Source organism: Cervus elaphus, chromosome 30 (assembly GCF_910594005.1).
Source record: "Cervus elaphus chromosome 30, mCerEla1.1, whole genome shotgun sequence".
NCBI classification, from domain to species: Eukaryota; Metazoa; Chordata; class Mammalia; order Artiodactyla; family Cervidae; genus Cervus; species Cervus elaphus.
Genome location: NC_057844.1, coordinates 51,053,982 through 51,180,192, shown reverse-complemented (window position 1 = coordinate 51,180,192; position 126,211 = coordinate 51,053,982). Strand labels below are relative to the sequence as shown.

The 126,211-nt window shown below is 41.8% G+C and overlaps 2 protein-coding genes and 1 non-coding gene across 3 annotated transcripts; 1 reads left to right on the top strand and 2 right to left on the bottom strand.

Annotated features, from left to right (window-relative positions):
• Positions 1-5,521: 5,521 nt before the first annotated feature.
• On the bottom strand, positions 5,522-31,429 carry ACOD1 (aconitate decarboxylase 1). The gene is made up of 6 exons (XM_043891872.1): positions 31,300-31,429; positions 30,731-30,822; positions 10,326-10,526; positions 9,058-9,147; positions 7,633-7,838; positions 5,522-6,553 (listed from the first exon to the last, which is right to left on the bottom strand). Exons 1-6 carry the CDS (start codon positions 31,427-31,429, stop codon positions 5,554-5,556), a joined length of 1,719 nt encoding a protein of 572 aa, XP_043747807.1. The 3' UTR covers positions 5,522-5,553.
• Positions 31,430-52,476: 21,047 nt separating this feature from the next.
• Positions 52,477-52,582, bottom strand: LOC122687131. Its single transcript, XR_006339032.1, has one exon. It is a non-coding gene; the product is annotated as a U6 spliceosomal RNA (small nuclear RNA).
• Positions 52,583-66,703: 14,121 nt separating this feature from the next.
• On the top strand, positions 66,704-72,792 carry KCTD12 (potassium channel tetramerization domain containing 12). The gene has a single exon (XM_043891585.1). It carries the CDS (start codon positions 66,848-66,850, stop codon positions 67,835-67,837), a length of 990 nt encoding a protein of 329 aa, XP_043747520.1. The 5' UTR covers positions 66,704-66,847; the 3' UTR covers positions 67,838-72,792.
• Positions 72,793-126,211: the final 53,419 nt, after the last annotated feature.

Below are 126,211 nucleotides of genomic sequence, written 5' to 3'. Positions count from 1 at the left end.
TTAGGGGAGATCGCCTTCAACCCCTGCTGTTGGCCTAAAGCAACCTTCAGGGGTGTGAAAAGATAGACTGAGTCATATTAGATTTTTTGAAAAGGTTTAGTGGAGTGAAAGTCATTCAGTCATGTCCGATTCTTTGCGACCCCATGGAATATACAGTCTAAAATTCCCCAGGCCAAAATATTGGAGGGGGTAGCCTTTCTCTTCTCCAGGGGATCTTCCCAACCCAGGGGTTGAAGCCAGGTCTCCCGCATTGTGGGCGGATTCTTTACCAGCTGAGCCACAAGGGAAGCCCAAGAATACAGGAATGAGTAGCCTATTTCTTCTCCTGCAGATCTTCCTGACTCAGGAATCAAACCGGGGTCTCTTGCATTGTAGACGGATTCTTTACCAACTGAGCTATCAGGGAAGCCCTTAAAAGGGTTTGGTTAAGCAAAAATTGATTTGAATCATGTTGTTCCCAATCTAATAGGTAGAAAGGGGCGTAAGGAGCTGTGCAAAATGAAAGACTTTTCTAGACAGAAGGGAGTGGAAACAGGGAAGTTACACTGGGTGAAAAAAAAAACCCGAATTGGTTATTGCACAGTTACTTTGCTTAGAGGATGGCAGAGGTCTATCAGGCAGATTTCCTAACTGATAATCTGGTCAGAGCTTCCTGATTCACTGGTTCAAGATTCTATATCTGGAAGAGCAAAAACTGTAATTCAATTAAGCCTTGATTTGGTGGATATGGACTTAGCATAAACAACTCCATTTGGGGTTCATTGTCTTGGTTTTTTTTTTTTTGGTGTTGTTGTTGTTTGTTTTTAATTGGAAGATAATTGCTTTACAACATTGCATTATTTTCTGACGTACAATAATGTGAATCAGCAATAAGTATACATGTCTCCCTAGGGCTTCCCACGGGGCCCAGTGATAAAGAATCTGCCTGCAATGTGGGAGATATGGGTTTGATCCCTGAGTCCAGAAGATCCCCCGAAAGAGGAAATGGCAACCCACTCCAGTATTCTTCCCTGGAAAATCCTATGGACAGAGGAGCCTGGCGGGTTACAGTCCGTGAGGTCTCAAGCAGTCAGACACAATTGAGCACACATGCATACATGTGTCCACTCCCTCCCGAACCTCCTTCTAACCGCACCCCCCCCCCGCCCCCCCCCCCCCCCCGCCCGCGGATGTCACAGAGTGCCGGATTGAGCTCCCTGTGTTATGCAGCAATTTCTCACTGGCTGTCTGGTTTACAAAATGGTAATATCTATGTTTCAAAGCTACTCTCGCTGTTCGTCTCCCCCTCTCCTTCCCTCACTGTGTCCACAAGTCTGTTCTCTATGTCTGCATCTCTATTCCTGCCCTGCAAATAGGTTCATCAGTACCATTACCCTAGAACCTGTATATATGCATTAATATATGATATTTATTTTTCTCTTTCTGACTTTCACTCTGTATAGTAGGCTCTGGGTTCATCCACCTCATTAGAACTGAGTCAAATGTGTTCCCTTTCATGGGTGAATACTATTCCATTGTTCATATGTACCACACTTCTTATCCATTCATCTGTTGATGAATATCCAGGTTGTTTCTATGTCCTGAAAAGTGAAAGTGAAGTTTGCTCAGTCGAGTCCGACTCTTTGCGACCCCATGGACGATACAGTCCATGGAATTCTTCAGGCCAGAATACTGGAGTGGGTAGCCTTTCTCTTCTCCAGGGGATTTTCCCAACCCAGCGATCGAACCCTGGTCTCCCGCACTGCAGGCGGATTCTTTATAAGCTGAGCCACAAGAGAAGTCTCCTAGCTATTGTAAATAGTGCTGCCATGAACAGTGGAGTACATGTGTCTTTTTCAATTATTGTTTCCTCAGAGTGTATGCCCAGTAGTGGGATTGCTGGGTCATATGGTAGTTTTATTCTCACTTTTTAAAGGAATTTCCATACTGTTCTCCATAGTGACTGTATCAATTTGCATTTCCACCAACATCACAGTTCAAAAGCATCAATTCTTTGGCCCTCAGCTTTCTTTATGGTTCAACTCTCACATCCATACATGACTACTGGAAAAACTGTAGCTTTGACTATATGGACATTTGCTGGTAAAGTAATGTCTCTGCTTTTTAATATGCTGTCTAGGTTGGTGATAGCTTTTCTTCCAAGGAGCAAGCATCTTTTAATTTCATGGCTGCAGTCACCATCTGCAGTGATTTTGGGGCCCAGAAAATAAAGTCTGTCACTGTTTCTTTTGTTCCCCATCTATTTGCCATGAGGTGATGGACCAAAGGGCATGATTTTGGTTTTTTGAATGCTGAATCCATGTAATACAGAGCCAGTGATAAGAAAATTCTAAATTTATAAGTAGTGTTTTTATTTTTTCCTATAAATTTTGCTATGTGGCATTTTTGTTACTGGTTAGTTCTAAATGTTTTATAATTTTCTCTATAGCTTCTTTTGTGACTTGAGTTATTTAGAGGAATTGTTTATTTCTAAATGTGTCAGGCTTTTCTGATTGTATTTTTACATTAATCTTTTTCAACTTAAAAATGATTTTTAAAAAGTTTAGTAAATTTTTTTATTGGGATGTAGTTGATTTAAAATGTTATATTAGTTTCAGCAAAGTGAATCAGTTTTACATATACATATTTCCACTCTTTTTTTGCTTCTTTTCCCATATAGGCCATTACAGAGTATTGAGTGGAGTTCCCTGGACTGTATAGTAGGTCCTTATTAGTTATCTATTTTATATATGCATTTCCCCCATGGCCCAGACAGTATAAGAATCTGCCTGCAATGTAGGAGACACTGGTTCCATCCCTGGGTCAGAAGGTTCCTTGGAGAAGGAAATGGCAACCCACTCCAGTATTCTTGCCTGGGAAATCCCATGGACAGAGGAGCCTGGTGGACTACAGTCCATGGGGTCACAAAGAGTTGAATACATAGTACATATGTGTCAATACCAATCTCCTGTTTTATTATGTTGATTTTTAACTTGATTGCATAGTGATTAGAGAAAATGATCTGGATGATCCAGTGCTTTCAAAAGTTGAGACTTGCTTTATGCCCAAGTATGTGGTCCATTTTTATAAATGCTCTGCATTTTATAAGATTGTGAACTCTCTAGTTGTTGAGTGCACAACCCTGTATATGTCCATTAGATAAAATGTGTTGAGTGTGTTTAAATCTTTCATAGTCTGTTTATTTTTGGTTTCCTTGAAATATAAACTACTATGGGAGAAATGTTAAAATTCTTCAAAAAGATAAATGTTGGGTTTATCTATTTCTCTTTGCAGTTTAGTAGTATTTAGATACAGAAGTTTAGAATTATTTTAGTTCTCTAATGGCTTCAATTTATCATTATTATCTTTTTTCTAGTAAAGTTTTTTTTGCTTGAATTCTTTTTTAATATTAAATTTTTATTCTAGCTTTCTTTTGTTAATATTCTAGCTACATTTCCCTCATCTTTTTTACTTTCAGCTTTTCTTTATCTTTATGTGTCTGGAATAAAGTACATAACTGGATTTTTAAAATGCCTTCTAGTAATACCAAAAGTAAGAACAAAAATTATTTTTAAAAATGGCAAAAAAACACTTGATCAAAATTTTAAAGTTCTGCTCTTCAAAAGACACCATTAAAAATACAATAAGACAAGCAACAGATTGGTAGATAATGTTTGTAAAACATGTATTTATTAAAGAATTATGGTCAGAATAGAAAATGAAGTCTTAAAACTCAATAAGAAGATAACCTAATTAAAATAATAAGCAAAAATGGGCAAGAATTAGTCATCAGGAAAATGCAAATTAAAACCACAATGAGATACAATTATATACTCACTAGACTGGCTAAAATGACAAAGACTGATAATTCCAAAGTTTGGTGAAAATAAGGAGAAAACTGAAACCATCATACATTGCTGGCGGAAATGTAATGTGATAAAGCTACTTTGGAAAACAGTTTTTAATACAGATACATAAGTACTTACCAAATGATCCAGCATTCCTGCTCGTAGAAATCCACCCGAGTAATGGAAAGATATGTCCCAAGAAAGACGTGTTTGTGAATGTTCATAGAAGCATTTTTCATAACAGCCCCAAAGTGGAAGCTATCTACCTCCTCTTTAACCAATGAATGGGTAAACAAATGTGGTGTATCCATATGATGGGGTGCTACTCAGCAATGAAAGGGAATAAAGTTCTTATACATATGTGGAATAAAACTCTTATGCTAAGTGAAAGAGCCAGACACGTAAGACTATATATTGTATGGTTCCATTTATATGAAATGTTGGGAAAGGACAAAACTGTAGAGATAGAAAGCAGATCATCGGCTGCTGAGGACTGGAGAGGACTGGAGATGGGAGTGAGAATTGATTGCAAGCAGGCCTAAGGGGTGTTTGGAAGTGGTGGTTTTCCAAAACTGGATTGCAGTGATATTTGCACGACTCTATGCAATGGATGAATCATGACATGTAAAGTAGTATACTTGTATATTTGTAGTATATTTGTAGTATATTTGTAGGCATATTTAGATTTTTTTCCTGTCATTTTATATTGTGCTTTCTGCTTGTTCTGCCTTTTCTGTATTTCTTTTCCCCTTCCTTTCTTACTTTACTTCGGATTATTTTTACCTAATTCCTTATTTCTTCTTCTATTAACCTGGAAGTGATACATTCTACTGTTGTTTTTTTAATATAGTCACCCTGGAAATGTCAACATACACACTTGCAAGTCAAAGTCTAGAGTTAATAGCTTGCCCTTTTCTTGGACAATGCAAGGAATTTAGAATACATGAACTTCAATAACTCCCTGCTTATGTATATGTAATACTAATGTGGCAATTTTAACCCCACAAGACATTTAATTGTTTTATACAGTTTAATATTATTTGACTGTCCACATATATACCATGTTTTGGCTGTCATACTTTATTATATCTCAGATTCTACATCCGTGATATTAGTCTCAAAATTTTTTTTGTAATGAAAGATGATAGATTGTATTAAGAATACTGCTTCTAGAGTCAAACTGCTCTATTTTTTATACTTTTTAAAAAATAAAGCATAACTAGAAGGATACCCCAAACCATGCCCAGTGTCACAGCTAGTCAATGGCAGAGGCAGGATTTGAAACAATGAAGCCCTTATTTTGAACCCAATAGCATCGTCTCCATTGTGAAGGGCTTCTTATAACTCATAGTCTAAGAAGTCTGTTGGCGGCACAACAGACCAGAGCCATCTTCACTGTCAGCAAGTTTTATGTAGAAGTTCAAATCCCTCTCATGCCTCGAGGTTCATAAAGGTTCATAAATAACTCCTCTGAAAAGTTTAAGCTAAGCACAGGTGACTTGAATTTCAGCCTTATGAATGCTTTTAAAATAAATTTCTCTGTGTTTCTTGCACCTTCATTAGCTTGCCAAAATAGGTTACTGGAACCATCTTGTAAAATTTACAGGGCAAGACTGCTTCCATGTATATCCAGTTCTGTGTCTGGGCTCTGAAGTGCTGAAGCGTGCTGCACTTGTTCCCAGGCAGACCAAGGACAGCAGAAAATTGAATTTCCCCCGATACAAAGTCACTTGGATGTTGTCAAGCCACAGGAGAGATTGTATGATGGAATTGTTAAATGATAGATAGATTTTGAAGCTATCTTTGGTGGAGAGGGTTCTTTCAGAAGTGTGGTTAGCACAGAGCAATCTTCCAGGTCTTCTAGGTTTCCTACTGTCTCTATAAGCCTTTCTACAGCATGGCAGGACAGCGTCCTGCAGGAATTGGCTCTGAACTTTTCCTGTAGGTCCTTCTGGCTCAGAGGCTTCCTCCAGTGACCGTAGAAGGTATCCGAACGCTCTGTGAAGACGGCTCCATCCTTGAGGGCCACACTCATCTCACAGTACAGTGAGTTGAAGTTTGGTAGGTTGTCTCGAGGGTGCTCCAGCTCCACCTTACCAAGCAGCTGTCTCACCTGTGGCCTGTTGATCTGGTGTTTGTGGAAGGCTGGGACAGTGATGGCGCCGTCGAGCAGCGTGGCACAGGCCACATACTGGAAGGAGTGGCGGGCTTCGTGCTCGGAGCTGGGGAAGGGCCTGTTCACATACTGGACGTCTGGGATTCGCAGCATAATTCTCTCAATGCGGTCAATGGGCAGCGGGGCTTCGTCTGATACAAGGTGCCTTCTCAGAGATGCAGCTGTGTCTGCCACCCAGTGGGTGGCCAAATGGGCAGGGAAACGCTTGAAGGCCACATCCTGCTTGTCCAGAAGCCAAGTGTGTGAATCTAGGTCTGGAAGGACTTTAGGAGAATAGTTGGCATAGAAGGCCCCAAACCCTGTCTCCAAATCCAAAACCCGTTTGTTTCCCTGGAGACCCAGCATTGCCAGGAAAGCAGCTTCTAGCCCATGCCTGGCAGCACTGCCCACGTGAAGTGGCTTGGTCTGAGTGGCAGCATTTGCCATGGGTGCCCCGGCATAAGAAACAGCAATAGCCAGGGCCTCTTGGCACTCTGTCACGCTGAGCCCCAAAAACTTAGATGCGGCAGCAGCACTCCCCAAGGTTCCCACCACCGAGGGAGGATGGAACCTAAAAAGCAAAAGAACACAGAGGTGGAGACTTACAAACTTCAGCTGCCAGGGGGCGGTATAGTACAGTGGTCAGGAGTTTAGCTAATGGAGCCCTAATGCCTACATTCAAATCTCAGCTCTTCCTCTTATTAGCTATGTGATCTTGGAAAAGTTATTAACTTCTCTGTACCTGTTTTCTCTTAAAGTGATCATCATCATCATAATAATAGTAACTCCCCTGTGAGTTTTGAATAAATTCATATAATTACAACAGGGCCTGATGTAAATAATAGTAAATTATTTATAAATGGTCCTGTTACAGTTGGGCTTCCCTGGTGGCTCAGATTTTGTAAAGAATCTGCCTGCAATGTGGGAGATCCCCTGGAGAAGGGAAAGGCTACCCACTCCAGTATTCTGGCCTGGAGAATTCCATGGACTGTATAGTCCATGGGGTTTCAAAGAGTCGGACACGACTGAGTGACTTTCACTTCACTTTCACTGTTACAGTTATTGCCAAAAAGGCAGAAGTTGTTGATTGCTGAAAGCCTCTGTAAGTAACTGTAAAAACTCAATAGAAACTGTGAATGCTTACTCAATATCCTTATTTATTCCTCTCCTGGAAGGCTGGAACAAATGGCAAAATAAATATTAGATTGAACCATATGATACAGTCAGCATTTGAACATTTTTTGATCTGTGGGTTGAGTAGTCAGCTTTAGGGTATTCTGTATGTTCTTATTCATCTGAAGGACCCTAGAAATACCAAAGTAGATTCTGCTTTGAGCTGAGCTGAGGGCTATCCGGAGTACCCATGGAGGCCAGCATGTCATGATCACCTTGGGGTGAGGAGATCCAGATCTGTTTATGGTCCTGCTTGCTCGATTGGCTCACTAAACCCAGTGGAGACTTTTCACTAGCACTTCTGAGGTCACACTTTTCTATAGCAGTTTGATATCTGGTTGAATGGACTTACCTGCCAGCCCTAATGACAACAGCTTCCACTGAGCCAAGCTCTATATCAGTAAGCTCCACAGAGATAACGACTAACAGACGAAGGGGAATGTGGCTGCCTCAGGATGGGGCACACTTTCTCCATACCTCTTTGGTATGTCATAGGCTTCTTTGGAGAAACGCAGTAATTGGCCTTGAACTTCAATACCAACATTGAAAGCCAGCAGCAGGTCAAGGCCAGAATACTTTGGACTTGGTGGCAGGGCTTCCGATAGGGCCATGAGGACAGGAAGGACAGGTCCAGAAGGGTGGGTGGCAGGATACCATGTGTCATCAAAATCCATTGAGTGAATCTGTATGAATAGACACACAAATGACAACCAGAACCTAAATGTGTCTCCCTTCATGTGATGGCTCTTGGACCAGTCAGGGTTTATTTCAGTAATAACCTTGTTTGATATGACATTTTTAGGTCTGATCCTCTGAATACTAAACCTATGAACTCTCTGTGATTCTTAATCACATGGTGGGCACTAGATATGCTGTCCTCTGGCCAGATCAAGTGGGATCTTCCAGAGCAGCTAGTGAACTGCAAGGAGCTTGGGTCTTACTCAGGGGCCACCATTAGAAAGATCCATACCTTCCTTATAAACAAAGCTGTAGAATTAGGTAGCTTCTCCTCCCTCCCTCTTTGACCTTTCAACAAGTCACATGAAGAGTTTACTGTCATTTATTCCATATCAGGCCATATTTTCTGAGCCATTTTTATTATGAAATAATTTCAAATTTATAAAGAAGTTGCAAGAACTCTTGAACCCAGATGAACTATTAAGCTATATTTTTAGATCATTATTTTCTGCTATAAGGTTTTATTCCTTCTCATCCCAGTCATTTGTTTTTTCCTTACATGAAATAGTAATAACCAGAAGTTCAATTTAAATAGATTTTTGTCTCGTTGTGGCTGGTGCCTTCCCCACGGCTTACTGCATGTTTACTTGTGGATGCACCATCGGATTTGACTTTCGATATTCTGAACTACCGTTGCCATAAACCGTAAAAATATCTCAGAATTCCCAACAGGTTCATGTCCAAATTATATCTCGTAGACTGCTCCTGACACACAGAAAAGGCATATAAATTGTCTCTCAGATGAGAAGTCCTGATTTTTGGTTCAGAAAAAAATAGACACCAGATGGTCATTGTTTCTATCTTGATAAATATCTGCTGATTGAATGAAAGGCTGGTTGCTGAATAGAAACTGATACTGGCCACAGCAGAAGGGATTAAAAAGGAATTGAGTCTGGATATTTAATTTAGAGTTGAGATAATTTAGGAGCATTTTTTTCAAAATATTTCCATCTTATTTCCTCTCCTTCACAATTTCAAAAACGTTAATTCACTGAAAAAACATGAAACTGAAATTACAACATAGGAGAGACGGCAGGCCACTTCACCTCTCTGAACTTCAAGGAACTCAGTAGGATATGAAAACTGGGAAATTTCTGAGATATCTTCCGGCTCTGAAATTATTCTGATTGTTGAACAGTAGGAAAATCATGGAAATCTCCTTACAGCCACACCGTTAACGAAAGCAGCATAGGTTGGTGGGAGCCTGAATTCTGGCTGGCCCCAAACGGTGCTGGATACATTGGAACTATAGATCTGGAATGAAAGAATACCAATCAGTGATACAGGTATGAACCTACATGCCAAGTCACCATTTCAATAGTTCTTCTTCATTTTTGGAGACACTACTTTATTACCCCTTATTGAGGCCTCTGTGCTAGATTGAAGCCCTAGTCATTGGATTTCTCACTTCCTTGTAGAACAAAAGTGCAACTTTCTCCATGGAAGGGAGAGGAGATGCTGTCACTCAATCCCAGACTGTGATCCCTAAGTGTACCAAGGAATGAAGTCTGAATTTACTCTTATTTACTCCTTGAAGATAAACACTAGGAAAAGGTGGACTGGTCTTTTCTATCAAGGTATTCTTTGGTGGGTGGGTGCACATCTCCCATGTAAACACCTGCAGGCTAGTCCAGGCTTTTCTCCAGAAAATCTTCAAATCTTTGCAAGAACAAATGGCTCAGGGCAGGTGCTATGGCCACCAAGACTCTCAGGTAAAACTGTGCTTTCAGTTATAATAGTAATCAACTTGAGATATTGCTAGCCTTAAGATTAAGACTGGTCTTAAGACAGTGGCTTAGTAAACGATGTGGATGTATACAAAGACTCAGGTAATATAAAGCATAGATGTACGTATGTGAGAGTTGAACCATAAAGAAGGCTGAACACTGAAGAACTGATGCCTTCAAGTTCTCATGCTGGAGAAGACATTTGGGAGTCCCTTGGACAGCAAGGAGATCAAACCAGTCAATGCTAAAGGAAGTCAAGCCTGAATGTTCATTGGAAGGACTGATGCTGAAACTTTGGCCACCTGATGCGAAGAGCCGATTTATTGGTAAAGACCTAGATGCTGGGAAAGATAGAGGGCAGGGGGAGAAGGGGACAACAGAGGATGAGATGGTGGGATGGCGTCATTGACTCAATGGACTTGAGTTTGAACAAACTCTGGCAGAGAAGCACAAGGAAGCCTGGAGTGCTGCAGTCCATGGGGTTGCAAAGAGTTGGACACTACTGAGTGACTGAACAACATCAACAACAAATACAGCATAGAAAAGCATAAAACTGTAAACCACAATGCTATATTCAGCAGGCACTCTCTCTAAAAGGAAGAGTAGAGCAGTAGAACACAAATGCATGTCCCTGGATACATCTCACAGACAGGTGTGTGTGTGTACACCTGGTTTCAGTTCTAAAGTAGACATGGAGCTTCTTACTTTACTGTATCCGCTGACTTTGTGAAACACTTCTGTGCTGGTTCCCAGGAGCCCCACTCCCAGAGCATCCAGAACCATCCTCTTGCTCCTTTGAATGACACGATCCGTCAGGTGTCCCACCTTCAAGCCGTGGATCACTTTGGCAAAGCTTTCTGTGACAGACTTTAAAGGCAAGAGTGTTAGAGCAGGGCTATGATTACTCTGTATTCACACACTTCCTTTCTACATGAGAACTCAAGGTACTTCTGCATAAAGAGTGTGCTCCACTACAGGAAACCAGTTGGTCAAATTAAGTTCAAATCCTACAAAGTGACGTGTAGTGAACATATGTATGAGGCAGAGGGATGTGGAAATGTACGATGGCCAGTTTCTGTCCTCAGTCGAGTTGAGGACACAGAGGAGCAAGCAGATAATGGCCACAGAGTGTGGTGGGCTTTGGTGGAGGCAGGAAGAGACTAAGAATGGGAGGAGAGGACGGATGTCTGGCCCATCAAGTGAACATGCCTGGGCGTGGAGTAGATCCTGGGGACTTCCCTGATGGTCCAATGGTTAAGACTTCACCTTCTAATATAGGGGGTATGGGTTCAATCCTTGGTCGGGGGCTAAGATCCCACATACCTTAGGGCCAGAAAACCAAAACATGAAACAGAAGCAATATTGTAACAAATTCAAAACAGGCTTTAAAAATGGTCCACATAAAAAATAAAAAAACTTAAAAAAAGAAAGAAAGAAAAAGTAGGGCCCCAGCAGACCCCCAACAAGTCCTGAACACCACCCCATGTGCCAAAGAATAAATGATCTCTTGGTGGCCCCTGAGGAAGGGAACACTAGGAAACAAATATGCAACTGCTTAGCCGTCTTTCACCTTGTGCCATCTATTTCTAAAATATCTTTTTGGTCTTGATTTTTCTCCTGGCATTTACATCTGCTCTTAGTAAAGATACTATGACTAATGCATAAATTATGGTAAAATAAGGAACGCAGGTTCAGTCCCTGGATGGGGAAGATCCCCTGGAGGAGGGCATGGAAACCTCACTCCAGTATTCTTGCCTGAAAAGTCCCATGGACAGAGGAGACTGGTGGGCTACAGTCCATAGGGTTGCAAAAAGTCAGACATGACTGAAGTGATTTAGCACACACTCATGCACTTATTTAATAAATATTTCACAAGTTCTTGCTATGTGTATGCCCTGTGCTAAGGACTCTAGAATACCAAACCAAGATGTTATGGTTCCTGCCACAAAAATAATAATCTTTTCCAGGGGACTAAGGACAGTAGACAGATAATTAGAAAAGCAGTATGGCAACGTCGTAATGGATACTTGTTAAACTAGAAGGTTAAAATTCCATGAAATTATACTGATTCATTTTCTTCCTATTTTTTTAATCAGAGAATTACATCTATTCTTGGTAAAACATTAATGAAAAACAAGATGCTATGAGAAATATTGAAATGACATTTTTAAGGTAGAATCAAGTAACTCCTCAAAGGAGAGGAACTGAGAAAGCTGAGAAGAAAAGGAAAGTTAGAAAAACCAGTTTAAATAAGCCCCATTAAAGGAAACAATACCTTGAGCATCATGTTGTTCTAAAGAGAAGGGTTGTCTCCGGAGGGAACTGGGGAGAAATTTGGTTGCTGGTGACTGTCTTTATACCTCTCTCTTCTCTCGAACCCATTCTCTTTCATTTTGTTCTAACTTGAAAATTTCCACTATTTCAACACCTCCCAGCTGATTTTACTTCAACTTCCTCTGTAATGAGTTGTTTAACTTGCCAGTAAACTAACTAAATAAACCTAGAAAGTATAGTAGCAATGATCAAATGAGTCCTCACAGATATCAGAAAAGTACATTGATGGCAAAACTAGGCATCTTGTGCCTAGGTGCTATCCGTCACAATCAGAAAAACAGTCACAGTCTTTTATATAGGCATTCTAAAATTTGTCCTGGGGAGGTAGACATGGATTTATGGAAAAGATCAGCAAAAAAATAAAATAAAAGTCATAAACTAACTTACAATATTGTAATGAAAATTGAAAAAAATTAAGTGTCCCCCAAGTGTGACTTAATTTGAAGAGAAAAAGTTAAAATTTTATATAACCTCCCTCTCCTTCTGCCTCTGTAACTCAGCTTGCCCCTTGCAAAATCTAGATCATGTAGGTCACGTAGTCTCAGAAAGTGGGGGCTTGCAATACTAGGAATTGGAGTTTATCTCACTCACTCTTGTCCTGCTCTTTGCAATCGCCCAGCCCTTGCAAACCTGCTTAATCATACCTGTTTGTGTAAAGTCAGGCATCCCTCTCCCCATCTTGACCACTGTTTCCACGTGCGTGAAACCCCTTAGTTTAAACCAGCCTATTAACAGCTAGTGTTGCCCACTACAGTCTGTTTATCAGTTCAGTTCAGTTGCTCAGTTGTGTACGACTCTTTGCGACCTCATGAATTGCAGCACACCAGGCCTCCCTGTCCATCACCAACTCCCAGAGTTTACCCGAACTCATGTCCGTCGAGTCGGTGATGACATCCAGCCATCTCATCCTCTATTGTCCCTTCTCCTCCTGTCCCCAATCCCTCCAAACATCAGGGTCTTTTCCAGTGAGTCAACTCTTCACATGAGGTGGCCAAAGTATTGGAGTTTCAGTTTCAGCATCAGTCCTTCCAATGAACACCCAGGACTGATCTCCTTTAGGATGGACTGGTTGGATCTCCTTGCAGTCCAAGGGACTCTCAAGAGTCTTCTCCAACACCACAGTTCAAAAGCATCAATTCTTCAGCTCTCAGCTTTCTTCACAGTCCAACTCTCACATCCATACATGACCACTGGAAAAACCATAGCCTTGACTAGATGGACCTTTGTTGGCAAAGTAATATCTCTGCTTTTTAATATGCTGTCTAGGTTGGTCATAACTTTCCTTCCAAGGAGTAAGCGTCTTTTAATTTCATGGCTGCAATCACCATCTGCAGTGATTTTGGAGCCCCCAAAAATAAAGTCAGCCACTGTTTCCACTGTTTCCCCATCTATTTTCCATGAAGTGATGGGACCAGAGACCATGATCTTAGTTTTCTGGATGTTGAGCTTTAAACCAACTTTTTCACTCTCCTCTTTCACTTTTATCAAAGAAGCTTTTTAGTTCCTCTTCACTATCTGCCATAAGGGTGGTGTCATCTGCATATCTGAGGTTATTGATATTTCTCCCAGCAATCTTGATTCCAGCTTGTGCTTCTTCCAGCCCAGCGTTTCTCTTGATGTACTCTGCATTTAAGTTAAATAAGCAGGGTGACAATATACAGCCTTGACGTACTCCTTTTCCTGTTTGGAACCAGTCTGTTTTTCCATGTCCAGTTCTAACTGTTGCTTCCTGACCTGCATGTAGGTTTCTCAAGAGGCAGGTCAGGTGGTCTGGTATTCCCATTTCTTTCAGAATTTTCCACAGTTTTTTGTGATCCACACAGTCAAAGGCTTTGGCATAGTCAATAAAGCAGAAATAGATGTTTTTCTGGAACTCTCTTGCTTTTTTGATGATCCAGCAGATGTTGGCAATTTGATCTCTGGTTCCTCTGCCTTTTCTAAAACCAGCTTGAACATCTGGAAGTTCATGGTTCACGTATTGCTGAAGCCTGACTTGGAGAATTTTGAGCATTACTTTGCTACCGTGTGAGATGAGTGCATTTGTGCGGTAGTTTGAGCATTCTTTGGGATTGCCTTTCTTAGGGATTGGAATGAAAACTGACCTTTTCCAGTCCTGAAGCCACTGCTGAGTTTTCCAAATTTGCTGGCATATTGAGTGTAGCACTTTCACAGCATCATCTTTAGGATTTGAAATAGCTCAACTGGAATTCCATCACCTCCTTTCATGGGGTTCTCAAGGCAAGAATACTGAAGTGGGTTGCCATTCTCTTCTCCAGTGGACCACATTCTGTCAGACCTCTCTACCATGACCCATCCATCTTGGGTGGCCCCACACGGCATGGCTTAGTTTCATTGAATTAGACAAGGCTGTGGTCTGTGTGATCAGATTGGCTAGTTGTCTGTGATTGTGGTTTCAGTCTGTCTGCCCTCTGATGCTCTCTCGTAACACCTACTGTCTTACTTAGGTTTCTCTTGACTTGGACGTGGGGTCTCTCTTCACGGCTGCTCCAGCCAAGCGCAGCCACTGCTCCTTTCCTCGGATGAGGGGTATCTCCTCACAGCCGCCCCTCCTGACCTTGAACGTGGAGTAGCTCCTCTTGGCCCTCTGTTTAAAAAAACTCTGTAATCCCTTTGTTCGGGGCTCAGAGCTTGGAGCATTAACTCCTCTGGGCCTGCTGGCTAATAAACCTGAGTTCTCCAACTCCGAGTGTGGTGCTTGGTTTCTCGAGTACTAGTTTCTGCAACAGGTTTCTGCAACTCGTCCACTGCAACAGGCATGTACAGTGTTTAAGGAGTACTGTCATTTTCCCCTTCCATTTCACCTCTGCTAGTCACCATTGTTAGGGACAAATGTGCCTTCCAGAAGTTTCTGGTAGTTTGAGATTAAGAACCTAGAAGGGCATTGAGTGTTTATCACAATTCTTCCCAGATGTTCCCTTGTTTGCCCCTGAACTGCATTTTCCAGTATACGGAGATCACTGGCTCCTGGTCCTCTGCCTGGTTTCTGGGATCTATTGCCTGCCTCCCTGCTATGGCCCAAGAGGACTTCAGCACAGCTTGTTGGGGCATTTTTGTTTATAATCAATCATTGCAGGTTCACTAATCTGAACCTAGCTGTGGTCCTCTAGGGTATTTTTATTGCCCTCAGGCTGCCCCGTTCTGGGCCATTGGTTTGTACTTACAGGGGTTACCAGAACTCAGGTTGAGCTTGTGGTTGCAGGTAAAGTGGCAGAATTCTTCTTGGAGGATGACTGCATGTTAATTTCAGAGGAAATCTCCTAGAGCCTTGGGGTTCTACCTGGATCCTGTCACAGAAGACAGAATTTGAGACAAAGAGAAACTAAATGGTTCTGCATAAAAATGCAAAAGGCTGTCTTTCCTGCAGTCCGACACTGTCTCTCAGAGAAGAGGTTAAGTGCTTTGCTTCTCTTGGTTGGGGCTCTGGAGACAGGGTCAAGGCATCAGGAACCTCTGTGGATGGCTGGGGGTGATACCCTGGATTTAAGTCAGAACCACATACATGTTGGGGGTGAGGCTGGAGCTGGAGAGATAGTCAGCAGGGAACCCTTTGTTGGAAGGGCCCAGGCAGACAAATTTAATAGCAGTGGAACCAAATATCTAATTTGAAGTTTTTCTTTGCAATATAATAGTTGTTTGTCATCCTCAGGAAAGTTTGTTACAGACTACAGCCTATGTCAGCCATGCTTTGGGGGGTGAGGGCAGGGCGATCGTTTATGTATAAAGAAGGCTGGGGGGGGTACCAGTCAGAGAGAAAAGTGACCAGAAGCAACGTGGAGGGGTTATTGTACCTAGCTGAATGATGCGGGGAAGAGGGACCAGAAAGGATGACACTGGGGCACGTTTGGATTCTCTTCTTAAGCCAACTGCTGACCAAAGTGGGCTTCCCAGCCATGGTCCAGACTGGGGAAACCCTAAGCCAGGCTCCGTAGTGGCACGCACAGTGGTTGTGAACATCAGGGTACAATTTCAGACAATCTGTTTTATATCAGTGGACTCCAAAGCCAGGTTCCAGTGGACGGGTGAATTTCTGTATCCAGGAGTAAAGTGAATATTTGGGTAGAAAGGGCAAGATAGGTATTTGGGGCCATTAGGATAGACCTCAGCAAGTAAGAACAATCACATCATAAGATTTTCTGATTTCTTGCTTGATAGTCTACATAAATTGGTGTTAAGAATAATCTGATTGAGTTGAAAGGAAACAGTTATCTAATTTGAAAAACACTCAGAACAGAACTCCCGAAGCATTATCTCAGTTTGAAATTCTGGCGTTTTCAGCTTCCTTGTGAAACAGGGAACCAAGTTCTGTTCACAGAGCCGAAAAATGGACTTCACGAACTTGCAAACACTCCCACAGGCAAAGTTTATTTTGGAGGCTAGAGATACAAAGCCCTCAGCATTGACACTGAGAACCCCCAAAGGTGGGAATGACAGTAGTTTTTGTGTCTTTATTAGAATTGATCTGTTTGTTTTTGGTTGGCTAAGGGCCAGATCCTTGTAATTTTTGACCAGTTTAAATGTTGCATTGTCTAGTTTGTCATTTTTATGGCTTTCTTGGATCCCCCAGTTTTTCAGTTTTTCTAGACATTGAGATGCCATCCCTTGACCCATTCTCAAGATCTCAGAGCATTATTTAGGGGCTAGATGTGTGTTTAGGAGCTAATTGTCTACCTGGAGTTTTTCTCCTTGATATACTGGAGAGCAGTTTATGATTGTCTTGTCCTGGGTCTGAATGTTTTATGACCCTCCAGACCAGGGAGGCATTCCTCTGAATGTCTATAATCTGAAGCAATAAATATATCTTTTCATGGAGTAAAATGCTTGTGTGTGAGAATTAAAATTGAAATTAGAGAAAGAACTGAGGCTCTGACTTATACACTGTGTAACAATTTCTACCTCAATTAGATATTTAGAGAAAACTCCTAAGACCACTTTTACATGAAAGGGAAGAATGGACTATAACAGCTTCAACCACCTCACTGTGGAAGAACTTTACAAAGTGATGATAAGCTGCATAAAGTCTGAGCATTGATGGAAGTGCTGTCATTTAGCTTTTCTGGGCTCACTTTTTGTCACTGGTATTGAATTTGAAGGCATGTTAATTCAGTTATTTGCTTGCTTAATTACTCTGTGCTATTATGGAACAGTGACCAACTTAAAGACTAAGGCCCTCTGTAATTAGAGTCACTTTCTAGTTATTTAGGGGCTTAGATGATAAATTGTAGATTGACATCTCTGTAATCAAAAACAATTGATGGCTTCCCATTGCCTCTTGCTCTTTGTTTTAAGTATTATTAGAAGCCAGATTATATTTAAAAGCAAATTTGATCTTCCATCACTGTCTGGAGGGGAAGCAGTGTAGAGAGCATTCCCATGAAAGCCCACGTGGGGAGGAACTGAAGCCTCCCGTTAACAGTGGATTTGGCCATGCATCTCTCCACAGCAAGCCCGGTCTTCAGAGACCTGGCTGGCGGCTTATTGTTTAGTCCCTAAGTCATGTCGAACTCGTTTGAAACATTATGGACTGTAGCCCACCAGGCTCCTCTGTCCATGGGCTTTTCCAGACAAGAATACTGGAGTGGATTGGCATGTCCTACTCCAGGAGTTCTTCCTGACTCAAGGGTTGGACCTGCATCTCTTGCATTGGCAGGCAGATTCTTTTCCATTGAGCCACCACTGCAGCCTTCTGAGAGACCCTAAGCCACACTTCCCAGTTAAGCTGCTCTAGGAATCCTGACCCTCAGAAGTTGTTAAGATGATGAACATTTGTTCTTTTAATTGGCAAAGTCTTGAGGATACTTTGTTACATAGTAATAGACAATACAAACTCCTATCTGTCAGTAAGCCTTACACAAGCCCTCAGGATCTGGCCAGAGTTCTCTCTTCATTCTCACATTGGGCTTAGCATCTCCCTTCCACCCAAAGAGCCGAGGTCTTCATGCCTTAGGACCTTAGTACTAGTGATTCCCTCTCACTTCTCATGTCTTGTTCCCACACCATGTTCCTTTCATGTCTAACTTACCCCACAACTTTCTTCTCTTCATCTTCCCTCGAAGTCAGTGGTTCTTAGCCAGAGATGAGTTGTCTCCCAAAGGGACATTTGGCAATGTCTGGAGACAGTCACCAAGTTGTGGCATCTAGTGGGTAGGGTTCAGGGTTGCTGTTAAACATTGTGCAATGTACAGAGCATCCCCCTGCAACAACAAAATAACTAGTTCAAAGTGTCAATGGTGTTGAAGTTGAGAAGCCCTATTAAGTGTAGAGTTACATCTAGAAGTCCTCCCAAACACCTCAAGTTTAGGTCAACATGCCCATCTGCATGGGACACAAAGTTTCCCTCTTTATATTCTTTGAGATAGGGAAGTTCCATTTAGGAAGGGAACTGATCTACTCCCCTGAGTCACTACATCTAGAATCTCATACATAGTAGGTGCTCAATAAATATTTGTTGAATGAATTAATGCAAACCCAATGCCTTCAATAAGCCAGTCATACTAACACCTGGATGAAATTGAATCCCTCTTTATACCCAGTGAAAATGTGCCTGGAATGGTTTTTTCTTTTTTAATGACTGTGGTTTTTATAGCAAGTAAAATACAGTGAACTGATCTTTGTCTTCTCTTGACAACAGTGGGTCCAGTCATAAGGGATGGCTTGTGAATGTGAGCTCTCAGAGTAAATCAGGAATATTTGAAAAAACAAATCAGAAATGTGAGAGTGCAGATAATTTCGCAGAAGGAAAAACCATGTAATACGATCTTTGCCCAGAATAGCTGATTTGGCATATTTGAATTTCAGTTTTCTTTTTTCTGCCTTGCCCTTCCTTATGCAATCTGATAAGTCAGTCTCTGGGCTATAAATATTGAGTGTCATTTTTTGGGAAAGCTTATGTTTTATCAGAGAGCAAGTGGTAGCAACCAGGGTTCCTTTCCCTAGTTAGCATTTTTGTTAATTCCTTTGTAATATTGAAACATACTTAGAATATTTTGTAAAGGAGAAAACTTTGGAGTAAAGTGCATTTAATTTTCTTAAAGCAACAACAGCACCACAGTAATAACAGCCATCAAAATCTTCAAGGCTTACACCATTATCTGTCTGCCTTTGTTCTGGTTCCATTTTTCCCCAGGCCCTAGACAATAAAATAAAACCAGATTTTAACTTGAAAACATCAGTAAGGCATTAAGAAAGAATGTCTTAAAGTAATATTAAGAGAATGCCTCACAGAGCCAATGGTTATTTTATGTATACATGTTCACTATACATTCTCTCTCTGTGTATGTGAACTATTCTTTACCGACTTATTAAATTTTGGATGGAATTTTGAAAGTGCTCATAAGGAGTTAGGTTCCTATGAAGCGAGGACTTTAAACTGTTGAAGGAATGTGTGGATGTAAAATCAATGATTCAATATAATTGACTTGATATACTTTATTGTGAAGACATCTTTCCATTTGTGGAGGCTCAGAGTGGCTATGTTTCATCTTCAAAAGCACCCTACCTCAAATAAAAGTATTGTCTGTAGCTTTTCTTGTAGCACAAAATAGCCTGTCATTGTTTCCAAGCTAACTAGCAAATACTGAGCGATTATCCACCAGCTGTATCATTCTGCTTATGATGCTGTCATAAAGAAGAACTAAATGGATGGATGTCTTATTTAAAGAAGTCTGGTAGACATTTAAAAAACATTCCATGCAGTAATTGTGTATGCATATTTAGCAGGCAGGATAGATTCTAGGTACTTCCTCCTCTTTTGAAGCTGTATTTATAGAATTGTTGTGGAGCTCAAAAAGAAATGTGGTTAAACATTTCAACAGCAAAGGTCTAGTTACTTCCTTTCTTAAAAAAGTAATTTTATATTTATTTATATTATGTAAAAATATATTCATTTGCTTATTTTTGGTCACACTGGGTCTTTATTGCTGCGCGGCTACTCTGTAGCTGCGATGTGTGGGCTCCTCGCTGCAGTGGCTTCTCTCGTTGCAGAGCAGGGGCTCTAGGCGAGTGGACTTCAGTAGTTGCGGCTCTCGGGCTCCAGAGCACAGGCTCAAAGGTCACACGGGGCTTAGTTGCTCCATGGCATGTGGGATCTTTCCAGATCAGGGATCGAACTTGTGTCTCCTGTATTGGCAGGAAGATTCTTTACCTCTGAGCCACCAGGGAAGCCCTCATTACTTCCTTTTGATATTCCTCTTTCACACCAGAGGCTCTTTTTCAGATGATGTAGTCTTTCTTCAGCTCAAGGAAAGTTTCTTCTATTGTTTTCTTGATTCAGTCCCCTGTCTATTCTCCTTCTGACTATATCTTAGGTAGATATTGTTTCTCTTGCCTTTATCCTATATGTCTCCACTTGATTCTTATAATTTCCATATTTTACATTCCTGTTTAATGCTATGATAGGACTGCATGACTTGGTCTTCCAAGCATTAAATCAGTCTTCAGTTGGGCCCATTCTGCTTATTTTGGAAATAATTTTTGTTGTTGTTGTTACTTGTTCTCTGGTTAACATTTTATAGGTATTTTCTTATTTCATGAATACTTGTAACTTAATCTCCTCGAGAAAATTACTTTAAAATTAAAAAAAAATTTTTTTCTGTTTCTCCTGGAGTCATTCACAATACTTCTTCATCTGGTACCTCTCTTTCAGGCTGTTGGTTTTCCTTCTGTTTATTCATGATGGGTCCCACGTGAATCGGACTGCCCACCGGTGTTGGGACCCGACTCTTGTCTGCAGCATCCCTCTGTCTATGGTGGCTGCAGTTCCACCAGCTCAGTCCGCTGTTCTAGAATGATGACTCCTAGGCTTGGAGACCGTGGGGCCTCCCTGACTTAAGGAAGCTCTCAAACTTGGCTAAGGTGAACGGTTCTGGTCCGGATACAAACTATGGGGGCTAACATGGTCAGCCATGCTTGCATATTACAATTTTAACTGTAAAAAGAAATGTACAGGACAGAGCACCCAAAGAGAGAACTTCAGGTTTACTCACTATCATCTCACTTTGGTAGAAATTTTGGGTCAAGCCACCACCAGACTCCCAGGGGGTCTTTAGATCAGTGTCTCCTGCTGGGACGATTAGTCACGGCAAGGATGCTAGGGTCTTGTGGGGCCTGCATGGTTTGGAGGGGGCCCACGGGTGTACCATATGTTATTTGGCTTGTTTTCTCAGGTGTGATGATCTTCCTCTAAGAGTTGTCATCATCTGCTTTTAATATTCTTATTTTTCATGTGGCTTTGACTGTCCCCATTCAGCTGAACATAGGTCATTAAGCAGGATATTTTGCTGATGTCTCAGTGATTTTATCCCCTTGTCCTCCATTTGCATATTTTCTTCATGGCTGATAAACTAGAGTTCTAAAACTTGCTTCATGAAATTAGGGTGGAAAGAGAGAGAGCGAGAACAAAGAGATACAACATGACAGCTGGGGCCAGGCCCCATGGAGGCAGCAGCCATGGGCTCACTTTGGTATGTGAGCACACTCACAGGACTGATTATCAGGTTTGCAGATCTGCAGATCTGTTTTTAATCAGCACCCATGATCGTCTTGAGTCCCAGGGGCTGACTTTCACTAAGCCAAATTATTTGAGAACAGAGAGTCAATCAGAATGCCAATTTGTTAGTTTATATTGAGCAGAATTCCATAAGGTCTTCTATTAAGCCCTTTTCTATATCAAGGTCCCCAAGAAGTTAAGTTAGTGATGTTCACTTGGTCAATAGTGAGGAGGGAGCACTGAGAACTGCCTTATCCAGACCATGGAAGAGATACTATCCTTGCCCTATTAAATCTCCTACCTCTCTGGTGCCCAGACACATGCATCCATTGGATTCTCTGCTAGATATGCTTGGCCAGAATTATTTTGCTCTTCATAAATTACCATTATGTTGTTAGCCTTTTAGTTTTTGTTCTGTGAAAACATGATGCTAACTTACCACACAATGCAATCAGACATTCCTGGGTTTTACATTTTACACCCCAAACATGTCAGCTTTGTCTGTTGGCAGGCTAGGTGAGCTCTATACCCACTACATTTACTGTACAATAAAACACAGTCTCTGGGTGGCAACAGCATGGCAGCTAACAGGAGAAACTCACTGTTGTTGTGTTTCAATAAGAGAAAAATTCCTGTCAGTTGAAATGTCTGTCATGATTCATTCAAAATAAACAAATCAGCCATTCATTTCAACATTTAAGTATTTCCTCAAAATTTTAGAAAAATAGTTGGAGTTAATGTGGCCTTTTTCTGATTTTGTTGAGTTTTGGCACTTTCTATGTGACTACTTGGGTTCCACTCTCTGGAATACCTACTTAGCCCTGCTCTTTCCCTTCCATCCTCTATAATTCACAAAGAACATTCTCTTTTTTCTTCAGTTTAACAAACTTAACTAAATCTAATTTGCAAAGATTTTTTAAACTTTCAGACTGTGGTTTCATTCCTTGGGTTATTCTTTATTCTATCAACTGAAAAAAAAAAATCTGTCTTGGTCTCAGATATGTGAAAAATGGGAAAAGGAATTGTCAAAATCCACAAAGAATTTTCTGTATGTTAGAAAACACTGTGCTAATGACTGTGGATGTGGAAATGAGGCAGGAGGGAAGTGGGCAGGACACAACCAGTACCTTTGAGATACAACAAAAACTGGTCAGAAGCGAATGGCTCAAGATACAGGAAGATCTGACTTCCAGGAGACCTCATGACCCTGAGTCCCATTATAAGCTCATTGGAATATATTAGCATGTGCTAGATGACACATCCACAGTGCCATGACAGTTCTGGGAATGGCTATAAAAGGCCAAAACAGTGGGCAGTGGCCCCATTCATGGAAATCACAACCCTTTCCCAAAATATTAATAGTTGGAGTAATCCTCCTACTTGTTAACCCATGAAATTACCCTGCCTATAAATGCTAACCACCCCATATTTTGTAACTGCCTCTCGCCTTCTGAGATAGCCCACAGTCTGTCTGTAGAGTATGTAAACTTGCTTTCGCTTTGCCATGGCTCGCTCTTGAACCCTTCCCTGAGCAAAGCCAAGGACCCTCACTTGGTGGCCCCATCCCGGGGTTGTTCTTGTTCAGTTGCTAAGTCATATCTGATTCTTTGTGACCCCCATGAACTGCAGCACGCCAGGTTCCCTGTCCTTCACCATCTCCCAGAGTCTGCTAAAACTCATGTCCATTGAGTCAGTGATACCATCCAACCATCTTATCCTCTGTCACCCCCTTCTCCTCCTGCCTTCAATCTTTCCTAGCATCAGGGTCTTTCCTGTAGAGTAGGCTCTTTGCATCAGGTGGCCAAAGTATTGGAGTTTCAGCATCAGTCCTTTCAATGAACATTGAGGACTGATTTCCTTGAGGATTGACTGGTTGGATCTCCTTGCAGTCCAAGGGACTCTCAAGAGTCTTCTCCAACACCACAGTTCAAAAGCATCAATTCTTCAGCACTCAGTCTTCTTTATAGTCCAAACTCTCACATCCATACATGACTACTGGAAAAAACATAGCCTTGACTATATGGACCTTTGTTGGCAAAGTGATGCCCCTATTTTCCTGCAACAGAATAATCAGATGTTGGGAAAATGTAACTAAAATAAAAATCTTCTCTCAATCCAGAAATCCTCTCCACAGAGGTAATAGAGTAAGAAAACTTTATTAAATAAGCCTTAAACCAGAATGTGATACCCACCACAGGCAATCTCCAGAGAGACTGCAAGGATAGAAAAGAATCTCACCTCCTTCTATAGGCAAGCAGACACTATGCATTGTATACACAGTGTTGAAATAAACAATAACTAGTCCTCAAGTCCGAGGACTTGACAGCACCTTTTGTCATACATAGTTCCTTTTAAATTTACCTGGTAATTGAGGTGACCGTTGTTTAATTAACTTTATCCAGAAGAAAAACACACTTCTTATTTCTTCATGAATAAATAGCTTTGCAGTTTGGAACAAGACACCCACCAAAGTGAGGCTGTAGGACCTATTAACAGTCTCTCCCATATTCTGTGTGAACGAATGTGTGAGGGACTGTGTACATGTAGATCGTAGGTGAGTATAGTGGTTCCAAATCCCTACCTAGCTCTGGTTTCTGACCAGCTGAGAAATTGCATTTTAGTGCTGGGGGGTGACAAACCACCTGTCTATCCCACAGTGCTCTCAGTGGGGGCTTTCCTGAGAGGCTCTGGGATTACTCAGCATCCATGGACTTCTGGGATGTCAGGGGCCATTTTCAGCTCAGAAACTCACTTGGGGGAGGGATGAAAGCAGACAGTGGGACAAGTTGCCATAAGAGAATAACAAGGAGGAGTTTAGAGAGGCCAACTGGCTGCTCCGGCAGATCCTTTCTGGGAAAATGCCTTCATGAGGTCACCCGGGTGAGCAGGCTGGATCCACCTCTGAGTGCTGAGCTTGTCTGGGGAAGGGCCTCGCCCCTCGTAGGAGGCCAAGGTATGGACGAGAAGGCCAGTGTATCATTTACACTTTGGATGCTCCTTTACATCTCGAGGCTGGCTGTGTTCACTGTGTAGGGTCCTTCCCTATGGCAGTGTGGCTGGGACATCAGATGAGTAATGGGATGTTGCTTGTTCAGTGTGAAACTGAAACAAGCAGTGGAAGAAATTGGAGGGACTTTACCAAGACTTTGGGAAAGCTAGTCTTCCCTGACCTACACAGTGGATACTTCTCATTGATCTTCGCTGAATGTAAGATCTTGACTTTGTTTGCTTTTTTCATTTTGTTCCTCTTTTAAAATTCCATATTGATCATCTTCCTGTTGTCGTAATACACAGACATGTGACAGCACATTCTTGTTTGGCTACCTTTTTGGTGTAACTCTAACAAGAAGTCAAAATCAAGTTCTTGTAACTGGGAAGATGGCACCTTACTTGTGGAATATCGTGTCTCCTTGAAGTGTCCTTGTAGTCCTGAGGTTCTGTCATAATTCTTAGAAATTTCTCCGTTCCTCTCTTCCTTATCATGGGTCAGTCATTATATGTGGATTTTGCTAGTGTAACTCTGAGTGGTAATCTGCAGAATCAATCCCTGTCTAAGGGATACCTTTTGTTGCTCCAGTGTGCTAGTAATAAGGAGACCTGGGTTTGATCCCTGGGTCAGGAAGATCCCTGGAGAAGGGAATGGCAACCCACTCCAGTATTCTTGCTTGGAAAATCCCATGGACAGAGGAGCCTGGTGGACTACAGTCCAGGGGGTCTCAAAGAGTTGGACAGGACTGAGCGACTGACACTTTCACTTCCAAGGAGATTTCAGAAATCTGATGCCCAGACAGTGAAGCAGACTCTTGGGGTGACTCACGCATCAGTTGTTTTTAAAGGTTCCCATCCCTAAGTGATTCTGTTTGCAGCCAAGGGGTGAGCCAGTGATCCGGCCTAAAGTTCTGAGGTTTACGGAGGCTGCGTCTTCCTCGTGGGTGGCCAGCACTTACAGGCATCCTGGCTTATACTCTAGGATTTCAGACTTGTTCCTGTTCCTGACACACACTGCCTTTGTGCAGAGCCCCACGGCTCTTCTGCTTTTATCCTGCTCTTTCTGGGTCTTTTCCAGGGACCCACGGATCCCTCCAAGATGCTGTCTTTGTCTCCTTGCATTGCTGACTTTTGTCTGATTTCTTACAAACTGCGACAGGCTCCATTGGGGAACAAATGACTTCTTTGAAGACCCAAACACTGAAAAAAAAGGGCCCTTCTGCTCTTTCCACCAACTTATAATAAAATTAATATTAATGAAGCACTGACTGTTTATCATGCACTATTAAGCTTTACATATGCTCTACTAATGTAATGTTTAATTCCCACAAAACATCATCATCCCCATTTGAGAGATAAGCCAACTGAGGCAGTGAGAGATGAGTAATTTGCCCAAGACAACACAGCTGGTGCATGGTACAGGCAGGACTTTGAGACAGACAGTCTGATTCCAGAGACCACAGTGAGCCACACAAACAGTAAAATGAGTTTAAAGAAGGGGAATAATGTAGATTTCCCAATTGGGTCTACTTTGATGCTTTTTTTGGAAATTCTTTCAAAATTTTTTTCTTCTTCTTTTGGTTTTCCTGCTTAGCAGATGCCTTAAGCACATGCCTATTTCCGCTGTTGGTGATCCATCACTGTTGGGTTAACCCATGTCAGACTTCCCTGATGTTGAAAGCTTGTCCCCAGATATTTGCATATATTAAACACACCCACTTGATGAAGCTTCAACCAGCCGCTGGCAGGGCCTGTCTCCCCAAGGCCCTCTCGCCATTGTAGGCAGATCTGTTACAAACTCTTTTCCTACAGCTTACTAAGCGCTGGCTTATCTGTCTTGGTTGTCTCAGCCCCGAGATAGTCTTGATTCCTCCCTTCCTTGCGGGAAACAAAACACCTGGTCCCTTTAGGCAAGCAGAGTGCTGATTTAAAGCAGTGGTTCTCGGACTTTATGTCAGTCACGTGGAGGGCTCGTTCAAACCCAGATTACTTGTCAGAAATATCGCTTCTCAGCACCCATCATATGTGACAGGTTATGCCTGTGCTGCTAGCCCCATGACCACACTCTGAGAACCCCTGCCTTAAACCCGGTCTGCTGCAGTGTGGTCCATAGGTTGGCATCACCTGGGAGCTTGCTAGAAACACAAACTGGCAGGTCAGAGCTCACACTTCTAGAATGAGAACTTGTGTTTAACAAGTTTCTCAAAATGTGATACGTATGCACATTTCAGTTTGAGAGGCACTGGTTTCGATCACCTGTTTTGATTCCTTCTAGGACTTTTAATGTCAAATATAAACCTTATTTGACAGAAATATTCCAAATAGTTACCACATTAAACTATATTCTGGCCACAAAAAAGACCAAATAAGATGATATAGGTGGTTTGGGACAAATCTATGACAAGTCCCTCCAAGCGCCTAACGGCTCAGCATCATGGCCTTCTAACAGAGGGAAGATGATGTGTTCAAGGTGATGGCAACTTAAAAGATGATTAATATGCACATGCTCAGTAAAGCCTAATGCTGGCAGACAGGACTGATGAGCTTTTAAACTCCTCTTCTATCAGTAGAACAATGACATAAAATGTACACTCAATTTAAAGTTTATATGAAGTCTGAATACTTTGAAAATCAGTCAGTCAGAAATGAAAACTGCTAGTTCTGGGTCAGTGAGGGTAAGTAGTGGGGAAAAGGGAAAGCTATTTTCACTGTTACTTTTACATTTTAGAAAAAAAAATGATAGGGTGGCAAGATAAATATCAAGTTTGTTCTTTAAAAAGTGAGGAAAATAGTTATTGAGATTATTGTTATTTTCTCTAAGGCTCGATAAAGATTTTTGGATTTCAAAAGTCAAAGGATAGACAGATGAGTCTCCAGCACAGTAAGAGAAGATCATTTGCATCTGTCAATATATTCTGACATGCTGGGTGAGGATAATCAAGCAATATCAGCAAAGCTGCCACTTCAAACAACAAAAAAAAGTGAAAAATGAAAGCATTTAATAAATGTTTCTGAAGTATAAAATCTAAGTGCTACAAAAACCTGAAACTTGATAATCAAAATAGCTGTCTTTCTTGGGTGCTTGGGCTTCCCTTGTGGCTCAGCTGGTAAAGAATCCGCCCACAATGCTGGAGACCTGGGTTTGATTCCCGGGTTGGGAAGATCCCCTGGAGAAGGGAAAGGCTACCCACTCCAGTATTCTGGCCTGGAGAATTCCACGGACTGTATAGTCCATGGGGTCACAAAGAGTCAGACACAACTGAGTGACTTTCACTTGGGCGCTTACTATATGCCAGGAATTAAGCTAGTGCTTTATCTATATGTTATACGTGGCCTCATTAATCCTTGCCAGAACCTTAGGGTTCTACAGTGATTTGTATTTTACAGATGAGGAAACAGAAGCTCAAGAATGCTTAGGGGTGAGTGTTATTTATGCACATTGATACATGTATACTGTAGTTACACACCACGTAAACTACCTCTTGAAGAAATACTTGTTAGCTTATTTTCCTGGATGTTGCTGGTAAGAGGATAAAGAGAAAGATTTACTTAATTTGCCTATAATTAGGATGAAGAATGCTTTCTGTGACCAGCTGTCTTGGGGTTTTTTTTTCCAATGCTCAAACCAGATGCGTGCATGTGTGCTAAGTTGCTTCAGTCGTGTCTGATTCTATGCGACCCTATGGACTGTAGCCTCCCAGGCTCCTCTGTTCATGAGATTCTCCAGGCAAGAATACTGGAGTAGGTTGCCATGCCTTCCTACAGGGGAGCTTCCCAAACCAGGGATCAAACCCGAGTCTCATGTCTCCTGTATTGGCAGGTGGGTTCTTGACCACTAGCACCACCTGGGAAGCCCACTGAAACCAGATAGTCTCAGGCAAATTGGGACAGTTGACCAGCCTACTGGGATTCCAGGGGAATGAAGCACTGGAGCCAAGCCTTTAAAAGCAGATCACTTGACCTTTTCGCAAGTTTTAGTTAATAAGTGTTTCTTATGATAAATGCACTGAAGTTCATGAAGGTCTATTCTTACCGGATTAAAGAATGATGAACCTGCCTACACTAGAACTGGCTGGTTTTGCTTTGTTATTCTGAGTAGCAGTGATGGATAGCCAGATGAGAATCACAGTCTGGAGTCATGGGTACTGTGATTTGCTCCACCTTGGGAACACAAGCAAGAAATCAGCTTTGGAGGACCCTCAGTCTGGACATGTTTCCAAGGCTTTGTGCCCTTGGTCTTTTTAGCTATCAAGTGAAAAAGCCTTCCTTGCTTGCTGTACACAAGTAACCCCACTCCTGCCTGTGTTTTGTAATTTTGGGTTGTGAGCTTATCTTTAGAGAGGCTTAGTCTGTGAACTTCCATAGTGACCTGAGTTGAGGTTTGTATTTGCTTATATTGGGAGTCCTGGGGTATTAATATCATGGTTGGAGGGACATTTCTTATACTAATTTCTGGCTTGGTAGGTGAGGATCTTGTAGGTAGTTATTGAGTCCTGCCTCCAAGGCCATAGGTATGAGCCCTGTGTACCAAGGCCACAGAAGTGGAGCCCAGAACTGAGATCGCCTCTGAAGCTAATTGAGTTCCTTTGTAACTACTGCCAGAAGCCCCCTGATCATCACTAACAAGCTTCTTAACTCCAAGTTAGGTGAAGATGCCCACTCCAGTAAACACACTATAAAGTCCTAACCAATCAACGCCAACCTTCCAGCAGGAATTTTCTTTGTCTTGAGGCTATAAAAAGTGATTATTAACTCAGGGAAAAGGTCGGCTCTCCCTGATCTAGCAGGAGGTCAGCCTGCTGCATTTACAATGCCTTCATTATCTCTGCTCTTTGTTCTCACTTCCTTCTGAAATTCTCTGTGTCTGGAAATTCTTTTCCAGCCCTCTACTTGGACTGCCTCAACAGCAGTTTAAAATTGAAGTGTAAATCCATGTAAGGGCAGGCCTGTGACTTAATTCTGGGGAGAATACTCTCCCCACCACCCCTCATCGGAAAGCCCTGATAGAGATGGGCACATATTCTCTTTGACTTCCTATACTGCTGAGTGATTTTTCTTAGGTACATGGGGCGACCAGGTGAAACATAGAGCTGCTCAGTTAAATCTGAATTTCGGATAACAACAACAAATTTCCCAGTATAACTGTATTCTAAATACTGCATTGGATATGGTTGTATTAAAGCATTTTGTTGTTGTTCATTTGCAATACCAATTTAACTGGGTGTCTTGTATTTTTATTTGCTAAATCTGGCAGCCTACGTGATACACCCAGGTGTATCTTTTACTCAGGCTGAGGTCCTTTGGGAAGTCTAGCTTTATTTGGGGTCTTAGTGGTAACTCCTTAACATGGGGGGTTGTCTCTTGTTCCCATGAAGTCTTGGAAACCTCAGCCCTGGGGTTGTAATGCTAGTGTTGAACAGGAAGTCTCTTACCTACTTGACTGTTGCTCTCTTGGTTTTCTGGATTCTTGCTGCAGTTTTCAGTTTGTTTCATTTTTAGCCCCTCGCGTTATCTTATTTTCTTCCAAGTGCATGTCATGTATACCTTGAAGAGAGTGTTTGTTATGTTTTGTCCCAGATGTTTTGAAGTAAAAGGGTTTCAGGTTATCTGGTCTACCCTATCATAGAAGATGTAAATTAGGACACATGATCTGTAACAGTCAGCTAAGGTGTCTGATACATTGGTGTTGGGAAAGTTAAAATGCTATTAAGATTTAAAAGTCTCCAGGCTTTCTGAGCTCTTTATAGGAGGGTGATACTATGCATGATAAAGTATATTTGACCAAAGTATAACCAAGTCAATAGTGAGATACTTTGAAATCAGGTTATTATAAAACAGTTTCAAAGGTACGAAGGGTTAGCAATACACAGGAAGAAATAATTAAAAGAGCACGTAACTAACTTAAGAACATGTCATTTTTAAGTCTGGGTGACGCAGTTCCTAGGGCAGTGTTACAGATGGTACCACGGATCACCAAGCATTCTGTTCCTCCTTGCAGGGCCCCTCCCTGAGAGGGTGCACATTCCCTTCCTGGCCGTGTGACGGGGGTTTGGCGAGGGAAGCAGAAGTGAGCACTGCCAGCAAGAGGTTTGTGGTTTGTCTTTTCTCTATGCCATGGCGATCTTCTAGCAGATATGAGATAGATGGAGCTACATATAGCCAACCTTATGACGTATATCAAGTATAAGCAAGAAAAAACTCCTCATTCTTTTAAGCCAGTGGGGTTTTCAGGCTGTTTGTTACTGCAGCACAACTTGATCTCTTCTGACCTATTTTGACTGACAGAGATGCCGTCGGCCCTCAGGCATGGAGCCGGGTGCCCAAGTGCAAACGTGAGCAGGTTTGGTGTGGTCTTTCTTCTCATGAACTTAGGTTCTAAGAGGTGGCAAAAATTAATCAAACAGAAAATGTGGAAGCAAAAGTTTTGAAGGAAACCAATACTTGGTAAAATTAAAGTGCATTTCTTTAAAATGATGGCCTACCTATTTCCAGAAAAGCCTGAAGCTATTTATAGAATCAAACACAACATACAACTTAGATCAGAGACACATTAACACAGCAGAGGAATCAAAGTCACTGGGCTGTAAGATAGACCGATTACCACAGTAGGGCATGATGATCATTTCCACCTTCTGGAGCCAAGGCAAGAAGGGAGTTGAGTCATACAGTTCTCACTGTCTGACAGCAGGGTGCAGGCTAGATCTTTGAGGAACTCAACTTTTTTTGCCGTGAATAAAGAAGCAGTTTATTGACTGGGTTTTCATACGAGGGACATTTCACAACTTGACAGTCAGTAACTCTAAATTTGACCTTGCAAAAGTCATGGAAACATTTTGCCATGGAAATCCGTACCTTTTGCCAACCTGGGCTGGTGCCGTGGGCTCCACGGGACTCGTTCTCTCTTGCAGGCGCCGGCGTCTCCCCGGTGTGGAGGGCCCGCCCGTGTGCGGGGCTGTGCCAGCCCACCCCCGGCCCTCCCCATCCCGCCCCGGCACCACTCCGGCAGCTGGGGGATCCCGGCCTTGAGGTGGGCCCGGGGTCCCCCTGGAGGCCTGGCCCTTGGCTTCCAGAGGAGGGATCACTCCTGCCCGTTGGCCCACAGATTTCTTGTCCTGCCTTCCAGACACCTCAGCTACAACCCAGGGGAGCTGTGGCTTCTGACTTATTATGTATGCCAACCTGTTTGGGTTCCAACAGAAAGGTAGGGGTGTGTTTGTGCACAGATGGGCTTGCTGGTGGGGGTGCTGCTAAGGAGCGTCATTTTAACAGATAAGTGAAGCCAAATAAAAAAAAATACTGTTGAAATGGATAATCCTAATAAACCATCTATAAAAGCTGTGTGTGTGTGTGCTCAGTAGTGTCCAACTCTGCGACCCCATGAACCGCAGCCCCCCAGGCTCCTCTGTCCATGGAATTCTCCAGGCAAGAACACTGGAGTGGGTTGCCCTTTCCTACTCCAGGGGATCTTCCCAACCCAAGGATAGAATGCGAGCCTCTCGTGTCTCCTGCATTGGCAGGCGATTCTTTACCACTGCACCACCTGGGAAGCCCCTATAGAAGCTGAAGAGAACAAAAATCTCAATTAAGGGAAGCCATTCCTGCAGGGAGCTTAGGTACTAAAAGCTAGACTGGTTGCTTTCTGCTGTCTTATCAATGGCAGGTTGGAGAAGGCAGTGCTAGCGGAGGGCCCAGGAAGTGTTCATTGTCAGATGACCCTTAAGGAAAGTTGCTCAGTTGGGTCTGACTCTTTGTGACCCCACAGACTATATAGTCCATGGAATTCTCCAGGCCAGAATACTGGGGTGGGTAGCCTTTCCCTTCTCCAGGGGATCTTCCCAACCCAGGGATCGATCCCAGGTCTCCCGCATCACAGGTGGATTCTTTACCAGCTGAGCCACAGGGGAAGCCCAAGAATACTGGGGTGGGTAGTCTATTCCTTCTCCAGCGGATCTTCCTGATCCAGGAATCGAACCGGGATATCCTGCATTGCAGGCAGATTCTTTACCAACTGAGCTATCAGGGAAGTCCCTGTTATCAGAGGCCTCAGGAGCCTATGGAAGGTGCTGCTTTTGAAGTGGTCTGTACTTGAGTTTTTTCAGCCCAGACCTTAAATTATGTTCTGTGTAGTTTGCAGAAGAATCCATCCCTCCATTTGCATCAGAGGCCAGAAGGAGGCAGGACTGTCCTGTGCTGTATCACAGACATTCAAGAGCCTGAGTTCTGGTCACACAGGGACCAGTGGGAGGGATCGATATTTTCTTCAAAAAGGCACACAAAAACTTCTTAAATACTTCAACAGTTATTTACGAGACCAGCGTTTGGCACCATGAAACAGATAGAACATGATTTGTTTCTGAACATTTTAAGGGCTTTTAATGATGGGCTGCTTCAGCCAAGTAAGAGCCTGACAGGCCATCCCTGGCTCATTAAATGGAGGGCTGGTGGGCCCTTGGCCTAGATGAGTGCTGGATCTGGGGAAAAGCCGGCCACATAGTCCTGTCACGTCCTCCTTGGAAAGCTGATGAGGCTGTGTGGGCCAGGGTGGTGCATAGACATGAGCACAGTTCTGTGTGATCCTAGCAGATGACTTCTGTAGCGAGCATGCAACTTCACCCATAAACACAGGTGTTTAAGAAGTGCATCTTCTGTAAAATGTCTCTGACTGAATCTGTTTTCTTGCGGAATCTTTATTCTGCTGAAGGACAGAAGTTCAGTCTCTGCTGGTGTCAGGATCCTCCCGTCTTTCATCTTCCAGGACCCTGTCGGGAGGTGATGCTGTCTCAAGGGGTTGGGGAGGGCCATCTGGTATCAGGTGTCAGGGTTGGATTGTCATCATCTGTTTAAACTGGCTTTGGTGGAGACACCCCTGCTTATTCTGGCCTCTGGTCTCTGGCCCACGGAGCCTAGTGATGTGCTGTAGAACACTGTGCTTGTGGCTGACAAGACTGTATTGTGCTCTTAAAAGCTGGTTGAGTGTAAATCTCATATCAAGTGTTCTTATACACACTCTCACACACACATAGAACGGTACAAGGAGACTTTGGAGGTGCTGAATATTTCTCCTACCTTGATTGCAGTGATTGTGTTCCACGTGTGTATACATACATCCAAACTCATCAAATTACACACACAAGGTATGAGCAGGTATTTGTATATCAACTGTGCCTCAATAGGGGCTTCCCTGGTGACTCAGTAGTAAAGAATCCACCTGCAATGCAGAAGCTGCAGGAGGCACTGGTTTGATCCCAGTGTCAAGAAAATCCCCTGGAGGAGGGCACGGCAACCCACTCCGGGATTCTTGCCTGGAGAATCCCATGGATGAAGGAGCCTGGTGGGTCCATGGGGCTGCAAAGAGTTGGTCATGACTGAAGTGACTCAGCACACAAACACACACCTCAATAAGGGCGTTTTTAAAATGCTGTTTAAAAAAAGAACATAATATGTGGCAGGTAGTGGGCTAAATGTTTTTTATGTTAACTTATTACACTATCACAATAGACCGCATGAGGTGGGTACCCATTGGTACGTCCATTTTACAACTGAGGCAACGAGAGCATAAAAGAATTTACTCTATTTCAGCCAGTTAGTAAGTGCTGGAGCTGGGATGGGCATGGAGGCAGACTAAAGTCAGAATCTACGCTCCTTTTTTTTTTTTTTTTTAAAGATTTCTGCCTCACCATGCAGTGTGCAGGATCTTAGTTTTCCCACCAGTGCATGCCCTGCAGAGGAGGTATAGAGTCTTAACTGCTGGGCTACCAGGGAAGTCCCCAGAACCTACATTGTTAGTCCCAGCACTGTGTTCCCTCCTGAAACACCTTCCTCTGGAGCCCGTCACACCAGGCTGTCCTGGTTCTTCTCCAGCCTCTCTAACCACATTTCTCTGTGTCCCGGTGGCTTCTCTTCCTTGCCAGCCCACTTCCCCGGGTGCCATCTGAGCTCCGCCTTGGCTTTCTTCTTCTCATGGTGAACCCTCTCACCAGGGCTTCTTTGCAAGCTCGTGGACCCTGACTTTAGTCAAGGGCAGATGACTCCTTGCTCTGTCTCCGTGGCTTGTTCTGCTAGCCCAAGCTTCAGGCTCAGATGGTTCGCTGTCTCCTTGCTGTCTCCACCTGGATGTCCTTGGGCACCTACTGCATCCTCTTTTCCCCTCTCTTATGTTCTCTGGATCTCATGGGGGTCCATCCATGCTGGAAAACGGAGTCACCTTTGCCTTCTTCCTCATCCTCCAGTCTATTTAATCACCAAGTGTGGGGAATTTCATTCTCCCCTGATGGTTGCTCTGGTTGGAGCCCTTATGGTTTCTTTGATGCTGAAAAGGCTTCCTAAGTGGTCTCTTTGCTTCCACTCTCATCCGCTTCTGTATATCCTCCTGTAAACTGAGAGAGCTTTCTCGCTAAACACAACTCTTGGTTATTTGTTTGGGTGAACCCCTCATTTACAGAAGTGTTTCCCATCGCTTACAGGCTTCCCATCATTTACAGAAGTGTTTCTTAAAAATGGGGTTCTTCGACAAGATGCATCAGAGCCACATGAGAGTTTGTTAAAGTGGAAGATTTCTGGCCCCAGCCCAGATCTACTATATCAGCACCTCTGGCTACAGCATAGGGATGTGGACCTCCTTGATGCTAGCAGGCTGATTCCTAACCTGCTGCCTGGATAAAATCTAAGCATCCTAAAAGGACATGAATGTTCTGATCTCTATTCCCCTCTCTTCCTGATGTCTATCCCTTATCTCTTACCAGTCTCTCTGAGTTCCCCCAAACACTCAGCAGCTTGTCCCCATCTCCACACACACACAAAACCCACTCAGCGGGCTGTCCACTGTCCCCTCTGCCCAGAATGCCTTTGCCTTCCTTCAAGTTGTTGATCGCTCTTTCCAATACCTGTCTCAGGTATCCATTCCTCTCCTTAGGTCTTTTGGCTCCCCAACCCTGCCACCATGGCCTCAATAAGTTGGTCCCCCTCTGCATTTCCCTGGGTTTCCCTGGTGGCTCAAGTGGTAAAGAATCCACCTGCAATGCAGGAGACGCAGGGTCAGGAAGATCCCCTGGAGAAGGAAATGGCAACCCACTCCAGTATACTTACCTGGGAAATCCCATGGACAGAGGAGCTGGCTACAGTCCTTGGGGTCGCAAGAGTAGGACACGACTCAGCGACTAAACACACGCATACCTCTGCGTCCCCCTAATGCCCCACCCCCTTGCATATCCTTGTCCATCCTTAGCATACCCTCCTGTAAGTATGCTCCTGTCCTCTGTCTGGTTTACAGGGGACCCTTCATATTTCTGTTTCCAGGGCTAGATACAATGTCTGATCCATGCCAGATGCCCAGTGAGTATTTGTTGAAGAAATAAATGAATGAGTATAGAGTGTCAGTGCAGCAAAACAGAGGCTCTGAGGAACCACTGAAGCTGGGGTTACAGATTCGGCTGGAAGAGCCTGGTAGCTGTCACGAGGGAGGTGATGTTTCATAAAGACCTTGAGGGAAAGGGATGAGGAGAATTTGCTAGGAGAGCAAAGGAGACAAGGAAATTGCTGGCAGAGAGGACTTTCAGGGTGAGGTAGGCTCGCTGGCACACCTGGGCCCCGAGTGACTTGAGGGGATTAGCAGTGGGTGAGCTGGGAGGCAGCTAGAATCAGGGCTGGCATCACAGGCTTTCCTGAGGCAAAAATCTGTGGTGGCCATGGGATCTGGACTGAGCGACCCAGAGCCGGCAGCGCCACCTACTGTGCCAGACTGGTTTTCCAGTCCCTTGAGTGGGAAGATGCCAGTAAGTGACTCACTATCTCGTCAGGACTGTGGAAGTTTTAAGTTAAAACCTCTCACAGAATGAGAAAACCCATCTGTGCCACACATGAAACACATTCACCAAATGATAATAAGCATTCTTCTAACTTGTGACATTTTCTTGCATTCAGCATTTTTAAAAAGGGCCTGTCTTTATTATTTCATGGACCGTATCTCACTGGCTTGCAGGATTTTCCCTTTACCCCTCTTGATGTTTTCATTCTAAAGTTCTGTCATCATTGGACGCTTAATCGCTACTGCTGCTTTTACTAACTTTCGTTCACTATTGAGAATTTTATTTCCATAAAGTAGTGACACACCAAGAATGATACCACACTCATTGGTAAAGTTAATTGGAATCCAGCTCTTTCAATGTATCTCATTTTATCAGTAATGGCAGAGTTAAAACAGTTGTAATCTGCATTGTATCTGACACAGTTCTGAGCACCACGTGGGGGCCTTGATAAACTGCAACGTGTAGAAGAAGAGTGTTGCTTTCAGTCAATTTGATCTTGCGATCTATCAGTGTTTGCACAATGCTATTTCTGTTTAAGGCTACCTTTTCTTCCAAAATTTCAGGAATAAGTCCTTAAGGCTATTCTGGAGGGAAAATCATGCAACTGTGAAGCCCAATTCACTGAGTCTTTCCTTAGAATCAGAAATTTCTGAAGGCATCTCTTCTTTTCTACTTCCATTCATTTGTTACAATGAGTTGGTTCTATGAGTTAGACGTCTTTAGACTTCACATGTAAGTGATGGTCAATACGGAAATCAGATTATTTGCATTCTTTGCAGCCAAAGATGCAGAAGCTCTATTCAGTCAGCAAAAACATGACTGGGAGCTGACTGTGGCTCAGGTCATGAACTCCTTATTACAAAATTCAGACTTAAATTGAAGAAAGTAGGGAAAACCACTAGACCATTCAGGTATGACCTAAATCAAATCCCTTATGATTTTACAGTGGAAGTGGCAAATAGATTCAAGGGATTAGATCTGATAGACAGAGTGCCTGATGAACTATGGATGGAGGTTCATGACATTGTACAGGAGACAGTGATCAAGGCCATCCCCAAGAAAAAGAAATGCAAAAAGGCAAAATGGTTGTCTGAGGAGGCCTTACAAATAGCTGAGGAAAGAAGAGAGATGAAAGGCAAAAGAGAAAAGGAAAGATATACCCATTTGAATGCAGAGTTCCAAAGAATAGCAAGGAGAGATAAGAAAGCCTTCCTCAGTGATCAATTGCAAATAAATAGAGGAAAACAACAGAATGGGAAAGACTAGAGATCTCTTCAAGAAAATTAGAGATACCAAGGGGACATTTCATGCAAGGATGGGCACAATAAAGGACAGAAATGATATAGACCCAACAGAAGCAGAAGATATTAAGAAGAGGTGTCAAGAACACACAGAAGAACTATACAAAAAAGATCTTCATGACCCAGATAACCACAATGGTGTGATTACGCACCTAGAGCCAGACATCCTGGAATGTGAAGTCAAGTGGGCCTTAGAAAGCATCACTATGAACAAAGCTAGTGGAGGCAATGGAATTCCAGTTGAGCTATTTCAAATCCTAAAAGATGATGCTGTGAAAGTGCTGCACTCAATATGCCAGCAAATTTGGAAAACTCAGCAGTGGCCACAGGACTGGAAAAGGTCAGTTTTCATTCCAATCCCAAAGAAACGCAATGCCAAAGAATTCTCAAACTACCTCACATTGCACTCATCTCACACGCTAGCAAAGTAATGCTCAAAATTCTCCAAGCCAGGCTTCAACAGTATGTGAATCGTGAACTTCCAGATGTTCAAGCTGGATTTAGAAAAGGCAGAGGAACTGGAGATCTAATTGCCAACATCTGCTGGATCATCGAAAAAGCAAGAAAGTTCCAGAAAAACATCTGCTTTATTGACTACGACAAAGCCTTTGACTGTGTAGATCAAAACAAACTTGAAAATTCTGAAAGAGATGGGGATACCAGACCACCTTACCTGCCTCTTGAGAAATCTGTATGCAGGTCAGGAAGCAACAGTTAGAACCAGATGTGAACAACAGACTGGTTCCAAATCAGGAAAGGAGTATGTCAAGGCTGTACATTGTCACCCTGCTTATTTAACTTATATGCAGAATACATCATGCAAAATGCTGGGCTGGATTAAGCACAAGCTGGAATCAATATTGCTGGAAGAAATATCAATAACTTCAGATATCCAGATGACACCACCCTTATGGCAGAAAGTGAAGAAGAATTAAAGAGCCTCTTGATGAAAGTGAAAGAGGAGAGTGAAAAAGTTGGCTTAAAACTCAACATTCAAGAAACTAAGGTCTTGGCATCCGGTCCCATCACTTCATGGGAAATAGATGGGGAAACAATGGAAACAGTGAAAGACTTTATTTTTTTGGGCTGCAAAATTGCTGCAGGTGGTGACTGCAGCCATGAAATTAAAGGATGCTTGCTCCTTGGAAGAAAAGCTATGATTAATGTAGACATCATATTAAAAAGCAGAGACATTACTTTGCCAACGAAGGTCCATCTAGTCAAAGCTATGGTTTTTCCTGTAGTCATGTATGGATATGAGTTGGATCATAAAGAAAGCTGAGCACCAAAGAATTGATGCTTTTGAACTGTGGTGCTGGAGAAGACTCTTGAGAGTCCCTTAAACTGCAAGATCAAACCAGTGAATCGTAAAGGAAATCAGTCCTGAATATTCACTGGAAGGACTGATGTTGAAGCTGAAACTCTAATACTTTGGCCACCTGATATGAAGAACTGACTCATTGGAAAAGACCCTGATACTGGGAAAGACTCAAGGCAGAGAAGGGGACAACAGAGGATGAGATGGTTGGATGGCATCATTGACTCAATGGACATGAATTTGAGCAAGCTCCTGGAGTTGGTGATGGACAGGGAAGCCTGGCATGCTGCAGCCCATGGGGTTACAAAGAGTCGGACACGACTGAGTGACTGAACTGAACTGAAGTGAGATCATATGGTATTTCTCTGTCTGGTTTATTCACTTAGCACGATGTCCTCTAAATTCATCCATGTTGTTACAAAGAGCAGGACTTTCATCCTTTTAAATGACCCCGTCTTGTGTGTGTGTGTGTGTGTGTGTGTGTGTGTGTGTGTGTGTGGTGTGTACATACCCCATCAGTTACAGAGCCAGAGAGTAAAATGGTGGTTGCTGGGGGTTGGGGGCCTTCGGGAAGGTGGGGATATGCTGGTCAGATGGTACAGATGTTCAGCTGAAAGATGAATAATCTCTGGGGCTCTAATGTATGTCATGTGGCTCGAGTTAACAATACCATACTATATACTTGAATTGTGCTAAGAGCATAGATCTCGTGTTCTTACCACACACACATAAATGGTAATTATGTGAGGTGATGGGTATGTTGGTCATGGTAATAATTTCACAATGCATACTACCACATACAGGGTACTTAAACGAGTCCCTTCCAGGTCAACTGGGTCCTGTCAGTGATTTCCCGTATAAACTGCTTTGATCAGCTCAAGCTCCCGAGAGCTGCAGTTTGGTGGGAGAGGGACCTTGGCTGTGGCTGTCTTACACTGACAAGAGCAGAGTGCAAGCTCGTCTGGTCTTGGGAATTGCCTCCCTTCAGACTGCACCTGCCCAGGTGTCCCTAGTCCACCTGCCTCTTTGGCATAACCCACACTGCCATCTGGGGCTAAATCCCCTTGTCATGCCTGTGGGACCCTCTGGAGCCCACCATCTCTCCAAGTCCCATCTCCCTCGCCTTTTCTCTGGGCTCGTGAGGACCGTGATGCTGGCCGAGCCCAGCTTCTGTTGTCCCCACCCTTCCATTTCTCCTCCCCCTCGCTGTGGTGGCTTAGAGGAACCACAGGCAGATCCCAGGATGGCGGCCGCTCTACTCTCAGATCCTCAGCCTCACATGGAACCCTCCATCATCTTCCCTTGTAGAGACTGAGGAGGTGGGAGTGGGTGCAGGAAAGCTGCTTCCAGTGACTAAATATTTTTTTCATACCTCTGTGCAGCTATTAGCAGAAAAACAGATGCTGTCTTATTGTGTCTTTCTCTCTCACACCTATACAGGGCAAAATCACTCTAACGTCAAGAATGAGAGACGTTTATTCCTGCATTCCTCCCAGTTCTCCGTACAGGGGTGGTGCGTGTGTGCTCAGTTGCTCAGTCATGTCTGACTCTTTTGCGACCCCAAGGACTATAGTCCACCAGGCTCCTCTGTCCATGGGATTCTCCAGGCACGAATACTGGAGTGGGTAGCCATTTCCCACTACAGGGGATCTTCCCGACCCAGGGATTGAACCCACCTCTCCTGCATTGGCTGGTGGATTCTTTTACCACTGAGTCACCTGAGAAGCCCCATATAGGGGTGGGTCACAGGGTCACATCAAATTCAGGAGAGCTAGTGATTTGAGAGCATCCCACACTTTTGATGAGTGTTGTCACGGGAGCAGATGAGGTTCCTCCAGGCTGTGTTGTACGGCAGGGCTCCTCAAATTTTAGAGAGCATCAGGACCACCTGGAGGGCTTGTTCAAACACAGACTGTGGGTCTCATCTCCAAAATTTCAGGAGCACTGCAAAAGGGACCAGTATTTTGCACTTAGGATGGTAAGACTCAGCAACTAAAAATACAAGATCCCAGTTCCATTGAATTTCAGGTAAAACAACAAATTTTAAAAGGATAAGTAACTCCCAAATACTGCATGGGACATAGAAAGTGAAGTCGCTCAGTCGTGTCCAACTCTTTGCGACCCCATGGACTGTAGCTCGCCAGCCTCCTCTATCCATGGGATTTTCCAGGCAGGAATACTGGAGTGGGTTGCCATTTCCTTCTCTAGGGGATCTTCCTAACCCAGGGATCAAACCCGGGTCTTCCGCATTGCAGGCAGATCCCTTACCATCTGAGCCACCAGGTAAGTCCTGACAAGCATGGGACATACTTATCCTGATTTTTTTTAATCATAAAATTTAGGCATTACTTATCTGAAAGCCCACTTTGACTGGGCGTCCTGTATTCTATCTAGCCACCTAATTTGCCTTTTCAGCAAGGGCCCTGGTGATGGGGATGTTGCTGGTCTGGAGACCACAGTTTGGACCACGTGTACAGGCTAGCATGAGTGCAGAGCCCTGGGTAATACCAACATGATGGTTTTTCCAGTGGTCATGTGTGGATGTGAGAGCTGGACTGTGAAGAAAGCTGAGCGCCGAAGAATTGATGCTTTTGAGCTGTGGTGTTGGAGAAGACTCTTGAGAGTCCCTTGGGCTGCAAGGAGATCCAACCAGTCCATCCTAAAGGCGATCAGTCCTGGGTGTTCACTGGAAGGACTGATGCTGAAGCTGAAACTCCAGTACTTTGGCCACCTCATGTGAAGAGCTGACTCATTGGAAAAGACCCTGATGCTGGGAGGGATTGGGGCAGGAGGAGAAGGGGACGACAGAGGATGAGATGGCTGGATGGCCTCACCGACTCGATGGACATGAGTTTGGGTAAACTCCGGGAGTTGGTGATGGACAGGGAGGCCTGGCATGCTGCGATTCATGGGGTCGCAAAGAGTCGGACGCGACTGAGTGACTGAACTTAACTGAACTGAGGATTGAAAAGACATTAGATTTGGCAGCACAGAGGCCTCTGGGGACTTTGTCGCTTTCAGCGCACTAATGGGGCAGGGCAGTGTGCAGGCACGGTGAGAGTGGAGCGGCAGTGATGGCAGCTTGCATGTGGTTGGCGGGGACTCTACTTTGTGAAGTGAAAAAGAGGGGGATGCAGGGGCACTCGAGGGTACTTTTTATGAAAGGAGACAGGGAATATATTTACAGCCAGAGAAGAAGTCAGTGGAGAAGGAACGTCTGAGATTACAGAAGACAGAGAATGGCAGATGGGGTACAAGGCCAAGGGATCCCCAGCTGGGGAAGCAGGAGAAAGATGGAACGAGGGAGAAAAGCTGGGAGAGTGGTAGCTGGGCAGGTTGCAGACTTAACCTCCCAGCCCAGGGCAACATGTTGGGTGTAAATTTTACAATTTGGCCCATAAAGGAAAAAGAACATCTGCTTAGAAAAAAATCTCTGAATGTTACTATTGCAAAGTAGAAAAACATATGTGTATATGAGTAAGGGTGCTGAACAATATATTAAAAAATTCTGTGTGCTTTGAAAACTTTTTTTTTTTTGGCTGTAATTTATTCTTTGAGTCTCTCTTGCATTTGGTTTTACAAGGCTACATTCACAATTTTCCAAAATTGGTTTTTCCTCCATGGGGCTTTCTTTTTCTCATGGAGTAAACCTTTTTAATCTTCAGTTGCAGGCTGTATGTCCTCATTGGTTTGTACCTTATGTATTTCCTTCCATGCCTGTACTTTGTTGACTGTGCCTTATCCACAGACATCCCCACCCAACCTCACCGGTTTGTCTCTGATGATTTTCATTCTTGCCTTTCCCACTAATTTCTATGTTAAATTAAAAAGCACTGGTCTTATATATTCAATAACCTAAGACATACCATGTAAGCATTGTTTTACTGTATAGTATTAAAATGATCTCAAGCTCAGGTTGTTTAAAAGATCAGAGTTTCTCAAATTGTAATTTGGGAGCATCTGTCCCAGGATCACTGACTGACTCAGGCTTTAGGTGGTATCCTGAAGGTGAATCTTAAGAGCCACAGAAACCCTGGAATGAACAGGAGGCTTTGCAGCAGAGCCACCAGGCTTCTCTTCTTCTACTTCTGCCTGACTGCCCTGTTCTCTGCTGGGGCCAAGCAGGAGGAAACTCCCCTTTTTGCTCTATTTCTTTCCTCCTCTCTAAAGTGGGTGATGTGGCTGAGGTGGTTAGAACTCTAGCAGCCTTTTTGGACCATGAGGGGAATTTGAGGGTGGAAACTAGTGGTAGGTTAGAACAGAAAAAAATAGAGGACCTGGGTCCTTGATTGTACAGACACACAGTAGACTGCCAATAAGTCACACCCTTATATAATATTCTCTCATTAAATGGGGAAGGAATCCAGAATTTGGCAAGGTAGATGGGATGTTGCTCCCATGTTTATACTACATTGAATGGCAAGTGAAGGGGAAAGTGTTAGTCACTCAGTCATGTCTGACTCTTTGCAACCCCATGCACTGTATGTAGCCTGCCAGGCTCTTCTGTCTGTGGGATTCTCCAGGCAAGAATACTTGAATGGGTTGCCATTTTCTTCTCCAGGGGATCTTCCCAACACAGGGATCAAACCCTGGCCTCCTGCATTGCAAGCAGATTCTTTACTGCCTGAGCCACCAGTGAAGGAATTTTGCAGATGTAATTAAGGTCCCTTCAGTTCAGTTCAGTCGCTCAGTCATGTCTGACTCTTTGTGACCCCATGGACTGCAGCATGCTAGGCCTCCCTGTCCATCACCGACTCCCGGAGTTACTCAAACTCATGTCCGTCGCGTTGGTGATGCCATCCAACCATCTCATCCTCTGTTGTCCCCTTCTCCTCCTGCCTTCAATCTTTCCCAGCATCAGGCTCTTTTCCAATGAGTCAGTTCTTCTCATGAGGTGGCCAAAGTATTGGAGTTTCAGCTTCAGCATCAGTCCTTCCAATGAATATTCAGGACTGATTTCCTTTAGGATTCACTGGTTGGATCTCCTTGCAGTCCAAGGGACTCTTTAGAGTCTTCTCCAACAGCACAGTTTAAAAGGATCAGTTCTTTGGTGCTCAGCTTTCTTTATAGTCCAACTCTCGCATACATATATGACTACTGGATAAAGTATGATTCTAAATGCAAAAAGTTCTAAAGCTTTATTCTAAACGCAATTTTGTCCCTGATGAGTTGGCTTTTAGTTTATCAAAGGGAGACTATCCTGAGTAGGCCTGACCTAATCAGGTGAGCCCTTTAAAAGAAGGGCTATGCCTTTCCTGAATTCAGAGACTACAACCAGCAGAGAGTCTTTGCCTTTGTTGCCAGCCTGGAAGAAATAACAATCCAGGAATTTTACAGCCACAAGGCCATAAATTCTGCTAATAACCTAAGGGATTCTTCCTTTGTTTTCAGAAGGGAATGCAGCCAAGCCAACACCCTGATTTCAGTCTTGTGAGACCACCCAGCTAAGCCATAACCAGACTCCTGACCTGTGGAAATTTTGAGATAGTCAATGTGTGTTGTTTAAAGCTTTTAAGTTTGGGCTAATTTGTTAGGCAGCATAGATTGATGTCCACGTTGTTACTGTAACAGCGCAGGAATGCCTACCTCCAGGCTTCTTTTACATGAGGAAGAATTTAACTTTTGAAATTAAAGAATTTCTTGCTTTTTTAAGCTGTTGTGATTTTAGATTTTTCATTTATAGGTATCTTAACCTAAATTTAATTGCTTCATTGAGTACTGAGGAAGGACTTATGGAATATCAATCATTTGTGCTTGACCTTGAAAAATGTATAGTTTCAGAAGGTGGAAACTGGATGACTGGAGGTAAAAAATCATTTTCCTGGGGCAGAATGCATGAAGTGGAGTAATACGTATTTTGAAAAAACAAATAATAGTTGAGTTTCACTAGATTGAGTGAGATGAGGATGAAAAGGTGGATTAGAGCCAAAGCACAAATCCAGATGGTCTTGGGGATTATTTTTTAAGCAATGGAGAACATGGAGATTTTCTGACCAAAGTAGTAGCATGATCAGAGCTATGATTTATTTGTATTTAGTTGTTTATGATTTGTTTACTTATTATCTTCTAATTTTTAAAAATATTATCTGTAATTGGAGGATAATTGCTTTACAATGTTGTGCTGGTTTCTGCTGTATTATTATCTTTTAAATTGAAGATTCTCCTGGAGGAGGGAATGGCTGCCCAGTCCAGTATTCTGGCCTGGAGAATTCCATGGACAGTGTAGTCCATGGCGTCGCAGAGTCAGACAGGACTGAGCGACTTTCATTTTCGCTTTTCAAATAGAAGTATATTTCTTTACAGCCCTGTGCTAGTTTCAGTGGTACAGCAGACTGATTGAGTTATACAAATATATGTGTGTATATTCTTTTCCAGTTTCTTTTCCATTATGGATTATTACATGATGGTGAATATAGTTCCCAGTGTATATAGTAAGTAAATCCTTTTTATATATAGTAGTGTGTATCTGTTAATCCCACACTCCAAATTTTTCCATCCCCCTACCCTTCCCCTTTTGGTAATCATAAGTTTATTTTCTATGTCTGTGAGTCTATTTCTGTTTTGTAAATAAGTTAATTTGTATCAGATTCTTTTAGATTCTACATATAAGTGATATCATAGGACATTTATCAGTCTCTTCTGACTTACTTCACTTAGTATGATAATCTCTAGACATACCCATGTTGCTACAAATGGTAATATTTCGTTCTTTTTTGTGGCTAACAGTCCACTGTGTGTGTGTGTGTGTATGTGTGTATGTGCATCACATCTTCTTTATCCATTCAGCTGTTTTTAAATTAATTAAAAAATTTCATCGGAATATAGTTGATTAAAATGTTGTGTTATTTTCAGATGTCAGTGTGATTCAGTTATAAGTACACATATATTTATTTTTTCAGGTTCTTCACTCATATAGGATATTATAGAATATTGAGTAGAGTTCCTCCTGCTATGCAGTTGGTTCTTGTTGGTTATCTATTTTGTATATAGTAGTGCATGAATGTTAATCCCAGGCTCTTAGTTTATCCCTCCCACCCATATTTCCCCTTCGGTAACCGTAAGTTTGTTTTCAAAATCTGTGAGTCTGTTTCTGTTTTGTAAATAAGATCATTTGTGTCATTTTAAAAAAGTTAGATTTCACAAGAAGTGCTAGCATATGATATTTGTCTTTCTCTGTCTGACTTACCTCACTTAGTATGATAATCTCCATCCATGTTGCTGCAAATGGCTTTGGTTCTTCTTTATGACTGAGTAATATTCCACTGCATATATGCACCACATCTTCTCTATCCATTCCTCTGTTGATGGACATTTAGGTTGCTTCCATGTCCTGTCTATTGTAAATAGTGCTGCAGTGAACTCTGGGGCGCATGTATCTTTTTGAATTAAGAGTTTGCATCTTTTCTGGATATATGCCCAGGAGTGGGATTGCTGGATCTTATGAGGGCTCTGTTTTTAGTTTTGAAAGGAACCTCCGTACTGTTTTCCACAGTTATGCTTTTTCAAAAAATGCAGTATGAGTCAATTCTTCGTAGGTTGCAGAAACATATCTCAAAGTAGATTTTGTCTCAAAGAGATTTACGGGAAGAGACACTGAGAAAGCGAAACAGGAACAGGAAACAGGAGCCAAGGGCATCAGCAACCAGAACAAGAGACTCATGTCCTAAAGGCCCTTTCTCCTCTCCCATCTCCTATTTCATTTCATTCTCTGTTGTGCAGAGTTTCTTATGGCTGGAGCATCACCCCTTACAGCTGCCCATTAAAGGAGAAGGAATGGACTTCTCCACCTGTTCCGATTCACGACCTCACTTCTGGAAGCTACATTTGATTGGACAGTCCTGGCATAATCCCAAAGGCCACGGGGTGGAATATGATGATTGGCTTGGCTGGTGTGTGTGTATGTGTGTGTGTGCACATGTGTGTGATATCTGCTATGAGAAAAAGGAGCTTGGGGAATAAAAACAAACTAGGTTAATTTGAATTTCACAGTTCTTTCTTTTCTGTGTCAGGGTCTCAAGGACAGATGACAAAATTCATATGATTACGCTCCCACCAAGGGGATAAAATTTTAGTAATTGAAATATGCACAAATGCTTATTTATAATATTTCCAATTATTTCTCCTTGCCACTATCATCATCAACTAAACTATAAGCTATATAATTAAAACTAGTTAGTTTCCATGATATATATTTTTAAATGCTCAGTTATTAGTTTATTGTGTGTCCGAAGTGCGTGGAATACTGTATTATGTTTATGACATCTATCGCTTGAAGAAAAGAGAATTTCAGAGTAGCTACTTACAGGTACCTCCAAGTTCTTGAAATAATCTCAGTGAAATACAACTTCTTGCTTAAGAAAGCAACACTCTTTTGTTCAAATGTGTTAGTAGACTGAGATAAGTAATAATTAAATAAACTCTCAGTACAGTCGCTCAGTCATGTCCGATTCTTTACGACCCCATGGACTGCAGCATGCCAGGCTTCCCTGTCCATCACCAACTCCTGGAGCTTACTCAAACTCATGTCCATTGAGTCAGTGATGCCATCCAACCGTCTCATCCTCTGTCGTCCTCTTCTTCTCCCACCTTAAATAAACTCTTAGATCAGCTGAAAAATATGCTATTTTAACCTGAATATTTTACCATACATGCTTTGGGTATCTGTGAAAAGTTTAGAAAGTATTGGCTCTTTTTCTAAATTCTTGCATATGTTGATCATCTATGCCTTTTTTGGGAAAATATTCAAACACATTAAATTGACTCAAATCTGTAACTGACATACATGACAAACACCATCACGGGAATTAAAGATGCCATCATTTAAGATGCCTGAAATGTGTTTTTAAAAAATCTGGCTGAAATATTTGACTACTTCCTGGAAGACTTCCAGTCAGCTCCCTGGTGGGTGCAGCTGATACATTTTACCACTAGGTGTTACTCTTCCTCCATCACACATGGATCTAGAGTTTCAAAAGCAATGTGCATGCAAAACCAACAGACTTCTCTATCTCCTGTCTACTGTTTAAACATAAGATGCAACTTTACCCCCAATATTTACTCATCATTGTAACCATATAAGCACTCAGCACAGTAGAAAGTGAAGTTCATTTCTGCTTTCTGTGGTATCATCTCACACCAGGTGTCCAAAGACTAAAGACTGTCAATACCTCTGTGCTGTGCTGTGCTTAGTCGCTCAGTAGTGTCCGACTCTTTGTGACCCTGTGGACTATAGCCCGTTAGGCTCCTCTGTCCATGGGGATTCTCCAGGCAAGAATACTGGAGTGGGTTGCCATGCCCTCCTCCAGGGGATCTTCCCGACCCAGGGATCGAACCCAGGTCTCCCACACTGCAGGCAGATTCTTTACGTCTGATCCTCCAGGGAAGCCTATCAATACCTCTAGTTGTTGTTAGTTCTTCTTAATGGAAGGAAGTGACAAGATTATAATCTCATTAAAAAGACAGTTGACCTGCCCATGATTTCTCCCTGAAATGGTGATATATTGTATCTGAACAATTGTACATGTAAGATGATAAAAATACAAAATTCTCAGTTATTAGTTATGTATTATTAATTAACCAAAGGTTAATTATATATATATCGTACATATATATATATATCGTACATATCCAAGAAAGAGGGAAATGTATAGAATCTGATTATAGTGTCCTGATACATGTTTTGAGATAGAAGATAACTTTTTAACTTTCTTGGAAGCATTTCTCCCACCCTCTGCCTGTGAATGCACAGTAAATATTTTTAAAGATGAAGAAGATATAAACCACCCTCATATTTATGTCCACTGGCCCCTCTGAGAAAAGAATCACATTTTACTAAGGCATCTGATTTTAAATCCATCTATTCTAAATATTTCTGTAAAGAAAGCTGAGCACCGAAGAATTGATGCTTTTGAACTGTGGTGTTGGAGAAGACCCTTGAGAGTCCCTTGGACTGCAAGGAGATCCAACCAGTCCATCCTAAAGGAGATCAGTCCTGGGTGTTCATTGGAAGAACTGATGCTGAAGCTGAAACTCCAGTAATTTGGCCACCTGATGCGAAGAGCTGACTCATTTGAAAAGACCCTGATGCTGGGAGGGATTGGGGGTAGGAGGAGAAGGGGACGACAGAGGATGAGATGGTTGGATGGCATCACCGACTCAATGGACATGAGTTTGGGTAAACTCTGGGAGTTGGTGATAGATAGGGAGGCGTGGTGTGCTGCGATTCATGGGGTCGAAAAGAGTCAGACATGACTGAGCGACTGAACTGAACTGATTCTAAATATTGAAATTTAAAAATTTTCTCTCCCCAATGGACAAAAAAATGAGGCAGGACATAATTAGAAGCTAAATACATTCTTTGTGATCTAAAAATTAGAACAAGCCAAATTAGGTACTTGGAACAGTTCATTCACTGTCTCATTCATTCACTTACTCATTGAACAAACTTTTAGTTGGGTGAGCTCATATATTTCAGATTCAAAAATGAAATGAAATGACCTTTATTTTGTGGAAGTCTGAGGTTTAAGGTGAAGTAGAGTCTGGTGGCTCAGATGGTAAACAATCCGCCTGCAACGCGGGAGACCTGGGTTTGATCCCTGGGTTGGGAAGATCTCCTGGAAGAGGGCATGGCAACCCACTCCAGTATTCTTGACTGGAGAATCCCATGGACAGAGGAGCCTGGCGGGCTATGGTCCACGGGCTTGCAAAGAGCCAGACATGACTGACTCAGCACAGGGCTAGTAAGGAGGAGGAGATTTGTAAACATAAAACCGGCAATGTGTGACAGCTCACAGGATCATCTTTTATTTGGGCATAATAACAAGATACGAATATAAGGATCTTTTGGTGACTCTAACACATCTTGGGACTAAGTGGATGAAAATGTTCCACTGACTGAATAGGTGTGTTGCTGACCCTGTTGCTTGCCTACTGTCCATTGCCTGATAGTCCTCTGGGTCAATTGCTCCCACCTGCCCAGCCCCTGGGTGTGGCCACAGGACTAAGTTTTGGCCAAAGAGACTGACGTGAAACATTGGGACACCTTTGGGACAGCTGAACTGCCATTGTTGCCTGCCTTCCTCTTGGTCACCAGCATGTGCCAAGGTCAGGAGTGGTGAGATCTGCCCTCATTCACTGTAATGGGGTCAAGGGTAAGCTGGGAATCAAACCGGCACTGCTTTATGTTTCTTTTTATAAAATGTTATGTATTGATATTTAATTAATTAATTAGTTTACTCATTTGTCTGTGGTGGGTCTTTCATTGCAGTACTCGGGCCTCTCCAGCTGCAGTGAGCGGGCCTCTCTTGTTGTGATGTGGTGTGTGGGTCCAGCTGCCTGGAGACATGTGGGATCCTAGTTCCCTGACCAGGGGTTGAACCCATGTCCTCCACATTGGAAGGCAGATTCTCAACCACTGGATCCCCAGGGAAGTCCCTGGTTTTTGATGTACTCAAATCTGTTGCATTGAGATTCCCTGTGAAGATCCTATTTTGATCATAGGAATAAGCATCTACTTTTTGTTCTAACTTTGGAAATAGGACATTAGTTTTCAGCCAGACAGAAATAAAGAGAAACAACATAATGATCAAACCTGGCAGTCCAACCTCTTTCACACAAGCAAGAGTGCAAGTCACCAACAAAGGTTATTAATACTTTTGAAGGTCAAAAGAGAACGTCAGTGGAAGGAATATTGATTAATGCAGGAGAAGCTGGAAAGGCTTTGCTCTCATGGTGGACTCAGAGCTGTGGGCTTCAGACACGTGATGTTAGAAAAGGAGGCTAAAGAGATGCTGGGAGACTGTAAAGGCAAAAGGTGGGAAACGATCTTCCCTTTATTCCCTCTTGGTTGGAAACCCCATTATATGCTCTGTTGGCTCCCTGAACTCCTCCTTTGAGGAGAAAAGAATATTGAAAAGTAATCCCATGTCTGTTAAGTGCTATTTTCAGCAGGCCCTACTCATGGCCTCATTTCCCTCTTTGAACAGGTTGGATTTATTTCATCATTTTAATCCCTCCCTTGGCTATACCTTCAACTTCCTCCCTGGGTAAATCCAACTCTCAGCTTCACCTGAGTAGCTGGGAAAAGCTGGGGGAAGAAAAAATATGCCTTTTGATGCTTCTGTGAAGGATGCATTGTTATTGCCTTATCCTGCTAACAGGACACCCCCCCAAAAAAAGAGTTGCTCACTAATTCTCTGGATTGAATATCTGAAGGTTTGATCAGAATATTTAAATACCTAACACATGCTAGTATATATTTAGCTTTTCTAAAGTGCTCTGACACAGCATTCAGGGATAATTGTTTGGTAGGTTGAAGTTGTGTATAACACAGGAATAATACTGAATAAAAAATACAGCTTATTTGAAGCTTATCAAATAAGTGGCTTTTCCAATGTTTTTAAAAGATGTTCAATTTTAAGGAAGTTGAATATGCATCCATTATTCTATAATATTCTTACTATTTAGTAAACTCTTTCTAGGTGGTATAAAGGAAATTTTTAATTAAGTCCAGGTTATTTTTTTAATCAGTTGAGTTCATTCATTCATTTGACCAGTATTTGTTGAGCACATGTTATGAATATGATAAACATAGAGTTGTCTATTTATTGTAAAATTAGCTTGTGTTCTGTCTGCATTCTTTGCTGGGGACAGGAAATCTGCCTGCCTTAGACAGAACTGCAGACCTGGAACTCAATACACAGTGCCTTATGCGTGATAGGCACTCACGCCTGATGGTAAAGGGTGATGAAGATTGTTTCAGCGAAAGGGATCAGATACTCCAAATATGTGTAAAATTCCTGACCATGGAAGAACTATCCACTGTCCTTGGGGTATACTGACACCTGGTTTTATATTAAATAGGGTAGGATTAAGTTAAAATTCCAGTTGTGATAGTGTCACTCATTGGGACTATTCCTGAGATAAATGAAAGCTATTTCTTTCTATTTTTAGTATCTCTACAGATGAGAAATTTGTAAGCAATTATGAAGCCCAGGGAAGCCTGGCATGCTACAGTCCATGGGGCCACAAAGAGTTGGACGTGACTTAGTGACTGAACAACAGCAAATGGATGAGATATTTGTAAACGATTATGAATGCAGGGTGGTAGATCATTTTGGGGGCACCCAAGGGTAAATAATCAGAAGGTGATGAAATTTTGACTGTTCCATTTGAAAAAAATATTAATAATAGATTTTATTTCTTTTTTCTGTTATTTCATAATTTAGCTATTCTCTACTCGATATACATGTATGAATTCCTCAACCCCTTATGGTTTTGCTTTTACAAACAGTTATCATTGTATGTATAGGTTTTGCACATGGGCCAATATTTCTTCATGTTGGGTTTCTAGAAGTGCAATTGCTGGGTAAAGGAATATATTATTTTAATTGAAGTGTAGTTGATTTATAATTTTATGGTAGTTTCTGGTGTACAGCAAGGTGAATCAGATATATATATATATAAAATATATGCATACACATAATCTTTTCATGTTCTTTTCCATTATGGTTTATTACAAGATATTGAATATAGATCCCTGTGTTATCCAGTAGGACCTTGTTGTTTATCTATTTGATACATAGTAATTTGTATCTGCTAATCTCCCCCAAACATGGGATACCTCATAAATTTGCATGTCATGTTTGCGAAGGAGCTATGCTAATCTTCTCCTCTTGTTCCAGTGTTTGTTTAGCATATGTGCATCTGAAGTGAGCACTAGAAAAGTTTTAGGTGTAAAGTAAAACTGAATAGAAAGTGTAGATCCTGAAAATGGGAGACAAAGGTTGGAAAGAAACAGCACCTGTTGTGCTCTGAAATTGTAGAATCTTAGAAAGAAAGTAGAGATCACTTAGTACAGCTTCTTGCATCAGGCATCCCTTCTCTGTTCCCCATCTTTAGTGGTCCATAGCTTAGATCTACAGGAGGAATGGGAACCCAGCTTTTGTTGAAGTGGTCTTTCTGATCAGTGGGTGGCACTAGTTGTTCAAAGGTTTTTCTTAAGCTAAACTTGAACTTTTCCTTTTAATAACATATATCTGTGGCTTCCAGTTTTGCCCTTTAGTTTTGGAAAGACTACAGCTGCCATGCTGCCTCTAATAATACTTCCTTCTATGCTATTCTACTGTATTTTAGGCTAAAATAATTAAAAAAAAAAAAACCTCTTGTCATTTTATATCTGCTATGTTGTTTGTAGATTTCTCACAACCTTGTTTATACTCTGTGAAAATATACTCTTACCTATTAAAATAACACTTTTTCTTTACTTATTGCTATTCTCATTTGTGATAAGAACACTTAACATAAGACTTACCCTTTTATCAAAATTTTAAGTACACAATACAGTGTCGTGAACTATAGGTACTATGTTGTGCTGTAGATCTTCAGGACATCATCTCATCATTTAACAACCAAAACACTGTACCATTTGACTAATACCTCCCTGTTCCTCCCTCCTCCCAGCCCCTGGGAAATACATTCTGCTCTCTGCTTCTGTGGGTTTAACTATTTTAGATTCCTTCTTTAGGTAATATTATGTAGTATTTGTCCTTCTGTGTCTGGCTTATTTCACTTAGTCTAGTGTCCTCCAGGCTCATCCATGTTTCCCCCCAAATGGCATGATTTCCCTCTTTTTTAAACCTGAATAATATTCCATTATACACACACACATACACACACACACACACACACACACACACACACACACACACACACCATCTTTTCTTAATCTGTCAATGAACATTTAGGCAATAAAAGCAAAAATAGACAAACAGGAGTACATCAAAATAAAAACTTCTGCACAGCCAAGGAAAAAGTCATCAAAATTAAAAGACAACCAACACAAAGGAAGAAAATATTGGTAAATCATATATCTGATAAGAGGTTAATATCCAAAATATATGAGAAACTTATTTACTTCAAGAGCAAAAAAAACCCACAAATAACCCATCTAAAAAGTGTGCAAAGGAATTGAATAGATTTTTCTCCAAAGAAGACATGCAGATGGCCAAGAAGTATATGAAAAGATACTCAGAATCATTAATCATCAGAGACACACAAATCAAGACCACAGTGAAGTAACTCTAAGGAAAAAAGATGTCTATAATAAAACCTACGTAAATACCAGATGTAGTTTTACTGTCAGTTACTGTGTTTTTATTATTGTATGCTCAGCTTTTCTCTGCAACATGAGAGGTCTGACTTGAATAATTTCTAAGGTCCTTTCCAACCTTTAAAAGCTATTGTATTTGAGTGTGTGTGCATGTGTGTGTTACAGGCATACAATCTTACTGGCTTCTTGAACTTGCAGTTGATGCCGAGTCCCAGATAATTTTTCACAAACTTCTGCTAAGCTGCATTTTAATCAGCTCTGTGACTTTACATTTATCCTTATTATATCCTCTCGTTTGTTTCTTTTTGTTACTGAAGCCCATATGGATGATTTTGAATGTCCTTTCCCTATCTGTTGGATTGGCTAGCCCACTAAGATCTGGGTCATCTATAAATTTTGCTAGTATGATTCTACACATGCATTTAATTTTTATTTTGGTTTATTTAATTTTGATTAATTTCATTGTTGATAAAATAAAAATTCAGTAGTTAAGAGCTAAAACAGAATCTTATTTCTAGCTTTTTTCTTCAGTTTGACATGGTTCCATTCATCGACAATTTTTAAATAGACCTGTCTTATCAACAATGTGTCCATCTAATTGGGACTATTATCCAGCTTACACTTCTCTAAATTGTCCAAAAACATATCGTGAATGAGCTGTGAAATCCTTGCAAAATTATAATATACTGTGTCTACAGTATCACCAAACTTCATGAGATTAACAATGCCATCCACGAAGGGCAAATGTTTTGTTTGACCTGACTTACTCAGGGCGCATTCATACTGTCTCCAGAAGGCAGTTCTCTCTTTCTCTCTCTCAAAAGCTCAAAACCGGTTTACTTAATCATCCATTCTGGAGTTGTTAACGGGAGGAACGTTAAGTTTTCTAGTGTCTATATTCTGGGAACCATCTTTTCTCTCTCCTTGGAAAGCAGAACATTTGATTGTCTCCTTTATGAGTAGAAAAGATCAATCCTTTGACATGCTGTCCATATAGAGCCTAGAGATGGAAGACATAGAAAGGTCCATGGGTACTATGCCATGTGAGTGCCCAGTCACGTGTGACTGGTTAGTGATCCCACTGCCTGTAGCCCGTCAGGCTCCTTTGTTCATGGGATTTTTCAAGCAAGAGTGCTGGAGTGGGTTGCTATTTCCTCCTCCAGGGGATCTTCTTGACCCAGGGATTGAATCAGAGTCTTCTGTGTCTCCTGCATTGCAGGCAGATTCTTTACCTGCTGTGCCATTGAGGAAGACAGCTGTAGGGGGAGGGAAAGGTGAGTTTTGGAGGGAATGCAGGCATTGTCAGTTTAGTTACAAAATGCTTTCTTCTTCTATGATTGTTTCATGTCTTTTTAACAGAATCATTCATAAATGATACATTGTAGATTAATTAATAAAGAATATCTTCATTAATGAGTGAAGATAGTCTCTATTTATGTCTTCTCTTATGTCCCTGATGCCAGTGTAACCTAAACACCTAGTTTATATACAGCAGAGGATCTCTTCCAACCCCTGGAGTGGAAGCTGAGAGTGCAACTACTATAGCTCCTCTGTTAAAAACATCATGGACTCCACAAGTCTGTCTAAAACTTGATCATAAGTACAGGGGGACTAAGAAGACTAAACTTGTAACCACACAGGCTCTTACACTAAACATGAGGGGAGTATCAGTTCTTTATAGCTTATGAAACGATGGCTTCTTGCTAATGAACAGGCATCTTTTCTCAGAAGAAGTTAAGTTTCACTTCCAATAAAATGCTGTTTGGAAGTTATGATGGTTAATTTTATGTGTCAACTTAGCTAGACTATGGTGCCCAGCTGGTTGGTCAAACACTAGTCTAGATGTTGCAAAGATATTCTTGGAGACATGATTAATATCAATACTTACAATTAGTTAGCTTTAAGTAGATTATCCTTGATGATGCAGATGGGCCTCATGCAGTCAGTTAAAGCCCATAAGAACCAAAAAAAACTGAGATATCCCAGAGAAGAAGGAATTCCATGTCAATGTAGCATAGAACTCCTGCCTGCCAGTCTCCCTGCCTGCCCTACAGATTTTACTTAAGACCTCAACTTCAACTCTTGCCTGAATTTGCAGCCAGCTGGTTTGTCCTACAGACATCAGACTTACCAACCCCCATAATTATGCAAGCCAATTCTTTAAAATTAATCAACCTCTCTCTTTTATATCCATCATTTAATAGATATAGCTATAACTATATACAACTATCTCTATCCTATTGGTTCTGTTTCTTCAGAGAAAACTGACCAATAAGGAAGTTAACGTCCCTCCCTATGATGTGACATGTGACATATGGAACTCCCGATGGCTCCAGCCAGTACTGGCCACTTGTTTTGATATTTCATACTTCCTCATAGATTATGGGTCATCCATGACTTCCAGGAAGCTTAGGCACATGGCAGTTACTTCATAGGGCTTCACAAGTGGCGTTAGTGGTAAAGAATCCACTTGCCAGTGCAGGAGACGATCCCTATGTTAGGAAGAGCCTCTGGAGGAGGAAATGGCATTCCACTCCAGTATTCTTGCCTGGGAGATCCCATGGACAGAGAAGCCTGGGTTGCAAAGAGTCAGACAGGACTGAGTAACTGAACACATCCTGTTACTTCATAAATACTTGAAGGGAAGTTGAATACAACATAAAGAGGAGCTAAACATCCCCTGCACTGTTGATATTTCTTCTGGTGATATCTGCTACAGTGATGCAGTCTGCATGTGTGTCTTTCTCTTGCCTCATCCCAACCTGGAAACTGTGGGGAAACACCACAGTTGCCCTCTGAGATGGCATTCTTGCTGCTCTACCCTCTTTAGTCTTGGATCTTCCTCAATTCCTGGAGGAAATTACCTTCATAGAATTCTAGTGACATCTGAAATTTTTTTTAAGGCCCCTACTTATATCACTTCTGCCTAATTCTACCTAGACTTTATCTCCCAGGTGTTGCCAATGGCTGGACTTCCAGTTAGAGATAAAATTAAGCCGGGCTTCCTTGGTAGCTCAGCGGTAAAGAATCTGCCTGCAATGAAGGAGACACTGGTTGAATTCCTGGGAATGAATTCATTCCTGGAGAAGGAATGGCTACCCATTCCAGTATACTTGCCTGGGAAACCTCACAGACAGAGGAGCCTGGTGGGCTGCAGTCCATGGGGTCACAAAAGAGCTGGACGTGACTCAGCGACTAAACAACAACAGCAAAAATAAGCTGTGTTGATAATTGTCACTTGAGACGCAAATACTGGGATGAGAAATAAGCTCTGAAATGGAGAGTTCCAAGCTGTCTAGATTTTGACTACATCTTCCAACCAAATAGTAAATTTTGTGAGAAATGACTGACTATTGGAAAGAACGAGGCACTGCAGATGAAATGTCATTGACCCTAGTCCATTATAGATAGTACCCAAGAGATGTCATCCAAGAAAAAGAGAAAAGAAACTAGGAAGAGAGCAAGGAAAGCACACTTGACAAGAAACTGGGTTATAGAAGTCAATGGAAACAGGGGGTTGGGAGGGTGGAGGCAGAAAAAACCTTATGTTTATGATGTGTCCATTATGTGCTGGAGAGTGTGCAGTGAAATGCTTTCCCTCATCTCATTTAATTTCACAAGAGTCTGATGAAGTAGGTGGTGCTCCATTGTAAGATAAAGGTCTAAAGTTCAGAATATTTAAATAACTTCACTCCATATCTTGGATTTTATGTAACAAGGCCAGAAGAAGAATACAAGTTCATCCAACTCCAAAGTGTGTAATTTTCTCATCTATACTTTACTGTAGGAAAAGAGACCTGTTTTCTAAATACAAATCATATTAAGTAATATAAATTTAAAGTTTAGCATAAGGACTTCCCTGGTGGTGTAGTAGATAAGAATCCGCCTGCTAGTGCAGGGGACGTGGGTTTGATCCCTGGTCCAGGAAGATTCCACATGCTGTGAAGCAACTAAGCTCATGCCCACGCTCTACAGCCTGCGAGCCAGAACTATTGAGCCCATGTGCTACAACTACTGAAGCCCTCGTGTCTAAAGCCTGTGCTCTGCAACGAGAGACACCACCACTGCTGAGGTGGTGATGCTGGCACTGGGGGATGTGGCTGCCACTGTCTTTCTGATAACAAGCCCGAGCACCACAAGGAAGCGTAGCCCCCACTCTCTGCAACTAGAGAAAACCCATGTGCAGCAACGAAGACCCAGCATAGCCAATGCATAAACAAATTAATTAAACAAAGCTTAGCATAGTTTGAGGCCATTTCCCTACTGTGAAATATTACACATATTTCTGGAAAGCAAACTGGAGAAAGGTGTTTTTCCCCCTTAGTTATATCAAAGAAATGATCTTACAATTACACAAGTAGTTGCCCATTATGGTCTCGCTTGTCTTCTTGTCCAAGCCTCACAGGGAAACATGCAGACTTTCTGGAACCACATATTAAAGTCTTGGAAGTTGAGTCAGCCTTTCTTCTTTCTGAGTAAACTAAACTCAGCGCTATTCAGCAGACAAGTGAATTGCAGGGATAAGATCTCTAAAACCCAATGTCAAAAGGTGAATACGTGATACTCATTGCCTTAGTTTCACACTCATGAAAACTGGCTTTGTCTTAATTATTCTCAGGCATGTAGGTGTGTCCTGCAGTGTTGTGCTCTGTATCACAGCCTTGTAAGAAGTAATCAACCCCCAAATTTGGCATCAGTGTAAATTAATGAAATAAGGTTCTTGTGTAAACTAGTCCTGAAGAAAATTCCTAAACAGTTATGCTAAAAATGGTGGGTGATTCAGACATCTCTCAAAGAAGCCTAGAGTCCTCAAGGTGATTAGTTTGAATGCCAGCCTTCATTGGGGGTATTACATGGAGTAGATTTGATAAGGCTGCTAAGGGGTTTGAAGAGCACTGTATGTGGAGTCAGGAAGCATCCATTCGCATCCCAGCACTGCATCCCAGCTTCCTGAAAGGCACCATTTGCATACCCGAGAGCAACGTCAGTCACCTAACCTTTCCCAGCTTCTTTTCTTCATGTGTGACGCTGTTGAATAACACCTCCTGAAATTGTGATCATCATGATGATAGGAAAGCCCTCAAGAGAGTGAAGCACTAGAACAGGATGTGGCAGCTCATTTATAATTAACCTCTAAGTTTCATGTCACAATTTGAAACTAAAACCTTACAGATTCATATGAAACATCAGTGATGGTAATTCCAGCATCACCCATGTGTGTGAGGTCCAGTTATTTCTGTGCTCAGTTTAACATCTAACACCACAAGTAGAATACGTTTTGTTCAATTTTACAAGCCCCAGAAGAGCCGTGGATACTACTTGCTTTTGAATACTAGAACCTAGATCTCAACAGTTTCCATGGACTCACTTTATCCTTGTCCAGAGTAAACGAGATCAGAATAAGATTGACTAAACATACTATAAATCTGGCTCTTTGCAAACCATAACGATATTTCATAGAGCCAGAAATAAAATCATACTTATCATGTGTAGGACTCAGTGAGGTGACGAGTAGGACAAGAGTGTGTCCATTCTGTCTGTGGGCTCAGGGTGTCCCTGCAGATTCCTACTTGATAGAAGTAGGAATGAGAGCCATTGATAGAAGGAGAAATGAGAGCCAGGGGTTGAACTCCTTCCTAATTCCTAGTTCTTTCTCAGCAGCTACTTTGAGTTTCTGGTTACCGATCCTGTAAATCAGTGGTCCCCAACCTTTTTGGCACCAGGGGCCAGTTTTGTGGGAGATAATGTTTCCATGGACTGGGGAGGGGGATGGTTTCAGGATGATTCAAGCCCATTACATTTATTGTGCCCTTCATTTCTATTAGTATTACATTGTGATATATAAGGCAACAATTATACAACTCATCATAATGCAGAATCAGTGGGAGCCCGGATGTTTCCCTCTAACTGAACGGTTGACTCCAGGGGTGATGGGACTCAGTGGCAGCTGTTCCCCAGTGCCAGCATCACCACCTTAGCTCCACCTCATATCCTCAGGCACTAGATTCTCATAAGGAGTGAGCAACCGAGATCCCTCTCATGCACAGTTCCCAAGAGGGCTTGCACCCCTACAAAAATCTAATGCCACCACTGACCTGACAGGAGGTGAAGCTCAGGTGGGTAATACAAGTGATGGGGAGAGCTGTAAATGCAAATGAAGCTTTGCCTGTTTGCCAGCCACTCACCTCCTGCTGTGTGATCTGGTTCCTAACAGACCACAGGCCTGTACTTGTCCACAACTCCCAGGGTTGGGGACCTCTGCTGTAGATCAGAAGCCCATGGACATTAGAATACCATTCCTGGGCTTCCATGGTGGCTTAGTGGTAAGGATTCTGTCTGCCAACATAGGCTTGAACCCTGGCTCCAGAAGATATGACATGCTGCAAAGCAGTAAAGTCGGTGCACCTTAACGACTACGTCCTAGAGCCTGGAAGCTGCAACTACTGAAGCCCGCGCACCCTAGAGCCCATGCTCTGAAACAAGAGAAGACACCGCAATGAGAAGCCTGTGCACCAAAGCTAGAGAGTAGCCCCCCTGCTGGCCACAACTAGAAAAAACCCACGTACTGTGACGAAGACCCAGCGTAGCCACAAATAAATAAATAAAATCATTAAAAAAAAAAAAAAAGAACACCATTCTTGTTCTGAACAGGGCTAAATGGCTGCAGTATCTTGGTCACATTACCTAACCTCTCTTTGCCTTGGGTTCATCATCTGTAAAGTGGGAGAATCATAGAACCCATTTCTTTCCTACACATAAAGCATTCATAGATGTGTTTATATATATACAGTTATATACACATGCATTGTTTAAAAGCACAGATTCTAAAGTTAGACTGTCTGGGTTCAAATCCCAGTTCCACCACTTATTTGCACTCATGATCTTTTAAAAATCAGGCGGTAATAGTACCAACTCCATAGAGTTATTGTGAGGATTAAATGTACTAATACACATATAGTTCTATCAACAGGGCTGGCACATAGTAAGTACTATATAAATGCTATCATATTATTACTTATTTCCTAGAAAAGCTTCCAAACTGTCTATAAGGATACCAAAAAAATGAAAATTAAAAAATTTCCAAATTGTTTTTTGTTTCTCTGGTTCTCAGGTATAAAACATATAATCACGATATTGTGATTTTCTCTACTGTCTCAACCTAATATTTCGGCAGTGTTCCTCACAGAACATTTTCACTCTCTTTTTTAAAATTAGTTATTGGCATATCTTTTACCAGTTATTTATTGAGATCATTTTATCCCCTGGTTCACTTAAGCTTAATGATATTTAATCTCTCCAAATCTCATTCTTTTCTCTCCCTGTATACAAAAAAGTCAATTTTTAAAGCCTGTGTACAGATAAGATTCACGTATATCGGGAAGATGATGAACGAGCTAAACATTTGTTTGGGACAATTTCTGATTCTGTCTCTTCCCCTCTTTCCTCATAGCATTCATTTTCATGTTTCTGCCATTCATTTATTCATTCAGTATTTATTGAGTAGACCTGTCAATCTTGATAGGCAGTAGAAAATCCTGATTCTGACACTTGAATGGTGCTTTACAGCTTACAGATCGTTTTCACATATATTACATTTATTCAGTCCTCAGAGGCACTCACTTCATTTCACCCCAGTTCTTCCTCCCCTTTTAACTTTACATTTCTCTTAATCTTCTTCATTCTTTTCTTAACTCTTTGGTGTGCAGAATATTTACTGTGTGCATTGGGGGTGGGAAGCTGGTTGGAAGAAAAGGCAATAGGTGGGGAAGAGATACAACTCAAATGAGAAAGGAGGTACAAGGATGTAGCCAATACCCTCCATTTCAGAATGAAAGGACAGAGCTCCGTCTCTTAAATAGGAAAGTACACAATCACTTGAAAAGGAACAATCACCATCAATGCATCCATCACTAGAAACTGGATTGAGACGAGCTGCAGAGCTAGTGGCTTCCCAAATCTACCCTTGAAAAGCCAAAGTGTTAGTCGCTCAATCGTGTCTGACTCTTTGCAACCCCATGGATTGTAGCCCATCAGGCTCCTCTGTCCATGGAATTCTCCAGGCACGAATACTGAAATGGGTAGCCATTCCCTTCTCCAGGGGATCTTCCCAACCCAGGGATTGAACCCAGGTCTCCTGCATTGCAGGCAGATTCTCTACCATCTGAACTTCCCTAATCCTCTGACAATTAAGCATATTTAATCTACTGAAGAGCCTAAAGAGTTAAGGCCCTTCCCTCCTCTGTAAACACCCAGCCCATTAAGTCCCAGCTTTAAAGTTCCCTATTTTATTTCCTCTTGAATTTCATGACACCAACCAGTAGGCAGGAAACAGACCATTACAAAATTAACCAGAAAATTATTCCTTCAGTCTGGCATCACCTGTTTCATTCATTATTATTCCTCTCATGCACAACCAAGACTTCTGTAAGGAAATCCCAATGACTTCGTGCAGTGGGCCAGTCTCTGGCAGACGAATATGTGAAGTGACATAGAACGAAGATTTCTGGGCATATACAGTATTGCTCACATGTGAGCCTGTCCTGTCTCTTCAAGAGTACTCTGGCGATCACAAGATACATGAAGATGATACAGCAGACAAGCTTCCACTGTGAAACATACCAATCTCTTTCCTAACCCAGACTCCTTTCCCTTGCTCTGCCCTCTGCCTGGAATGCCCTTCCCTCAGAACTTCCCACGGCTGTCTCTCTTATTATTCAGCTCAAATGCCACTCTCCTGGAGAGGCTCCCAGCCGGTCTGTATACAGTGGTGGTGTTCAGTCAGTCAGTCATGTCCCACTCTTTGTGACCACATGGACTGCAGCACGCCTGTCTTGCCTGTTCTTCACTATCTCCAGAGTTTGCTCAAACTCATATCCATGGAGTCGATCATGTCATCCAACCATCTCATCCTTTGTCGCCCCCTTCTCCTCCTTCCCTCAACCTTTCCCAGCATCAGGGTCTTTTCCAATGAGTTGGCTCTTCACATATACATATGTATATTCTCCTACACATACTATGTACTGTAGTATCCCAGAACTTTTTTCACCAACCAGTCCCTCTATCTCATTTCACATTTTAATTTTTTCATGGCATTTATTGCTACCTAAAGTAGATATACTCATCTATTTACTTATGCCTCCCTCACAGGTCTATAAGCTCCCAGACAGCAGAGATTATTTTTTTAAACATGTTGTCTCGAACATAGCAGCAGACCTTTAATAAACATTGGTGGTATAAACAAGTGAGAAACACTTAGTTATCCAATGTCTATTATATGCCAGTTCTGTTCCAGGCACTGGGGATGTGGTGCTGAATCAAGCAAATCCCAGTTTTTAATCTCTTGGACTTTATATTCTAATGTAGGGAAACAAACAGCAAACAAATAAAGCAGGGTACATGATTCTGCCTGGGTGGGGTTGTGCAGCTTAAGTGGGGGTGATCAAAGGAAGGTCTTGCTGCAGAGACCTGCAGAAGATGAGAAGGGAGACACCTGAACAAGATGAGGAAGATAAGAAGGGAAAAAGAGCAGGAAGTGCAAAGGTCCTGAGCCAACAGTAGGGGGAGCAGAGGGTAACCTGGTTAAAGCAAGCAAGAAAAGAAAGTGTAGCCGCTTGTGTGTGCTAAGTTGCTTCAGTGGTGTCCAACTCTTTGTGACCCCATGGACTGCAGCCCACCAGCCTCCTCAGTCCATGGAATTTTCCAGGCAAGAATACTGGAGTGGTTTACCATTTCCTACTTCAACCTGGGTCTCCTGCATTGCAGGCAGATTCTTTACCATCTGAGCCACCAGGTTAAAGCAAGAGTTCATGGGAAAGTGGCAAGGGTTCTGAGAGGGTTGCCCAGGTGGTGCTAGAGGTAAAGATCCCAACTGCCAAAGCAGGAGAGATAAGAGACCCAGCTTATATCCCTGGGTCTAAAGATCCCTGGAGGAGGGCATAGCAGCCCACTCCAGTATTCTTGCCTGGAGAATCCCATGGATGGAGGAGCCTGGAGGGGTCACAAAGAGTGGGACAGGACTCAAGCTTAGCACGCATGCTGGTCTGAGAGGTCCTAGTGGGCCAGCTTTGATCTAGTGGAGTATTGTAGGCAATAAAAGGACTTTGGTTCTTACTCTTTGGTGCAATGAAAAGCCAGTGAGGGGCTCTGGACAGTGACATGATCTGACTTAGTTAAAATAGGATCCCTCTTTTGGTTCTGGTGATAAAAGACTGTAGGAGGCAAAGGTGGAGGCAGTTAGGAGTCCAGTGGGCGACTTGGTCCCAGGTGGTGGCTGGGAGGTGGTGGAACATTAATAGCCTGGGAAGAATTCTGAGGGCAGAACTGACAGAATTTGCTGATAGGATGAGGAACAAAGAAATGATACAAAAATATGTACAGAATTGATACAAAGAAGGCTTTTCTTGGATTTACAAAAAAGAGACTGGTTTCTTTAGGGCTTTGACACTGATTTAACAAAGAGCACAGCCGCCTAGAAAATCAGCATTGGAACTTACTTGGAACTTCTCTGTCAGCTATTATTTATACCCAAGAACAAACAAAAAGAGAGTGGTCAAATATATTCGGTATCAGAATCTGTCCTTGCAATTAAGTGCGCTGATTTGGGGCTTGATCTTACTTCAGCACACTGACATGAATGAGATAATTGTTCAGCAGACATAAACATTTCAAAGTAAAAATGACACTTATCCGTGAGGAGACTGTAAAGCTCATTGGGTAGTTACACAAAAGGGAAACATTATAATCAAGAACAAAGATCTTGCCTGATTTATACTGATTGACAGTCTGCTTTACACTGATCTGATAAACTGCTCAGACTTCTAACTCTGGCCTACCCAGCTACACTGAAAGTTCTTTGGAGCGTATTCAACCTTGCATTCTTCTACCTGGTGTGGCCAAACAGCTGGTGCACAATAAATATCCACTGACTTCATGATTTGCCAATGAAGGTCTATATAGTCAAAGCTATGGTTTTTCCAGTAGTCATGTATGGATGTGAGAGCTGGACCATAAAGAAGGCTGAGCGCTGAAGAACTGATGCTTTCAAACTGTGGTGTTGGAGAAGACTCTTGAGAGTTCCTTGGACTGCAAGGAGATCAAACCAATCAATCCTAAAAGAAATCAACCCTGAATATTCACGGGAAGGACTGATGCTGAAGTTGAAGCTCTCATCCTTTGGCCATCTGATGCAGAGCCGGCTCATTGGAATAGACCCTGATGCTGGGAAAGACTGAAGGCAGGAGAAGAAGGGGACGGCGGAGGATGAGATGGTTAGATAGCATTACAACACAATGGACATACGTTTGAGCAAACTCTGGGAGATAGTGAAGGACAGAGGAGCCTGGCAGTGCTACAGTCCATGACGTCGCAAAGAACCTGACATCACCTAGCCACTGAACAACAAAAAGAACACCTCCTTCACTAGCCTCTCTTCTGTCCTCTTTCTGCAGTGCTTAGGAGCACTTTATCTGCCCAAGTCAGAAATCTGATAATCACTCAGAAATGCGAAATTTCATATTGTGTTTGGCCTTAGGGTACATGGAAGGAGCCACCCGAGAAGTCAGGGAAGGCTTCCCGGAGGAGGAGACTTGTGTGCTGCATTGTGAAGGGCGCAGGAGTTACAAGACCAAATGAGGTCCAGAGAAAGCCTTCAAATACACAAGGGCCTTGAGGCTAGAGGGAACTCGGAAAGGGCTGAAGGGAATGACCCAGGCTCGACGGAGAGCAGGGGCGCAAGGACCTTTGAGAGAATAAAGACGCAGGGTTTGAAAGGTAGGTTTTCTAAATTCCCTTAGGTCTTCAAAATCTCAGTGCTGAGAGGGCCCCGGAGACGGGGCTTTCTCTTAGGCCTCACCTGGTACGCCTCTTCAACCTGGCCTCGAAGGGGAGGGCAAGCGGGGAGGAGACCGCGACAGCCACCCAGAAGGGAACGTGTCCCAAAGTCCCCCTCTTTGCCATTTCAGCCCGTTTCCTCCAGTTCTGAGGTCTCTTAAGAGTTTGCTTTTTGGCCCAGAAAACAAATTACAGGAGAGCAGGATACCGAGGTTAACTTCTTGTTTCCAGGATTTTTTTTTTTTTTTTTTCCGAGGTTACTAGTACACGCGAACAAAATCTAGCTGCCTCCGGGCCGGGGGCGGCCCCACCACCTCTCCAGGTTTCTTGGTTTCTCTCTAAAACTTTCAGCAACGCGACGACCTGTGTGTTTACAGCGCCACGGTTCCAGTGTTTCAAGCGGCTAGTTTCTGGGGGAGAGGGGTGGCCAGACACTTCCACGCCCCGGGTTGGGGGAACTGGAAAGTTTACGTGTTTCTTCCACAGTCCCCGGGTGCAGTTAGGAGAGGAGCGGGCGTACCGGACTGCCCCTCCAAAGAAGGCTCGTCTTCCCCAGGGGCCGGGCCCAGGACCTTCCACTTTGGAGGAGAAAGAAAGTTGGGCGGGAGCGGGAAGGCGCTAGAGTGAGGGGCGACGGGGCGGTAGGGAAGTCGGGGCCCCCGGGCTGCGGGCGAGCCTGGGTGGAGTCTGCCGCCGGCCGCGGCGTCAGCGTTTAAGATGCAAATCGATTCCCCGCTCCACCACCCCCTCCCGCCCGGGGAGCGAGGCTCCGCCGCTCCGCAGCCGCCCCCGCCTCCTGCGCGCCGCGGCGCCCCGGCGGGCGGCTCTACTTAAGCGGCGCGCCGGCTTCCACCCGGCACTCCCCTGGAGCGCGCGGGCGAGGCGGGCGGAGCGCAGCGGGGCTCGCGGGGGCGCACAGCGGCGCGCTCGCCTCGTGCGCTCGGCTCCGCGCGGCTCTCGGCGGCGGCCAGGGCGCAGGGCTGAGCGAGCGTCCGGGAAAGGCGGCGGCGGCGGCGGCGGCTCCGGCCACCTCTTGGCCATGGCTCTGGCCGACAGCACTCGTGGATTACCCAACGGGGGTGGCGGCGGCGGCGGCGGCGGCAGCGGCTCCTCGTCGTCCTCGGCGGAGCCGCCGCTCTTCCCCGACATCGTGGAGCTGAACGTGGGCGGCCAGGTGTATGTGACCCGGCGCTGCACCGTGGTGTCGGTGCCCGACTCGCTGCTCTGGCGCATGTTCACGCAGCAGCAGCCGCAAGAGCTAGCCCGGGACAGCAAAGGCCGCTTCTTTCTGGACCGCGACGGCTTCCTCTTCCGCTACATCTTGGATTACCTGCGGGACTTGCAGCTCGTGCTGCCCGACTACTTCCCCGAGCGCAGCCGGCTGCAGCGCGAGGCCGAGTACTTCGAGCTGCCCGAGCTCGTGCGCCGCCTCGGGGCGCCCCAGCAGCCCGGCCCCGGGCCGCCGCCGCCGCACTCCCGGCGCGGGGTGCAGAAGGAGGGCTCGCTGGGCGACGATCTGCTGCCGCTCGGCTCCGCCGAGCCGGAGCAGCAGGAGGGCGCCTCGGCCGGGGCGCCGTCGCCCACGCTGGAGCTGGCTAGCCGCAGCCCGTCCGGGGGCGCGGCGGGCCCGCTGCTTACGCCGTCGCAGTCGTTGGACGGCAGCCGGCGCTCGGGCTACATCACCATCGGCTACCGCGGCTCCTACACGATCGGGCGGGACGCGCAGGCAGACGCCAAATTCCGGCGAGTGGCGCGCATCACGGTGTGCGGCAAGACGTCGCTGGCCAAGGAGGTGTTCGGGGACACCCTGAACGAGAGCCGGGACCCCGACCGGCCCCCGGAGCGCTACACCTCGCGCTATTACCTCAAGTTCAACTTCCTGGAGCAGGCCTTCGACAAGCTGTCCGAGTCGGGCTTCCACATGGTGGCGTGCAGTTCCACGGGCACCTGCGCCTTCGCCGGCAGCACCGACCAGAGCGAGGACAAGATCTGGACTAGCTACACCGAGTACGTCTTCTGCAGGGAGTGAGCTCCCCGCTCCCCTGGCGACTCAGCGCGCCCGTTCCCTCCTCTCCTTTTTGCCCTGGAGGGGACTCTAGATTCCCCCTCCGACCCACCGCGTTCTCGCGTTCCCCCGTTCCCCACCTCCCGTAGACCCACTGCCCCCTCACTTTGCAGGCTAGAGCCGCAGAGCCTCTCGGCTTCTTGTCTTCTCCGGACCCCACTGAAAGAGCCCAGACGTACCCCCCCCCCACCCCATGTTTCCTCTGCCCCCGGCCCCAAACCAGCCCTCCCCCCGAATTGTCCTTCAGGCTGGATCCAGTGGGGGGTGGGGCAGTGTGGCCACAAAGTCACCGAGTAGCCGGGAATGACTGAATTGTACCGACCCTGATTGGACCCTGTCCACTTGTATAGAAGATTCCTTGAAATCTTCTCAAAGCCCTGATGACTCACTCTCGGTTTAAGAGACTTGGTAGCACTCTGGGAATAGTTTAGTTTCGAAAGGTCATTCATTACGCAGTCTTTTGACCTTCTTTAAAGGTAGAGTTTTAGAAGGCTGAACGGAGGACTGCGGAGCGGGAATGAGTTCAGTGCGGAGGCAGTTCAGTGACTCCACGTGAAGAAAGTTCTGAACGGTTACAGGTAGAAGTAGGAGAAGAATCTCGTGCTATGGAGGAGCCTCTGGTTTCCCTGCCGATTTAAAGATCTTCGCCTGTGGCTTAAACTTGCAGGAAGTTCCCCTCCTGCCTGAGGAGGCACCCTTTTTCCTGGGCTCAGCGCCCGAAGCTTGACATGGCAGCCTTTATTGGCAAGAAGGGGAAAGAGAGCATGACAGCCCAGGTCACCAAGCACTGCTGTGACTGCAGACGGAGCTGGGTGGTCACGCACGTCGTGGGTGTTAGGAAAGCCTGTATTCTTGCAGTGAATGGCGGTAGTACCTTAGCTCTTAAGACTTAGGGGGTAGGGTGGGGAGGGAGGAAGGAAGTTAAGAGGGGTGGGAAAGGGGGGAGCAGATACACTCATTTATTGTTTGACAGTTGGAAGTTTGTACCATCCGTCTGAGCACATGCACATTAACAAAATAGTACACAAGAAACAAGCAGAGCGTTTTGTAAAGATCAATCACAGATCTCCTCTTACCTGGCAGTTGATTGAACTAACTGTTTTGAGTCCTAAACTTAGAAGTTGCTGATACTTATATAACCTAACCAAAGAGTTACCCAGTAGGGTTTTAGTTTTTGAACTTTTATTTTCTTGTTGATTATAAGTCCTGATTTTAAAATCTATTACCTTGAGCAAAATATGTTTGAGTTACTTGGATTTAGTTTTCTTATTAAAAAATCCTTATTTTCTCCAAGCCCAGCCAATGTTGACTTCTGGGCAAACCTGAACATGCCCTTTTGATGCAGGTGGTTTGAAGTGAAGGTGAGTCTTTCCAAATGACAGAGCTGCGGAGAAGTAGAAATGCTGAGGGCTGCCATCTGTAGATAACTGGAAAGTGGGAATACTTTTAAATGAAGGCAAATAAATACTTCAAAGTGAGCTGAGCAATAAAATGGTGTCCCAGGTAAATGCAGCTGGAGCAGGAGGAGACCTGGTTGCCTTATACCTTTACTCTACCATGGAATAAATCCCCACTGTATATCCTATCTACACTGTAAGTGAAGGAAAATGAATCCTTGTCTTTCATGCTGTGAGGCTCCTTTGGATATTCTGTGATTAAGGAGAAGCCTTTTCTTTTTCATTTGTTTCAGCATCATTCTCTGAAGTATGTTTTTAAAAGATTTTTTAAGAGTCTTTTCAGTGTTGAAATTAGCGCTATTTTTTTCTTCTTTTTAAAAATGAATCTTGTACTGTATCTTCCTATATGTCCATAACAGATGTTAAGAATTGAAACAGTTTTATTCTTAGTCTCATGTGATCCAGTCTGTATATATCATATATAAACATTTTACAGGAATCATTTAGTTTTTTAATTCATTTACTAAATGCTATAAACTTTCCTATATTTACCCCGGTAACTTGCATCATATGGTGTATATACTAAAGCAACATGCTTTGATGAGTTTCTTATATCCTTGTCTATGGGGAAATTAGGTTAGGAAAAAAATGCATAATTATAAAGCTGCATTTGCTCCATTCTTTTTGCTTGGCTATCAGTTGTATTCTAATATGTTGATTAACTATCTTTGTAAACCAAGGTACCTGTATTTTTAATCCACTAATTCTTTTCTTTTTTTATTGAGGGAGAGAAGGACTTGAGGTTTTTCACTGGAGGTTCATTTTTAGAAAAGTAAAGTTAGCTTTATATACAAAGACTGTAATTTTAAAGGAAGCAGAAACAGAAATTCAGGAAGTCATATTTGCTGGTGTTGAGCATGTTCTCGGACTAGGTAACACATTAGAACATACCCCTGTTTCAGACCTGAAATGATTTAGGAATGTCACCCGCTGGCCAAAAGTGAGTATCCCAGAGATTTCTGTACCCCATGTGGTCTTCTGTATTGTGCAACAGAAAGCATATAATTGAGAACATCTTGGGGACAGATCAAAGCTACTGACATATGGCAAGATTCTGAGCTTCTGATTTTCCTTGTTAAATCTGCTCAACTCCAGGAGTCACGGGAAGCTGCTCAAGTTTTGTCTCTGCTACTCAAGTCTAAAAAGTTTAATCTTGTAAAACTTTGAGTTGACTGTTCCACTGCTTGGCAAAATTTTACTCCTTCCAGACATCCCTGATGGCCTGCAGGTCTCCCCTACTTCTTCCATTAGCTGAAAAACTGGGAATTGAACCGTTAGAGACAGTAAACTGACCTCTTATATGATGACTGTCCTCTCTAAAGTTGGAAGTCGATACATGAAAAATTCTATCTTCAACCCAAAGTAAAGGCTGGGTAGGAAACTCATGTTTCCCTTGGGTGGACACTGTAACTGAGGTAAGATGACTTGGCCACTGCCCTTTTGGGTCTCTTATTCACCATGTGCTTTGAGCCATGGAAGGACCCTTAGTGGTCTACATCGCAGGCTGGAGTGTTGATTGTCATCTGTAGGTTGGATGAGATTCTGAAGGTATGTGTGAGTAAGCCCTCCAAAGACATTCAGTAACTTGGAAGGGTGTCATAAATTATTCAGAAATTATGACTGCATTCATCTGACTCAGTGCAGTATGTATTTACATATGTAATGGCTCGACTACCATTTGGTCCATAAATACTACTGAGATTTTAATAACAAATTTAACTTTTTGAAAAAGAATAGTTGACATTGGTGGTTAGAAAAACAGGTACCATGTTCAATGCTTTTGCACCAAGTGTATGACAAATTGTCTGTTTTTTAATACATGTAGAACTGTGATCCATGTTCATTTTAATTTTTCACATGTGTTTTGGAAAATACCCCTTGAATGTGTGAAACTTAAATTTTTTTCCCTTTCAATACGATTCTTATTCTTGTGTTTTATTTGGTTTTGATGTTGATAGCAAAGTAATTTGTATTAATACTAGCCCAAATTGTCTTCTCTTTCAAACCAGATCTGTATAAATAATATAACCTGTTGCTTCTCTGGGGAAATGCATAATCTGAATTCTCAAACAAAATGGGCAACTGGCAGTGCTCATGACACATTTCCATTTTTATTAGATTTTTCCTTGTAATGTAACTACATTAAAGCCATGTAAGTTGAAGCTTTGATAATTTTTTACTTTTCAAATTATGGTAAATTCTAATCTAATACTCAAAAAACAGTTTTGTACTCCACATGAAAAATGCTAAATGATAGAGCAGGTATTTAGAAAAGTATTGACTGGGGTTGAATTCCCTAAGAATTTCTTTTATAGTCTAAATCATAAGTACTTTACTCAATTGACTTAAATTTTTTATTGTAAACTGAATGTTTTTATTCTAAACCTACCAGAGTAAATTCTTTGGATTTTTTTCCCTGTTTTTCCTTATTATAACTCATTTAAAAACTGAATTAGTTTTCTTAGATGACCTAAATCTCTCTCTTGAGAAATAAAATATTCTTCTGTTTCCAGTGGCTATGGTACCGAAAATAAGCCTTCCTAAAGCCAGAAACATGCTATGTTGAAGTTAACTTTTCTTCGTCACAATTTTGGACAACAAACAACTAAAAGGATTAATGTTTGAAGATTAATATTCTCTACTGGGACCCTTGAAACTTCGATGGAAGAAATTCAACCAGAATATTTATATTACAGTATAATCTCTTGTGGTAGGAAGCTGAACTAGTTGATCAAGAATTCTTGTCACCTTAGACATTCTGTGATTTTTTTTTCCCCAAGTTTTTTTAAAAAAATTAAACATGTTTTGAGGTATGTGGACACAATTGTAATGTAAACTATTATACAACTGTCTTTGTGACTTCATAGGCAGGTGAATTTTGCTATTACTATTGAATACAAATGATAATTCATTTATGATCACTCAAACAGCATTTGTGACATTTAATGACAAAGGTTAAAATATCCATTACAGATGTTAATTTTGAAGTTATAAATTACGTGTTACTTAAGTTTTTCTGGGCATCTTAAAAACTCTTATCTGGGAGATGATGTAAGATTCCCACAGAGTTACCTGGGATTATGAAATTGTTTAACATGTTATATGCTCAGTGATATGAATCACTGAGCCATTTCCTCAGTGATTGAAGGAGAAAGGGGGATAAAAATCATCATACAATTACCAGACTTTCTAACAAAACAGAAAGCCAAGGAAAGAACAGTCCTTCTATATTTTAAAAACTGACGAAGTTCTTTTCAGACATGCCCAAACTTAAAGTGAGAATTTCTTCAACTATCTAAATACTCTAGAAATTTTGGTTCTCTCTGTTCACAACCAGTTGTATAACAGAAATACTGGATACTGTTTTCCTCCCTGTGTGTGAAGTAATGAATCATTGATTATGTGACTTGTTATGTATTCTATTAAACACTAAAGAATAAAACATCCACTCCTTTAATTATTCCTCTTGGCTCCAGGGTATGAACTGGCTCAAACACTGGTCTATTTCATTTAAGGGGCACTCTGAATACTGGAACGTGCATACGTGGATGCGTGCATGCTCAATCACTTCGGTCATGTCTGACTCTTTGCAACCTATGGACTGCAGCCTGCTAAGCTCCTCTGTCCATGGGATTCTTCAGGCAAGAATACTGGTTAGTTCCTGTTAGTGGCTCAGTCGTGGCCTACTCTTTGTGACCCCATGAACTGTAGCCAGGCTGTTGTGTCCATGAAATTCTCCAGGCAAGAATACTGGAGTGGGTTGCCATTTCCTTCTCCAGGGGATCTTCCCAACCCAGGGATCAAACCTCGGTCTTACGCATTGCAAGCAGATGCTTTACCGTCTGAGCCACCAGGGAAGCCCCAGGAATACTGGAGTGGGTTGCTGTCCCCTCCTTCAGGGAATCTTTCCGACCCAGGGATTGAACCCGAGTCCCTTGTGTCTCCTATCTTGCAAGAGGATTCTTTAACCTCTGAGTCACCAGGGAAGCCCCTTAAATACTGGTAATGCTTCCTAAATTATTGTGAGGTTAATGCCATCAGAAGGGCACCTCCTCGGAAATTAGCCATTTGGGCTAGGAGAGAATGGGCCTTTTCCCCAGAGTTTTTTGTCAAGAACCCCTGTTGTCAAGGTGGCTTGGTCCTCAATGTGGAGGTAAAGCCCTTCACAAACATTTTCTTTGACCACAGTGTTGGCAATACACATGAATTATTTTGAACTGAGGATGGGGTTGTAGATAGAGATGACCTCTTAAAGTTTATAGGGAAAGGAAATAGAAGCTGTGAGATAAGCCTTAATTAAAAGTATAATGCATGAAGATAAAAATCTAAAGAATGTGGGAAGAGGCTCTGCATTTTTTTTTTTTTTTAATTTTATTTGCTGTGCTAGTCGATCAGTTGTGTCTGACTCTACATGACCCCATGGACTGTAGCCTGCTAGACTCCTCTGTCCATGGGGATTCTCCAGGCAAGAATGCTGGAGTGGGTTGCCATGCCCTCCCTCTAGGGGATCTTCCCCACCCAGGGATTGAACCCAGGTCTTCCTCATTGCAGGTGGATTCTTTACCGTCTGAGCCACCCGGGAAGCCCATTTATTTTATTATCTTAGTATAATTGCTTTACAGTGTTGTATTCGCTTCTGTTGTACAACAAAGTGAACCATCTGTATGTACAGATATATCTGCATTTTGGATACAGGGGCTCTTTCTTGAATCATCCCTGGTCATTGATGTCCCACTCTTGATTGAAAATATAGTGCCTCCCAGGTTGAGAAGCCACAGAGCCACACCGGCCCCGGGTTGCTGGGCTGTGACTCGGAAAGCTGTGCGTTGGGCGGGGTAGCAAGGCCGGCCGTGGCCTTCCTCTTTGCTTTTGCCTGTACTTCCTCTAGATGGCTTTTGTTTTAGTTTCCGAAAAATATAGGGTGAAAAATTTAAGCAGTATAAGAGTGTATATCATAAAAAAGTAGATGTGCACCCTTCAGTAATCCCTAGTTTTTCCCAGGGCTAATCACTGGTGAATCTTTATAGAAATATTCCATATATTGAATGAATGAATGAATATAGGAAAGAATGAATACATAAATAATTCCTCTCTCTTTTGTGTTCAGTAGGATTTATGTCCATTCCTTGCCTTGCTTTCTTCTTTTAACCACTTACCCTGGAGCTCTTGCAATGCATGCTTGTACATGTAGCAGTGATTTACCTCATCTTATTTGATGGCTTCATAATATTCTGAGTGATATGCCATTGTCTAGATGAGCTGTCATTTATTTTACCAGTCTTTTTTTGATGGGCATTTAAGTTTCCATGTTTTTTCTTTTTCTTTCTACTTCAAAAAGTACTTATTGAATATCTTTTTACATATATGCAAATATATCTGAGTCTTTTTTGTATGAAGTGATGCCAAGAGAGAAAGCACCTGGAGATGCTTTTTTCTTCTTTAAGGGCTGTGGAAATAATAGGATTCATTGGAAACTCTAAAGGGAATGAGGATGGTGGTAGTGTGAAATAACTATAGAGTCATTAGGTAGATAACAGTGTGAAGTTTTATGTACCTTTCACATTAAGGAAAAGCCTCCCTTGAAAAAAAAACAAAAACAAAAACCAACCCCCCCCCAACACCTTTGTTTTTTTCAATTTATGAAAGTCCTCCTCCCTCAGTTTTTATTCTAATTTTTTTTTTCATTAATCATGGCTGATGCTTGGTTTTAAAGAATACAGTACGTTAGAGGAACTATAATGTGTCCCATACTTCTTAATGAGGCACCTCTTGGGGGAGTCGGAAAAGGATGAGAAACTATAAAATAAATATGGGGCACCTTCCTGAAACATTAGTTGGACTAATTGAGGTGTGGATATATGAATTAGGGAATTAAGTAATTTACCTGGTAACTAATTTACAAAGACTGATTCCATTTTATGGAAAAAATGGTAAATTTACGTGAATTTAAAAGACAAATTCTTAAACTTTAAAGATACCCTGAAGTTGTAGAATTCCAGGGAGGAGTTCACCTTTTGTCGATGAGAACTTGGTGATGGTGGTGGTGGTGATGGGGCTGAGAACTGTTGGTGTCTGCTGGGCTGGTGTTTTGACGGCTAGGTTAGGGGAGATGTCAGTCCCTCGAGCTCTTTGCTCTGCTCACAAAGTAAGTTTCAAGGTCAGTGCTGTTCTGAGGCTAAAAAGCACCTCCCCTTCCATTTACAGGTAGAGTGCTCTCTGGAGCTAAGTAAAAAAGAGGCATAGAGGGTTACTTTTGGTCATTAACTCTTAACTTGGCTTCTGCAACATTACTGTATGGACAGTCGTTCATTAGTCATTCATTCATTCAAAATCTCTTGAGTACCTACTGTGTGCTGGGTTGTTCCCATCTCAGAGACACATGAGTAAGTAAGTGCTGAGCATTAGTAAGGGAGCTGATGAATAATGACGACGTAACTTGGAAGTGCAGTGCTGGGATGGCCTGAGTAATTATAGGAGTGAGAAAGGGGGGTATCTAGCTCTATAGGCTCTAGGCTTATATATACAGCTATATATAGATATATAGCTCTAGGCTTGCTGGAGGAGGAGATGCCAGAACTGAGGCTTCAAGGTAAAGAAGAAATGGAGATGCCTTCTAGGCACAGGCCAGCTTAGTGAGGAGAGACCCAGAGACAGTAAGAACCATAAACATTGGAAAAAGCCAACCCTCTCCAATCGCACAACCCAAAACACCAAACCAAACCAAAACAAAAAAGTCAACCAGTCAACCAAATGAAAAAACAGCCGGAGAGACAATGTTTGTGTTCTTGTTTAGTCACTAAGTCATGTCCAACTCTTTTGTGACCCCATGGACTGTAGCCGGCCAGTCTATGGGATTTTTCAGGCAAGAATACAGGAGTGGATTGCCATTTCCTTCTCCAGCGGGGGTCTTCCTGACCCAGGGATCGAACCCATGTCTCCTGCATTAGCAGGTAGATTCTTTACCACTGAATCACCTGGGAAGCCCATGAGAGCCTCATATATGATATTGAAAGATTTGAACTTTATAGTTCTTAGGGATGAAGAATTTTAAGTAAAATGTGAAATAATCAAAGGGTTGCATTGGAGAAGGGAAAGGCTACCTACTCCAGTATTCTGGCCTGGAGAATTCCAGGAGAGTCACAGGCAGAACACATGAGTCTGCTTGTGGGGTAAGGTTTTAATCACCTTTCTTCCCCCTTCAAACACTTCAGGTCATGCAATTTAAAAAAAAATATTTTTAATTGGAGGATAATTGCTTTACAGTATTGTGTTGTCTTCTGCCATACAACGTGAATCAGCCATAAGTGTACATACGTCCCCTTCCTCTTGAACTTCCTCTCTACCCCTACTGCTTCCCACCCCTCTAGCTTGTCACAGCACGCTGTGTTGAGCTCCCTGTGTTATACAACAACTTCCCATTATCTATTGTTTTACATATGGTAATGTATATATTTCAGTGCTACTCTCAATTCCTCCCACCATCTCCTGCCCCCTGCTATGTCCATAAGTCTGTTCTCCATGTCTGAGTCTCTGTTCCTGCCCTGCAATAGGTTCATCAGTACCATTTTTTCTAGATTCCATCCGTTCAGTTCAGTTGCTCAGTTGTGTCCGACTCTTTGCGACCCCATGGACCGCAGCATGCCAGGCCTCCCTGTCCATCACCAACTCCCAGAGTTTACCCAAACTCATGTCCATTGAGTCGGTGATGCCATCCAACCATCTCATCCCCTTCTCCTCCCGCCTTCAATCTTTCCCGGCATCAGGGTCTTTTCAGGTGAGTCAGCTCTTCTCATCAGGTGGCCAAAGTGTGTTAATATATTGTATTTGTTTTTCTCTTTCTAACTTAATTCACTCTGTGTAACAGGCTCTACATCTACCTCAGTACAACTGACTCAAATGCATTTTTTATGGCTGAGTAATATTCCATTGTATATATGTACCACAACTTCTTTATTTAGGTCATGCAATTTTATATGAGATTGTTTGCAATGATATTGAGAACAGTGTGGTTTTTCTTTTGAATTTAGTTTTAATTGGAGGATAATTGCTTTATAATATTGTATTGGCTTTTGTCATGCGACAACACAAATCAGCCCTCAGTATACATATGTCCCCTCCCTTTTGAAGCTCCTTCCCACCCTGCAACCCCATCCCACCCTCTAGGTTGTCACAGGTTGAGCTCTCTGTGCTATATAGCAAATTCCCATTAGCTATCTATTTTACATATGGTAATGTATATATTTCAATGTTACTCTCTGAATTTGTCTATCCTCTCCTTTCCCTGCTGTGGGAACACTGTGTTTGAATGAGGAACTCTTGTTAATCTCTAGATCTCATCCTCAAGAGATGTATTAGGAAGTCTTGAGAGAAGCCTAATGAATTAATTATTTAGTAGGTAGTTTATCAAGAACCCTGAAATAGCAGTTCATCTTTCAGCTTTCAACAATCACTCATTGAGCCCCTCAAATATCTGAGAAACAGGCACGTCCATTCAGGTTTGCTTTCTTTATCTTCCACAACAGAGAGCAAAATGGTGAACTGGCCAGTTAAAGAAACTTTACCTCTGGAACAACCAAAAATCACAGAAAACTTAGCCATGTTGGGCATTATACACTTTGCATTTTTGGACTTTTATGAATAGTACCTCCCCTCACAATTGTTTATTTATTTATTTATTTTTATTTTTTTTCCATTTATATTTATTAGTTGGAGGCTAATTGCTTTACAATATTGTAGTGGTTTTTGCCATACATTGACATGAACCAGCCATGGATTTACATGTGTTCCCCATCCTGGTCCCCCCTCCCGCCTCCCTCTCCATCCCATCCCCTCACAATTAAAAAAGTACCCTGAATAGCTACTAAGAATGATACCCTGTTATGTGCTGCCCTTCCTGAGTTTTTCAGAGTGGAAAAGATGAAGCCTGCAATGGCATTTTTAAAAATTTGGGGCCTCTCTTTTGTTATAGTAACTGGCAACAATTTCCGAAGTTATTTACAAATTATTCCTCATTAATTCAGTATCTTTCTCCATTACTTTCTGGGTGGGTGAAAAAGAATCCAAAGTGAGATCAAGCCCTCATTTCTGTATGTTGACGGAAAGGGCGGTACAAATATCTTCTTGTTCAGCCTTTATCTTTCTTCTTTGGAAAACATTGAATGAAAGTCACAGGTTAGGGTGAGAGGAACGTGAAGGAAATGAAACTAGGAGTTTAGATTTCCTGGTGACTCAGGTTGTTTGTTTTTCTTTATGGTGTAATCTTAATATTCACTCACCTTTGACATCTATTTGCCCATTTGTAGGAGGGGAAAAAGCATTTATTTCTTTAGTTTTGTTTCAGGGCTCCATATTGCTTAGCACGTAATAGATCATCAGTAGAAGTGTGTTGAATAAATGAATGAGTGCTTGTGTTAATTCATTCTTTTATGTATTAAGGAAAAAACGAACTAACTTAAAATTGGCTTTTACCTTTTTGGTAACACTACCAAGAATCACTTTTCCCTCTGTATACCTAAGTATATATTTTTTGAGAAATTTGTAATTGTAGTTTTCACAAATAAATACATAAAAATGACTATCCTCTTTGACTTGAAAGTCGCAGGAATTATGACGAGACCTAAATTGATTTGGGTATTTTTTTCTGAATAGTTGTTAGGTGGCAGCTGCTCCAAAGCCCAAAACACTTGAAAATATTTCCATTTTATGATGGAAGTTAAGTTCACTGACAGCTATATTATAGGCTTTCCTCTGGGGCTGTTATTTGTTACAGAGTTTTGAAAATCTTAACTGGAAAGTTTCAAGAGGTGCCTCTTAAGAGTTGTACAAAAGAAATTTGACTTCGCTGACATGCTAGGGTGTACTGTTCCAAATAGTCAGCTGGTGAGAGTTGTGAGTTTTTAAAATGACAGCTTTAAGGACTTTTAAAAAATAAATGATCTGTACAATGATGCTCTGACCTTACAATAGCAGATATGTTTTTTTTTTTTCCTTCAGCTCAGAACCACGTGTATTCAAATGTATAAATTCTCCCCCTCAGTTTATGTTAGAAGCACAGCCGTAAGGTCAATGTTTTATCCAGGAATCTGAGAGGCTTTCTTTTAAAATATGAGCAAGAAATAGCAACAGTGCTATGGGCTGAATGTTTATGTCCTCCCAAAATTCATATGCTGGAATCCTAATCCCCACTGTGATGGAGTTTGAGGGTGGGGACTTTGGGAGGTGATTAGGTCATGAGGGTGGAACCCTGATGCGTGGAGTTAGTGCCCTTATAGAAGAGACCCCAGAGAGACCCCTCATTTCTCCCACCATGTAAAGTCAACGAGAAGATGTGTGTCTATAAACCAGAAAGCAGTCCTTCATCAGACACCAGATCTGCCAGTTTCTCCATCTTAGATGACCCAGCCTCCAAAACTGTGAGAAGGAGATGTTTGCTGTTTCAGCTAGGTGGTCTATGGTATTTTTGTTATAGCAGGCCAAACCAAAACTTCATTATATTGTTGTTATATTTCTCCCCAATAATGCATAATCTTCTCCCAGAGTCTTAAGAGAATTCTCAAAAAGGCTTCATGCTATTATCATCATATAATTTAATTCTAGTGCAATTTGAGGATAAGTGAGGAAAATCACTGCTTTTATCTTAGTTTCTGGATCTAACAGGAGAAAAGAGCCTTTGGGGCTTGTACATGGTAGGTTCCCCTAGGCTGTTGACAGGGAGATGGAAGAAGGTCAGGATGAGTCAGGCATTGAGTAGTGGGAATGTATGAAGCATGATTATGAAAAGACAAAAATTCTCCTTTTGTATAAGAAAGTTGAATTAATAAACCTATATAAATGCTGTCCTTGAAAACAATTATTTTGGTAAGACTTTACATTTATTTCAGTAAGAGCTACAGGAAATTAATTTAAAATGACATTTAGCAGATTATTAGTAGGCAGAGGAGGGGCAGTATCTAGTAATACCTGTTGTCATTGGAGAAGACTGTAAGGTGAGTGTGGAGAAAAAGAAAGCGAGTCAGCAGTCAGGCAAAGAAAAGGAAATTAGAGGGAAATGAGAGGGTGATTGGCCCTTAAGGAGAACCAGTGTCCTCCCTTTCTGATGGGGTCTTTCTTATACACTTGCCAATGAAAAATTCTCTGAAGGGATGGTTAATTTTTAGCCTGTAGCTGAGATCTGTGGTCACGTAGCCAAAAGTCTGAAATAAGGTGGTCTTGTAGCCTTGAGAAGGTAGGTGCCAGTGGGAAAACAGAATGTTATTTGGCAATTTGGTCAGTCTCAAGGGTCACTGTGATTTTATTCTTTGTTTGCAAGGTCAACATACTGAGCCATGTTAACAATGAGCCCCCATGTAGGCCCTATGTAGATGAAACAGTTTTGGAATTGAATGGTGGTTATGGCTGCACAATAATGTGAATGCACATAATGCCACAGACTTGTCCATTTAAAAATGGTTAAAATGGTAAATTTTACATTATGTATAGTTTACCATAGTAAAATAATATGGGCTTAATAAAGGTAAAAATATAGACAATTATAAAGCAAATAAAAGTTGTTCTTTAGCTCTACCAAAAATTTGACATTAAAATCATCTCCAATTATGATTAAGAACTATGGAAAGTCATTTCTTTGGCTGTGTTTTGCCAATAATATTATTCTCAAACATATTAGCAATTGTTCACTTGGATGAGTTATGAGTCACACAATAAAATCAGTCTAATAACTTTTAGTAACCTTTTAATTTCTGAAAATTTGAGAATATGTGTTTGTGTCAGTATGTGCTTAAATTTGTATTATGTGAATTTTCTATTTTTTGTGCTTTATCCCTTTCCATTAGTTCAAATAATTAAGAATTGTTACTCAAAATGAATTAAATTTCCACTCAATTTGAAATTTTGAAGGGCTTTGCAAGAACATATGATTCCTATTTAAAGGGAGAAATGAATAATTTTTCAGGAAGGTACGTGTGTTTCGAGTCAGGAACCAGCTTAGCATCTGTAATTTTAAGGAGAGGGTCTGATCTATGTTTTGTCTATTAATACTCCCACAGTTATATAAATTAATTTGGTTTTCACAGGGCTTATAGCATAAGACCAGTCTTTGTGGAACAAAAGTGTATAATGGAGAAATTATCGTTGCTCCTCTGCAATGGGAGGGTTAAGGATGACTAACAGATGTGAGGATCTGTCTTAGCTGCTTTGGAGTTGGCATCATTTGTGAAGTTGAATCAAAGTTGAAGGCTGCCAACTCAGGAGGAAGTAGATGCTTCAGAGTCATGGATTGTAAACTTGGGTGAAACTGAAACTGGGAAGGAAATACACACCAGATGGCAGAGGAACGAACTGAATTGAAGTAGTTTTAGATATACAGAGCAGTGGTTTTCAGTGGGGTGTCAGGATGGAGGGGCAGTTCTTCCCTCTCCCCAGGGATAATTTGGTAATGTCTGGAGACATTTTTGTTTTACAAGTTGGAGGAAGACGGTTCTTGACATCTACTGAGCAGGGACCAGAGATGCTGCTAATCATTCTATTAATATACAGGACAGCCTCCCACAACAAAGAATGATTTAACCTTACATGTGATAGTTTTTAAGTTGAGAAGTCCTGTGATGGAAAAGAGAATGGATAGATGGACAGAGAAATGGCTAGGGTAAGGTGTTTGGTCCAAATGTAGAGCAAGGCATTGAATGTTGCTGAGTTCCAAGAGCAAAAGATTATGTGGATTGTCAGATTTGAGATGGGCTTAAATGAAGGAGGAAAATGGTGTGTGGGTAGTTAGACTCCTGCTAAGGTACTTTTGTAACTTTGGTGGATGTTCTATTGGGAATAGCCAGGAGAAGACAGGACCTCGGGGGGAAAAAATTGATCAGAAGGTCTTGCCAGGTTTATATCAAGTCTGGAGAAGAGCAAGAGAGTACCATAGCAAGAGGCAGCAAAATGAAGGTCAAGAGGTCCTAGAATAATGAAAAGAAGTGGGTAAATATGGTGGTCTAGGTAGCTAAGTGTGGAAGAAAGCCTGGGAAGAAGTGGAAGGTAAAAAGGAGCAGAAGCTAGCAAGGTAGAACAATGGTTCTCAAACCTGTGTACATTAGAATCACTTAGGGAGTTAAGAAAAATACTAGTGCCTGGGCCTGACCTCAGATGGTTACCCCAAGTTCAATCATGCCAATAAATCGGAGATGAAGTGGTGAGGCAAGGAATATAACTTTATTTGGAAAGCTGGCAGACCAAGAAGATGGCAGATTAATGTCTCAAAATAGCCATCTTATGGGGTCTGGATGCCAGGTTCTTTTATAAAATAGAGAGGTGACGACGTGAGGAAGTAAAGTAAAAAGGCCATTTATCTTGCAAATATCTTCTGGAATGGCCAACCTTGGGGATCAGTTCAGTTCAGTTGCTCAGTCATGTCAGACTCTTTGTGACCCCATGGACTGCAGCATGCCAGGCCTCATCACCAACTCCCAGAGTTTACTCAAACTCATGTCCATCGCGTTGGTGATGCCATCCAACCATCTCATCCTCTGTCCTCCCCTTCTCCTCCCGCCTTCAATCTTTCCCAGCATCAGGGTCTTTTCAAATGAGTCAGTTCTTCACATCAGGTTGCCAAAGTATTGGAGTTTCTGCTTCAGCATCAGTCCTTCCAATGAACACCCAGGACTGATCTCCTTTAGGATGGACTATTTGGATCTCCTTGCAGTCCAAGGGACTCTCAAGAGTCTTTTCCAACACCACAGTTCAAAAGTATCAATTCTTTGGCGCTCAGCCTTCTTTATAGTCCAACTCTCACATCCATACATGACCACTGGAAAAACCATAGCTTTGGCTAGACAGACCTTTGTTGACAAAGTGATGTCTCTGCTTTTTAATATGCTGTCTGGGTTGGTCATAGCATTTCTTCCAAGGAGCAAGTGTCTTTTAATTTCATGGCTGCAGTCAGCATCTGCAGTGATTTTGGAGCCCCCCAAAATAAAGTCTCTCACTTGGGGATGGGATGTGTTAATTTCTTCTTTGTTGTAGCTATTCACGGTTGGACAGGGTCAGGATGTCTTCCTGAATGAAGGCATTTTGATTTAACATTCAAGTCATGGGGTAGGGTTCCCTGAGGAGGTCCATTATGTATGGGCAGTATTCTATTAGTGAACAAAAACAATGGGAAACAAAGGTTAAAGTAAAAGAAACAGATTCTACATGGGGTCAGGTTTTGTTTTTCCCTGTAACAAGACGAGGGTGGGTTCTGGACTTCAAGTCTGGTTATCGACATTTCCTCGGCATTTCTAATGAGCAGCTGGTGCTGAGAACTGGTCAGTAAAGTCAAGGAGGAACAAACAGGGCAACTAGAGCAATGCTCTGAAATAAGCTGCCATCCAGGATTAGAGGCTGCTTGTCCTCTGTTGCAGTGTTTTGCTCCCCGTCCTTTGCAGAGAGGTGTGTAGGCTGTGTCTGAGATGACAGGCGCTTCAGGCTGGGTTTTGCTTACAATTTGATGATAAGGAGTGAGCAGGCAGCAGGAGCTCACTTCTTTCTAGTGACCAATGACACAGCTTTGGGTTTAAACCGGTAGAGAGTAGCCAAATTACCTTGTGATGAAAAAAATCACTTAGAGTAAAAATAATATTATGTAAGTTACACGGACAATTAAAAATTACTTCATATTCTACAATAAGAATGACATCATAAGAGACGAAATGAAAAGCCATCCAACTATGGCTATCTTGGCAAAAGTGCATCATTTTCTCTACCAGTAGCCGGTAAAGGTGGCCTGTTTTCTTACCTTGTTGCCCAAGGAAGGGTAATGAACTGGACAGAGGGTACCTCGAAGAGCCTCCTTTTCAGAAGGTCATCCTTTATCTGTCTTTTCCAGGTCAGAGAAAATGTTCCTTTCTAGTAGAAAGACAATATGAGTGAACGTGTTCTCTGTCTGCAGATTCCAGGGACATTTTCAAAGGGATTGAATAAGTGACTGGTGGTAAGAAATCTGTTCCGTTTTCATTTGTCTCTAGCGGGGGCCTGGTGGCAATTTAATATTCTTTATTATTATTTTACATGCAACTTCCTTCCTAGCTTATGATTCCTGTCAGGACTGAGTGTTATTACCCATTAGTCATTTTTCTTGGGTTGGCCTATGATGCTGCAAAGGAGAGCTGGTGTATTTCAGTCATTTTGCTTACAATTTGATTTGTGTTCTCTAGAATCCCAATTTAGTTTCATCAGCACATTTCAACATACAACAGCTGGGTCCCTGGATGGAGTCATTTACATACATTAGCAGCTGAAAGCTAAGCACCATGACCTAGAAGCTGGCCTGATGTTTTCCCAGAGCCTCACCTGACATTTTTTAAAGTAAACTCTGCTTTCTTATTTGTAACTATCAGTGTCAGTGACAATATCCTGTGAACGTTAAAAAAGACAAAAAACTGTTGGCCTCTAGATAATTTTTAAGCTAAAACACTTTGATCAAAACCTCAAATCCTTATCAGAGAACAAGTTTGGTCCTAGTTTAATATCAGGTAAGAATATTGCCTGCCTCCATTACAATTATATTTTATTATTAGCAGAGAATTTTATAAAGGCAGAGAATCCACTGATCCACAAACATCATTATGACTAAGACCCTGAACATGACTCCAAACATCATATAGTCATGACATGAGAAGGACATGGATGGTGTGAGCCTTATGGATAATGCAGGTTCCCCGCCCCTCACCATTTTCTTTATCTGTGTTTAAATTCTTAAACTATTATCCTGAGCAGTGTGATCAGTGTGATAGGCTGAAAATACCACCACCATCCACACTCCCCCCAAAAAAGATCTCCTTCCTAATTATTGGAACCTGTAATTGTGAAAACAGTGTCTTTACAGATGTTGATAGAGTTAAGGATTTTGAGATCAGGGTATTTGATTATATGTTGTGTGTGTAAGTCACTTCAGTAGTGTCTGACTCTTTTCGACTCCATGGACTGTAGTCTGCCAGGCTTCTCTGTCCGTGGGATTCTCCAGGCACGAATCCTAGAGTGGGTTGCATGCCCTCCTCCATGCCATCTCCAGGGTTGCAGGGATCGAACCCATGTCTCTTACATCTCCTGCATTGGCAGATGGGTTCTTTACCACTAGCGATATGGCAGTTCTTAAATGCCAACACAAGTGTTCTTATTAGAAAGGCAGAGGGAGATTGGAACACAGAGATGAGGATGAGCTCGTGAGACCATGGAGGCAGAAGCTGGCGTGATGGGACCACAAACCAAGGAGTACACTAAGTCCTCTACATAGGAACAAGTTCCATTCTGAGAATGTGTTTGTAAGTCCAACAAAATTAGCCTAGGTACACAGCTAACACAATCAGCTATGTAGTACTGTACTGCAGTAGGTTTACACTACTTTTCACACAAATGATACATAGAAAACAAACCCCCAAAGTAGAGAAAACATTTTTAATCTTACTGTTAAGTACCTTGTAAAGTACAGTAGTACAGTACAGTAGCTGGCACACAGGGGCTGGCATTGAGTGGACAGGCAAGAAGAGTTACTGTCTGGAGGAGGGAGAAGAGGTGGGGGATGGTAGAGCTGAAGGACCATCAGCAATAGGAGACGGAGGGCAAGCTGCGATTTCACTCATGCCTGCTGCTGATGGCACAGGTTCTGCTTCCTTGCTGGATTCAGTTCTATCTACCCTCTTCAAAAGAATGATCCAGTGATGTCTGGGTAGTAGCTCTTTTTTTCCTCATCATAGATGACACAGCAGCACTGGATTGCATTCTGAATGGCTGCTTCAACCTTCGTGTACCTTTCTATGTTTGGGTCCTGTGCCCAAAACCCAACAGTGCCTCCTCAAATAAAGAAAATCCCCTTGCCCTTTCCTGAGTTGTGAATCTCTGTTTCCTCAGTTATGTCTTTTTCCTTTTGTTTCTCTTTGTCCTTGCTCTGGGCCTCCAGTTCCATCTTTGCCTCACTCTTTGGATTATTTTCACCTTTGTTTCCATTGTAATCGCTTGGCACTTCTTAGCAGTCCCAGTGACGTCACTGCTGCTTTTATGCTTGCTTCCAGACACCCTGGACTTGAAATAAAGACACTGCACTACTGCATTCTCTACAGTTTTGCAGTAAAAGCACATCCACTGGTAGAGGAGGCGTACCTGTGACAAGGTGCGCCAGACGCTTGAACGTACGTGACTGCACATGTGAACGCACTCAGTATCTTTGAAAGTTTTCAACTTGAAGGCTGGACTGGATTTTGGACACCTGGCCTCTGGACCATGAAGGAACAAATTTCTGTTGTTTCAAACCATCGAATTTGTGGTAATTTGTTGCACAGGAAATTAATACAGTCAATAGGAGTCTATCCCGCGGTTCTTGGACAGGTAGTTTATTTATTCTGATGTGTCGGAGTTTTTTCTGGAAATGTTAATTTTCTTGATATGTTTTAATTTGGTATCTTATTTAGGATCCATTCATTCTATTGTGTCCTTTCTGTTTGGGCAAGTAGAGACCAGTATGATAGATGACTAGCAGGATTGGTTGATCTGCTAAAGAAATCCTCAGACAAGGGCAAAACAGTTGTGAACAAGTAACCCAGAAGCCTCATTATTCCAGGAAGGAGAGAGAATATTCTCTGCTACATAGTGAATGTTCATCAGTTCAATTCAGTTCAGTTGATCAGTCATGTCTGACTCTTTGTGACCCCATGGACTGCAGCATGCCAGGCCTCCCTGTCCATAACCAACTCCTGGAGTTTACTCAAACTTATGTCCATCGAGCTGGTGATACCATCCAACCATCTTATCCTCTGTCCTCCCCTTCTCCTCCCACCCTCAATCTTTCCCCGCATCAGGGTCTATTCAAATGAGTCAGTTCTTCACATCAGGTGGCCAAAGTATTGGAGTTTCAGCTTCAGCATCAGTCCTTCCAATGCATGTTCAGGACTGATTTCTTACGACTGGTTGGATCTCCTTGCAGTCCAAGGAACTCTCAAGAGTCTTCTCCAACACCACAGTTCAAAAGCATCAGTTCTTTGGTGCTCAGCTTTCTTTATAGTCTAATTCTCACATCCATACATGACTACTGGAAAAACCATAGCCTTGACCAGACGGACCTTTGTTGGCAAAGTAATGTCTCTGCTTTTGAATATGCTGTATGACTTCAGCATTTTATTTTCCTTTCCAGTTTCCATGAGATAGACCCACTGTATTTTATCAGTATAAAAATAATGTTCTATCTTAGAACTGGAATTATACTCTATGGAATGGATATTGGTATGAGATTGTTATGATTCTGGACTTAAATGGAAAGAATAGAACCAGGATGTTCTTGTCCTGTTTAGTCAATAGCAGAATGTCATCAGACTTTGCTTCCTCTGCAGTGATCTGACCATGATGCACTGGGCCTGCTCATGAATTATGGGAAACTATAATATAGGTGTCACTGAGGATAATGTGGGCCCTTAGGGGAACTTATTTATACATAAGTTGTGATGCCCAGTGAAATGTAATGGATTTTTGGTTTTAGCCAAAGGTCCTGGAAATATGGATGAAACAAACTGCTGGATATTTTAAAAATGTTCTTCATTGAAGCACTGCTTGAATTCTTTTCTTAAACAACCAGAGAAATAGAATTCTTTTTATAATTATCGATCCCCTCGTGCAACAACAACTATTTAAAGGGAACAGTCAAAACTTTATAATCGGGTTGGAAAAACTGAAATGGTCTTCTTTTGCAAAGAATTCCATCATGCTATATGTGCCTATGTCTTTGCCAAAAGATATCAATAAGCAAGCATTTTTGGAAGACATAGTTTTATGACAAAATTGTTAAGTAAATTTTCTGTTAAATGTAAATGATTCTATTTTCCCAAATACCTTCGTGTTGGAAATGGGTGAACTCTTCAAAGACGGATTTGAGTCAATGGTAAGGGAAATCTATACTTAAAGATTAATTTTGTTTGCGCGCAAATACCTAGGAGGTTACCTCTCCTTTCCTTCCAGGGCACCTCAGTAGAAACTGATTGAAGTAAATAAGACATTGTCTTTGCTATTAAATATTTCATCAAAGCCCTCGTGAATTTTCAGATCCAAAGCAGCTACGAGCAAGGTGGGCCTGAGATCAGATTGAGAGGGGAGAAGCTGTTCGCTTCAGAATGAACCTACAAAAGAACAAAAATAAGTTAAATTTCACTCAGTTGGGAGGTGGGTTATGCATGTGTGATTTTTATTTGCAAAATAAACCTTTGATAAGGAAAATGCTAAAGAATAATGACAGGCTTTGCTCTGAAGGGTCAGTCTGAGAATTGACCAGAGAGATGGCAGATGAATTATGAATTTTCTTTTCTAAGAAATTGTCATTGTGCATATTGAAGAGAATGAGAATTAATTTAATTATCTACTTTCTCTTGCTCGTTATTTATTTTTTATCTGAAAGACAACACAGTTTTTTTTTGGCACAGCTAACACTTTTGTTAAGTGAAACTATGATGAAAGCAAATAGAATGTTTTGTTGTTAAAAATGTTCTAATCTATAATGAGTGTGTTTTCTTTATCTGAGACAACACAAATTGACTTACCTATCTTAACATACTAAAAATATAAGAAGGCGGATAGTGAAATAGTATCATGTAAAGTTGAAATTTGCTAAGGGATTAGTTGATTGAGTTGTGTAAGGAGATCAAAAAAAGTAGAAAAGTAGTTTTTTTAAAAATTTGGAGTAAAGTTTGTCCTTTCTGTTTGTAGACATTTGTGTGGAGGGAAGGGAAGAGGAATTCGGTTGTGGCGAAGATGAGTAAGCAAAGGGTTTTAAAAGTCAGTCCTAACTCACTGTTTCCTTGCAGCCGTCCAGTGGTCCTGCTTTCACTCCACACTGAGTCCTGCTGCTCAAGTCTGCGCAAACTCCGGGAGTTGGTGACGGACAGGAAAGCCTGGCGTGCTGCCGTCCATGGGGTTGCAAGGACTCAGACACGACTGAGCGACTGAACTGAACTAACATTGTGTGTTGGTTGCTCAGTCGTGTCCGACTCTGCGACCCCATGTACTGTAGCTCTCCAGGCTCCTCTGTCCATGGAATTCTCCAGGCAAGAATCCTGGGGTGGGTTGCCATTCCCTTCTCCAGGGGATCTTCCCCACCCAGGGGATCGAACCTGGGTCTCCTGCATTGCAGCCAGATTCTTTAGTGTCTGGGCCACCAAGGAATCCGAAGTAATATTAACACTTATTAAATTATCTCCTTTGTGCTTCAGTTTTCTCAGTATAAAATGGAAGTACTGTGCACTTTTGTTTCAAGTACTTCTTAAAATTATATATATATATATAAGCATCTAGAAGTGATTTGTAAGTAGTAGGGACTCAGTCTTTTTTCTTTCTTTTGTTTTTATCATTATTATTTTTTTGTAAAGATCACCTTTTTCAGCTAGCCATGAAGCACCTCCTAGGGCTGGTAGTGTAGATTCTAAAGGTTCCCTGCAGATATTTCACAAATATTTTTTTATTTTGAAATAACAAATGAGCAGACAAATTAAGGACTTTGCATGTGCATAGGCCTATATATACATATATATGTATCTGTATAGCTTTTATTTTTGAGGGCACATCTTCCCTTTTCTTCCCTTCTTTTACATATATATATATATATATATATATATATACATATATATGTGTATATATATATATCTGTAGGTTTTTTATTTTTGAGGGGACAACTTACCTTTTCTTCACTTCTTTTTCTCAGATTGGACATAGAGCTGCCATCAGGGGCCCTGGGCAAATTTTTGAATTTTGCTTTGGTAGCAACTTCTTGGAATCCCTTCATGTGTGAGCCTTACTTTGGCTTCCTACCATTTTCCAGTTCTGTCTTTAGGGATGACCAGCATATAATGCTGCTTGTGGCAGTCAACCAAACCAAGGATCTTGAAAACCCATTTCTGAAGAGCTAGAACATGAATTAGGTTTGCATTTCCCAGGAGGGATTTCTCTGTGTAAAGAGGAATGAGTTAGTCAATTTGAGCGGATGACCAGGGCTGGGAAAGGCCTTCTCCACTTGTTCCCTTCTTTTAGGTTTTACAAGGATTTGCAGATGTAGATAACAGACATGACTTATTTAACTTGCATAAATTAGAATAATGGATTAGCTGCAAAATTTCAAATTCAGTAGATTTCCCACTCAAATTTAGTTTCAGGTTTCCCCTAAAAAAACCTGGCACTATCCAAACTGGGTAAGGATTGATGGAGGATAAATAGCTGCCTTAGGAAGGACAAGTGATCCCTAGTCCAGATAGTTCTCTTCTGCCCTGTGTAATTGCCTAAAATAGCTGTTTGGCCCTTGTATGCATTTGGATTTGTGACGCCCACTCCATGTTTAGCACTGCTTACCCACCTCTACCTGTCTTGACCACATCTTCCCTCTTCCTGCCCCAGCATCCACCCACACATGTATGTTTTTCCAACAGAGCCTCTGAGCTCAGCTAAAAACAAGAACTGGTTGTCAGAGAAAGAACAGTGCTTACCATGGTAAACCAATGATACTCAAAGCCACAAACCATAATTCCAGAAATGCCAGTTCTGTTTCTTCTTTCTTTTGAGAAGTAAATAATCTATTTTGGAAGTTAAAATTGTAGTTAGAATGTTACAGTGGTAGTAGTCTTATGGAATCATCTGAAAAACAGTGGAGATGATAAAGAAAGATTGGAATTAAAAGGATGTGAAAAGATAGATTGGATGAGTTCTCACCAAAGAACCAGCTATATTAATTTATTAAAAAAAATAGGCTTTTAAGGCAAAAAGCATTACTAAAGATAAAGATAACATATGATGCCACAATATTAAGTTCGGTGCTCCATATAATATAGTTTCAAATGGATAAAGCAAAATCAGCAGAACTGTGAATAAAAATAACTTTACAATAATAGTGGGAGATGTAACACATCTCTCTTAATAAGTAACAGAACTAGTTAACAACAAAATTAACATGGAAGGAAAGAGAAAGGTTAGTGCAACATATTAATAGATTTGATCTAATGGTCACATACGACATGAAAAAGTGAAGAATAGATTTCTTTTTAGTAACAGATGGGTTATTTATAAAAATTGGTATATCCTTGAGGGAAGTTTAAACAATTTAAAAATGATAAAATCATACACAATATATTTTCTGACCATAAATGCAATTATGTTAAAAGTCACTAAAAATAGATAAATTAAAAAAAATCAACATATGTTAAAATTAAGAAAGAAGTTTCTAAATAACCCATGGGTCAAAGAAGAGATCATAATAGAAACTAGAAAATATTTAGAATCACACCTAAATAAATATACTCTGTATAAAAACTGATGGGGTGCAACCAAAGATGTATGCAGAGAAGTTTTAGCCATAAATTTGTACTTCAGAAAACATTAAGCTTATGCATTTGCAAATATAGATGAATTTCTAGAAAAACATGATCTCCAAATGCTGACTCAAGAAGAAATAAAAGACCATTCTACAAAGAACATTTTAGCTTCAGATAACTTTATCAGAAGTTTTACAAAAACTCTAAGAAACAGGCTATACAATACACGCAAACTTAGAGAATAGGAAAAGAGGAGAAATGTCTAGAATAAAGAACTCCTGTGAATGAGAAGTCACTCCTGTAAGGACAGATTGAATGTGACTGTTGGATTTGACAACAGAGTATGGTGATGGTGATGGTGAGAGCAATCATTGTGGAATTGTAGGGGGATTAGGGCAAGAAACCTGGTTATGGTGAGTTAAAGAGTAAATGGGGGATGAGAGAGTGAAGGTAGGGAGAGACGGTCCAAGGGTCTTGGTTATGCAGGATATGACAGACACCAGAGCTGGCCTGGATCCTGTCCTCTTTCTGGCTGGGAATCCTATTCATTATGTTCCCCACCCAGGACTGTGCTCACTGTGCATTCCATGCCTGTGTATTTCAGAAACTGTTGAATAATTCCCAGACCTGATAATGTTCATTTGTCACCCATTCCCCTGACCATTCTAGTTACTTTTCTTCGACCTTTCTTAGTGCCAACATTTCCTCCGTCAGATGTGGCAATAAGAACTACATGTCTGCTCTTGTTGAATTTAAACATGACTTTTTTCTCATTGTAAAAATGATATGTATTTCGTCATAAAAATGAAAAATAAGAAGATGTAGAAGGAAATGTAAGAAATATATATAACCCTAAACCACAGAGATCATCAAAGATAAAATATCGCTGTGTTTTTCTTTTAGCTCTCCCCATCTACATTTGTATTTATTTTGTATAGTGGAATTTTTGTTGTTGTTTAGTCGATAAGTCATGTCTGACTTTTTGAGACCCCATGGACTGTAGTCCGCCAGGCTTCTCTGTTGATGGGATTTCCCAGGCAAGAATACTGGGGTGGGTTGCCATTTCCTTCTCCAGGGGATCTTTCTGACCCAGGGATCAAACCTGTGCCTCCTGCTTGGCAGACAGAATCTTTACCACTGAGCCACCTGGGAAGTTTTATAGTGGAATACTATTTTGCTTTATAACCTGGGTATTTTCTTCATGTTACAAGACGAGTTTCTCATTTTATGAAATGTCCTTGATGAATACAATTGTCTGACTGAAAAATATTCTGTTGTATGAATAGTTTATATAACATTCTTCAGTTAATGAACATTTGTATTGTTTCCAATTTTCCTTTGCTACATTGTGCCTGCCTATGATATATTATCTTGGGATAGGTTTATAGCAGTGGGGTTATTGGTTCAAAAAGTATCAGTTCAGTTCAGTTGCTCAGTCATGTCCAACTCTTTGTGACCCCATGGACTGCAGCATGCCAGGCCTCCCTGTCCATCACCAACTCCCAGAGTTTACCCAAACTCATGTCCATTGAGTCGGTGATGCCATATAACCATCTCATCCTCTGTCCTCCACTTCTCCTCCCGCCTTCAGTCTTTCCCAGCATCAGGGTCTTTTCAAATTGAGTTGGTTCTTCGCATGAGGTGGCCAAAGTATTGGATTTTCAGCTTCAGCATCAGTCCTTCCAATGAATATTCAGGACTGATTTTCTTTACGATGGATTGGTTGGATCTCCTTGCAGGTCAAGAGACTTTCAAGAGTCTTTTCCAACACCACAGTTCAAAAGCATCAATTCTTTGGTGCTCAGCTTTCTTTATAGTCCAACTCTCACATCCATACATGACTACTGGAAAAACCATAGCTTTGACTAGACGGACCTTTGTTGGTAAAGTAATGTCTGTACTTTTTAATATGCTGTCTAGGTTGATTATAGCTTTCCTTCCAAAGAGCAAGTGTCTTTTAATTTAATGGCTGTAGTCACCATCTGCAGTGATTTTTAAGCCCCCCAAAATAAAGTCTCTCACTGTTTCCATTTCTTCCCCATCTATTTGCCATGAAGTGATGGGACCAGATGCCATGATCTTAGTTTTCTGAATGTTGAGTTTTAACCCAACTTTTTCACTCTCCTCTTTCACTTTCATCAAGAGGCTCTTTAGTATAAGATACTTTTAAGGTTTTTGGCAGGGTAGCAGTTTGGTTAAATGTAGGTGTTCTTGGTCACACTTGAGTTTTAACACAGATTCTGCCATTTTCTAGGTGTATGACATTGGGTAACTGACCCAAGTTTTGGTTTCCTAATCTGTAGAATGTGAATCATAGCATCTACTCCCGGAGGTTCATAATAGGTTAAATAAAATATTTTGTGGAGAGATTTTAGCACAGTATCTAACTTGGTGGTGGTTTAGTTGCTAATTAGTGTCTGACTCTTGTGACACCATAGACTGCAGCCTGCCAGGCTCCGCTGTCCATGGGATTCTCCAGGCAAGAATACTGGAGTGGGTTGCCGTTTCCTTTTCCAGGGGATCTTCCCAACCCAGGAATCGAACCCAGGTCTCTTGTATTACAGACAGATTCTTTACTGACTGAGCTATGAGAGAAGCCCAATCTAGCTTAATAAATAGGAACTGTTTCTAGAAATGATACATCAATTTATAAGTCTAAAACAGAATCTATTTTATTTTGGGGCTTTCCAGGTGGCTCAGTGGTAAAGAATCTGCCTGCAGTGAAGGAGACGCAGGAGACGTGTGTTCAGTCCCTGGGTCAGGATGATCCCCTGGAGGAGGAAATGGAGTATTTTATTTCTAATCTGCTATCTATAAAGTCTAGCATGTGCGTGCGTGCTAAGTTGCTTCAGTTACGTCTGAATCTTTGCGACCCTATGGAGTGTAACCCACCAGACTCCTCTGTCCTTGTGATTCTCTGGGCAAGAATACTGGAGTCTGTGGCCATGCCCTCCTCCAGGGGATCTTCCCCACCCAGGGATTGAACCCACGTCTCTTATTTCTCCTGCACTGGCAGGCTGGTTCTTTACCACTAGCACCACCTGGAAAGCCGTAAAGTTTAGCGTGTGAGTTTTTTTTCTTTTTTAATCTACAATGATATATGGCTAATGTGTTCAAAGACATTTGTCTTAATAAATTTGGGTTCAGTAAATCTTTAGCCCTTGGGTTTTTCCCTCAGGCCAAATATTTCAAGTTCAGAGGTAACATTGTGTTGGCTGCAGAATGTTCTCTAGATAATTTTCATTTTGCTCTTCACTGGGTGATTCCTGCTAGTGCATTCTGTGTAGACTCTCTTACATTTGATGAAAGCATTTGAATTAATGCGAGTGGTGCTTATACTACTTACTCCTCAAAGGACTTCCCCCATCTCTAACCTCCTTTAGTTTCTGTAATGTATTATGCCATCAGGACTAAACAAAGCTATAAATTGGCTTTGAATAAAAATAATGCTTAGATCTGTTAAAAAACACTGATACCAAATGTAACCTTTGGGCCCTTCTGGAATCTCTCAGAACAGAGAAAAGGCAGTCTTATAACCTTGCTAAAATGCCAGAGGATTTTCAATAGCTAGTCAAGTGATCTATAGCTCTGATAGCATCTGACTTTTTCACTCTCTGCCCTGAGGCTCAGTTCCAGCTCGTGGAGGTTTTCTGGCCCATGGATTTGCTTTAGTGTGGCGGTCATGGAGCCTAGACTTCTCACTGCATAATAATGTCCTCAAGATTTGAGAATAATCTTTGGGAGAATAGAATCAAGTTAGTTCACCTGACACGTTTGTGTATCAGAAATAGCCCCTCCTGAATTTTTAATTACCAAATGGCAACTTATATTTTTCTTATATAAGCTTATTTTCAATCTATTTTTTATTTTTAAAAAGTTGTTATTGGTGTATAGTTGCTTTATAATGTGTTGTTTTTGGCTGTGCAGCAAAGTGAATCAGCTATGTGTAGACATATAGCTATCCAATCCCCTGGAGAAGTGAATGGGGATCCACTCCAGTATTCTTGCCTGGAGACTTCCATGCACAGAGGAGCCTGGTGGGCGGCAGTCTATGGGGTCACAGAGTTGGACATGACTGAATGACTAACACACACACACACACACACAGCTGTATGTATATATCTTCTCTTTTTCGGATTTCCTTCCCATAATAGGTCACCACAGAGCACTGAGTGTAGTTCCCTGTGCCGTATAGTAAGTTCTCATTCGTTACCTATTTTATACATTATAGCAATAGTGTGTATATATTAATCCTAATCTCCCAATTCATCCCAACTCCCCTTCCCCCCTGCCCCCCTTGATGTCCATGTATTTGTTCTGTACATCTGTGTCTCTTCAATCTATTTTTTCAATGTATTTTTTCTTTAAAGATAATGCAAAATTCAAATAATTAGAATGATTTTTTAAAATTATGTAATTTCCACCCCCCGCCTTTATCTCCCCCTCATCCCAAACTTTAATTTCTATATTTCTGCCAAGGGTTTGGCAGTAGTCAGCTGGAACTGGCTCATCTGGGACAGTTATTAAATTTTCACAGATTGGTTGAGGTCATGTTGGGAGCTTGAAGTTATCCGTGGCGGGGTGTTTACACCATGGGAATCAGCAATAGTACAAATCACGACACCCCCACCCCCCGCAACATCTCCTTTCCCCTCTCCTGTCAAACTGGTTAGTGAACATTTACCTGCAGATGACTGCTTTTCAGACAGTTTTAAAGAACGAGACAATTTAACCTATCAGATTAAAGTTCCCTATACTGTAGTTGAGGTGGAATAAAAAGCTCAGCTACCAGGTATTGCACATCCTATTAGTGGATGTTTGTGAAATGCTATCATTTAATAAAAAGATAGTCATTGAAAACATGACAGACAAATTGAATGTGGGAAGAAAGGAAACCACAAATAGAAGACACACATTACAGTAAATGTAGAAAAATAGACAGCAAAGGTAAGAAAACAGAAAGCCAAAGGAAAAATTCTTGAAGAGTGAAGGACAGGACGAAGACTGTGCCAGGTGAAACTGACGCTAAGATTGAATTTGAGAAGCACAGACAGGTTAAAAAAGGCATCACAAGGAAATAGTTTTGGAAACGGTCAGCAATACCAACTTGGTGAAGTAATGTCTTCCACGCAAGGTGACATTTCCTGAGATGGAAAGTGGCAGTAAAACCACCAGCTGCTGAAACAATGCATCTTGCCTTTGGCATGTTGGAGTGCGCTTAGGGAATAGCATTATGGGTAGGGGACCATATATTTATCGTCCAAACTGGGACTTCTGTGAGTGAATGTGACTCTATTGATAAGTACTTCTGAACAATATTCAACCAGAGCCATTGAGGCAAATCCAGAGGTATGTACATACTAATAGGCTCTACCATTGGCCACCCAATTTCCAACCCAGTAGGGTAAAAAAAATCTTGACCAGTAAATGTTACAATGAAAAGGTTAAAATAAATATTCCAAGCATCTATAGTGATATTTGGGCTTCCCTCATGGCAGTTGGTAAAGAATCTGCCTGCAGTGTGGGAGACCTGGGTTTGATTCCTGGGTTGGGAGGATCCCCTGGAGAAGGGATAAGCTACCCACCCCAGTATTCTTGCCTCGAGAATTCCCATGGACATAGGAGCCTGGTGGGCTACAGTCCATAGCGCCGCAAAGAGTCGAACACGGCTGAGTGACTAAGCACACATACATATAGTGATATTTATTAGGTGTTTTCCCATTATGAGAAGATTAAAAAGTAAAAGAGGGTGATTCATGGTACTGTTGAATAAACAACAAAAAGCATGTGAGGACCTGTGAAGGCCCGTCTCCTTCTGGTTTCTTCTGACCTGGTAGAGGGGTGATCCTCGAGTAACTGCTCTTGTAATTGTCAGTGCTGGACACTGTAATTCCAGATGCTCTCCAACTTCCAGTTACTTATTAAGTCCTGTAACATTTCTAACCTTGTTCCTTTGTCCTGCTAGAATGATTAAGTTTCTCAGAGCTCCCGACACCCGAGTAGGAACCATGGGCAAGCATGGCTGCCTTGGACAGAAGTGCTTGTGAACTCCAGGGAATTCCATGGTTTTCCTTCCTCAGACTTGCCATTCTTCATTATGGCTGTTTGTTGTAGTCAGCTTTCAGAAATCTTTCTCAGAGACCCACATAGGATTTCTCTCGAAAATCACCAATGTTCTGATTTTTTGTGGCTTCTATAAGGGCTTTGCTGAATTATGCACCCAACATGTGCCCCAGTGTATGAATCTACTTGTGATATAATGGGGCTGCATCTGGCACTGCGAAGGTGATTTCATGCGGTGGGGCTTTGGCTATATTTTATGGTGTGTTCACTTTACTTTCTCCTGGAGAAGGGAATGGCAACCCACTCCAGTATTCTCGCCTGGAGAATTTCATGGACGCAGGAGCCTGGCAGACTATAGTCCATGGGGTCACAAAGAATCAGACATGACTGAGCAACTGTAGTCTGCCAGGCTCCTGCGTCCATGAAATTCTCCAGGCGAGAATACTGGAGTGGGTTGCCATTCCTTTCTCCAGGGGAATCTTCGAAATCCAGGGATCGAACCTGGGTTTCCTGCATTGCAGGCAGATTCTTTACTGTCTGAGCTACCAGGGAAGCCCCTTCTAGGAAATGGGTCAGCTTAAAAAGTTCAATATCTTAGGCAGGGGACTCAAACACTTTTTTTTTCTTGGAACTCTCTTCACAAGTATCTTCCTAGAAATCTTAGGGTCATTTTTTTGTAAGGAAAATTCTAGTAAGACTGTGTTCCTGTTCCCTTCATCCTGAACATCAAGTGAGCGTGACAAGTGGCACTGTGCAACAGACCTTTCTATGATGCTCGAAATGTTCTCTTTCTGGGTTGTCCAATATAATAGCCATTTTCTTTCTTTTTTTTTCATTTATTTTTATTAGTTGGAGGCTAATTACTTTAAAATATTGTAGTGGGTTTTGTCATACATTGACATGAATCAGCCATGGATTTACATGTATCCCCCATCCTGATCCCCCCTCCCACCTCCCTCTCCACCCGATCCCTCAGAGGCTTCCCAGTGCACCAGGCCCAAGCACTTGTCTCATGCATCCCACCTGGGCTGGTGATCTGTTTCACCCTAGATAATATACATGTTTCGATGCTGTTCTCTAGAAACATCCCACCCTCGCCTTCTCCCCCAGAGTCCAAAAGTCTGTTCTGTACATCTGTGTCTCTTTTTCTGTTTTGCATATAGGGTTATCATTACCATCTTTCTAAATTCCATATATATGTGTTAGTATGCTGTAATGTTCTTTATCTTTCTGACTTACTTCACTCTGTATAATGGGCTCCAGTTTCATCCATCTCATAAGAACTGATTCAAATGAATTCTTTTTAATGGCTGAGTAATATTCCATGGTGTATATGTACCACAGCTTCCTTATCCATTCGTCTGCTGATGGGCATCTAGGTTGCTTCCATGTCCTGGCTATAATAGCCATTTTCTACACGTGGCTACTAAGTATGTGAAATGTGGCTTAATATGATTGAAAACTAAATTTAAAATTTAAGTTCATTTAAAGGTAAATCAAATAGCCACTTACTTATATCAAGGGGCTACTGTATTAGGCAGTACATCCCCATACTAACCCAGTGGCTATAAACTCTGTCTATTTAGGGGTGCCCTTGCCACAGTTCAATTCAACAGTACTCCCCAAGCAAGGAGTGGTCTTTAAGGGCCCACATTGATCTGACTGAGATCATTTCAAAGTCCCACTGCAATTTCCCACAACATCAAGGACCTGAGGTCGAGAGGGAGCAGCTGGTCTATGGGGTAGCTGAATGTTGCTCTGGAGTTTGGACTATTCCTGGTCAAACCCCTTCTCCCTCAAAGATAATAAATATTTCTGAAGGCTCTCCCCACTCTAATGTGAGAATAAAAGAATAGGGCTCACGATAGTGTTATTACTAGGAATACTGTGAACACTGTTCGTGACAACACTGTGAATACTGTCATGATCTCTGACTCAGTTTTGTGACCGATGAAACTTCTGAGTCTTCCCTGTCCCTGAAGGTGACTGAGGACGGGTCAGAATGGTGGTGCTGCCCCCATTGGTGGTGCCAAATGCTCCCTCCATGAGGCTGGATGAGAGAGTTCCCACCCTGGTCATCGTCCCATGGCCGGTCCCTTTTCTGTCAATGCCATTTCCTCTTTTGTTAGACATGTCATCGTGTACTCACAGTTCCTTCCAAGGGAAGCTTAACATTTTTAAAAAACAACTTTATTGAGATATACTGTGCATGCTCTTCAATTCACCAATTTAAATTGTAAAATTCCTGGGTTGGAAAGATCCACTGGAGAAGGGATAGGCTACCCACTGCAGTGTTCTTGGACTTCCCTCGTGGCTCAGCTGGTAAAGAACCTGCCTTTGATGCAGGAGACCTGCGTTCAATCCCTGGGCTGGGAAGATCCCCTGGAGAAGGGAAAGGCTATTTCCAGAGTTGGGCAACCATTACCACAATCAATTTTAGAACATTTTCATCATCCACAAAAGAAACCTTGTACCCATAAATAGTCAATTCCCATTCTCCCTCATCATCTCACTCCCAGTCCTAGGCAAACACTGATCTATTCCCTGTCATGAGGATTTATTTATCCCCCACCTTTTCTGGGGATTTCATACAAATGAAATCATACACTATATGGTCTTCTCTGAGTGACTTGCACTTAGCTTAGGTTTTAAATGTTCATCAGCATTATAGCTTGTGTCAGGACTTCATTCCTTTTTATTACTAGGTAATATTCCATTGTGTCAATATGCCACATTTTAGTTCTTCATTTATCAGTCGATGGACATTTGGATTCTTTCAACTCTTTGACTACTATGAATAATGTTGCTTTGAACATTCATGTCCAAGTTTTGATGTGAACAGCTGTTTTAATTTCCCTTGGGTGTATATCTAGGAGTGGATTATGGGCTCATATGGTGACACTGTGTTTAACATTTTAAGGAATAGATCCACTGTAGAGTCCAAATGAGAATGTCAAATCCTAACCACTAGACCACCAGAAAGCATTGAGTCCTAATGATTTAAAAGCCAAATTGTCTACAGAAGAGAAAGCCTATGTGACTTATCTCTAGGACAGCCATCCTACACCTACTGCAACCCATCTGAATGCATCATAATGATTTAGTGTGTTATATCTTTGCCTTCCCTGAAATTACACATTCTCCCCTACTCACACTGTTACTGAGAACTCATTGACATTATTCACTGTTACGTTTAAGGCATACAAGCATCATGGTTTGGTTTATATATATTGTAAAATGATTATCATAACACTTTGGCCACCTGACGTGAAGAACCGACTCATTAAAAAAGACTCTGATCCTGGTAAGATTGAAAGCAGGAAGAGAAGGGAATGACAGAGGATAAGATGGTTGGATGGCATCACTGACTCAATGAACATGACTCTGAGCAAATTCCAGGAGACGGTGAAGTACAGGGAAGCCTGGCGTGCTGCAGTCCATGGGGTCAAAAAGAGAAACGCCTGAACCGCTGAACAACAGCACCAAATACCCATCTTCTCATATAGATACAGTACAAAGGAAAGAAAGGGAAAAAAAGGAAAACACGTTTTCCTAGCAGTGAGAACCCTCAGGATTTACTCTTTTATCAATTCTCTTATATATCATGTAGCAGTGTTAACTACAGTCATCATATTGTACATTACATCTCTATGCTATGCTCAGTTGCTTCAGACATGTCCTGCTCTCTGTGACCCTGTGGACTGTAGCCCACCAGGCTCTGTCCATAGGATCGCTCAGGCAAGAATACTGGAGTGGGTTGCCATTTCCTTCTCCAGGGGATCTTCCCCACCCAGGGATCAAACCTGGGTTTCCTGCATCGCAGGCAGATTCTTTACCACTGAGCCACCAGGGAAACCCACAGTGCTTCTCTAGTACTTATTAATCTTACAAGTGGACGTTTGTGTGTTTTGACCACCTTCCTCCAATTTCCCCTCCTACACCCTCTGCTTCTGACAAACACAAGTGTCTGATCTCTTCTTCCATATATTTTACCTTTTTTTTCTTTTAGATTCTACACATAAGTGAGATCAATTAGTATTTATTTTTCTGTCTTATTTCACTTACATAATACCTTCAAGATCCATTCATATTGTGGCAAGTGGTAGGATATCCTCAGTTTTATAGCTGAATAATATTCCATTTATTATTTCCTTATATATTCATCCATTGGTGGACACTTAGATTGTTTCCATACCTTGGCTATTAATGCTATTAAATAATGCTGCTATGAACATGGGGGTGCAGTTATCTTTTCAAGTGAGTGTTTTCATTTTCTTTGGATATATTCCCAGAAGTGAAATTGCTGGATTATATGGTAGTTCTATTTTTAATTTTTTAAAGATCCTCCAGGGAAAATTTTTTTATAGTTCCCCAGGAACCAACAGTCTCAGATGGCCTTGCTAGGCATCACATGGCTCTTGTCCCCAGTCGTAGTTCATTGTTCCAGAGACTGGTACCTGTCCCAGAGACAGCTGATTCCCAGGCTGTCCAGAGTCCTAAGATATCATCTGGCTCCAAGAAATTAGCTGTACTGACTCAATTCTCTCTGTCAAGAATGTGATCTGTGGCTTGTAACGATAGAGAAGAGGTCAGTCGTGGGAGCTGAAGCTGAAAGATTGCTTAGAGAAAAGCCGTGGAGTAGTGTTAGCACCATGAGGATCATGACAAACCAAAGTTGTGAGTAAGCAGAAGACATAAGGCAGGGAAAAGAGAAACAGATTAGCGTATGAAGAGTCAGTCTCTAGCTACTGGAGAATGGTAGAGACGTGAAGAAGCATCAGAGCCACATCGATGACAAACCCATAGAAGGAGAAGTACAAATTCCTGCTGCTGAGGCCTTGAGTAACTGGGTATCTGAATGGCTCTGGTCCCAGAGCCCGATTCTATCTTTTCTTTTCTGTGTAAGACAGGGCTGTTGGCATCTCTTGGGTTCCCTAGTATAGATGTGTATTAGGCAGGGTTTTCCAGGGTAATAGTATATATATAAATAGAATATTATATATGCACATTATGTAATATAAAATATTTAATTATTATATATAATATATAATAAATATAATTTATATAGTATATGCAATAATATTTAAGCATTTAATTATTGTATATGTATATAATATACATTTAATGTGTAATTAGTGTATATTTCTGTATGTGAAATATATAGAACACATATATTTATGTATTATTGTATTGCATGCTATTCTATATCATATATATGTGTGTGTGTATATATATATATATATATATATGTAGAGAAAGAAGGACAGAGAGAGGACGGGAGGGGAGGATGCAGAGAAAGAAAGAGAGAGAGAAATAGATTTATTTTTAGGAATTGGGTCCCATGATTGTGGGAACTGGCAAGTCTGAAATTTGAATTTAGGTAAGAGTTGATGCTGCAGTCTTGAGTCTGAATACTTCAGGGAAGCAAGTTGGAAACTCAGGCAGGGTTTCTATGTTACAATTTTTTAGGAGAATTTCTTCCCCTTTGAGCAACCTCAGTCTTTCAAGGTCTTCAACTGATTGAATGAGTCCCACACACATTATGGACAGTACTCTGCTTTACTCAATGCCTACTGATTTAAATGTTAATTACATATTAAAAAATACCTTTACTGCAACATGTTGCCTGGTATTTGGGTACCATAGACTAGCCACGCCGACACATAAAATTAACCTTCACAGAATCCTTGCTAAAAGTCTCCTGTTGCTTGAGGCAACTTTAATCTCAAGTTTTTTTCAGCTTGAAGGATTTGAACCCAGAATTCTGACTCAAAATTTGTATTTTTAACCCCTAGGGGCTTACATCATTGTGTCTTAAATCTATCATTTCCTAACTCATTTCTTTTTTTAAAAAGTGCTATTGGATGTGCTATGTCTTTGTTGCTGTGCCTGGACTTTCTCTAACTGTGGCCAGTGACCTCCACTGTTCCTTGTGGTGCGGTGGCTTCTTGTGGAACACAGGCTCCGGGGCCCATGAACTTCAGTAGTTGTGACTCGTGAGGTCTAGAGTGTGGGCTCAGTAGTTGTGATGCTTGGGCTTAGTTGCTCTATGGCACGTGGAGTGTTCCTGGTTGTGTCCCCTCCATTGGCAGGCAGATTCTTAACCACTGGACCACCAGGGAAGTCCCTAACTTACTTCTTTACTCAGGAATATTTATTGGAGACCTCTTAAATGGTTGGCATGGTGTTAGCTTCTGGGGAGACAGTAAATAATTAAAATCTATAACAATATATTTATTAAATATGATAATTAAATATGATTACATACAAAGTGATTGCAGCCATGAAATTAAAAGACGCTTACTCCTTGGAAGGAAAGTTATGACCAACCTAGATAGCATATTAAAAAGCAGAGACACTTCTTTGCCAACAAAGGTCAGTCTAGTCAAGGCTATGGTTTTTCCAGTGGTCATGTATGGATGTGAGAGTTGGACTGTGAAGGAAGCTGAGCACCGAAAAATTGATGCTTTTGTACCGTGGTGTTGGAGAAGACTCTTGAGAGTCCCTTGGACTGCAAGGAGATCCAACCAGTCCATCCTAAAGGAGATCAGTCCTGGGTGTTCATTGGAAGGACTGATGCTGAAGCTGAAACTCCAAAACTTTGGCCATCTCATGCGAAGAGTTGACTCATTGGAAAAGACCCTGATGCTGGGAGGGATTGGGGGCAGGAGGAGAAGGGGACGACAGAGGATGAGATGGCTGGATGGGATCACCAACTCAATGGCCATGAGTTTGAGTAAACTCCGGGCGTTGGTGATGGACAGGGAGGCCTGGCGTGCTGCGATTCATGGGGTTGCAACGAGTCAGACGCGACTGAGCGACTGAACTGAACTGAACATACAATGTCTTAGTGCCTGTATTAAATATGCTTTAAATATAATTAAAACATTTAAACTATAAAATTAGATCTCATGTGATAATAGATGTGTGAGGGAGGAACAGTCAGGAGGGATAGCTACTGTGGTTGGGAGGGAGGTTGAGGGGAAGTTTCCACTGGGCAAAATTGGATGCTGGATGTGAATGATGAATCAGCCTTAGCTAGATAGGAGGAAAGAGTGGAGAACGCAGGGCTGGCTCAAGAGAAAAAATCTCATCACTGAAATGTTAGCTGGAGGTCTCCATTTAGGATGTAAGTGCTTTGAAATAATGATTCACATTTCTCCCTTCCTTCTTTCCTTTTATTTTTTCCTTTCTTTCTCTCTCCTCTGATTTCATCCCCCAGCCACTTGATTGAGGCATTATATATCTCTACAGTCTTTATTATAATTACTGAATGAATGAATGACTACTAAGAAAAACACTTTATCTTGAAAACCAAATTCCTCAAGTCTACTTACTGCCTTCAGAGACCAAAAAACAGATCACAGGTCTTAGTTGATACAATAGTTCTTGTTCATTCAAATAAAATCATTTGATGATGATATATTCAATTATTGTTGCCCCTTCCTCCTTTCTGCGTGGATAATAAAGGACTGGTTGTGGCTATGAACTAGGTAGGCAGAGGAAGAGCCTGAAGGCTGTGTTGAAACTTAGGCTCAAGCAATGGAATGTTGCAATTGACTGGGGGAAACAGCTGCCACAAATGGCTCCTTCTGGAAGCCAGCAATTAGGAAAGTGGAAACTTGGAGTTCAGTTTGATTAGAAGCGATGGGCCATCTGGAGGGCCAAAAGGCAAGGCAGTGCCTTGTGATGAATATTGCAAGAAACAGTGTGTGTGCACCATACGTGTGTGGACATACATGTAATGTGTTAGGAATGTCTCAGTCCATGAATGCTTTCTATTTAAAGGAGTGTTAATACAGAACAGTGACATGGGGAACTATTATTTTGGCTTAAATAGTTATTAAGTGTTTTGATCTTTTAATTATATATTTTAGAATTTAGAAGGAACTGAGTAATTGGATTTATTTCAATGCACAGCTTAGAAGCAATCTGCTAAGTAAAAATATGTAAGGTTTTTTTGCCTATCCCAATAGCCTAGCATTCGTGATATAAACAGAAGCATGTGCACTATCAGGTCTGTACAAAGTGATGAAAATAACTAGCCACTGAAGTCTGAAAGTGTTAGTCGCTCAGTCATGTCTGACTCTCTGCGATGCCATGGACTGTAGCCCACCAGGCTCCTCTGTCCATGGAATTTTCCAGGCAAGAATACCAGAGTGGGTTGCCATTTCCTTCTTCAGGGGATCTTCCTGACATAGGGACTGAACTCGGGTCTCCTGCATTAAATAGCCTAGCATACACGATATAAACAGACAGCGTGCATTATTGGGTTTGTGCAGAATGCTGAAAATAGCTAGCTGTAAGTCATAACTGTAACATTATAGTATAGTTCACAGGTTCATATGGGATTGAAAACCCTTCTTATATCGATATTCTAAGCTTGGCACTACTCCTGGCTACTTATGAATAAGTTCTTTAGCTTTTCTGAGCCCCATTGTCTTTAATCAGTAAAATTGGAGACCAGAGAAGTCAGTTATTCTAATTCATAAAATTCTGTGTTCATCAGAGAGGTCTTAGTTTTAAAAGCACTTTGAAAAGTGTAAGATTTCATACAAAGAAAAGAAGTAGAACTATCTTTAATTCATTTATTAATATATTGAGCATTTTCACTGCTGATATGTGTATAGTTATATATTATATATGTATAACTATATCACATGCTACAGACTTTGCTAATTGTTGAGACCACATTGATGAAAGACAGACTTTTTTTTTCTGGGTGATCTGTCTGGTCTCTTTGAAGTGGTTGAAAACAACTGGAAGATTCCTGTGAGTTTCTATGTTACCACTTCATAGATGTATGATTTCAGGTGTAAAATGGAAGATTATACTGAATTCCAGGACTATATTACAGGATGGCTGTGAGAATCAAAAGTGGTAATTGTTGTAAAATGTATTAAGTGCTATAGAATGAGACTCAACTATGAAATATCAAGTAGAGAGAGACAAGAAATTGGAAGAAGGTCAAACCATGGAAACTTCTCTAACCTATGGACAGGGATAAAAGGAAACACAAAAAGAGTAGAAAATTGACAAAGAGGAAGGTAATAGACTGAGAAGAAGTAATACACGGGAATTATGAGCCAGCTGTACTAAAAACATTTTTCTGATTTGACAGAAAAATAATTTCTGATTCAATTATATTGAATTCATAGCTCTTATTCCAGCAACATTTCCTTCAAAATTTGGGTAAAAAGTACATTTTTGCTTTTTAAAAAAATTATGAAAAAGAAAGATATCTCTCTGCTTCTTGTGTACAAATTCTAAATTAGTTTATTTCTAGCTTAAAGAAAGGTCAGTTCTAAAAAAATCAGTCTGTATTTGCCCTTTATCCTGAGCCTGTCTTTTCAGTTACTCTGCTCAAAAGATCTTTGCTTTGGACTTGGAGAAAGAGCAAATGGTGTTTCAGAAGAAAAATTTTATCCAGTTGACCATAGGTTTCTAGTTGTGCATGGGAGCACACATTCTGGCTAAGTTCTGACACCTAAGCTTCATATTTTTCAAAGAACAATTCTTGCTGGACAGTGTGACTATTTCACTGGTTTTGTTGAAGAAGGCAGACAAGATTAAATGCTTCATTGATGCAAGAGCAAAGGTAAGCCAGGGGATCTGCAAAAGGTGAGCAGTATATTCTTAAAGTGAATATGACACCAATTTTAAGAGTCTGCCAGTCACATTTTGGTTGAAAATCTAATCTTTTTCAATACCATCTCAACAACATGTAAGATGTTTTAAGGCAAACCCATTTGATTATTTCTATTGTGACATGTTGAGAAACTGTCATTTTAAGCAATACAGTGAATTAGTATGGCACTGTATTTGAAGCTTTTATAAAGGAAGAGACTTGTTTGTAAGTGGTTTTGTTGATATTTATCATTTTCACTCTTCTTTGGTCTCCAGCATTTTGGCTAATGCTTTATAGTTCTTCCCTTGATTTAAACTCTAATCATTATCTACTTTGGGTCGCTCATGAATCTCAAAATACTTTGCTGAAATAGAACCTTCGATATTTAGGGCAGGGTTTAATGATCTGTCTTCTTCTGAAGTGACTAATTTTAAAGGAAAAAAATGCCAAGTCATACTCACAAGCATGCATTATTTTGTGACAGATTTTTTTTTTCCCCCTGAGCATAAAGAATTTCTTCTTAGAGAAATAACTTGGAAGAAAACAGCCATCAGGGCCAACACATCTACCAGTGGATTGTCTACAAGGGGAACAGCTTATCTTAAATTTATGCTGCCATCAAAAATGAAGGTAAATAAAACCTTCTTACATTGTCAACGGTGGGAGGAAAAGCACAAATGAATACTTACTGCTTTGTATCTCTTCTTACATATTTTACGAGAAAAAGATTTTCCTGGTCAAAGCATCTTTGCTAAAATTTATCTCCGGGGGGACACTGTTGTTCAATCAAATCTTTGTAAGATTTTACCCTGGTGTTCCAAAAAGAAGAATTACTCAGTGTGATATGTTTTATTGTTTTCTTTTGAATAATTCCAGGAATAGGTCATAAAATGTTTTGGTCAGCAAGTGTTCCAGACTGAGTCTTGGAGATTAAGCTATCAAATTAAAAGAGAGAGGTTACAGAATCCTTGTCTGGGATGGTTTAACTGTTACTGTGTCAAGCTGAGAAGTAGCTTTATGTTGATTTATTTATTTCAGAGAATGAAATATGAAATAAATACAGTTTTGCTTATACTCAGCCTTCTTATGTTAAAGTGAGAAGATAATCTTTTATGGAAAATTAAAAAAACATTGAATTAATTCTTGAGATGTGAGGTAAAGAGGTATGTCTTTTTTTTTTTTTTTTAACTGTAGCACACGGACATTAACTTTTTTATTTTGTTTTGCTAAAACATGTACCCCCACTTGGTCTGGGTTATTTTGGACACATATTTTTCCTCAATTTTCAAAGCTAATAGAAAAAAGTACCCATTCTCCCTTCACATTTTCAATGTGAGAAAAATGCTGGCATACTTATATGCTACCCAGAAACTGACTAATAGTATCTTTGTCACTTTGGTATTTAGAGGAATAAAACAAAAAGTTCTTTGTGTGTATGTGTATGTGTGTTTCTTTTTTTTTCCCTCATTTTTTGCCTAGTTTTTTATTGTGATTTAAAAACAAAAACTCGTTTCAAACATTAATATCAAAAATTGACTTATTAAGGTTTATGAGTCCTCAACAATGAAATTATTAATTTTTAGGGCTTTTGTAGTTTAAATTAAAATTCTCAGTCTCCATGTATAACATATGTAAGTAGAATGAATAAAAATTGGTTCTCAAATGAAAAAGAGTAATAAACCCAACCCAAATTTAACAGTGAAATTGAAAGTGTTAGTTGTTCAGTCGTGCCTGACTCTGTGATCCCATGAACTGTAACCCACCAGGCTCCTCTGTTCATGGGAAGAATACTGGAGTGGGTAGCCATTCCCTTTTCCAACCCAGGGATCGAACCCAGACCTCCTGCATCGCAGGCAAATTCTTTACCATCTGAGCCAACAGGGAAGTCCCTAGGGAACTGTATAGAAAGACAAATATTAAAAAAATGTATTTATTTAAAAATTAATTTCCTGCCAAGAATCTTGGTTCTACCATAACTGTTAACCAATCCAAACTCCCTAACTATTCCTTCCCTCTGGCAACTATAAGTTTGCTTTATAAGTTTATGAGTCTCTTTCTGTTTTGTAAGTAAGTTCATTTATATCATTTATTTTTAAATTCCACATATCAGAGACGTCATACGATACTTTTCCTTGGGAGGGTCATGTACATGCTTCTATATTTAAAATGAATAACCAACAAGGACCTATCGTATAGCACACGGGACTCTGCTCAATGTTATGTGGCAGCCTGGATGGGAGGGGGCTTTGGGTGAGAATAGATACATGTATATGTATGGTTGAGTCCCTTTGCCGTTCATCTGAAACTTCATGATATTGTTGTCTTTACACCAATACAAAATCTTAAAGTCAGTCAGAGTTCACTCAGTCTCTTTTTTCCCCAACCTAATAGTTTTCTGAGTTTTTGTGAAGTTAGGCTATGAGTACTAATCAGAAAAATACTTGGGGGTTATTTGTTGAGAATCTTACTTTAACCAAAACTGCAAAGGAGTTTTTCCTTGGATCAAGCACTGAGGCCTCAAAGCATCGTTATTTAATATGCCATTTTTAGTAGACTTTCATCTGAACAAGTTGGAATTTTTAAAGTGAAATTAGCCCTCCAATTTCATTATTATTTAATTATTTATCAAAGGAATCAGGACCAAGGGAACTTTACCTTTTGCTTTTACATGCCTGAGTTTTTACTTTTGGTTTGATATTAGAACTTCAGTGCTTCAAGCACATCTTTGAACTGATATATTGAAACGGAATGCTATTCCAAGGAAATTGATGGCCGGTACTAGGGAGGCTACAGGTGATTGGAATTTTCCCATGACAGTCACTTTTATATAACATTCTACAGTTTTACTCTAGTTCCTATCCACTGTCCTAGCTAGCAGCAGTCTCATTTCTCTTCTTCCACCGTTTTCTTTTTGGTTATAGGTAACAAGAATTTTAATGATTTGTAAGTAGCTTTCTAAACTAATGAAATAAATGTTTGTTAAATTCATTTTTGTACATTTTATGTTTTAATAATTAATCCCCCAGAATTCATTTTCTTTTTGCTAAGGGAAATTCTAGGAAGTGTTCTATTTCATAGTGTTGAAATATAAATTGTTGAAATCTCATGCTGTGGTGCCATATCACTTGATTGCTACCGTTATCCCAGAGAACCATGTTTCATAACTTTTCTTGGTGAAGTTAAATTTGATTTGTGAAATTAACCAGACCATTTAAACCAAGAATTCTCATTTCCCCATCCAGTCTTAAAAATGGAAAAGTTAAAGTCCCACTGTGCTAAGTTGCTTTAGTCGTGTCTGACTCTTTGATACCCCATGGACTGTGGCCCACCGGGTTCCTCTGTCCATGGGATTCTCCAGGCAAGAAGACTGGAGTGGGTTGCCACTGTTCGTGTGGCTCCTCGCATCTTCTTCCAGCCTCTTAGCTTGTGTCTTGCCTACCCTGGGTTCAACGAACAGTGTACACAGTAAGATATAGTGAGACAATTGGCATCATAAATAGGATCAGCAATATATCCTGTGTCTAGTTTATTGTCCTGAAAGAGTCAATGCACTCACCATTCTGAAAAGATTCCACTTTGGCACCAGGCTTCAGTCCTCTGGACCCTCAGGCTGTGTCATATTCGGGATGCCTTCAGCACCTGCCTCAATGACACAGACTTCCCAGGCTTTGAGTTACTTCTCTCCAATAGCTTCCACCATAGTCCCTCTTTTTCATGTCCTTCTGTTTTCATACTCTGCATCTTTTCATCACCCTTGTCTTTAGCACTGAAATTTTGTATCCAGACTTTGCTTCCTTGACAAAGCCTCTGGCAAGAATCATTCATCTGTTTGTCACACTGGACTTTGCAGACTCTAGTTTCTTCTGTTTTCTTTCTCTGTTACCCACTTTTCATATTTATTTCCCATGCCATTTAGATTTTATGATATTTTTAAGAGAGATTCTGTCTCTCTTTGACAGTATCACTTCTTTTGTCTTTTTGTTGGTTCTTCTCTCACATCTGCTTAGCAAAATCTCAAGCCAAGATGAATTCAACCGTCAATCTAACACTCCTGAGTCCTGCTGATTAGAAAACCTCCCCATGAGTAGATTGATGCTTCCAAAGGTTTGATGCCTTCAACTGGATTCTCAGTATATCTTGGCTTTGACTCCTTGCTATTCCCAGGAATATGACATGTATCTTCAGCTGTTTGAGACCCCTTTTATGACTCAGAAAAAAAACCTCTGACTTTATATGTGGGTTTGCATATTTCTTCTTCAAGTTTCTATTTAGTATCAGTAGTTCAGTATCAGTAGTTCAAATTGATGACAGATCCAGGGTAAATTGTGGCTGAGTCTCCAATGTGGTGGGAGATCCGTGGGCATTAACACTGACACTGAAAGTCTAATGGGAGGTGACGTGGTGGTACATGGTCTTTCTGATTTATGGCTGGATCCCAGGTAATAACAGTAACAGGGATCTGCAAATGGGCTGGGGAAGTTGTCAGGGCCTCAGCTCAGTGTCCCGGCTTGGGGAAGAGCTTCAACCCAGTAAGGGGACAGGAAGGCTCAGTCAGAACCTGAGCAGGAATGCCGCGCACAGTGTCCTCAGCCACTGGGTGGGATTAGCTCAGTTATGGCTCCCAGGGCTCACCCAGACACACTAGATACTGGTTGTGTTACCAGAGGACTGATTTAAGATCTTATCAACTGCATACATATACCTATGGCTGGTTCATGTTGATATATGGAAACCAACACAATATTGTAAGCAATTATCCTCCAATTAAAAATAAACAATTAAAAAAGAAGATCTTGCCAACTGCTTCCTTTGCCAGGACTGGTCTTGGGATATGGGTAGAGCTGAAAGTACAGATCTTTTCATGTTTGAAAAGAGAGTGCTGGACTGCAAGGAGATCAAACCAATCCATCTTAAAGGAAATCAGTCCTGAATATTCAGTGGAAGGACTGATGCTGAAGCTGAAACTCCAATACTTTGGCCACCTGATGAGAAGAACTGACTCCTTGGAAAAGAGCCTGATGCTGGGAAAGATTGAAGGCAGGAGGAGAAGGGGACGACAGAGGGTAAGATGGTTGTATGGCATCACCGACTCGATGGGCAGGATTTTGAGCAAGCTCCGGGAGTTGGTGCTGGACAGGGAAGCCTGGTGTGCTGTAGTCCATGTGTTCGCAAAGAGTCAGACACGACTGAGCGACTGAACTGAGCTGAGAGTACAGGTGGGTGGGCTGGTGAAACTCTAGGGGTAGAAGTGATGGAGTTTCATCAGAGATGAGGCAAGAGACGTGAGCTAGACTCAGCCTGTAGAAGGCTTAGCTGAAGGGCCTTGCCTGGTGGAAAGTCCCAGAGGAGAGGGAGCCAACTGTGGAAACAAATTACGTGGAAACTGAACAAATAGGAGAGGGTCAGTTGTAACTTTTTTTCACAGAATTATTTCATATAAAAGGGATGGGAGGGAACTTTTAAGCCAAGGTCAGCTCTTGGTTTGCCCTTTGTGGATTGTAAGTTTGAGGAAATTTTAGACCTAGGCATAGTTTTTGGGTCTGTGGCCTCCTGACTCTCTCTTCTGCATGCTAATCTTCCAGTTTCAGTACACTCAGGGAAAACAAACTAATTTTAATATTGGCTTAATCAAAGTACAGGAAGGCAGATCTACTTTAATAAGATAATATGGTATAATACAAAGTTTAATATATTTGTTTCCTGCTGTAGGCAACTATAATGTATTAATAGATAATTACAAAAAGTCAGCTGAAGGGTACTGATTTGCCTTACAAAATTTGATCTTAAGATTCCTGTAAAAAACCTGAATTTCCTCTAGGGAATTTAAAATCTGATTTGGTGTACTATGATTCTATTTGCATGCACATTTATCCTGATTAATAATCAAGTGAGACTTATTAATAGAGATAAATATACAGTTTTGAGTGTAGGCTTAAAAATGTCAGTGTAAGATGGAGTTGAATGCTTTGACTTTTCAGCAGACCAAGAGGCTAGTTTTATTAACTGAAAACTAAGTATAAAGCAATAATGTGACATGGATGCCCCAAAATGTGAGCACCATCCCAGCCTCAGTTGACAGAAATCAAGGTCCGGAAGGCGAGTGGCACAGAGGCTGCCGTGTGAACCACATCCAGCTACTTTCTGCCCCACTTTCCTGGGGAGCTCTGCAAACTCAGGGCCTGTAGAGGCGAGTCCTGCATGGTGAAGGAACTGGGGCTGCAACAGAGTCTCAAAGGGTGAAGACAGAGGATGCTTGTCCTGAAGAAGATGATGATGGCTCCTTAAAAACTGCGATGGTTTGCCATGTGGAAGCAGACTTGGATTTATTTGCTAGAATGTCAGATTTAGAATTCAAGGTGGAAATTACAGGAGGTAGTTTTTGGTTTCTCCTTTTTCAGGTCAGAGAGTGCCAAGTTTTCTTTGAATTTTTATTTTTTTAATACAATTTTGAAAGGTTACACTCAGTTAACAAAATATTGGCTCTATTCCCCATGTTGCATAATACGTTCTCATAGCCTATCTTATACTCAATAGTTTTACCTTCCCCTGCCCCACTCCTATACTGCCCCCTGCCCCCGCACAGGTAACCACTAGTTTGTCCGCTTCTTTTTTTGTTATATTCACTCATTTGTTGTATTTCTATATTCCACATATAAGTGATATCATACAGTATTTGTCTTTCTCTATCTGGCTTATTTCACTTGGCATAATACCCTTCCAGTCCATCCATGTTGCTCTAAAATGGCATATATACACACACCGATATATTTGTATATATCTAGAACTCTGGATATGGGGCTTCCCTGGTGGCTCAGCAGTAAAGAATCTGCTTGCCAATGTAGGAGACATGGGTTTGATTCCCGGGTCGAGAGGCTCCCTTAGAGAGGGAATGGCAACCCACTCTAGTATTTTTGCCTGGGAAATCCCATGGACAGAGGAGCCTGGCGGACCACAGTCCACAGAGTTGCGAAAGACTCAAACATGACTTAGCAATTAACAATACATATTGGTAATTGTAAGTAATGCTGCTATGAGCATTGTTTCTGATTCACTTTGATGCACATATGTATGTTTGGCTAGAAAAGCAAACAAATATTGTTTGGTCTTCCCTGTGGTGTAGATCATTTTTAAATAGTAATTTGGATGCTACCTTATCAGCTCAGGCCTCTCTTATTTGTAAATTACAGTAAACTTCAAAAATGACATCTCTCACAGTGGCTTCTCTTCACAACACATGTGATTTCTTTATAATCAAAGAATTTTATATTATACCTCCATGACTTGGAAAAACTGTTTTGTTTTGTTTTGTTTTCTCTCCCAAATTTTAACTCCCTATCAGGGATAATCTCAATACTGCAGGGTGTAAGGTTTATTAAACACAGAATGGTCTTTGCAGTTCCTTCAGCTCGCAGTCTCCGAAGCCTCATCTGTTAGCAGACGGCTGTAACATACCCATAACAGCCTTCCCAGTGTTTATGTTTAGTTCATGAAGCAGAAAATATGACAGGTTCTGTATCTTTCCAAACATCTCCCCCCAAATGCTAGTTAATCCCCTGGCTTTCAAAGGCCCACAAAATTTATCTTTCTGCTGGCAGCAAGAATATAAGCTTTTTTTTTCCATCCTTATGTAGATGTTATTTATTGACACTGTTGTTTATCCAAGATGACTGTAATCTTTCATATAATATTAAACAGACAAACCTTTGTTTCCCAAATATGAACTAAGTTGATGAAGAAAAAAATCATTCACTGAGTCCAAGTTCCAGCTTTTTTCTTTGTTATGGAAATGGTGAATACTTTCAGATCTGAAGAAGTATTATCTGAAATAAGTCCATAGACAATTCAAAAATGTCTTGATAATGTAAGTATTTCAGTGAACAGTTTGATTGTCTAAAAACAATAATACAATATGACAATTGGAAATGCTATTTGCAAACTGTGTGGCTTTTACCAGTTTTATTGTGTATTCAGCTGAAACTAGACTTTGCTAGGAAGTAGGAAGGGGCTGAGGAGTGATTGGACAGGAGAGGTTTTTGAGAACCGCAGGGCACCAGGAAAATTTGCCGCAGTAATAAAACTGGTAAGGTGGAGAGAGACAAGTGGTGGGAAGATGTCTGCTCCCATTACCGGGTGACACTGAAGAGAAAACTTATGAAGCTGGTGTCAAGGGGAATGAGGAGCACCGGCATAAGGATGCTGGTCACCCAGAATGTGGCTTCCAGGAGGGCAAGAAATGAAAAGCCTGCGGCAGGAGCAGCCAGAAATGCATCAGCAACTGGGAACAGGAAGATGGAATGGGGAAGACCTAAAGGGAAGGACTCCCTGGATGTTTCCAGGATGTAGCTTATTCAGGGAAAGGTGGAACGATGACAAGAGAAGCAGGAGCGCCAGGGACCTAGTTTTACCCTAGTTTTGAAAAGAAATCCGGTATCAGTGGCAGTGGGAAAGCCTGACTGCTGCAGACTGAGATCTCTCAGGTCATCTCAAGAGCAGCACGGAGTCGATAAACTTATCAATCGGTCAGGAATGCATCTGGCTGCTTGCAGCAGAAAATCTGCATATGATGTCTTAATTGTAAAGGAGTTTTTTTCCATATATGATGACAAATCTGAGGGTGGGTGGTTGTTGGCACAGGCTGTGGGGCTCAGCAAGTTAGCACTAAGGTCTTTGATTCTTTTGGGATTTCCTTCATTGGCTGGTGATCATTTCAGTAGGAAGAAGGGAAAAGCTGCATTATGCCATGTGGACACTGCAAGCTGGAAGAGGACCTAGGGAAGTGGGGTTGGCTATTCAACCAACAATGTCTGCCAACAGTACTTTTCTGCTAACTAATTTTTGTAATATAGTCTCTTGAGAAGAGTTGTTTTTTGTTTTGTTTTTCTCTTGTATTTCAAACATCCCAGGAAGTGCTGGGAAAGAAGAAGATATGTGAATGTGAAACATACTGTGACATTCCATGAAACTGTTTCTGAGAATTTAGAGAATTTAGATTAGTGGATTGTGGTACCTTCTAATGATGATGGGGCTTCCCTGATCGCTTAGCTGGTAAAGAATCCGTCTGCAATGTAGGAGATCCCGGTTTGATTCCTGGATGGGGAAGATCCCCTGGAGAAGGGATTGGCTACCCACTCCAGTCTTCTCGGGCTTTCCTGGTGTCTCAGACAGTAAATCATCTGCGTGCAAGACGAGAGACCTGAGTTCGATCCCTGGGTTGGGAAGATCCCTTGGAGGAGGGATTCTATTCCACTCCAATATTCTTGCCTGGAGAATCCCCATGGACAGAGGAGCCTGGTGGGCTACAGTCCGTGGGGTCGTGAAAAGTTGGACATGACTGAGCGACTAAGCACAGCGTGGCATAATGATGATGCTGCTGCTGTTGATGGTAATATTAATAATAACTAGCACATACAGCTTCTTATGTTCCAAATTCTGATTTATATGCTGTGTGTAAATTACCGTTAAAAATCTTGTCAAGACATTATGATAGAAGAACCAGCATTATTATCCCCATTTTGCATGCTGGATGACTGAGACCTCTGAATGAGTAAATGACCTTTCCAAAGACATCTAGCTAGTGTTAGTGAAAGTTGATCAGTCATGTCCGACTCTTTGTGACCCCATGGACTATACAGGCTATGGAATTCTCCAGGCCAGAATACTGAAATGGGCAGCCCTTCCCTTCTCCAGGGGATCTTCTCAACCCAGGGATTGAACCTAGGTCTCCTGCATTGCAGGTGGATTCTCTACCAGCTGAGCCACAAGGGAAGCCCAGGAATACTGGAGTGGGTAGCTTATCCCTTCTCCAGCAGATCTTCCTGATCCAGAAATTGAACCCGGTTCTCCTGCATTGCAGGTGGATTCTTTACCAACTGAGGAAACCAAGAACTACTCTGCAGTCTGGCCCCAGGGCCCATGCTCTTCACCTCTGGTCTACTTGCTTTTAAAATTTTTTTAGCTATCACACTTACCTCTTGAATATTATTTTAAACATTATCATCACTGTTATTTTTCCTAATGATTGCTGAATTTTGTGGTCCTGAAAAGGCTAAAAATGTAAATACGGATATTTGCGCATCTCCAAGAAGTAAAATCACTGCTAGGAAGATAATACCTACACGGGTGAGACGGAAAGATGAGACACTGCATCGAAATATGGTGAACTGACAAAAGTTGACGAGTGAGTCCAGTTTTATCCATTTTGAGAAGTCTGGCCCAGATTAGGAGCCACTAGAGAAAGCAGTGTGCACGGTCCAGGTTGGAGACATATTAAAAAGGCAGGCAGGCGGAGGATTCCAGCTCATACATAACTTTGGGTATAATGTATTTTGTCACCTGCCTGAACCAAACAGGATTAATTCCTGCTGGTGTTTTTCTCCGGTGTAAATGGTTTTGAACACCCAGGACTAAGCAATTTATTTTTTATACTGAGGAAAAATTTCACAAAATGCCAGCATTCAAATAAACTAGCTTCTCACTGCTCAAAATTGAGTGACAATCAGTGTGTATGTGTGCACTTGTAGGTATGAAGCAAATAATTGAACACATTTGCGAGTGGAAAAAACCTATTAAATCATTTAAATTAAAATACTAAGGATAAAGAAAAAGAAATAATAATTATATACATTTATTTGTTGATGTGACAGGCTATACTTGGAGAGAGATATAATTTGCTGGAAAGAGAAGTTAGCTAGGAGTGAGAAGGCCTCTATTTTATGGCACTTTTAATGCTCTTTTCATTTTACTGTCTTAATAACACTGTGGTATATGTCCTGCGGTATGAACTGCCTTCAGAAGGATAGTTCCATGTTATAGGACCATAGTGGTGTTGGCCATTTAAAATCAGAAAATAGAATCTTGACTGGAAGGGATTTATCTCAGAGGTCATTTCCTCCAGTACCCATCGGCAGAGAAGACCCATGAAATGTTTGAATCAGTACCTCAGTAGCCATGTTGACGAGGATTTTATGGCATTTATTATAGCTCTGGTTCATCTAGACTCTAAGATGTTCTTATTTTGCTTATTAGATCTCAGAAGCTGCATGAAGTCTTTCAAGCCTAGACATTGTCCATTTGCCTTTCGGATAAAGTCCAGTCTCTTACCTCCCACCTTATCAACTAGCAAGTGGTCGCTGCCTCTGTAGAGAAAATCTCATTACTTCCAGTCTCGTACTAAGCAGAACTATCTAGGCTCCTTCCACATACCATGCAATCAGTGTCCTCTTCCCTCCCTTTACAGATTTCCCCTGCCCTGGAATATAAATCTTCATCTTTCACTCAGCTAATTCCTTTGCCAACTCTAAGTCTCAACTCCAGTATCCCCACTCCAAAAAGCCCATAGTCTTGATTGCTTCAGGCTGAGTTAGGTTGCACTTCCTCGTATTCCCATAATGCCCATGTATGTATACTTTAGTACTGTGTGTCCCACACTGTGTTAAAATGATCTGTTTATGCCTCTTCCCACTAGGACTGTGAGCACCTTGATGGTAAGGACATGTGTTAGCCAACTTCTGTATTTTTGGGACCTGCTACAGGACACATTATTAAATTCTCAGTAATACTTATGGACTTTCTGAAAGAATAGGAAAAAAACACCCCTGAATATTCCTGCCACAGTGTATGGGGGTCATTATATCCAGCATTGGAATGGAATGAGTTTTGAGACTGCCTGTATCCTGGTAAACACAATTTTGGTTAAAAGCCCTGTAGGTTTTTCTTTGCACATCATAGTCTAGAGTTGGCTTTCAGTGCATTTTGTTTGATAGCAGCTGTGGTAGCTAAGGGATTTTGTTTGTTTAGTTGTCCTAAACAATAATATGAAATGTTTATACTTACATTGTTGGTTGAGACCTGATATGATGTCTTATTTTCATTTTTGATATTTATTTTCTCCAGTTATTTAAAACTAGTTCGATATCTGTATACTATGTTATTTTGCAAGTCCTTTGTTCAGCATTTTGGAAGGTTTAATACCAGCAGCAAAGCTTAGATGCTGTAAATTTTTTACTAGTTGCTAGACTCATATTTATAGGGTTGGTTTTTTTTTTTCCATCATACAGTTTGCCATCAGAGGTCTGAGTCAAAGCCAAACACCAAGTATTTGTTGAATCTATTATGTGCAAAGCCCCATGACAGGTGCAAAAACATGTACGTGATAGACTAGCAGGAGACACAAGGCAGAAGTTACTTGGAAAATTAAAGTCAGAATAAGGGTTAAATAATAAAACAAGAACAGCTGTGAATTGCTGGGTAAATGTGTAGCTAGATAAGTGCTGTCAGATTACTGTTCATTAGCTCATTTGTGTTCAACTCCTTGTGACCCCGTGGACTGTAGCAGGCCAGGCTCCTCTGTCCTCCATTATCTTTCAGAGTTTGCTCAAATTCATGACCATTGAGTCGGTGATGCTGTGTAACCATCTCATCCTCTGCTGCCCGCTTCTCCTTTTGCCTTCAATCTTTCCCAGCATCAGAGTCTTTTCCAATGAGTTGGCTCTTCACATCAGGTGGCCCAAGTACTGGAGCTTCAGCTTCAGCATCAGTCCTTCTGGTGAACATTCAGGGTTGGTTTCCTTTAGGATTGCCTGGTTTGATCTCCTTGCTGTCCAAGGGACTCTCAGGCAGGCAAGAATCCTGGGCTGTGGAGAGCTGTGAAGATTTTGGAGTTGAGAGACTCAACTGGGACTTTGAGAAAAGCAAATGCTGGCTTTAGGCAAAAAGTAAGGGAGAGGGCTTTGCAGTTGGTGGGGAAGAGGGTTGAGAGGTCTGGAAACTGGGGTAGTTTGGTTTAATGGGAGCAGAGTATTCATGGGGGGCTGAGGCCACAAAGGGTGGACCTTCAAAGAAGTTATTCTAACAAGGCTGATAAAAGTAGTTTATTGGATGTGTGCTAAGTTCCTTCAGTTGTGTCTGACACTGCGACCCCATGGACTGTAGCCCACCAGGCTCCTCGGTCCATTGTTGCTAGTGGTAAAGAACTTTCCTGCCAATGCAGGAGGCATAAAAGATGTTGGTTTGACCCTTGGGTTGGGAAGATCTCCTGGAGGAGAGCATGGCAACTCACTCCAGCATTCTCGCCTGGAGAATCCAATGAACAGTTTATCGGATCAGTTCAGTTCAGTTCAGTTGCTCAGTCGTGTCTGACTCTTTGCGGCCCCATGAATCACAGCACGCCAGGCCTCCCTATCCATCACCAACTCCCAGAGTTTACTCAAATTCATATCCATTGAGTTGGTGATGCCATCCAGCCATCTCATCCTGTTTTCCCCTTCTCCTCCTGCCCTCAATCCCTCCCAGCATCAGGGTCTTTTCCAATGAGTCAACTCTTCACATGAGGTGGCCTAAGTATTCAAGTTTCAGCTTCCGCATCAGTCCTTCCAAGGAACACCCAGGACTGATCTCCTTCAGGATGGACTAGTTGGATCTCCTTGTAGTCCAAGGGACTCTCATGAGTCTTCTCCAACACCACAATTCAAAAGCATCAATTTTTTGGCCCTCAGCTTTCTTCACAGTCCAACTCTCACATCCATACATGACCACTGGAAAAACCATAGCCTTGACCAGACGGACCTTTGTTGGCAAAGTAATGTCTCTGCTTTTTAATATACTATCTGGGTTGGTCATAACTTTCCTTCCAAGGAGTAAGCATCTTTTAATTTCATGGCTGCAGTCACCATCTGCAGTGATTTTGGAGCCCAAAAAAATAAAGTCAGCCACTGTTTCCACTGTTTCCCCATCTATTTCCCATGAAGTGATGGGACCAGATGCCATGATCTTGGTTTTCTGAATGTTGAGCTTTAAGCCAACTTTTTCACTCTCCTCTTTCACTTTCATCGAGAGGCTTTTTAGTTCCTCTTCACTTTCTGCCATAAGGGTGGTGTCATCTGCATATCTGAGGTTATTGATATTTCTCCTGGCAATCTTGATTCCAGCTTGTGCTTCTTCCAGCCCAGCGTTTCTCATGATATACTCTGCATTTAAGTTAAATAAGCGGGGTGACAATATACAGCCTTGAGGTACTCCTTTCCCTATTTGGAACCAGTCTATTGTTCCATGTTCAGTTCTAACTGTCGCTTCCTGACCTGCATACAGGTTTCTCAAGAGGCAGGTCAGGTGGTCTGGTATTCCCATCTCTTTCAGAATTCCTCTCAAATGTGAATGTAGCTATGGGTTCTCCTGAGGATCCAGTTAAAATGTCGATTTTGATTCAGTTGATCTGGGTGGAGCCATGGACTCTGCATTTCTCCCATCCTTCATGGACCTCACCTTGAACAGCAGCAGTCAGGAGGACTAAGTGAAAAGTTGTGTAGATTTAATTGGAAAAATGGTTAATAATATTTTTATTATATATATAAAACCTGAATATTTCAGGGTTTCACATAGCACTTCAGAGGCATGAAAGAGTTATATCTAAAGGTGCATAATATTCAACCAGGGATTCACATAGACAAAGTTTACATTCAACTGGTAACACAGTTTTATGGAGCTGTCCTGAAAGAGAAAAAACTGGAGTGGCTTTTTATAAAATATCATTATAAAATCTGTATTTTACTGAGTGTTAGACAAATGAAAAAATCTAGTGAAATTGTTTAAATTAAACTGGGATAACATTCTTTAGTATTTATCCAGTCATAATTGTGCAAGAAATTATTTTTTGCATTTACACACAAGCTTGGTACTCTGCTTTTCTTGGGTTGGATCCTTAATTTGGAACCCTGACTCACCTTTGAACCACCTGCAGTGCTTAAAAAAAAACAAACACTGCTCTATGCCAGACCAATGAAATCAGAATTTCTGGAGCTAGTACCTGATGCTTAGTCATTTTTAAAGGCTTCCAAGAGATTCAAATATGCATCCAGAATTGAGATCCACTACATTATCTGACCAGACTGCCTGACACTGAATTAAAACACTGAAACTCGGGGGGTTTGACTAACATACTGCTGACTTGGCAGGATTGAAATTGGAGTAGATGCTGAGAGTCAGTCTGTGGTCCAGGAGGGAGAATGTCTGGGACCCACGTCTGTAGTTCTAGGAGTTCACAGGGGAAGCTGCGAACAGATGCGGGGAGGTGTCAGAGGTGTCCTGGCGATTGGGAGCCCTAGTAGCTAGGGAAGCCAGAGGCACGGGTGTGGGAGCAGTTGCTAGGGAGCGAGGTAAAAGCTTCCTGCCAGATGGTGCTGCCATCTCATTGGCAAGGAGCTGTTCCCGGGGCAAGCTTGTTCTTGCAACACCATCTTCAAACTCCCATCCTGGATAGGTAGTTCAGAGCACAGAGCCCTTTGATGTGGACGGGCAATGTGAAGATAGTGTCTGTGGATGCAGGACAGAGAGAAGCTTCCTAGGGATTCTAGAATGTGTAAGAGGGTGCAAAAGAGAGAGAAGGGGACAACCCACGAGATGTCACATTCTTTCTAATCCTCTTTAGTGGCACTGTGGTGAAATCCCCCATTCAGTGTCCCAGACTGTGCCACTGACTCGTCATTCATAAAACACAGGTCCTGGTGGTCAGATTTTTGACCTGAAAAGTGACAGTTGAAGAGTTAGTTGCTCAGTCATGTCCAACTCTTTGTGACCCCATGGACTGTACGGACTGTAGGCTGCTAGGCTCCCCTGTCCATGGAATTCTCCAGGTAAGCATACTGGAGTGGGTTGTTTTGACCTGTGCTTGTATCAGATCTGAGCTGATGGTGGAAAGCCTTTGCCCAAGCTGTTTCTTAGGCTTTAATGAGCTTCAGGTTTGATCCCTGGGGCTGGAAGCTCCCCTGGAGGAAGGCATGGCAATCCACTCCAGTATTCTTGCCTGGAGAATCCCCATGGACAGAGGAGCCTGTAGCTACAGTTCATGGGGCTGCAAAGAGTTGGACATGACTGAGGTAACTTAGCACTCACTTAGCACAATGAACTTCCTATTGGAATATGCCAAGTTGAGTGAGTTTGGTACCGAAACCAGTCTTTCAAACCAAAGTGAAACTCGATGGCTTGGTTTAATTCTTGACTATTTAGATGTAAAGATCTTATTTCATGTAAGAAATGAGTTGTTCTTATTTCTCAAGGATTTATGGAGGCAAACATTCAACAACATTCACATCTACTGGCAGCCAGCCGCACCATGAACCAGGTTTCATCTGCATGTGCCATTGTGATGCTGACCCCAGCCCTGCTGAAATTAGAGGGAGGCAGTTACTGTGGAGCATTTCTGACATCTTGGCTCCCCTCTGGGGTCCCAAGTTTGACAAACAAACAGGCAGAGAGATAGAGAAAAGCGCTTCCACGCTGTGGAGGAGTTGGGCAAGTGTAAATTATTACCTGCTCTCAGTTTGAGACTGAAATAGGGCTCAGGGGAGACCATTCTTGTTCTTAGCAAAAGGCTCTGGATTGTAAAATGGGGTTTTTCTGACATCTTGGAGGGCAGGAGATAAAGGTTCCAGACAGTTTGGTGGCAGGACTATGTCAGGAGCCGAGCCACAGTGTCACCTCCTCTTCCTACCTGGGAAAAGTCAAGAGGGTCACAAACACAGGATTGCTGGAAGTGGTGTGGGAGAAGGGGGCTTGGGGGAGGGCTGGGAATGGAACACTTGGACTCCCGTAGGAGAGGCCCGTTTTAATAAAAAAAAAAAATTAATCCAATTCAACATAATTAAGATTCATACTATTGGTTCACAGTGCTTTTTCCAGGTCTACTATATCCTTTTATTTCTCTGTATATTCATTCTATTAATTTTTTCTATTAAACTTTATTATTAAAGTTTGATATTGAAACTCCAACTAAGAATCTTAATTTATCTACTTAGAAAAAGAATTGTATATATAGTGGAACTATATGTAACCTTGTTGTGTATTTTTTAAGTCTCCTGTGAATGTGTTATCATACTTTCATAATTTAAAATAATGAAAGATGAGAAAGAGAAAAAAATTTCAGTTTAGGAAGAAAAATAGTTGAGGCTCTGTTGAATCATCAGCCTGTAACTTTGCAATTAAATGTAAGGCCAACTGTATACTCAGTAATTCCCTGGTTGTAAGATCTTGGCTAATTTTCTTTCTTTTTTTGTTTTTTTAAAAAAACCTCTCACAATTGGAAGAACAAAGCCCTTTAAAGCAGTTATTTAGCAAAAGGTTTCAAAGTTAGGATCGATTGCTTTTTTTAGAGACTACTGCTTCCACCACCGCCCAGACGAAGCCGCCCGCAGAGGACATCTGTCGTCTCTTTTCTCCCTCCTACTTTTGTTCAGATGCCCCGATTCTTTTTATTGGAATATGTTACCTGGGAAAAGGTACGAAGAACTGACAGAAGTTTAAAACGTTCTCTCTCCAGGAATCACTTTAACAGGAATCCAAACCTTAGGCCACAGGCTAATTCCAAACTTGACTAAGGGGCGCTCTGGCTATACTGGCTTCCCATTTCTATGAATTGGAAAAGCCCTCAAAGGGCTGATGGAGGTAGTGAGACTAATTTGAGCTGTTTGTTTAAATGCCAGAGTCTGTGGATGATTGGCCACCCTCCTTTCTCTTCCTATGCTGGTGGTAATCTCCCTTTTTCCTTCCTTCTCACCTTCAGGCCTTGCAGAAATTGGGATCTTTCATGAAACAAGTCCAGCCACTCCTCTCTACCTAAGTGAGGTCATACAGTCCTGGGACTCCTTGAGGGAGAAGTTTCTTCCGGGCTTCAGGGAGTTTGTAAATCCCTGAGTGTTAGTCTCTCAGTCGTATACGACTCTTTGTGACCCCATGAAATGTAGCCTGCCAGACTCCTCTGTCCTTGGGATTCTCCAGGAAAGAATACTGCAGTGGGTTGCCATTCCCTTTTCCAGGGGATCTTCCCGACCTAGGGACTGAACCAGCATCACTTGAGTCTCTTGCATTGCAGGCTGATTCTTTACCACCTGAGCCAGCAAGGAAGCCCTGGAATTGCAGGCAAATATGTTCACTTATTTTTCAAAGAAGAAGATTGATTAGATTCATTATAATCTCAAAACGCTAAACCATCCCCCCACACCTCCCGCTTACCCTCGCACCGCAAACCGCCCCCCTCCCCCCGCCCCGCCACACCCTGCATCCCAGATGCTCCAGGATGGCATTTCAGGCAGCAGATAGCAGGTGGAAGAATCCAGCTGAGGTCTCTGTAGTCTTCTTGGCACACAGATCTCATGGAACAGAACGCAGCTCCTGCTGGTACCTACCAACACACAGTCCTCCATTAAACATCCTTCAGGCTTATTCTCTGTCGAGTGTCATCTCAGCATTAACATGGTGGGCCTCTTAACTGAGCCTCACAGCCGCCCTGGGAGACCCAAGACGGAGGTCTGAATTATGCAGTTGCAAGTTAGTGTAAACCGAAGAGACTATTTATTGGCTCACATAAATGGGATATCTGGGGGGAGGAGGAGGATGATTCAGCTAATATCATCAAGAACTGCTCTCCCTCTCAAAGATAAAGGTGGCTGTGTAGACTGCCAGCTTTTCTTCTGCTAGTTTAGTAGCCACAATGTGAAGTCTTTAATTCCTCCTTCCCTGCCACCCTCCCTCCCTCGCTCACTCCCTCCCTTCCTTCCAGTCTGCCTTCCTTCCCTCCCTCCCCGCATCCCTCCCCCTTCCTTTCTGATCTGATAGCTCCAGCGCATGCCCTAGAGGACTCTCTCATGAACACTGTGCTAGCCATGATTTATTTGCTGGGACCGGGGGAATAAAGTATTCTGACTGGTTAAGCTTGGGTGATGTGCCCACTTCTGGAATTGGAGGGAGTTATTCTACTTTTCTTGAAACACATGGACTGAGGATGGGAAAAGGGGGTTTCACAAATGGGAACTAGTGCCATTACCAAAAGGAAAGGGAAAGGGTGCTGGGTAGGCAAGACTGAGGTTTGTCTGCCATGATGTCCTTCTAATTCATGTGCCTTCAA

Excerpts from the sequence above, each read along its gene's own strand:
- ACOD1 (XM_043891872.1), bottom strand. The coding sequence starts at position 31,429 with ATGGGGAGGGCCGGGGGTGGGCTGGCACAGCCCCGCACACGGGCGGGC. Across the intron at positions 30,823-31,299 it reads CCAGCCCAGGTTGGCAAAAG|AACCTAAGTTCATGAGAAGA; the intron begins GTACGGATTTCC and ends GCCACCTCTTAG. Across the intron at positions 6,554-7,632 it reads GCCTATGACATACCAAAGAG|GTTCCATCCTCCCTCGGTGG; the intron begins GTATGGAGAAAG and ends TTTGCTTTTTAG.
- KCTD12 (XM_043891585.1), top strand. The coding sequence starts at position 66,848 with ATGGCTCTGGCCGACAGCACTCGTGGATTACCCAACGGGGGTGGCGGC.